Source organism: Dromiciops gliroides, chromosome 1 (genome assembly GCF_019393635.1).
Source record: "Dromiciops gliroides isolate mDroGli1 chromosome 1, mDroGli1.pri, whole genome shotgun sequence".
In the NCBI taxonomy this organism is placed as follows: domain Eukaryota; kingdom Metazoa; phylum Chordata; class Mammalia; order Microbiotheria; family Microbiotheriidae; genus Dromiciops; species Dromiciops gliroides.
Window position 1 is genome coordinate 551,870,062 of NC_057861.1, and position 121,896 is coordinate 551,991,957.

Genomic DNA, 121,896 nt, shown 5'->3' on the forward strand with positions numbered 1-121,896 from the left:
CCATCTACTATGTGCCAAGCACTGTTAAATGCCAGGGATATAAAGGAAGACCAAAAAAGTGGGGGAGGGAGCAATTTATACCCCCCTCAAGGAGCTCCAGTCAAATGGAAGAAACAACATATCAACAAATATATACAATATAAATTGAAGTTAATCAACAGAGGGAAGTCATTAGCCTGACAGAATTGGGAAAGGCTTCTTGTCAAAGGTGGGATTTTATTTGGGAATTGAAGAAAGCCAGGGAAGCAAAGGGATAAAGACAAGGGGGAAGAAAATTCTAGGCATGGGGGACAGCCAGTGAAAAAGCCTGGAGCTGATGAAAAGCATCTCATGCAAAGATGAACAAGGAGGCTGGTGTCACTGGATTGCAGAATATATGGTGGCAAGTCAGGCTAAGAACACTAAAAAGGTAGGAAAGAATCTGAATACTCACAGGGCAGTATACTGGCATCCGGGGTCTAACCCAGCTAAGTTTGAGGCTGCTCATTGCCAGGCCAGCCCCAGGTGATGGATTTTTTCACCAATTGCACTTTGTGAAGGCCATTTACCAAGTATTGGAGAGGTAATGTATGCAATGAAATCACAAATCCTTCCTATGTCAAAGTAAGCATCTTATCTTTGAAACTGGGAGCTGCAGAGGAAGGAGTTCTAGGTCTGGCTACAGTGGCTGCCAAAATTAAGGTACAAAAATGAAGGATTCCAGAGTCCTAGTTGCCAGGAGGTACAAAGCACAGTTCCAGAGGTACCAGGTCAAATGCCACTAATCAAAGACAGCTAGTCATCCAAGGGAAGAAATACATGGCTGGCAAGAGAGAAAGGATGCAATTGGGAAATTATCCAAGAACTAGAAATATGACATATTTATATAATGGTCTATATAATTATTACTTATATGATATGTTGTAAAGGGAGTTCTTGTCCAGGTGCCAGTGCCACTATGTGACCTCTGGGTCCCTTCCAGTCCTGGCAGGCATGAGGCCCAATATTAGCCCTGCGGGCTGGTGGGGAAGACTTGAACTGTGAGAATGAGAGAGGAGCAGGGACAAGAAGAGGTTGGCCTAATATATCTTTAAGACTCTAAATCCTATTTTTGTTTTCTTTTTTGTTTTTTGTTTTTAGTGAGGCAATTGGGGTTAAGTGACTTGCCCAGGGTCACTCATCTAGTAAGTGTTAAGTGTCTGAGGCCAGATTTAAACTCAGGTACTCCTGACTCCAGGGTCGGTGCTCTATCCACTGCGCCACCTAGCTGCCCCAAATTCTGGATTATTTTTGTTTTTGTTTTTGCGGGGCAGTGGGGGTTAAGTGACTTGCCCAGGGTCACACAGCTAGTAAGTGTCAAGTGTCTGAGGCCGGATTTGAACTCAGGTACTCCTGAATCCAGGGCTGGTGCTTTATCCAGTGTGCCACCTAGCCGCTCCTAAATCCTATTTTCTATGATTTAGAATGCTTAGTGAAGGCAGTTCAGCCAGAATATAAGAAGCAAGGAAGAAATCTCCCACGAGGTAAGTTGCCAGTAGTAAGCAGAAAGAGAAGGAAATCTGGGTTTTGTGTCTATAACATCACAGGGAACACTAGGCCAATGGATCAAATAATAATGAGGTATAATCTAGGACATGTGGAGGCAAGTAGGTGGCACAGTGGACATAGTGCCAGCCCTGGAGTCAAGAGAACCTACGTTCAAATCTGGACTCAGACATTTACTAGCTGTGTGGCCCTGGGCAAAGTCACTTAACCTTGTTTGCCTCAGTTTCTCATCTGTAAAATGATCCAGAGAAGGAAATGGCAAACCATTCCAGTATCTTTGCCAAGAAGATCCCAAATGGGGTCATGGAGTCCAACATGACTGAAATGACTCAACCACAACAAAATCTAGAGCAAGAAGATCAAACCAGCACTTTCATGTAGCAGAATTCACTGGGATGATACTTCTATATGTAATAGAGTTATGGGGATCTGGGGTTTCCCACACTCCCTTCTAGGTCACCTGTTTATTCTTTTTTGTTTTGTTTTTTTATTTTGTGGGGCAACAAGGGTTAAGTGACTTGCCCAGGGTCACACAGCTAGTGTCAAGTGTCTGAGGCTGGATTTGAACTCAGGTACACCTGAATCCAAGGCCAGTGCTTTATCCACTGTGCCACCTAGCTGCCCCATCACCTGTTTATTCTCATACTTAATCCCATGACCCTAGAATTCAACCAAATTCTATGTTTGTATATTTTCTCTTTACTTAGTAAAATTACAACCTCTTTCTCATTAGTCAACTAAGCTAGTCTCCATCCCAGTTTATCAAATATTATTTAATCATTTATTAATTATTTCATTAATAAACTGGAGAAACCTCCTTTTCCCCAATAAGTAGTTGTTCACATCTCTATTTTTAAATCCCCAATCTTATAGGATTAAATAAACAGTAAAGTTACTGAATATATAATTTATTAGCAATAAAATCAATACTAAGAGTTATATTTGCAATAAAATATTTACAATATTTTAGCAGTGAGAAAGATCATAGATCACCTCATGAAACCACAGATAACTCTTCTTTACTTCTGGTTTTGGTTTTTTTTGTGAGGCAATTGGGGTTAAGTGACTTGCCTAGGGTCACACAGCTAGTAAGTGTAAAGTGTCTGAGGCCAGATTTGAACTCAGGTCCTCCTGAATCCAGAGCTGGTGCTCTATCCACTGTGCCACCTAGCTGCCCCTCTTCTTTATTTCTGAAAATACTTGACTGATGGATCGATTGGATGCTTGGATTGCCAGAAACCCAAGGTTCCCAAGGCTGGGCATCTAGAAATAAACCAGTAGGCCCAATTCCCATTGTGCATAACTTAGGATCTCTTCTCCTTCCCATTCCCTCAGTAAGAGGACTGACTCCCTTGTAAGGGAGTGCCCAAAGGCTCAGCACCACACTTTCAAAAGGTTGCTTATGCTTATTCTTTTTTTTTTTTTGAGAGGCAATTGGGGTTAAGTGACTTGCCCAGGGTCACACAGCTAGTAAGTGTTAAGTGTCTGAGGCCAGATTTGAACTCAGGTACTCCTGACTCCAGGGCTGGTGCTCTATCCACTGTGCCACCTAGCTGCCCCGCTTATGCTTATTCTTGAATTAGAATATATTGCATCCATTTTCGTGCCAGTTTCTGTTACAGCTTAGTTTCATTTAAGAAATAGAGTGGTCCTGGGGGCAGCTAGGTGGCACAGTGGATTCAGGAGGACCTGAGTTCAAATATGGCCTCAGACACTTGACACTTACTAGCTGTGTGACCCTGGGCAAGTCACTTAACCCTCATTGCCCCCCCCAATAGAGTGGTCCCATACAGTCTGGTTCAAGAAATGGATGCTACCCCTATAATGCTATATAGTTAACATGTTGATTTCACTTTATATCTCAGCTGTATTGCTAAATAGTTCTACTTGTAAAATACATGTTTGGATTGCAAGACTATTTTCCATTACAATTTCACAGTTCCCAGGGAAAAGATTTGGTCCTAATTTGTCATTCTTTTGGAAGTCTATACTTCAGAATTCCTATATTTACTGTAAAGACTATTCTCTCTTTGTGATTCAGTCTTCCTGATTTTTTTTTTGGTGAGGCAATTAGGGTTAAGTGACTTGCCCAAGGTCACACAGCTAGTAAGTGTCAAGTATCTAAGGCCAGATTTGAACTCAGGTCCTTCTGAATCCAGGGCCAGTGCTCTATCCACTGTACCACCTAGCTGCCCCCAGTCTTCATGATTTTAATTGAATCTCACAGCAGAATGTAAGCTCCTTGAGAGCAGGGACTGTCTTATTAGCACAATGCCTGACACAAAGTGGAAGCTTAATAAATGCTTATTGATTGATTACACAAATCCTTGCAGGAAAAAAAAAATTGTCATGGTGACATTCAATTCATGTGATCCTTATACACTTGTTAGAAGTACGTATGATATGTAATAACATAAATGGACAGCTAGGTGATACAGCGGGTAGAGTGCTAGGACTAGAGTCAGGAAGACTTATTTTTCTGAGTTCAAATCTGGCCTCAGACACTTTCTAGCTGTGTGACCCTGGGCAAGTCACTTAATCCTGCTTGCCTCAGTTTCCTCACCTGTAAAATGAGCTGGAGAAGAAATAGCAAACCACTCCAGTATTTCTGCTAAGAAAACCTCATATGGGGTCACAGAGTCATATATGACAGAAAATTACTGAATGACAACAAATATATAATAATAGCTGGCATATAGTACTATAAAGTTTATAAAATGTTACATATAAATATATATTTATGTATGCAACAATAACAACCATATATATATATATGTTTGTGTATATGTAGATATGTTAAGGGTTAAAATTCTAGCTAAACTGTCTAAAATATCTAATGAGTGGTCGCCAATAAATTATAAGCTTTAGCAAGAGTTAGACTTTTAAGCATTTATTAAGGAGAATAAGAATTTGGTAAAGAGAGAGAGAAAGGCCTAGATTCCTATCTATTAAAGGGAGAGCACATTTCTAGCTCCGCTCTCCACCAGAGTCCAGAGGAAAGAGAGCGAGACTCAGCGCCAGTCTCTTCCTTCCTCCTCCCACTAGTCCGCGTCACTTCCTGACTCCTGGTCTTGCCCTCAAAGACCTTCCCTTCATGGGCAGAACTCTTCTACAGTAAGTATCCAGCAGGTGGCGTTATTCCAATCGTTACAGATATATGCACATATATTTGAAATCTTATCTGAACCTCCCAACAATCCTGTGAAGATAGGTTGGGGCCAAATTATGAGGGGCTTTAAATGCCAAATAGAGGAGTTTGTTTTTTATCTTGAAAGCAACAGAAGCCAGTGGAACTTCCTGGGCGAACTGAAGAGCTTTAATTGTCTCAGTTTCTCTTCATCTGTTTCCCTCTGCATCTATATAAGTAATTTTAAAAAGTTTCCGTTCTCCAGCTTCATTATCTCATTTGTTAGGATCATGCAGATGTAGAACTGCCATGGTTTGGGGTGAGATCAGGACAAGATTTTCTATTTTATTTCCACTTAACTGCCTGATGATATCTAATATTTCACTTGGCCACAGTCACACATTGGGTCAATGTGTTCAGGGCTATATGGGGAAGTCAATGTACATGGATTTATTAAGATATCATGGGGGGGGCAGCTAGGTGGCACAATGGATAGAGCATCGGCCCTGGAGTCAGGAGTACCTGAGTTCAAATCCGGGCTCAGACACTTGACACTTACTAGCTGTGCGACCTTGGGCAAGTCACTTAACCCTCATTGCCTCACTAAAAAAAGAGAGAGAGAGAGAGAGAGATCACTGGGGCAGCTAGGTGGCACAGTGGATAAAGCACCAACCCTGGATTCAGGAGGACCTGAATTCAAATCCAGGCTCAGACACTTGACACTTACTAGCTGTGTGACCTTGGGCAAGTCACTTAACCCTCATTGCCCAACAAAAAAAAACAATAGAAATCTTCATTTATAGTATGGTAAATATTGATAAATATAACTAGGAATGTTCTGGAGCTAGGTTCAACCAGCTTCTGAGAATCAGTTTTTCAATTTTCAGTATGAGAACATTTGCACCCTGGAAATTGGCAAATGCTACAAATCAGGGCTCGATTTATTGTTTTGTTGATTGCGTAGACTTAAGAAAGTGTTACACACCAAAAAAAGAGAGAGAAAAGTTTTAGAGAAAATATTAATAATGCAGATTAAACTGAAAAGTGTGTCCTGTGTGCAATTTTTCCCACAGTGACTTGGTTGTTAAATATTTACTAGCACGCTCATATATATAACCCACATAAACAAAAACTCTTTGGTGAGTCCTCAATAATTTTTTGAGAGTGTAAAGAGGTCCTGAGACAAAAAAGTTTGAAAACCATTGGATTAGAGGGTATTTTTTAGAGTTGAAAGTAATCTTCGATGTCATGTAGTCTAACCCCCTCATGTATAGATGAGAAAACTGAGGCACAGAGAGCCAAGTGCTTTGTCCTCGGTTACCCAGAGAGAAAGGAGCAAAACAGGCCAGAGCCCAGATCGCCTAACTCCAAGTCCAATGTTCTTTCCACTCCATCACACTGAAAGGGCACAGTGTCATAGCATGACTCATAGACTCTGTAGCCATCAACAGCTCCTACCAGAGGTGCTGACAGTCATCTGAATTCTGTTTTAATTCTAGCCAGTTTGCTTGGAGCTTATTTCTTTTTCTTGTGACCAAGCCGGTAGAACGATTCCCTTATATCAAGTCCAAGTTGCTGCCAACATGTATTAAAGTCACAAATGCAGAACCGTATGAAACAGACCTTTGCTTCACTTAATGCTTAATGCTGTCAGGGAATGCCAGTGGTAGAAGGGATTTGCTAGTATTGAATTGGGCACATCCGACCCTCATTTCCCCGCTGAAGTTACTGAGCTGTGTTCTTATGTAGAGCCAGGATGTACACAGACGTGAAGAAGCCATAACTGCTTGAGAGTTGGCATCTATGGTGGAAAGGGCAGCAAACTGAGATGAATGAGATCCCAGGCCTAGTCTAGGCTCTGCCCCTAACTAGCTGTCAAGACATTGACCATCAAGGGCATCTAGGTGGTGCAGTGGATAAAGCATTGGTCTTGGATTCAGGAGGACCTGAGTTCAAATCCTGGCTTTAGACACTTGAAACATACTAGCTGTGTGACCCATTGTGTGACCCCCATTGCCCCCCCCAAAAAAAGACATTGACCATCTTTGGGCATTAGTGGGTAGATGACCCCAAAGGTCTCTTTCAGGTCTAGTGTCATATGGTTCTCAAGGTTGACCTTTAACAGAAGACCACTGACTCTAGGCAAATTTGCATAAGACTAAAGGGAGGTTTTCTTACACTTAGTGTCAAAGGTATGGCACAGAAATCCTCCAGCTAGGTTTTGAAGGATGGCAATAATGTAGCCTGTACAATTATGGAGAAAAAGTGGTTAGATATTCCTCATCTGTGAAATAAAGGATATTCACAAGCAAGTCAAGACATTACCCTCATGATGTCATTGGTCCCCTTCAAGGATGAAGGATCAATAACAACAACAGCAACATCTCCCAGTGTCCTAGATTCACTCAGTGCGTCCCTAAGTACTTTTCTTTCACAGAAGAAACCTAAAGGAGCTTAGATTCTGACAATTCAGATACAGTGTTCAGGTACAGAGAATCTGGTCTTAGGGGCCTTCGTGTAATTTTCACTGTACTGTGTTATGTGAAGGGCAGCTAGGTGGCTCAGTGGGTAGAGCACTGGGCTTAGAATCAGGAAGATTCCTCTTCATGAGGTCAAATCCAGCCTCAGACACTTATTAGCTGCATGACCCTGAACAAATCACTTAACCCTGTTTGCCTCAGTTTCCTCATATATAAAATGAGCCAGAGAAAGAAATGCCAAAATGTTCCAGTATCTTTGCCAAGAAAATCCCAAAGGGAGTCATGAAGAGTCTGAAACAACTGAATAACCACAAAACCCAATAAATGCCAGTGGCTCTCTATTACCCCCAGGATTAAAAATAAAATGCATTTTTTGACGGCTAAAGCCCTCAAAACCTGGGCCCTTCCTCCTTTTTCTCTCTTAAATTTTAGTTCTCCTTCAAATCCAGCCTCAGACACTCGACACTTACTAGCTGTGTGACCCTGGGCGAGTCACTTAACCCTCATTGCCCTGCAAAAAAAAAAAAAATTAGTTCCCCTTCATGAACTCCATAATCCAGTCACACCAGCCCACCTGTGTTCCGCACCCACCACCGTCCTTCCATTTGATGCATTTTTACTGGCTCTCCCCCTACCCGGAATGTTTTCCCACCTGACCTCTGACGTCCAGTTTCCTTCAGATCTCAGCCCATCTTCTGTAGGAGGCCTTTCCTGGTCAAGGTTAAAAATTATACTTCCAGAAGGAACTAAGTAAGAAAGCATCATCAAAAATTATGAAATCTTGGTCAATAAACTGAAGACTAATAAATACATAGGATGGCTTTTCTTCAGTGGGGCTCAATGAAGGTCATAGATATAAAAAAGAAAATTTTATTTGGGGCATAATCAACCAGCTAAAAATATGGTATCTAAGAATGGCTTTCTAGAACATGGATTAAGATATAGGGATAACAGATTCCTAGTCAGCGATGGAGTGCAGGGGTAGAATGGATATATATATATATTTCCCCTCTGGTATCTTGAAAAATCTAATCAAAGGGCTTTACACTAAAAAAGATGCAGAATGGTGAGAACTGCCTGTGTATATCTACTAACCTAGATACCATATAGCTATAATGAAGAAAAGATATGATTTGGGATGCCCAGAATTTCACAGGAGATAAAATCCAAGAAAAGAGCAATTAGTAAAACTCATGACCATGGGGGTCAGCTAGGTGGCGCAGTGGATAAAGCACTGGTCTTGGATTCAGGAGGACCTGAGTTCAAATCCAGCCTCAGACACTTGACACTTACTAGCTGTGTGACCCTGGGCAAGTCACTTAACCCTCATTGCCCCACAAAAAAAAAAAGAAAAAAAGAGAAATCTAGGAAGCAGGTTAGCATGATATGAGAGTGCTTGAGTGAAGATCCCTGGAGGGAGAAATAGATATAATTTTGCCATCATATTCTATTACAGACCACCTGGACATAATGAGGAAGTAAATGAGGTATTTGTGAAATAGATTTAAAGCTAGAAGGATCATTAGGGGCCATGAGGTCCAACTCTTATTTTGCAGTTGAGGAAACTAAGGCACAAGTCATAAGCCTGGCACAGAGGCATGGCATAGTTTATAAGAGACTCTAATTATCCACATATACTGGAAATCTCTGCCCAAAAAATGAGTAAATAATAACTTTTTAAAATTTGTCCTAATAATAATTCCATCCTTCAAAAGATAAGGGAATTAGTATGGGAAAATTCAATACTGGATCTGATTTTCACTGATTTGGGACAAAATGACAACTCCTGCCTAGAAGAGAAAAACCCAGCAGAGTCTAAAATACACTCTAGATTTTGTGAAAATAGATTTTAAGGTGTTCAGAGGAATTATAGGTAGGACCCCATGGATTAAAATTCTACGGCTTAGGAGGGTTGGGATACTCCAAGAATGAAATTCTGAAGCTATGAGGGAACAATATTGATGAGGACAGAAAACAGGAGTTTTCTGAAGAGAGCAATGTGGATGGATGCAGAGGGAACTCACCAAGGAACTTAGAACTACTTTAGCATTTCCTCCAACTATGAATACAGGCAGCAAACTTTCAGAAAAGGAGTCCATTGGCTTCACCAGACTTTCAGAGGCATCCATGATACATACACACACAAAAAGTTAAGAATCCTTGCTATATAGTGAACCAACATTACGCATATGTTCCCAGCCTTTAAAACAACAACAAACTAGTACAGTCCTATGTAAGCCATATATTGCAAAAGAAAAGACCTTTTTTGGTGGGGTGGGGGGAATGAGGGTAAAGCGACTTGCCCAGGGTCACACAGCAGCTAGTAAGTGTCAAGTGTCTAAGGCCAGATTTGAACTCAGGTCCTTCTGAATCCAGGGCCAGTGCTTTCTTCGCTGCTCCACCTAGCTGCGCCCAGAAAAGACATTTCTTAGTGCAATCACATATGAAGTGACAAGTTACCTATCAGAGTAATAGACTGCCCTTTCCCCCTTCCTCCTTATATTAAAACAAAGCCTAATTGCATGATCTTTTAACCATGTTCCAGTCTGACAAGGAAAAAAAAAAAAGTGAAATGTGGCATTGGATTTACATATTACAGAAATATGCAAATTGGAAAATCCTTGAAGCTTTGATTTCCTTCTGATTTCTAAGACTTTATTTAGGTACTTTTGAACATTGAAGGATTAAGGAATTAAATGAATAATTGAGGCCCCATACGTAACATATAAATGTGCAAGATTAATGAGCTAATTGGCAATGGCAATATTGTGCTTCAGCCAGTGGAAAAGCAGCAAAGCTGCTCACTGTCCCTGACATTTTCTATGGGACAACAGGATGCACTTTGTAATGTTTTGCAAAATTATTTACTTTGGTTTTTCTGAAGTTTTCATGCACATCAGACAGAAGAAGAGAACATGATATGTACTCCTTTGTATTCATTCACTTTAAATTTTTTTTCTTGCTTTTTATTGGTTTTCCCCCCAACATAGCTATTATGGAAATATGTTTTGCATGACTTCACATACATAATTGATATCATGTTGCGTGCCTTCTTAATGGGTTGGGGAGGGGCAGGAGAGAAGGAGGGAGGATATTTTGAATGAAAAAAAATTTTAAAAGAAAACAAACAAAAAAAAGAACTATTGAATCTGGATGCAGATAGAACCATACTATTTCTATTGTTTTTGTTGTTGTTGTTTTTCTTTTTTAAGGTTTTTCCTTTTTGCTCTGATTCTTCTCTCATTACATGACTAATGCAGAAATATGTTTAATGTGATTGTACATATATAACCTATTACTTGCTGTCTTGGGGAGGGGGGAGGGAGAAAAATTTGAAACAAGAAATCTTATAAAAATAAATGTTGAAAACTATCTCTACATGTAGCTGGAAAATAATAAAATATATTTTAAAAATTAAAAAAAAAACAAACAGAAAAAAGTCTCCAAGAGATAGTTATCATTTCACTCTTCATATGAATATGCCAAGAAATAGATAAGAGGAGAGAACATTAGAAAAGAACAAAAATGGCATGGTGGAAAGAACCCCAACTAGCAGTCCAAAGCCACGGTTCTGTCACCGTCAAACTGGGTGACATTGGGCAAATCACTCACCCTCTCTGAAATTTGACTTCCTCCTTTGTAAAATTAGAGTATCCCATAGTGATTCCTCTGAGAATTGCTATAAGAAACAAATGGCAAAACATGTGTGAGTATTATCATACATAAGGTATCATTATTTTCTGTGTTTGTGGTTAGGCTGGGTTGTTTTTTTTCTTCATGTTTCTTTTTTTTCTGTCGGGTTTGTGGGGAGACAGACATAAACAGGCATGTGTGTAAGGAGAGCTATCGATATCACACTGTTGGCAGAGACTGACTTCTCTGGCTACACAGCATATGTTTTACAAAACTATATGTATATGAATATATAAATATATACATATGTTTGTGCATACTATATACATGCACAGCATATTATTTAATTTTGGGAATTCACAAAAGAAAGAGATGATGGAATTTTTGTCCCAGCCCCCATCTCTCCCTGTTGACATCTTTGTCCAACCATCTATATTTCAAGTAGTTCAGACATCAACTCTACCATGAAACCTTACTTGATCTTTTCCACCAACATCGCAGAAAAGACTTCTGTCAACAGCCAAAGATCTCATAAAAAGTGTACCAAAGGTTAACTTAATGTTTATGAATGACCAAAAATGCAGGGACTTCTTAGCAGAACCATGACATGGGCAAGTTACTTATTCGTCTTGGGCATACAAAGTGGATGGGTATCTACTACACCAAACATTCCATGACTTGCCATTGAGAAAGATGACCATGCCTTTATGTTGGCAAATTCAAAATTAACAAAGCTGCCAAAGTAATTTTGCATAAGCACAGATCTGATCATGTAACTCCCCTATTCCAGTTAACTTCCTATTACCTCTAGGATAAAGCATAAGCTCTGCTATTGAGCTTTTAAAGTCCCATACAACCTGGTCCAATCTATCTTTCTGACTCATTGGATATTATTCCACTTCCCACATTCTGAGGTCCAGCCAAATTGGCCTTTTCTCTGTTCCTCAAACATGATACTCGGGGGCAGCTAAGTGGCACAGTGGATAAAGCACTATCCTTGGATTCAGGAGGACCTGAGTTCAAATCCAGCCTCAAACACTTGACACTTACTAGCTGTGTGACTCTGGGCAAGTCACTTAACCCTCATTGTCCTGCTAAAAAAAAACAAAAAAACCCATGATACTCCATCTGCCATCTCCTTGCCTTTGTGCTGACCAGTCCCGGTTCCTGGAGTGCACTCTCTCCTTACCTCCACTTCAAAGAGTCCTTCTCTTCCTTTAAAATGCAGCTCAAGTGCCATCTTAAGCATTAAGCCCTTCTTTATCCCCGCAATCATTAGTGCCTTCCTCTCTAGCCTACCTTGTATGTGAGGACACGCACATGTTTATGTATATATCTATACATATATACACACGTATTTACATTTATTTACTTTATGTATGTTTTTGAATGTACTTGTTTTCCCCTGTTAAAAATCTAAGCTCCAGAACCAAGAGAACACTGTGCACAGAGAAAGCAATATTGTGTGATGAAGAACTGTGACTCAACTATTCTCAGCAATACAATGATCCAAGACAATCCTAAAGGACTATCAATGAAACATATGATCCACATCAAAAGAAAGAACTGATATTGATGGAACAGTCTGAAGCATGCTATTTTTCACTTTCTTTCATTTTTTATTTTATTCAAGTTTTCTTATACAAAATGACTAATATGGTAACATTTTATATAATGGTACATGTATAACCTATATCTGATTGCTTGTCGCCTCAAGATGGGGACAGGGGAGGGAGGGAAGAAGGGATAAAAATTTGAACCCAAAACTTTAAATAAAAATGTTTATTACTTTAAAAAAATCTAAGCTCCTTATGAGTAGGTATTGTTTCAGCCTATATACATTTATTCCCATCTCCTGACGCATAATAGGCACTTAGTACATTTTTATTAGTTGTGTCCAATTTCTTATTACACCATTTTGGGTGTTTTCTTGGCAGAGATGCTTTGTCATTTCCTTCTCCAACTCATTTTACAGATGAAGAAATTGAGGCTCATAGGGTCCAGTGATTTGCCCAGTGTCACACAGCTAGTAAAGTGCTAGAGGCCAGATTTCAACTCAGATCCTCCTGATTCCAGGTCTGATGTTCTATCCACTGCACCACCTAGCTGCCTCCTCCCCAGCTCCCTTAATAAATACTTGATTGTTTGATTCTTTTTTTCTCCTTTTTTTTTTCTTTGATTGTTTGATTCTCAGCTGCTTGGTCACATCTCCCCTCCCCATCCCAGTCCTCTAATATAACCATGGGAGCAGAAGGAAGCCACATGACTCAGGACTTGTTCATCTTTCAAATCTCTTGAAATTCCTTCCAGCATCTGTCGCTTCCATTACTAGTATACCAATCCACCAACAAGCATGTATTAAGCACCCACTATGCACCAGTCACTGTGCTAAACACTAGAAAATATAAAGAAAGGCAAAAACATCCCCTGGTCTCCGGGAATTTATATTCTCGTGGGAGTAGGGAAAACCACATGTACCTAAATAGGTAGTTATAAGATTCATTCTGAGTAGGTACAAGGTGATCTTAGGGAGGAAGCTCTCGAAATCCCAAAGTTATGATTTATGAAGGGATGCAGAAGGACACTGGCTCCTACATGCTGGAAAGTCATTAATCCATTGGCCAGTGGAAGTCAATCCTGGTGAAAACCCATCCTGCTGCTGCAGGCAGTGTGAGGGGTCTTGGACACATACTGCCTTCTCCTGTTACTGCTTTATTTCTAGGACAGTAAGAGCCAAACAAATACACAGGCTAGTATTTAAGCTGGAAAAACATTTCCAAATGAACTAACCTATTCATATTCAGAAGTTTGTCATGTTCCATTAGAGTTGCCTGCTCATCCAAAGGGGTTTTCTGAACAGGGAGCATAATATAGTTAAACAATGCTTCTAGTCTGTGGGTATTGTTTCTTCCTCTCTTCACGTGTTGCCAGGTGCTGAGAAATCATCCTTGCTAACATTAATTCTTATACTTAAGGGGACTGGAGTGTAGGTCTTAGAGAGAAGAAAAATTTGGAACTCAAAATCTTATAAAAATGAATGTTGAAAATTATATTTATACATAACTGGAAAAAAAATACCAGTAAGAACAAGAAGAAAAAAGGAAGGAGTTGGAAGTACCAAGTATGAGCCAAGGGCAGCCAGGTGGTACAGTGGATAGAGTACTGAGTGTGGAATCAGGAAGATTCATCTTCATTAATTCAAATCAGCTTCAGACGCATAGTAGTTGTGTGACCCTGCGCAGGTTTCTTAACTCTGTTTGCCTCAGGTTCCTCATCTGGAAAATGAGCAGAAGGAAATGGCAAATCACTCTGGTATCTTTCCCCAGAAAACCCCAAATGGGGTCACGAAGAGTTGGACAGCTGAAAAAGAGCAATAGGGGCAGCTATGTAGCGCAGTGGATAGAGCACCGGCCCTGAAGTCAGGAGTACCTGAGTTCAAATCTAGCCTCAGACACTTAACACTTACTAGCTGTGTGACCCTGGGCAAGTCACTTAACCCCAATTGCCTCACCAAAAAAAAAAAAAAAAAAGCAATAACCAAGTGGCAGGCATTGTGCTAAGTGCTTTGCAATTACCTCATTTCATCCTTGCAACAACCCTCAATTTTACAGTTGAGGAAACTGAAGCAGGCTAAGTGACTTGTTCATGGTCACACAGCTAGTGTCTGAGTCTGGCTTTGGACCGAGATCTTCCTAACTCAGTTGTCCAGCAGTCTGCCTGCTACACAATCTAGCTGCCTCTATCTAGAATATAGGATGAGGGTTATCAATGACTACCTTAGTGACCTTAGGTTTAGCTGTCTCCAGGACAGTTTCCTCATCTGTAAAATGAAAGGATTGGATTGGTTTAGATTACAATTCATCAGGGGGTTTTTGTTATGAGACCGCTTCAGCATTCTGACAAAACCTTTAGACCCCTGCTCAGAATAATAATTTTAAATACATACAGTATATAGGATCACAAAGGAAATCTATAATATTGAAATATAGTTATAAAAATCTTGAAAATAAAACAAACCCAAGTTCATGGACCACAAGTTAAGAACCTCTGGACTGTAGTTGAGATCCTTTACAGCCCTAAGGCTGTGATACTAAGTGATATGTAAAGATAAGTCATTCTGAGTATGACAATGGAGAATCAATAGATATTTATTAAACACCTGCAGTGTACCAGTTGCTGTGCTGCGGAGGGTGGGGGGGGGAGGCATACAAAGCCATGAATGGAATAGGCCTCGACTTTAAGGGGCTTGCATTCTCTAGGGAAAGATCTCATGTGTCAGAACATGTGTGTGTAGAAGTATAAAATAACAATAACAACTATAGCTAGCATTTCTATAGTCCTTTAAGCTTTACAAAGTATTTTACAAATATCTTCAGGAGGCAGGTAAGTGGTGCAGTAGATAAAGCACTGGCCCTGGATTCAGGAGGACCTGAGTTCAAATCCAGCCTCAGACACTTGACACTTACTAGCTGTGTGACCCTGGGCAAGTCACTTAATCCTCATTGCCCCAGGGAAAAACACACACACACACACACACACAACCCAAAAAACAAATATTTTCTCATTTGATCCACACAACAAACTTAGGAGGTAGGTTTTATTATTATGCCCATTTTACTGATAAGGAAACTGAGGTAGTTATCAGTTTAAGTGTCTTGCCCAGGGTCACACAGCCAAGAAAGTAATAGAGGTCCAATTGGATATGCAAAATGAATGCAAGGTAATTTAGAGAGGAGGCACTGTAAGCTAGGGAATCAGGGAAGGCTTCAGGTAAAGGGTGGCACTTGAACTGAATTTTGGCAGAAACTTGGGATTCTAAGAGATGAGGGAATTAGAGGACATCCCTGCTTGGTACAGCTTGGGCTAGATGACCCATCTCATCAAGCTTGGAAGTTCTACAAGAATGGGGTTTAGGGGTTGTGTGATCACAGGCCTCAGTGATTGGGGTGGGGCAGGGGAGGGGAGTCAGGCACTATTATGCATTGCCATAATAGTTGAAGTAAAAATGTTGGTAGGTTTGAATGTTGCCTTCCCCTAATTAAGAATATTTTTCTTATACTGTGTCCCCAGGGCTAGGCAAACCTGTTTAGTTGATCTGTCATTGAACAAATGCCCTGCATGTAGACCCTAAGATCCCCAAAGGGATCAATCTTAGAGATTATCTAGTCTCATTTTACAGATGAGAAAACTGAGATCTAGGAAGGAAAAGTGGGGTATCTGGGTGGCACAGTGAATACAGTCAGAAAGAGCAAATTCAGCCTCGGATACTTACTAGCTGTGTGACCCTGGACAAGTCACTTAACTACTGTCTGCCTCAGTTTCTTCATTTGTAAAATGGAAATAATAACAGCACCAACCTCCCAGGGTTGGATTGAGAATCAAAGGAGATAATATCTGTAAAGCACTTAGCATGGTGGCCATCACATAGTAGGTACTATCTAACTATGAGGTATTATTATTATTTTTTTAAGTGAGGCAATTGGGGTTAAGTGACTTGCCCAGGGTCACACAGCTAGTAAGTGTTAAGTGTCTGAGGCCGGATTTGAACTCAGGTACCCCTGACTCCAGGGCCCATGCTTTATCCACTGAACCACCTAGCTGCCCCCTGAGGTATTATTATTACCATTAAAAGTGACTCACACCCACCAATGAAGTGGAAATTCAGTCAATAATTAGGAATTATTTTGCCCAACTGTATGCCAAAAAATTTGACAATCTAAATGAAATGGATGAATATTTACAAAAATACAAACTGCCCAGGTTAACTGAAGAAGAAATAAAATCCTTAAATAAACCCATATTAGAAAAAGAAATTGAACAAGCCATTAATGAACTCCCTAAGAAAAAATCCCCAGGGCCAGATGGGTTTACGGGTGAATTTTACCAAACATTTAAAGAACAATTAATTCCAATATTATACAAATTATTTGGAAAAATAGGTGAAGAAGGAGTTCTACCAAATTTATTTTATGACACAAATATGGTGGTGATACCAAAACCAGGCAAAGCAAAAACAGAGAAAGAAAATTGTAGACCAATTTCCCTAATGAATATTGATGCTAAAATCTTAAATAAGATATTAGCAAGGAGGTTACAGCAAGTGATCACCAGGATAATACACTGTGACCAGGTGGGATTTATACCAGGAATGCAGGGCTGGTTCAACATTAGGAAAACTATTAACATAATCAACCACATCAATAAGAAAACCAACCTAAATCATATTATTATCTCAATAGATGCAGAGAAAGCTTTTGACAAAGTACAACACCCATTCCTAATAAAAACACTAGAGAGTTTAGGAATAGGTGGAGCTTTCCTTAGAATAATAAACAGTATCTACCTAAAGCCATCAGCAAGTATTATATGCAATGGAGATAAATTAGAGGCCTTCCCAATAAGATCAGGGGTGAAACAGGGATGTCCATTATCACCCCTATTATTTAATATTGTCCTAGAAATGTTAGCTTTAACAATCAGAGAAGAGAAAGGAATTAAAGGAATTAGAATAGGCAAGGAGGAAACAAAACTATCACTCTTTGCAGATGATATGATGGTATACTTAAAGAATCCTAGAGAATCAACTCAAAAATTACTTGAAACAATTAACAACTTTAGCAAAGTAGCAGGATATAAAATAAATCCACATAAATCATCAGCATTTCTATACATGACCAACAAAGTCCAGCAGCAAGAGATAGAAAGAGAAATTCCATTTAAAGTAACGGTAGATAATATCAAATACTTGGGAGTCTACTTGCCAAGACAAACCCAGGAACTCTATGAACACAACTACCAAAACACTCTTCACACAAATCAAATCAGATCTAAATAATTGGAAAGATATCAATTGCTCATGGATAGGCAGAGCTAATATAGTAAAAATGACAATACTGCCTAAATTAATTTACTTATTCAGTGCCATACAAATCAGACTACCTAAAAATTATTTTATACAGCTAGAAAAAATAATAACAAAATTCATCTGGAAAAACAAAAAATCAAGAATATCCAGGGAAATAATGAAAAAAAATTCACAGGAAGATGGGTTAGCGGTACCAAACCTGGAGCTTTACTATAAAGCGGCAGTCATCAAAACTATCTGGTACTGGCTAAAAAATAGAGTGGTAGATAAATGGAATAGGCTAGGCTCAGGAAATGCAGTAGTAAATGACACTAGTTATGTAGTGTTTGATAAACCCAAAGACTGCAGCTTCTGGGATAGGAACTCAGTATTTGACAAAAACTGCTGGGAAAACTGGAAGATAGTGTGGCAGAAATTAGGCATAGACCCACATCTTACACCTTATACTAAAATAAGGTCAAAATGGATACATGATTTAGACATAAGAGGTGATACCATAGGTAAATTAGGAGAGAAAGGAATAGTGTACCTATCAGATCTTTGGAAAGGAAAACAGTTTTTGACCAAACAAGAGATAGAGTATATTATAAAATGCAAAATGGATGATTTTGATTATATTAAATTTAAAAAATTTTGTACAAACAGAAGCAATGCATCCAAAATTAGAAGGGAGGCAGAAAGCTGGAAAACAATTTTTGAGGCCAGTGCTTCTGATAAAGGCCTCATCTCTAAAATATATAGGGAATTAAATCAAATTTATAAGAATCCAAGTCATTCCCCAATTGAGAAATGGTCGAAGGATATGAACAGGCAGTTTTCTGATGAAGAAACCAAAGCTATCTATTCCCATATGAAAAAATGCTCTAAATCTCTAATGATTAGAGAGATGCAAATTAAAACAACTCTGAGGTACCACCTGACACCTATCAGATTGGCTAAAATGACAAAAAAGGAAGATAATAAATGTTGGAGAAGCTGTGGGAAAATTGGAACACTAATGCATTGTTGGTGGAGCTGTGAACTGATCCAGCCATTCTGGAGAGCAATTTGGAATTATGCCCAAAGGGCGATAAAGCTGTGCATACCCTTTGACCCAGCAATTCCACTTTTAGGTCTTTTGCCCAAAGAAATCATGGAAGGGGGAAAGGGACCCACATGTACAAAAAATATTTATAACTGCTCTTTACGTGGTAGCAAGGAATTGGAAGTTGAGGGGGTGCCCATCAATTGGGGAATGGCTGGACAAGTTGTGGTATATGAATACAATGGAATACTATTGTGCTGTAAGAAACGATGAGCAGGAGGAGTTCAGAGAAACCTGGAGGGTCTTGCATGGGCTGATGATGAGTGAGATGAGCAGAACCAGAAGAACATTGTACACAGTATCATCAACATTGAGTGTTGATCTACTGTGATGGACTAGATTCTTCTCACCAATGCAATGGTACAGAAGAGTTCCAGGGAATTCATGATAGAAGAGGATCTCCAAATCCAAGGAAAAAAAAAAAGAACTGTGGAGTATAGATGCTGATCGAACCATACTATTTCTTTTGTTTTGGGTGCTGTTGGGTTTTTTTTTTTTCTATTTTGAGGTTTTGCATCACTGCTCTGATTTTTTCTCTTGTAACAGGATTAATGCAGAAATAGGATTAATGTTATTATGGATGTATATGTGTGTGTGTATATATATATATATGTATATGTATATAGATATATAGCTATAACCTATATCAGATTACCTGCTGTCTAGGGGAGGGGGGAGGGAAGGGAGAAAAATCTGAAATTGTAAAACTTGTATAAACAAAAGTTGAGAACTATCTTTACATGTAACAGAAAAAATAAAATACCTTATACATAAAAAAAATTTTTTAAATAAATAAATTAATTAATTAATTTTAAAAAAAGTGACTCACACACACAATTTTTTTTTTAAAGTGACTCACCCAAGACCACTGTAATGGTAAGTAGTAAGTATAGTCAGGATTTGAACCTAGCTCCACTGACTCCAAATTCAGTGTTTTTTCTGTGTTTCTCACACAACTACTTATATGGACTATTGTGCCCAACCTGTGGTAGAGCCTTCTGAGCTCCTAAGTGGTTTGATCAGCCACAATCAGACATAGTGTACTTGGTGATGTCATTTTGATCTTCTTCAAGAGCAAAGGACAACAACCAACCAATCATTCACACAACTACTTGACATCCAAAACTGTTATCAGGTCGTATATTCTGGAAATTAAACATAGGTCTACCTCAAAACTGGAGGCTTTTTCTTCTTTCCAAAATAAAAAGGAAAAAAGAAAAAAAAAGGTGGGGTTTTCTCTCCTGCTGGTCTATATCAACTGAAAATCAACAAGACTTGAATAGGCGTTATCTTGAGCCATTTGGGACTGAGGAAGGTTTGACAATGTGGGTGGAAATCTGCTCTTTTGGAAGTGTTAGTCTGAAGGAATGTCGACAAGCAGCCAATTACTTGGATCCTTTCCCCAAACCACACTTTTGGAAATCTCCCTCGTGGTACAGATGGTACCATGACTGGGATTCTCCCAGGAGACTTGGGACCTTAGAATATTGCTCCAAATGCCATGAAACTGACAGAAGTAGTTCTGTTAAGATAACATCAGAGTGTGCCAGCCATTCATTTCTCATTAACAAGCCTATCATTTCAAACCCTCTTTGGCATACCGCCAGCAGTGAAAACACTAATCTTGATTATGTATTGCTCTCACCAGCCAAGAGCAGAAGACAGCCAATGTAATCTAGTGTACTGAGCTCAACACTACGAAGTAAGAAATCTAGTTTCTAAACCTAGCCTTGCCATTTAATGAGCCAGGTTTTCCCAGAGGCAAAGCTACCCTCTTAGAGAATAAATCTGGCTCCTCTGGAAGCTGCTGAGACACTTTCAGATCATAAAATAGCTCTTCCTACTATTGCTTGAAAAAGAACCACAGAACCACAAAATTGGGAAAGACTTTGAGAAGCATCTAGTCTCACTCACATCTGACCAAGATTCTCTTCTATATATAATCCAGGTTTCCAAGCTCCTCACCCAGAGATGAAGCATCAGGTCAGCATTCTCTCCACCAATCAAGAGCTTCCTTTTGGGTTTGCAGCTATGTGCAAAGCATCCTAGGCTTGGAAGCTTGAATTATGTAGAGTATCCTAAGAACTCTAACAATAGTCATAGAACCTCTTTGTGGCTCTTAAACAGGCTCGCTGCAATAATAACACATTAGTATAACAATATAGCTGCTAGACCAATGACGAAGCTCATGCCAATCTTACAGCTGGACTCTCCCATAAAGGGAAATGATTTCGGGACCACACTGAAAAAGTTCAGAACTCTGATCAATGAAGTGCCCAATCATGACTTCAGAAGACTGATGGGAAAGCATTCTATTTGCCCCTTGGCAGAGTGGTGGTAGATGAGAATTATGGAATGAGGCATGCATCTTCAAGCATGGTCAGAGTGTTGATTTATTTTGAGTATACTTATGTGTTGGAAAGGAAAGGAAAGGAGAGGAGAGGGGAGGGGAGGGGAGGGGAGGGAAGGGAAGGGAAGGGAAGGGAAGGGAAGGGAAGGAAGGAAGGAAGGAAGGAAGGAAGGAAGGAAGGAAGGAAGGAAGGAAGGAAGGAAGGAAGGAAGGAAGGAAGGAAGGAAGGAAGGAAGGAAGGAAGGAAGGAAGGAAGGAAGGAAGGAAGGAAGGAAGGATTCAAAGACTAATTCCTGTCTTCAAGGAAATTGCTCACTATTTTGGAAGGCAAGGCATATTATATGAGAAGAAATGACATGGCAAAATATAAGAAGTGCAGCATACAACCGTGGCTTCCAATCTGTTAACAAAGGACCCCTGGAAGGCCACATGGCTATTGCAAAAGTTCTGCAAATCCATATGCACATCAAGTATTGTCATTTTGTTCTCTATTTAGCTCCAACAAATGTGAAGTGTGGCTCAATATGATAAATAAGCACACATACCTTTTGTAGACAAAATAAAATGATAGATTTTCCCACATGTATATTATAATAGGGACAGAGACTGAACCTATGATTGATTGCCTTGGCGTAGGGAGCTCCTGGTGAGTAACATCCTCTGTCAATACAGCTTAGCACCTCTGAAACTTTTATAGTCTTAGAGGGTTGCCTAAACACTGAGAAGTTAAGTGACTATTGGTCCAGGGCATCTCTTTATGCACTGTGCCCTTACCGTTTTTCAAATGTATGTATATACTGTTGTGTTTGGTAAATTAAGATCGTGGATTTAGAGTTAGAAAAGACCACTGAATACAACCCCCTCATTTTATGATAAAGGAACCAAGGCCCAGAGAGAGTAAATAACTTGGCTTAGACCACACATCTTGTAATCATCAGAGGTGGGATTCTTGTGATTACAGAGGAGTCATAGCTCTTTTCTTCCTTCTTTCCTTCCTTTCTTCCTTTTCTTTCTTTCCTTCTTTTTATTTCCTTTCTTCTCTTTCCTTTTTTTTTTTTTTTTAGTAAGGCAATTGGGGTTAAGTGACTTGCCCAGGGTCACACAGCTAGTAAGTGTTAAGTGTCTGAGGCCGGATTTGAACTCAGGTCCTCCTGAATCTAGGGCCGGTGCTCTATCCACTGAGCCATCTAGCTGCCCCTCCTTCCTTCTTTTCTTCCTTCTCTTTCCTTCCTTCCTTCTTTCTTCCTTCCTTCTTCTTCCCTTCCTTCCTCCCTTCCCTTCCTTTCCCTTCCATTTCACAATGTTTCCTCATTTTACAGATGAGGAAGCAGAGGGCTTGAGAGGGTAAGTGACCTATCACTCAATGTCCAGCAGCAAGAAATGGAAGAGTTGGAATTCAAACCCAGGTCCTTTAACTCCATGTGCAAGGCTGTTTTTTTCTGCATGATGAAATACAAATGTCTTTAAATACTATGGTGTCTAAAATACCAAATTCATAGTATGGGGGGGCGGTTTATGATCATATATTTTTCTCAGCTAACATGTAACTAGTATTACATAGAAACTTATTTTTAAACTTTATATCAAAAAGAGATCCTTAGGGGGGCAGCTAGGTGGCACAGTGGATAAAGCACCAGCCCTGGATTCAAGAGTACCTGAGTTCAAATCCGCACTCAAACACTTGACACTTACTAGCTGTGTGACCCTGGGCAAGTCACTTAACCCCCATTGTCCCGCCAAAAAAGAGAGATCCTTATAATCAAAAAGGTTAGGGACCCTGGTTTACACTGTCTACATGAGTGCCAAGAGAAGAACAAATATGAGGAAAGAAACATTTTCATATTCTTTCTGCTTTTAGGAAAGGCTAACCCTGCATCCTTTGATCCCATGACAAAGGACAAAAGTACAGTATTGACTTTCAAAAGCTATATTTGTCATCGATGAGATTTAGCTAATCTAATGTCCTAAGAGAGTTACTACGCTCTTAGGATTTTGCCAAAGACTAAAACATCATTACTGTAGTTAAGTGTATTAGGAATGTGTTGAATTGCTTCCATGAGGATGTCTTGAAACATTTCCACAGCTGAGCTTATTGTAAATGTTCCCAGAAGGAAATTTTGTTTCTCATCCTTATTTCTATGGGATCCCACGAGAAATACAAGAGATCTTGTTTATTGCTGAAATACATTTTGTTTAATACCCTTGGCATCTGTCACTAGTGGTTTAAGTGCAAAGAAGAGAATCACAATGTTTCCATGCTGAGGAAAGAAGGAAAAAGAGAGACTGGGAGGATGAAATGAAAATATATACAGAGAAGAGAGAAAGCTCCTTTCAATTATAATTTGTTCATATTTCCTCTCCCTCAGAAATACAGAATGCTAGCGAGAGCTTCTCTTTGAAAAGTTAAAGGATGCAATAAAAGGTGGAGCAAGAGAGAAATTAAGACAGGTAATCCACTCAGAGAAAAATGATTAGTAGGAGGAATGGGTGAAGCCAATTAGAAAATGTAGGGTATTATGGTGGTGGCACACTGAGGAGGTGTCCATTAATTGGAGAATGGCTGAACAACTTGTGGTATATGAATGTGATAGAATACTATTGTGCTGTAAGAAATGATAAAGGGGAGAGTTTCATAGAAACCTGGAAAGATTTGAATGAACGATGAAGAGGGAGGTAAGCAAAATCAAAAGAACAGTTTACAATAACAGCCATATTGTAAAGAAAAATAACTGTGAAAGACTTAGGAACTCTTATCAATACAGTGGCCATCCATAATTCCAGAGGACTCGTTTTGAAATATATTGCCAACTCCTTTTAGAGAGGTAATGAATTCAGAATGCAGACTGAGATTTTTTTTTGACAAGTGCAATGTGGGAATTTGTTTTGCTTGACTATACATATTTGTAATAGAGGATTTACTTTTCTTGCTTTCTCAGTGGGTGGGAGTGGTGGGGAGGAGGGAAAGAAGGAGGATCTTTGTTGGAAAACAAAATAATTTTTTGAAAATGTGGGGTTATCTGGAACCATACACCATCCTCTCTGGTGGCAGAACTGGTAACTGATTAATGGACTCATCTAAGTAATCTGGACAGCCTTCCAGGTAACTGAACACAATGACATGTTCTCCCTAAATCTTTTATATAAAGCTAAGCATCAACAGCTCTTTTGCTCATTCCTCATTTTCCATGCTTTTTAGTTGACTTTATTTTATGATCAATGATTTGCAATAATTAGAATCTTATTTCATTGGCCATGATGCTGAATAGGGTTCATCTCTCAAGTCAGGGAATTGAATCCTATAGAAGGAAAGAAGGAATATTCTTCTCCCCACACATCTTTTCCTTCCTTTCTTTCCTTCTTTCCTTCTTTCCTTCTTTCCTTCTTTCTTTCTTTCTTTCTTTCTTTCTTTCTTTCTTTCTTTCTTTCTTTCTTTCTTTCTTTCTTTCTTTCTTTCTTTCTTCTTTCTTTCTTTCTTTCCTTCCTTCTTCTTTCTTCTTCCTTCCTTCCTTCCTTCCTTCCTTCCTTTCCTTCCTTCCTTCCTTCCTTCTTTCTTTCTTTCTTTCTTTCTTTCTTTCTTTCTTTCTTTCTTTCTTTCTTTCTTTCTTTCTTTCTTTCTTTCTTTCTTTCTTTCTTTCTTTTTCTTTCTTTTTGATGGCTAGTGCCTGTCTATCTCTTGCATTACTGATGTATTCTCATCAAATAGTCTACATTATTTTGCTGTTGCTTTTAACTGGACCTGTAATTTCATTGGCATAGGGAATTCTCAGTGAAGAAGCTTCCTCTCCCAATGAGGATATACCTAATCTAAAGTATGAATTGAGGGGGCAGCTAGGTGGTGCATTGGATAAAGGACCAGCCCTGGATTCAGGAGGACCTGAATTAAAATCCTATCTCAGACACTTGACACTTATTAGCTGTGTGACCCTGGGCAAGCCACTTAACCCTCATTGCCCTGCCCAAAAAAATAACAAAGAAAAAAAAGTATGAATTGGCTGAATGAATGGATCCAAAGAGTAAAACACTTTAGGCATCTCTAGCTAGTGGATTGCACTCTCTCCAGGGTACTTTTTGACCCTTTGCTAGTCAACATTTTTATTAATGAATTGTATGAAGGAATAGATGGCATGCTCATTACATATGGAAATACCACAAAGGCAGAAGGAATAATTCACATATTGGATGGCAAAGTCAGGCTCTGAAAATATCCTGACATATTGGAACCATGAGATGAATCAAATAAAATGTAATTTAATAAGGATATAGAGAAAGTGGATTTGAGGTTTTGAACTTGGATCAAAAAAAACTACATAAGTACAGAATGGGGGAAGTGTGATTAGATAACAGTTTGTATGGAAAAGATTTGGTGGCATAAAATATGAATCAAGAGTATGGTGGGGGACAGCTAGATGGCACAGTGGATAAAGCACCAGCCCTGGATTCAGGAGGACCTGAGTTCAAATCCAGCCTCAGACACTTGACACTTTCTAGCTGTGTGACCCTGGGCAAATCACTTAACCCCAATTGCCTCCCCGCTCCTCCCAAAAAAAGAGTATGGTGTGGCAACCAAAAAAATCTCACATGATCCTAGAATGGTGTCCAGAATGAAGAAAGTGATCATCATCTTGTACTTTACTCTGGTCAGACCACAGCTGGAGTGTAGTACTCAATTCTGGACATTATTGGGGAAGCATATTAAGGCCCCCTGCTCCTCTTTAGAAATCTGGAGTCAGGAGTACCTGAGTTCAAATCCAGCCTCAGACACTTAACACTTACTAGCTGTGTGACCCTGGGCAAGTCACTTAACCCCAATTGCCTCACTTAAAAAAAAATCTGAAAAAAGCAATTTTTCTCAGCATCCTAATCTGAAGTGTTTAGACTAATCTAAATGATTATCAGTCTTTAAAAATTATAATGTCAAAAACAATGGTGTACTCCAAAATTACATTATTTTAATAAAAAGCCTAATGAATTTCCAAGTCATCACCCCATCCCCCAAGTCCCTTATTCTTTTTTTTCTTTTTTCTTTTCTTTTCTTTTTTTTTTTTGCAGGGCAATAAGGGTCAAGTGACTTGCCCAGGGTCACACAGCTAGTAAGTGTCAAGTGTCTGAGGCCGGATTTGAACTCAGGTACTCCTGAATCCAGGGCTGGCGCTTTACCACTGCACCATCTAGCTACCCCAAGTCCCTTATTCTTGATCAGCCTAGGAAGGACTCCTCCCTGAAGTAATTAGGATAAAGGTCAGACTAAGAGGAAGAAGTCTTTTATTACTTCAGTTTATGGAAGTATTTCTTGACCATGTGAAAAGAGGAATGGTTAGAGCAGAGGTTCTTAACCTGGGGTCTGTAAACTTTAAAAACTATATATTTTGATAACTGTATTTAAACTTAAATTTCCTCTGTATTTTATTTTATGCATTTAAAAAAGCATTCCTTTGTTAAGGGATCTAATTATTAGATGGCCAACAGGCTCCATGACGTTAAAAAGGTTAGGAATCCCTGACTTAGAGCAGTCAAAGAAGGACTGAATAGTTTTAGGAAGAGGAGTCTTTAAATTGTGCTGACAATTTAAGTGACTTTTTTGAGACTGTTCCCTAAACTTTTAGCCCTTGTTCAATCTTGACTATAGAATTTTGCCTATTATTTGAGAATAGTATAAATTATAACTCCAAAATGGCTTATATTACAGAGATTTTCAAAGGCATGAAATAACTCAGTTTCTGCACTTTCAGTCAAAATGTTCAGAATTTGTTTAATTTACATTAATAAAAAATTGTCTCTGGCAGGCTTGTGCCTAAAACACAAAGTATAGGAAGATATGTTTCAGGAAGGATGCTGACAAACTATATATAGCCCACCCAAAGGAAATCAGACAGGATTGTGAAAGGATTTGAATATGTGTAAATCTATAGGCCCTCTTCCCCTTTTAATAACATCCTTCAGGTATAATCCTATTGGTAGGATCACTAGGACAAAGGACAAAGGTTCCATTATACATTGCCATATTGCTTTCCAAAAAATTTCACCTATTTCCAACTCCATCAGCAGGATCATAGTGTGCACTTTCTCCAGAGCACTGCCAACAACTGAAGGCAGTTGTCAAGACATCTCTAAGTTTTCTCTTCTCCAAACTAAAAAGTCACAATTCCTTCAACAGATGACCATGGGACATGATTTCAAATCATATTCAACAGTAGCTTTATTAATAAGAGAAAAATGGAAACAATCCACTTACCCTATGATTAGGGGAATAACTAAATACTTTGTGGTACAATGAAACATAAGAAATGGAAAAGAATATAAAGACATATAGCTAAAAATATGTAGCAATAAAGAGTAAAGAAAGCAAAACCAGAGCAATTGATATCAATTATGCCTATACAAAAACATAACAGCAACAAAATTGAAAAATATACACAAGAAAAAATCAGCAGAACAGATGAAAACAAGGATTTCTTTTTATTATTTTATTAAAGTTGACATGTGGTTTTCTCAGCAACTTGTAAACCAGATATTTTATGTATGATCTCATTTTTAGAATTGTCAGTATTGGAATATTTCTTAATTGATATTAAGTTTGTTTTGATAGAATAAAAAACTCACTGAGGGTGGGGATCACTTTGTTTTTGTGTTGTATTGGGAGCGCCTAGGATACTACATTGAATAATAATAATTAATAATAATGCTTAATAATTGTTTGCTGAATTTAGTTCAATTATATTTATATTTTAGAATAATGGAAAGGATAAGATAGGAAGGGAAAGGAAAGGAAAGGACAAGAGAGGAGAGGAGAGCAGAGGAGAGGGGGAAGGAGAAGGAGAAGGAGGGAGGGAAGGAAGGGAAGAGAAGGAAGGGAAGGGAAGGGAAGAGAAGGAAGGGAAGGGAAGAAAGGGAAGGGAAGAGAAGGAAAGGAAGGGAAGAGAAGAAAGGGAAGGGAAGGGAAAGGAAGAAAAGAAAGGGAAGGGAAGGGAAGATCTGCAAAAGCTGATTGTCCCACAAAATCTTATCTCAGATAAGAAAATAATTCTAAAGTGCTTAGCACAGAGCCTGGCACATAGTAGGTGCTTAATAAATGTTTGTTTTCCTCCTCTTCCCCATGTACCTTTGGGAAAGGAAACTGGACTGTGCAGTTAAAGTGAGAGAAGCAAGATATGTGATGGGAAGAACACTAGCCTTAGATTCAGAAAATCTCAGCTTGATTAGGAAGGCAACATGGCACAGGGAACTCAGAAAATTAAGTTCAAATCCAGCCTCAGACACTTACTAGCTGTCTGACTCTGGGCAAGTTATTTAACTTCTGTTTGCCTCAGTTATCTCAACTGTTAAATGGAAATAATGATGGCACCTACCTCCCAGGCTTCTTGTGAACACCAATTAATATTTCTAACGCACAGTGCTTGGCACATAGTAAGTGCTATATAAATGTGGTGATGATGATGGTGACGAAGCCTTTGACGCTTACCTGTATGACCTTGGGCAAGTCTTCTAACCTCCTTGGACCTGTGGCATCTCCATCTATAAAACAAAATGGTTATCCTAGACAACCTTTGAGGTCCTCTTGGCAGCTATAAATCTGCGAACTGGGCAGCTAGGTGGCACAGTGGATAGAGCACCGGTCCTGGAGTCAGGAGGACCTGAGTTCAAATCCAGCCTCAGACACTTAACACTTACTAGCTGTGTGAGCCTGGGCAAGTCACAACCCCAATTGCTTCACCAAAAATAAATAAATAAATCTATGAACCTATCTGACGCTTAATAGCTCAATGAACCTGAATAAGTCACATAACTACTCTAAGCCTCTTATTTATCCCAAGTAAAACGATGAGGATCTGCATAACCCATTGTGAGAAAAGCATTTTATAGAATGTGAGTTATTGTTCTTACTTCCAAGGCACGAGTGCCATCTAGTGGCACAACTAGTTAATAGCACTTACACAAGGAATCCGTTATGTTTTAGGTCTCAGAGCCCACCCACATTGCTGAAATAGCATTTTTTTAAAATGCACAATAAAGAGATAACAATATATCATAAAACCCGATAACTCCTGATGTACCAAACTATTTCAATGAAATGAAATAGAAAGTACGCATACACAGCTGCTGCCATCATTCTCCAAACTGGGGAGGTTGGTTAGCCTCAGCTGTCGTCCTTATATAACCTTACATAGATGCAAAGCTAAAAGGGCCCTCGAAGCCCAACCCTCCTGTCTTACAGATGAAGAAACCAAGGCCCAAGGAGGTCAAGTGACTTGGTTAGGGTCACACAGAGAGCAATCAATAAAGATGGATTTAGAACCTGGGTCTCTGAATCCAATCAGAACTTTTAGCATTGTAACACACGACCTCCATCACGTGGACTTAAAGAGACCTCGAGGTGAGTTGAGCTGGTTTTGAATTATTCACTGTCCCTATTATAATTTTTTTCTGGTACCCTTCCCTCTATTCATGGGTGTTTTACATTTTATTATTTATTTATATTAGTATCATCATGTTTTTTTTTTAATTCTTAATTTTGGTAAATAACTTTTTTTTTTACCTTGCCTTCATTTTCCTAATATGTTCTCCCTGCCTCCCCTCCCCAGTGAGACATCCCTTGTGACAAAAAAAAGAAGAAAAAAAGTTTATTAAAACTAATTAACCTACCAAACAAGTCGACCAGGATGTGCAATGTTCCATATCTGTCTCTATAATGGAAGGAGAAAGTGAATTTTCTCATCTCTATTTCAGGTCATTATAATTACAAACCTTTTTTCTTTTCTTTTTTTTGTTTTTTAGTGAGGCAATTGGGGTTAAGTGACATGCCCAGGGTCACACAGCTAGTAAGTGTTAAGTGTCTGAGACTGGATTTGAACTCAGGTACTCCTGACTCCAGGGCCGGTGCTCTATCCACTGCGCCACCTAGCTACCCCCAACTTTCTTTTTCAAAGGGAGTTTGTTGTTTTTTCTATTTACATTGTTATAGTCATTGTTTGTATAGATTACTTTCCTGTTTCAGTGCTTATGTCTTCCCATGCTTTTCTGAATTCTTCATAATCATTGCTTCACAGTAATATTCCATTATGTATATGTGCCACTATTTGTTTAGACATTTCCCAATTGATGAGTGTCTAGTTTCTAGTTCTTTGATGCCACAAAAAGTTCTGTAATTAATATTTTGGTAAGGATGGGACATTTCTTTCACTTTTTACCTCGTCGTGGTATATACCAAGTAGTGGGATCAAAAAGTATGGCATTTTAGGGGCAGCTAGGTGGCACAGTGGATAAAGCACCGGCCCTGGATTCAGGAGTACCTGAGTTCAAATCCAGCCTCAAACACTTGACACTTACTAGCTGTGTGACCCTGGGCAAGTCACTTAACCCTCATTGCCCTGCCAAAAAAAGTATGGCATTTTAATAATTTTCTTAGCATCTAAAATCCCTTTCTAAATTACTTTCTAGAATGCTTGGGCCAATTCACAGCCCCACAAACCAAGAATTACTGTACTAGTCTTTCCACATTACTTCTGACATCAACTAGTCCCATCTTTTGTCATCTTTACTGATTTTCTGGATGTTAGGAGAAATCTCAGAGTCCTTTTGATTTGCTTTTCTCTTATGATTAATGATTTGGGACTATCTTTCCAATTCTTTGGGGAAATATAAGCTTATTCCGTTTGACCATTTATCCATTGGAGAATGAATTCTTTCATTAAAGTGGGGTGAAGAACAGGTAGGTGTGAGTAGCTCTGCAGGCACACCCAGAGATGCTAGCATTCCATATTCCATTTAGGTAATTCTACAAGTTCCCACTAAGATTAGATCATTCCTGTCATATCATCATGATTAGGGAACTGATTCCCTAATCCCAGGCATAAAGTCTCAGGAGCCTAGGCAGCACTTTATATGTAATTCCCATTTTGTCATGCTGATTTTTTTTGTTGAGGAAATGAGGGTTAAGTGACTTGCCCAGGGTCACACAGCTAGTAAGTGTCAAGTGTCTGAGGCTGGATTTGAACTCAGGTCCTCCTGAATCCAGAGCTTTATCCACTGTGCCACCTAGCTGCCCTGAATATTTTTAAAAAATTAATGTCAAGGGTTGAAATGTAATAGAATCAATCATTTTGTTGCTTTATCAAGGTATTCTTAAATGAAACTGGAATTCCTTTTTCTGCAAGTGTATGGTGGTGAAGAATATAGTGACTACTGGTTCAGTTTGGTGCCACTGCCTTGATTCATGCTAAGATCCCAGCAGTTTGACCTTCCAGGTTTGGGTTTGGTTTTTTTTTTGCACCATTAGTGCAATTGTCAAGACAGTTATTCCAAGATAAATCATGAAAATTTTTTAAAAAGTTGTCATATTTCAATACTACTTGTATTTGTTGCCAAATATTCACATAAAAGATCTTTGATGACTAATTAGTGTTGATACTGGATGAGTACAATCAAACCCAGCAAGTCTTATCCATTTGTAAGGCAAAAGTACAATTTTATAGATGAGGCATTAAGTAAATCTTCATGTTTACAGATAAATCTTTAAGAATTCATGTAGCCAGGTAGCTAGGTAATGCAGTGGATAAATCACTAGACATGGATTCAGAAGAACCCGAGTTCAAATCCAGCCTCTTGACACTTACTAGCTGTGAACCTGGGCAAGTCACTTAATCTTCATTGCCCCACAAGACAGACAAACAAAAATTTTTTTAACATTAAAAAAAGAAGTCATGTAACCTCTGGAAAACTCCACTGTATACTTGTGAAAGAATGAGAGTGAAAAAGGCAAATGTCATTTTAGGATTATTGTGAAAATAATTTTTATCTCACAGACCCCTAAAAGCCCTAAAAGGGCTTTTAAAAAGGACCTCAGACCATAGTTCAAGAACCATGGGGCTAGTATGTCTGAAGGTTAAGTTGTTGTTGTTGTTCAGTTATTTGAGTCGTGTCCAACTCTTTGTGACTCCACTTGGGGTTTTCTTGACAAAGATACTGGAGTAGTTTGCCATTTGCTTCTCCAGCTCATTTTATACATGAGGAACTGAGGCAAACAGGGTTTGTGACTTGCTCAGGGTTACACAGTTAGTGTCTGAGGCCAGATTTGAATTCACAAAGATGTGTCTTCAGGCCGAGCACTCTATCTACTATGCCACCCAGATGACCCAAAAGGTAAGTAGTGTATAATAATTATCAGTAATAATAGAACATATATATATATATCACTTTAAGGTTTGTAAAGCACTTTGTATGTAGTCTCATTTGATCCACATAACAACCCTGTGAAATAGATGCTAGCATTATCTCCATTTTGCAGATGAGGAACTGGGGCTGAAGGAGGTGAAATCACTTGCCCGATGCCACACAGCTAGTTTCTGAGGTAGGATTAGAACTCAGGTCTTCTTGACTCTAAGCCCAGTACTCTATTAACTATGTTTTCTAGCATAGCTTATGTGGGGGACCTTAAATGCCACCCGAAGGAGTTTGTATTTTCTCCTATGGGCAACAGGGGGTCAGTGAAGTTTTTTGAGTAGAGAAGTAATATGTTCATATCTGTGCTTTAGGAAGATTCTGGCAGTTGTGTGAAGATGGGATTGGAAAAGGAAAGACTGGTACTCCAGTTAGGATACTTTACAACGGACTGGACAAGTCAACGTGAGTTTTTGAACCAGGGTGGTGATATGAGTTAGGAAGATTGATGTGAGAAGTATTTTGGAGATAGGATTAATGACACTGGGCAACTGGTTGGAAATGGGGTATTGGGGAATAGGAGTAGAAAGAGTCACAGGTGGTTCTGAGGTTTTGAGCTTGCCTGAGAGGAGGGAAATTACAATCCATAGAAATAGGAAAGTTGGAAGGGAAGATAGGAAGAGAAGGAAGATGTTGAGTTCAATTTTAGACATGTTGAGTTTGAGGAACCAGCAGGACATATATATATATATGTGTGTGTGTGTGTGTGTGTGTGTGTGTGTGTGTGTGTGTGTGTGTGCGTGTGTGTATATGGAAATTTCCAACAAGCTGATGAAGCTCTGGGGAGAGATTATGACGGATGATAACAAATTTGGGAGTTGTCTATGTAGACTTTATAATTAAAGTCATGGGAAGAGGTGAGATTAATTTTCCATTTTGTAAGATGGTTTTCTTTCCATTTTCCCCTCTGCTGTGCCATGAATTGTCTTCTACCATAAGTCTCTGAGGAGATAGGGTTGACTGGTAGGATAAGGAGGGTATGTCACTCACTATACCTAGATCCCAGGAGTCTTAGAAAGCCTGAGGTGACATATTTAGGTATTTCAAAACCCATAAATCACTATACATATGCCCAGTATTATAATTATTCAAATAGATTTGTGATTGTATCCATGCAAATGTTTTTTTCTAATGGTGCAAATCACAGCCCATCTTATGAAATTCTTATCCATATCCCTCCATAAGTTCACCTAAGGTGAACTTGACTAAGAATGTTCACCCAACATGCTAGGAACTCTCCTTGACATCAGGAGGATTTTAGTGGAGCAGACAAACCATCCAATGGTTATCCTTCACTGTTGCTGCACAGCCTATCTATATTCTCTCATAGTTATACATTTATTTGATGTCATGGTTTACTCTGGTTCTATTTCCCAGCTCCTAGTTTAGTATGTGCTACAAACTGCTCACATCCTCCGTGTGCCCTCCACTGCCCTCTGAGTGATACTCGTTTTAATTCTTCAGTAACCATAGGATTCCATGATTCATAGCCATACAACAACGGTAGAATGTGGTTACTAAAAAGATGGGCCAGAGGGCAGCTAGGTGGCGCAGTGGATAGAGCACCGGCCCCGGAGTCGGGAGTACCTGAGTTCAAATCCGGCCTCAGACACTTAACACTTACTAGCTGTGTGACCCTGGGCAAGTCACTTAACCCCAATTGCCTCACTAAAAAAAAAAAAAAAAAGATGGGCTGGGGGTGAAGCAGCTAGGTGGTGCAGTGGATAAAGCACCATCCCTGGATTCAGGAGGACCTGAGTTCAAATCCAGCCTCAGACACTTGACCCTGGGCAAGTCACTTAACCCTCATTGCCCTGCCAAAAGAAAGAAAGAAAGAAAGAAAGAAAGAAAGAAAGAAAGAAAGAAAGAAAGAAAGAAAGAAAGAAAGAAAGAAAGATGAGTCTTTGTTTCAGATGGAGTATTAGAATTACTAGACTGAACAGAACACTGCCTCCTGAAACAAGAAGGAGGATTCTAATATTTGTTTGCATAGAGCATGTGTGAAATTTTAGAAATATGAAAACTTGGAGATTAACCATTTGGGGAAAGTTTGTCATGTAGCCGGATAGAATAAGGGATATTCTCACGGCTTCCGCAATTCACACTGTGAATGACTCCTACAAATCTCTATCTCTCCAAAGTCTTCATTCCTCTTCTCAGTTTTGGTCCCACGTTTGCAGTGTGGTGGAGTGGAACCAGGACTGGGTTTGGAGCTAGAAAACCAGGGATCTTTTCCTGGTTTTGTGGCCTTGACCAATTCATTTTAACATTCCATCCCTGTTTCTTCATCCATTAGAATGAGAAGGTTGAATGAGATGATCTACTTGATTGGAGAGATTCAGGTCAAAACAATTCTGGGTACTACTTCATACCCATTGGACTGGATAATAGGACAGCAGAGAAAAATGACAAATGTTGTTGGGGATATGGGGGAAATGAGACATTAATACACTCTTGGTAAAGTTGTAAACTGATTCAAATGTTCTGTAGAACAATTTTAACACTAAATTTGATGATTTCTACTTGGATGTTTCACCACCATCTCAAATTCAACTTGACTCAGGTCCCCTTTTAACTCTAAATTTATTTCACCATCATCTCAAATTCAACCTGACTCAGTGCCCCCTCCCCAACTCTACAACCTTACCCAGAACCAGTGCATCCCAAACTTACCTTCCTCTGGACTCCTTTAATCCTGTCAATGGAATCACACTTCTTTCAGTTATGCAAGTTTAAAAAAGTCATGGTATCATAGGATTTAATGTCAAGTCAAGAAGCTTTATTAAACACCTACTATGTGCCAGGCATTCATGAGGATAAGCTCTGAGGATACAAAGGAAGGCAAAAACATCCCCTTCCCTTGAGGAGCTCACAATCTAAGGGAAAAAACAACGTGCGAACAATTGAATATAAGCAAGATGTGTAGAGGGTAGACTGGAGTTAATCTCTGAGAAATTAGTATTGAGGGAGACCCAAAAGACTTTTGGCTAAAGCCTAAAGGAAGCCAGGGAAGGTGGAAGGAGACCTCAGTTAGAGGTTCTCTAGTCTAACCCCCTCATTTACAGTTGAGGAAAACTTAAGTTGGGGGGAGGGGTTGAAGAAATGACAGAAGCGCTAGTTGTGTGACCCTAGGCAAGTCACTTAACCCCAATTGCCCCGCAAAAAAAAGAAAGAAAGAAAGAAAGAAAGAAAGAAAGAAAGAAAGAAAGGAAGGAAGGAAGGAAGGAAGGAAGGAAGGAAGGAAGGAAGGAAGGAAGGAAGGAAGGAAGGAAGGAAGGAAGGAAGGAAGGAAGGAAGGAAGGAAGGAAGGAAGGAAGGAAGGAAGGAAGGAAGGAAGGAAGGAAGGAAGGAAGAAAAGAAATGACAGAAGCAAGAGGTGAAGATGTCTGAGTAGCTTCCTTACAGGTTCCTAATTGTAATAATTCTTTCCCCCTTTAACTCTCAACCAGCTACTCCAAAGCTGGTTCAGTTCCCATCTGTTCATGCTAATGAGTCCCTTCCCTTCAGACCAGTCAAGATTGATCACACGAATCTTATTGTAGTGAGCACAAAAACGGTTTCCTTAAAATAGAAAGTATTGTGATGGTCAATCACTAAGCACTTATGTGCCAAGCACTGAGGATACAAAAATAGACAAAAATGCCATCCCTTCTCTTTAAGGGCTCTCATTCTAATGGAGGAGACAACATGCAAATAACTATTTACACACAAGATTTATCTGTAGTATATAAATGGGCAGCAATCTCAGAGGCTTTACAATTAAGGAGGATTGGAAAAGGATATAGAGGCAGCCAGAAACAAGACAGTTGCTTCAGTTGCTGACAACAGCTTATTTTTATAGATGCTATTCCAGCCATTTTCTTTGCAGGGTTTCTCCCAACTAAAGGATGGAAAGAGTTGAATGGGAAATTGAAGTAGAATTCACAGCTGGTTCACTGTTTTGTTCAAGTTTCAAAAAGAGAAAACAAGTAGGGAGGAGTAGTAATCAACAATGGGGGATGGTCTACAGAGTCCCTGAAACAACCACCCACAAGAGGCTGAGCAACAGGTAGCACACCTAAAGCCAGACTGTCCTTTGGCTAATGTCCAGTTAGAGAGGAAGTGTCATCTTAAACCAGAGTCATTTGTTTCTCAAGCGAAAAAAGAAAGGATAAAGATAACATAGAAAGTCTAAAAAGCAGAGCTGGAAAGAAGCCAATCTGAAAGATAATGAACAAGTCAAAGAAAAACTTCAAATCAATAAAGAAATTCCGCAATATAAAAGAACCCAACTAATTCAAGGACAAAAAGAATCCAAGCTGACTGAAACAGGAGTAGATAAAATTAATTTAATCACAAATACATTAAAGAAACTAAAGTAAGACTTCAATTATGCCAACAAAATGGCAAGGGAAGAGATAAAGGAACAACTTATAAAAATGCAGAGCAACAAAGAGCAAACATCAATGGGAGAACGAAAAAGCTGAATAAATGTAGTCAGGCAAAAAAAAAATCAATAATGAGAATAAGATAGAAGAACAAGCCCAGATTGTTAGAGAACTCAAAAATCAATATTAAGATGCAAGGATAAAGTAATAAATTTGGAAGATAAATCTGGAAGTTCAAACATTAGATTATTTGGGATCCTAAGGAGTATTAAAAGGGGGTGGGGTTGGAACTTATCTCCATATTTGAAGATACAACTAAGGAAAAAGTTTCAGAATGGACAGCAGACATCACTGCTTGAAAACCCCAGCATAAAACCCCAGTAAAAAAAATTATTAAAATATTTTAAATCTCCAAGACACATAATGAGTATTAAATTCCAAAATGAAAAAAAAAAAGCATTTTGAAATGATCAGGGGAAAAATTATTTAACATCAAGTGCTGGTTAGAGTCTCCCTAAATTTTTATTCATAGAAAGAAGGCAAAATTGGTTAAAAAAAAAAATCTTTAAAGTATAGGATTGGGTAAAAAATATACACATTCTGTTAATTTGAATATTTTATTTGAGGCCAAAAGGACATCCAAGTGTGATGCATGCCCCTTTGTTTCTCATACTTAATGGGACAATACCAAAGATAAAAAGACCTTCTTGAAATGTGAGACCCTGCAAGACGGCCCTCAGCCTTAATGTGCTTTGTGTTTGAGGCTTTAGCACCCCAGGCTTTATATCTAAGGTTATTACAAGCTCATCATTGGCTTGGTTCATCTCCATCCACAGGAAAAACTCTGATAGATCTAGGTTGTTAATAGTCATTGAGACCTCCTGTTCGTAGTTCAAACACAGTTTAATCTGATTAGTAAAATCCTGGTTTTCATTCAGAAGCATTAGATTTAGGTAGCATAAAATTGCAACACTTTAATCATCTCTCAGCTCCAATACCCCCAAGGCAAAACTCTTGTTTCAGTTTAGAATCTGTTTCTACTCTAAAGTTCATTATTTTTTCCTTTTTCTTTTCTTTTCTTTTCTCTTCTCTTCTTTTTTTGCCCCCCTGAGTGGCAGTAAGACATAAGCAGCTTAACTCAGCATATAGGTTGTCACATAGAGACCAAGGGACAATGCAGAAGCTGTCAGTATGTGTATGCACCACAGCTGTGTGGGAAAGTAGGACTGCTGTCTCCAAGGACCTGGAAACTCTTTTGGGCATCAATCTGGCTGGTGAAATTGATCTATTCCTGTAACCCCTAGCACTGAAAAGGGCTCCTAGCAATACCACTATTAGGCCTTTTTCCCAAAGAGATCATAAAAAAGGGAAAAGGACCCACATGTACAAAAATATTTATAGCTGCTCTTTTTTCTGGTGGCAAGGAACTGGAAATTGAGGGGATGCCCATCAATTGGGGAATGACTGAATAAGTTGTGGTATATGATTGTAACAGAATACTATTGCGCTGTAAGAAACGATGAGCAGGAGGATTTCAGAGAAACCTGGAAGGACTTGCATGAACTGATGCTGAGTGAGATGAGCAGAACCAGGAGAACATTGTACACAGTATCAACAACATTAAGTGTTGATCAACTGTGATAGACTTGACTCTTCTCAACAATACAATGGTCCAAGATAGTTCCAAAGGACTCATGATGGAAAATACTCTCCAAATCCAGAAGAAAAAGAACTATGGAATCTAGATGCAGATTGAACCATACTATTTCTATTTTTGTTTTTGTTTTTTGATTTTCTGACTAATGCAGAAACATGTTTAATGTGATTGTACATATTGCTTTCTGTCTTGGGGATGGGGAGGGAGGGAGAAAAAATTTGAAACTAGAAATCTTATAAAAACAAATATTGAAAACTATTTCCACATGTAACTGGAAAATAATATTTTTATGAAAAAAAAGAAAAGGGCTCCTATTTTAATACCCTAAAGGTAGATGTTCTAAACTTAAATGACAATTATAAGTGTGAGGCACCCAAAGGCTATGTCATGTCCTGATCACCCTTAATTTTCCCTACCAGATTTCAACCATCACCCCTGCATCTCATGCCACTTTCACAAGTCAAGTCAATCCTGCCGTGAAACAAAAGAAAAATGCCCTTATATTGTCATGTCCTGTAGTAGTGGTGATGATGAGATGTACAGGGTGTTCAAGGAGGACTAGCACCTCTGGTGTGAGGGCTCACTGAGCCTTTTTTTAGGGCTGCTTATCCACCTTTAGTGTCTACCTTTCAACCAACTCACCTGTGGCTTCAAAAATTTGTAGCATGCACAGCAGACACACCCTGGTAACCTATCTTGGCAGATAGGCTAAACCAGGTTGAGGGTAACCTACAGGCCTCTGACCCATGGGTAAGTTAGGAGGATGCCTACCCCAAGCAGGTGAAGACTTCTCCCTGGTGGAATAGACAGATGAGAACAACTTATTCTAACACCAGTGAACATGGCTGAAGAAGATGCTGTGGAGCACTTAGAGCTCAATCAGATAGGGTAGACACCAAGGTCACCTCTGGCCATCATCAGTTGTCCTGACTTTTGTCTTGCCAATGGACTTCGATGACTCTGGAAGAGAGAGTGAGGGTGACAACTTTGTGCCACTCTGCATTACTTATATCCAATCCACTTGCAAGACATCACCTCATGATGTCTTCAAAACAAAAGAGGAACAAAAAGTGATGATGATGTTGGTGGTGGTGGTGATAATTAGCATTTGTATAGTGTTTTAAGGTTTGCAAAGAACTTTATAAATATCATCTCATTTCATCCTCACAAAAACCTTAGGAGGTAGGTGATATTATTATCCTAATTTTATAGTTCAGGAAGCAGGTTAGATGACTTGACCAGGCTCACATAGCTAGTAAGTAAGTGCCTGAATCAGGATTTGAACTTAGGTCTTCCTGATTCTGGGTCTAGCACTGTATTGACTATGTCACTTAGCAGCCTCTGTAGAAATATTCTTTCTGAGGTCCTAGGACTGTATCCCAACAGAGAATATGTCCTATAAGAAAATCAAGAAGAACTTAAATAATTTATTGGGGAAAAATAACCAGTTAAAAGGATTCCTATAAACCATAAGAATGGAACTACATACTGTCATGGCTGATACATACTGCATGGTGGTAGCAAGATACAGAGTTCTTTGAAACTAGGCAAGTAATAAACTGTCAGTTGTCCAAGGAGCAGTCTACTTAAGTTTGGAAAGTTTCATCACTAAGTTATATATAGGATGATAAAATTTTCCACCATAGATATTCTTTAAAACCAACTACCAGTTCTAAAAGGATTATGCTTGCATTGGCAGAAGAGCCACATTGATGAAACCTTGGATCTTGGAATACTTGATTTTATGGATGGTACAGCCAAGATGGTTCTTTTTTTCTTTTAGTTTTCAACATTTGTTTTTATAAGATTTTCAATTTCAAATTTTTCTTCCTCCCTCCCTGCCCCCCCCCCCCGCCAACAGCAGGTAATCTGATATAGGTTTTATATATATATATATATATATATATATATATATATATAAAACATTAAACATATTTCTGCATTAGTCATGTTATAATAGAAGAATCAGAGCAAAAAGGACAAACCTCAAAAAAAGAAAAACAACAGCACCAAAAACAAAAGAAATGGTATGGTTCAATCAGCATCCATATTCCACAGTTCTTTTCATTTTCTGGATTTGGAGAGCCTTTTCCATCATGAGTCCTTTGGAACTTTCTTGTACCATTGTATTGGTGAGAAGAATCTAGTCTATCACAGTTGATCAACACATAATGTTGATGATACTGTGTACAATGTTCTTCTGGTTCTGCTCATCTCACTCATCATCATTTCATGTATGTCCTTCCAGGTTTCTCTGAACTCCTCCTGCTCATCGTTTCTTACAGCACAATAGAATTCCATTACATTCATATACCACAACTTGTTCAGCCATTCCCCAATTGATGGACAGCCCCTCAATTTCCAATTCCTTGCCACCACAAAAAGAGCAGCTATAAATATTTTTGTACATGTGGGTCCTTTTCCCTTTCAAGATAGTTCTTAATCAATCAGTAAGGATTTATTAAGTATCTATTATGTATCAGGCACTGTAATTTGTGCTGGGCACACCGAGAAAAAAAGAAAAATAGTCCCTGCCCTCAAGGAGTTTATATACTGTGCAAATTTATAGCCTATTAATAGCATTCAATATTTAGAATAATGAAGACAAATTAATAAAGAATTAAATCTGTACCTAAAGACATTAAAAAAAGAACAAAGCAATAGTTCTAAGGAAGCCCCAAAAAGGCAGCTAGGTAGTACATTAGATTAAGCACTGGACCTGGAATCAGAAAGCTCTGAGTTCTATAAAGATACTAGCTGTGTGACCTGAGATAAGTCACTTAACCACTGTCTGCCTCAGTTTCCGAATATGTAAAATGGAGATAATAATAGCACGTATTTCTCAGGGTTGTCATGAGGATAGGATTTTTTTGAGCTACATGATTGTTATCTACAAATTAAAGATGTCATAACATCTTCATTGCCAGTGTTTATTCCTTAATTTCTTTTTCTTGCCCACATTATTGCTAATAAGACTATATCAAAGAGGAATGGAAAAAAGCTCTATTTTGCACCAATTTTATTAGGAATGCATCTATTATTACCTCAACATATATAGACTTTATTCTTAAATATATACTTTTTATTAAGGAAAGATCTTTCTATTCTTATATATTTTTAATGTTTGTTAAACAAATAAATGCTATATTTTGTCAAATATTTTCTCTGAATCTAACATGTTTGTGTGGTCCTTGTTTATCTTATTGATATAATTCCTAAGAATTTCATTCTGTTGATAAAACCCCCTTGGTCATGATGGATATTTTTTCTATTTACTACTCTATTCCATTCAAAGTATTGTATTTGACATCATTGTTTTGACATTCATTGGAAAATATTCTGAAATATTTTCTCAGTCTTAGAGATCAATTCGTATTTGCCTTATAGAAGGAATTGAGTAGTTTCAATTCAATTCAGCCAGCATTGATGAAGTAACTACTCAATACAAGGCACTGAAACACAAACTAAACAGTCCTTGCCCTCAGAGTTTACATTCCATTGGGGGGATAGAATTTGTAAGGTAGTAAATAGAGTCACAAGGAAAAGTAAGGAGCAAGAAAACACTTATAAATGGGGGATTGGAGTCAGAGGAGACTTTCCAGAAGAGATAGAACCTGAATTGGGTCTTCTAAGGATTCTGAGAAGAGAAAACAATGACAAAGTGAATTCCAGGTATGAAGGAAAAATGATTTGGGTGAATTGCTTGGAGCCAGGGGATGAAATTAGTTTAAACAATGGCTAATAATGAAAACTGAGTGCTACAGAATCAACACTTCTGAATTGTGGTGTTGGAGAAGACTTTTGAGAGGCCCTTGGAGAGCAAGGAGATCAAATCAGTCAATACTCAAAGAAATTAATTCATATCATTGGAAGTTCAGTCATTGAAACTGAGGCTCAAAAACTTTGGCCACATAATGAGACAGGACTCATTGGAAAAGACCGTGATGTTGGAAAGATTGAAGGCAAAAGGAAGAGGGGATGGCAGCGGATGAGATAGATAGATAGTGGGGGGCAGCTAGGTGGCTCCAGCCCTGGAGTCAGGAGGACCTGAGTTCAAATCCAGCCTCAGACACTTAACACTTACTAGCTGTGTGACCCTGGGCAAGTCACTAAACTACAATTGCCTCATGAAAAAAAAAAAACACCCCCCCCCCAAAAAAAGAGATAGATAGTGTCATGAAAACAACAAACATGAACCTGGACAGACTTCAAGAGAAATTGGAGGACAGAAGGGCCTGGCATGCTATGGTCCACGGGATCACAAAGAGTTGGACACAACTGAATGACCGAACAATAGTTAGTAGGCCATTATGAGTGGAACAGAGTTTATGAAGGGCCGAAAAAGGATGCATGAAAGAAAGCTTGACAGGTAGGTGGGAGCCAGATTGTGGAGGGTCTTACATGCCAGGCTAAAGGGTTTGTACTTTATTACAAAGACAACAGGAAGGACGGATGATTTTTCAGCAGGGAAGTGATGAGGTCTGACCTTTGGTGCCTTTAGAAGGTTATTTTGGCAGTCATGCGGAGAAGGGATCAGAAAGGCAGGAGACCAAATAGTTTACTACATTTGTATATTTTGAGAGTTCTTTAAAAGTTGGAGACTTCATGTGTATATCTGGCCTTGACTGGTACCTTTTTGCAAGGCAGCTCTTGAGTGGAATAGAAACTCTTTGAGGGCAGGGCTTCTTTTTGTCTTTTTTCCTATAACTCCTGCTACAGTGCCTTGTACAAAGCAGGCACTTACTGCTTGTTGAATTCAGTTAAAAGGTTCAATTTTTCCTGAGATTGGTCTGTTTAGGTTATTCACTTCCTGTTTAGTTAATGTTAGGATTATATTATTACCTTTTTTTTGGGGGGGGGGTGAGGCAATTGGGGTTAAATGACTTGCCCAGGGTCACACAGCTAGTAAGTGTCAAGTATCTGAGACTGGATTTGAACTCAGGTCCTCCTGAATCCAGGGCTGGTGCTCTATCCACTGTACCACCTACCTACCCCATTATCCATTTCTTTTTAAGTTTTTCCAGCATATAGCTCTAAATTGTAATTTCTGATAATTTCCTTGATTTCTTTTACCCTGGTGATTTTTTTCATTTTCTCTTTTTCTCCTTTTCTCTTCTCTGATTTTGATTTGGGCTTGTTCTTTTTTCTTTAGATTCACTATTTGCTTATGTACTTTGTACATTAAAAAAAATTATTAGATTTATTTCAGTTGATTTTTAAATCAACTAATCAACCAACTTATTGCATACTTATTGAACTGTGCAAAGTACAGGGGAAACAGAAAAAAAAGTGAACAGTTTTTAGTCATATCAAGTTTAGCTACTATCTTCATTATTTCTTTTTAACAACAGCTATCATTTTACACTGACAATGTATCAAGTGCCATGCTATGGCTTTACAAATATTATCCCATTTAAGCCTTACAACAATCCTGAGATACAGGGGCTATTATTATGTCCATTTTACAGTTGGGGAAACTGAGGCAGAGACTAAATGACTTGCCTAAAGCCACACAGCTAGCAAATATCTGAATCTGGATTTGAATTCAAGTCTTCTTTCTGACTCCAGGCAGTTCAGGTTCAACTTATTAAGTTTCTCTCTTCTTTATTGATATAAATATTCAGTACTACAAAGTTTCTTCTAGTACTGTTCCGGCAGCATCCCATAGATAATGATCTGTAGTGCAGTTATTTTTAATACAATCTACTTGTGTTTTTATAACTGCCTCCTTTAAATTTTAACTTCCATGAGGGCTTGCATATCATTATTTACTACTTACTTCATTGCATTATGATCAGTAAATATAATGTGTCAAATTTTTGCTTATCTATATAGTCAAATCAATAGTCAATAAGCACCTACTCTGGACCAGGCACTGTGCTAAGCTCTGGGGATACAAATCTAAAAAAAAAAAAAAAGACATTCCCTGCCCTCAAGGAACTTGCAATCTAATGGGGCAAGATAACACTCAAAAAAAAAAAAAGCCAAAAAGAGAAACAGAAAGAACCTGGTACCAGTATATGGTGGAGAAGTCAAAGACGTACAAAATGAGTGCAGCCAGGTGGGAAATGAGGAGCTTTCATATGTCTCTACTTTCTTTTAAATATGATTTTTATCGGGGGCAGCTAGGTGGCGCAGTGGATAAAATGCTGGCCTTGGATTCAGGAGGACCTGAGTTCAAATCCAGCCTCAGACACTTGGCACTAGCTGTGTGACCCTGGGCAAGTCACTTAACCCTCATTGCCCTGTTAAAAAACAAAAACAAAAATAAATAAATAAATGATTTTTATCGACATACCATGTGTGTTTGAAAAAAGATGATTTTTTTTCCCTTTTTCCATTCGAGTTCTCCCCATGTATCTGTTGTCTGGCTTCATACTCAATACTCTCATATTTTACCTTTTTGTAGGACTTATTCTGATAATGGAATGTTGAAATTTCTTGCTACTGATTTTTTGGGGGTTATTCTTACCAGACTGTGAGCTTCTCATTTATAAATTTTATTGCAGCATTATTAGGTTTATAGATTTTAAAACTGAATGATAGTCAGCCAGCCTTCATTTACTTCCCAGCTCAGTGCTTAGAGCCTGATGGCCTTGAAACATTCTGTAATTCCTGTGCCTTTGTATCCACCCCCAGGATGGCCCCCTTCTCTTATTGATAAGTTCCTCTTATGGCCTCCATTTTGTGGAGGGGTCCAGGGCCTGCCAGCCTGTCTTGGCTCTGCCCCTAACTTCAAAATCATGCTCCTGTGCTTTGTACCTTCCTCCCACAAAACACCCTTCTCAGCTCCCTTTTGTATGTTGTCCTCCTTCCTCTCTCCCACTCTTCCTTTATTGTATTTGTATTCTCCAGCATTCACTTAACAAATCCATCCATCCATCCTTTCTCCCTAACTCCCTTCCTTTCTGATATATTCTAATTATGAATAGCATACAACCTTGTTTGTCTCTTCCTGGTTTGAAGTCAATTTTGCTTGAAATCATCTTTGTAAAACCACATTAACTACATATAATCACGAAAAATTTTAACAACAGACAGAACATTTAATTTATTTACAACCTTGCTACTTCTGTCTGCACACATAGAAAACAGGTTCAAAAGAATAAATGACAGGCCAAAGAAACAACTTTGAAAATAACTTTCAAGTCTTCTCTTTTCCTCTCACAGAATGTAATGGACATTCATCATCCTCAAAGACATAGAAGTGGGCCCACAGTCACACAATTCTTTATTTGTAAAATAACAATTAACTTTATGAAGCTTAATAAAATCTAGTTGTTTCCTTGTTTTACAACTCTTAGGTGACTTAAGCTAGTAACCATGCACTGAGTTATTTTTCAGATCAAAAGCTCTAATATCTCACCAAGAACATGAAAAAGGGAGGCAACTAAAGACTATCTCAAATTTTGGACCTTAATATAAATACTTTATGGGGCAGCTAGGTGGCGCAGTAGATAGAGCACTGGCCCTGGAGTCAGGAGTACCTGAGTTCAAATCCGGCCTCAGACACTTAACACTTACTAGCTGTGTGACCCTGGGCAAGTCACTTAACTCCAATTGCCTCACTTAAAAAAAAAAAAAATATATATATATTTTATAAATATTATATAATTTATATATATATATTTATAAATATATATTATTTATTTATAAAGTATTTATATATATATATATAAATACTTTATAAATTTCTGAAAGAATGTCACAAACTTATTTGGCCAAATCATTAATGATCATAATTGTCACATCCAAGAGAAAGGGAATCATACATAGAGTATGTATTAAAGAACAGACATTTATACTTGAAAGGCTTTTATGATTCTTATGACAAAGTTCAATTCTTTATAATGTTGTGGCTGAATTTTGTAGGTTTGATTATTGTTATTTATTAAGAAACATTGTAACTCCTAAATGTTTTATAACCTGGTAAGCAGTCTTCCTGGCAGCTAGGTGGCACAGTGGATGGAGAGGCAGGCCTGAAGACATTTTCCTGAGTTTAAATCCGCCCTCAGACACTTATTAGCTGTATGACCCTGGGCAAGTCACTTAACCCTGTTTGCATCAGTTCATTCATCTGTCAAATGATTTGGAAAAGGAAATAGCACACCACTCCAATATCTTTGCCAAGAAAGCCCCAAAAAGGGTCATGAAGAGTCGGACACGAATGGAAAGCAACTAAAACAACAAAGCAGTCTTCCAGTCTAATGTCTCATAAGTACTCACTAAGCACTGTATAGAATACTTAGGAATATAATAAAGAACTAGAAGAAATATTCCCTATAACCTAATGGAGGAAGTATGATTAAACAAATAAAAATGAGCATAAAAATTACATACAAAAGTATAAACTAACAAAGAAGCTGGAGCTTGATTCTGGGGAGATGACAAATACATTTATTACCAAGCTTCATATGACTTAGAGCAAGAAAGGACATTAAGGTTAAATCCAGGGGTTCTTAGTTTTTAATATGTGTGTCATGGACTCCTTTGACAGTCTAGTGAAGCCTACTGACCCCTTCTCAGAATAATGTTGTTTAAAAGTATAAAATTAAATATATAGGATTGCAAAGGAATTATAAAATTACAAAAGGTTGTTGTGGTCAAATGAGATGGTATTTGTAAAGCCCTTAACACACTGTCTAGCACATAGTAAGCACTTAATAAATACTTGTCATCCATTCCCTGCGCCCCCTTAGGAAAGTAATTCTATTTTAATAAGTAAACAAAATATTTTTAAAACAGTTTTACTGGCCTCAAGTTCACTGATCTCATCATTCTTTTTATTTACACATGAAAAAACTGAGGTCCAGAGAGCTAAAAGGATTTACCAGGGTCAACTATACTTGACTGGGGTGTCCTAACCCAAAAGGCAATGTTTTTTTCTTAAGATACTATGTCACGGGCAGCTAGGTGGTGCAGTGGATGGAGCACAGGCCCTGGAGTCAGGAGTACCTGAGTTCAAATCCGGCCTCAGACACTTAACACTTTACTAGCTGTGTGACCCTGGGCAGGTCACTTAACCCCAATTGCCTCACTAAAAAAAAAAAAAAAAAAAAAAAAATACTATGTCACCTCATTCCTTACATGGAAAAGTTTCCTCTCCAAATCCCACCATTGAGGGTATTTTACAACTCTAGGCATCTGACTGCACTTCTGTGAGATATTTAGGGGCACCAGGTAGTGGTTAGGATACTGACATGTGTGGTTTTGAGGGGGTGAAGTGCTTAAAAGGAAAAAGACAGGTGCCACGATGAGTATGTTCACATGAGAAGGGGATATATAAGTAGGTGAGACAGTGGTTGCATTTAAGTAGGTATTTCAGGTGTGGTCTAACAGGTGAGAAGAAGAATGAGGGCAAAGGCTAGGAGCCCCTGGCACCATGGAACCTTCCCATGAGCTTCTCCTCCAATGTGGGTCTCTTGGTGTTATATACATTGGGGTAGGGCCTATGAGTGCCCCCACCAAGAGTATATCAATATGAGGTAAATAATGATGAAAAGCCAGATTTTTTTTTTAACCATGACTAATGTGCATCATCAATAGCTGAAATTGCCTTTGGACTTGTTTCAGTAGGAGGTTGTCTGGGGTGGATAAGAGAAGGGTGAGGTAACATAAGAGTCAGAGGACCCAAATTGTGTGACAATGGACAAATCATTTAAGCTCTATGACCCTTAGTTTTCCTCTAGTTAGACCAGATGACCTCTAAGGTTCCTTCCAATTCTAAAAATACGTTTTGCTGAGAAGGATATAAGAACGAAGAAAGCCAAACGATGTGAGTGGTCTATACATTGAATCCAAATTTGGCCATCTCTTTCCATAACCTAATGATCTTTCTGGAATATAATAACCTATTTTCCTTTAAATTAATTTGAAATTATTTGGAATATTAAGGATACAAACTGATGGAATGTTAAATAAAAAGAGTAAATTGGAGAACTCACCACTATTTCCTTTCCTATCTCTACACAGATATGTTTGTGGCTGGTTAGAGTCCTGGACTAAGACGAAGGTCATAATTTGGAAACCCAGGTTCATTATTTAATTTTTCTATCTTCCACTGCCACAGATTATTTCTCTTATCTGACGCAATGATACATGTTGCTTGGACTTTCAAGACTGGAAAATTCCCTGAAGAAGGTGCTCAAGAACGGCTTCAGGTATTGCTACAGCAAATTCAGAGAGAGCTTTACATAAAGGAGCTTGATTTTGTATTGGTGCATTTTCTATTCTAAAATATGGCCACTACCCTAACTAGTTAGAAAGTCATATTTAAGTTTGTGACCTTGGATAAGTTACTGAACTTTCTGAATGCCCCAATTTACTATAAAATATGGGATTTATGATGGATGTCTGAATTCTTAAGGTATTTAGAGTCTACCAGGAAAATCTTGCTCAAAATCCTCTACAAAATTCTGCAGACAGGGGCAGCTGGGTGGTGCAGTGGATAGAGCACCAGCCCTGGAGTCAGGAGTACCTGAGTTCAAATCCGGCCTCAGACATTTGACACTTACTAGCTGTGTGACCCTGGGCAAGTCACATAACCCCAATTGCCTCACCAAAAAAAAAAAAAAATCTGCAGACATAGCTAATACTAATTTCTATCTCTACCTTTAAGTAAGAAAAAAAAGAGGTAAAACTGGCACATTAAGTTTCAAGCTAGAAGTGGAACTTTACATTTAGTTCCTATGACAAAAGCATTAGTAAAAAGTATAATGTACAACTCTCAAGAGTAACGCCCAAGTTATTTATTGTCACAGTAGCTTTTAATATCATGTGTTAACATCATTTACATAAATCTCATATTTAAGAAATACTAAAAAATGTATAATACTAGTTTGTAATTTAGACTACTCTCTTCTAGGATTAAAAGTGAGAATAGGAAAACTAGAGATGAGGCCACATAAAAGATTTCAGGGCCATTTTGGAAACCAGTATGTTCAAGAACATGAATTTAGGGGGTACAGTAATAACAGTCTGATAAAACACCAAGAAGAATGGATGTTTTATATGGCCAAGCCTATTTGTTTAGAATGAAAAATGGCATTTCCTTAAAGTTAAGTACCTTACAGAGTTTTTCTATGTTCTAGTCTGGTCTTATTGTATACTTCATCCTACTTAAAAGTAAAAAAATATTTAAAGCGGTCAAGCACATCGGCATAAATAAATGAAGTGCATTACAGAATGGTTACAGACCGTGTATAACATGCACCATTTATGTACATTTCACCTGCATAGATGTAAAGTGCCTTTCTTGTAACAAGGCATGAGATACAAAATCTCACACAAAAAAATGTGAGTCATTTCTTAGCACAGAGTGAATCAGAATGATAGTAACTTTGGCAGTTCATTTTACAAAGTTATTTTTCCCAATGCAAATGTTTCCTTCATTCTGGGTCCAGCCGAGGCAAAACGGGAAGAATGAGATTTCCAAATGCAGAGTCCTGAGTTATGAAATATCCCGAAGAATGTGCATGAGCATGCTGGAAAAAAGAAAGGGAAGATTAACAATTCTAGTTTCTCAACAACATGATTAAATTGACTTGTCCTATATAAGAAATTCAGAAAAAAACCAAAACATGAAAAGACTAAATGAACTAATATAATGAAGGACTAATAAAAGTGAGGAAAACCTCACCAGAAGAACAATATACAAAATGCCCACAATAATATAAACAAAAACAAAAAAATTCTTGTCACAATAGTTTTTTAAAAAAATATGGTAACATTTATAAAAGTTTAATATTTGGATCATAGTAAAAACTGTGTAACAGTAGTTAGTAAAAGGCAAATTAATGTAATAATTAAGTGTAATTAAGTTAAATTAAGTGTAATCAATCTTGATGCTAAAGAACTGATGATGATGAAACACCTTTCCCTCTTCTCAGCAGGGTGAGGCAGATTATGGGTACAGAAAGTAGTATACCATCCTAGCCACTGTTGTTTGTTTTGCTTAACTTTTTCTTACAAGGGAGGTTTTGGCAATGGGCGAGGGGAGGAAGACAGAGTGGGTGTATCAGGAAGTGGCAATGGTATAAAAAACAAAGTCATCAATAACATTTTTTAAATGAGAAAACAAACCATCATCCTTTATAAAATGAAAGGATATTTTAAAAGCAGTTTTCATGCTATTTATTTTGCCAACAGACAGCAGAAAGGTCAAACTAGTCATAACATTAATCAGCTGAACAAGGTACTCATCTAATTACATGTAATCCCAATCACCAAAGTAGTAACATAAATACTTTGTTCTCAAAATGGGGACTTTTTAAAAAACATAGATCTTGCAGTACCACCTTGCAGTGGGGCAGGCCAGTGAAAGATCCTGAGTTCATTTTAAAAGATTCTGGATTTACACAGCAAATTTTCTAAGTAGTAGTAGAAAGGAACAAAATAAGTAGAAAAGTGATGATTCTGAAATCAGAGAAGAGGTCTATCTTCAAACTCTCCCTCAGCCTTCAATCTCTCCTAATCTACTGGTTATTTACCTATTACCTTCAGATATGATAACTTTAGAAAAGCATTCACTAGACCCTACCATCCCTTTTCTCTAACTTCTAAAAAAAAACACCTCTCTACACTCATTGCCCCCATTATCTCTCCTCTCATTCACTTCTTTATCCTTTGTAGTCTAACTTCCAGCCCTATCACTCAAATGAAACTGCTCTGTACAAAGTCATCATTTTGCCAAATCTGATGTCTGTTCTCAGTCTTCATCCTTCTTGACCTTTCTGAGGCATCTGACACTGTTGCCCAGTCTCCTCTGAGATAATTCTCTCCTCTCCAGGTTTTTGTGATATTATTCCCTCCTTGTTCTCCTCTTATTTGTCTGGCCATTTCTACTAAATCTCCTTTACTAACTCTTCATCCATATCACACCAAACTATGGGCATATTCCAAGATCCTGTCCTGGGCCCTTCTCCTCTATCACTACATTGTCCTGATGACCTCATCAGCTCCCATTGGTGATCATATCTCTATGCATATGATTCCCAAATTGAAACGTCTAGCCTCATTTTCTTTCCTTATCTGAAGGTTGGGTACTACACCATCATGCACCTATTAGACCTTTCAAACTAGTCCTAGAGTCTTCTCAAATTCAACATGTCCAAAACAGAACTCATTATCACTCCCCTCTATCCCCTCCTCATCTCATCCCTCTCTACCAAACTTTCCTATTTCTGTTAACCTCAGGTCACAGGGCTAGTCAGTTACTGAGAAAGGACTAATGGAGTTACCTAATTCGAGAACTAGTACTCTAATATAAAATGTTGTTCAGCAGTATCAATTGAAAGAAACTAATTCATTAAATTAAGTAAAAAGAAATATGGAATAATAACATTAAAAACTGTTTTTAAAGCGATTTGAATAGAAACAAAGCTATTGTCAGGAAAGAGGAAGGATAAAACACCCTTAGATTCTTCTACAAAAAGGAAAAAAGCATACTTGACAAAAATTAGGGAAGCTGAAAATGGTTTAAGAAGTACATGATTAAGTGTATATCTATTTTTTAAAAAGGACCAAGTTTTGTCTAATGCTTCAGGGCATCTTAAAATAATTGAGATCAAGGTGACATTAAACTAGACAGTTTATTACTTAGGGTATAATGACCATATATAATAAAATTTATGATTCAATATTACTTTTCAACCCTGTGCTAAGAATTAATGCTCAAACATTTGCCAGAGAATAGACTATAACCATTGTTTTATTTAAAAAAAATCAGAGGGGCAGCTAGGTGGCCCAGTGGATAGAGCACTGGCCCTGGAGTCAGGAGTACCTGAGTTCAAATCTGGCCTCAGACACATAACATTTACTAGTTGTGTGACCCTGGGCAAGTCACTTAACCCCAATTGCCTCACTAAAAACAAACAAGAAAAATAGCTCTATTATCTAATATGCCCTAAAAAACTGAGGAAAGAGCAAGGAGAAAAGCAACTAGAAATAGTACCTTCAGTCTATATGTAACATTTACAAAACATAAAGGACTTACATAAGCTGACATCTTTCTCTGAGTATCCCACCTAAGCTTAAGGTATATTCAGAGGAATGCCCCCTTCCCTTCCCTGTTTTGTTTTTTTTTTTTGGTGAGGCAATTGGGGTTAAGTGACTTGCCCAGGGTCACACAGCTAGTAAGTGTTAAGTGTCTGAGGCTGGATTTGAACTCAGGTACTCCTGAATCCAGGGCCAGCGCTCTACCACTGCGCCACCTAGCTGCCCCCCTTCCCTGTTCTTAGCAACATCTGCTCACCTGTAAGGCAGCCTTCTGCTGAGCTGCAATGTGCTGTTGTTCAGCATGATCACGAAAATCCTTATTAAGGGGGGGCCTGGAGAGGGCAATGCTGGGAAAAAACAAACAAACAACCCATTACTTGGCTACTTTCAAGGTATAAATCTAGTTATTACTCACAAGCCACATTTTTCACTATATATGGTGTATTCTTTGTGGGGATACAAAAGACTTTTCCAGAGCAAGGATTTTTTTTCCCAGTTTACCAGGCTAATTTTACTAGTCATGAAATCAAAACCACACGAAATTTGGGGCTTTCAAACTGTCATTAACTCTACTGAATTATTATTATTATTATTAGCAGGGCAATAGGGTTAAGTGACTTGCCCAGGGTCACACAGCTAGTGTCAAGTGTCTGAGGCCGGATTTGAACTCAGGTCCTCCTGAATCCAGGGCTGATGCTTTATCCACATGAATTATTTTTAAAAAGCAGTTTGTGAATAGTTCAGATAGAATAAAATATTCAGACAGAATAAACTCACATTTTTATGGGTACATGTATTAAGTTGCATTTACAACGTGACACTGAATTTAGGTGGTGAATATGGCGAACTATTAGGAATAAAAGCCAATGACTTAGCAGAACCCATCTCTCAACAACCTAAAAAAAAATCTCTATTATAGTGACTACAACTAAATTCCCACAAGCCCTTTTTAGTTTTGAAAATAAAACTGGTAAAACAGCAAATAATGTGATAAGCTTTTCTTCAAATTCTTCTGGAGGAAAAAACTCCCAGTATGTATGTAATTGTCTCAGTTGAAAAACCCAGTAATACTGTACACCTGAAATGTGTTTAGAAGATGCCAAAACCCTCAGGTGAAACCAAATGATTCAATCAACTGTACTCTGCTTAGTGAAAGGCAAATAAGCAGAATGATGACTTTTTCACAAAACTGACCAGTTATTTTGGCACTGTATAAACATCCCTATGATTTCTTCTTTAAAAATCTGTGTGCTGTGGTAGCTAGGTGAGGCAGTGGATAAAGCACCGGTCCTGGAGTCAGGAGGACCTGAGTTCAAATACGACCTCAGACACTTGACCCTTACTAGTTGTGTGACCCTGGGCAAGTCACTTAACCCCAATTGCCTCACTTAAAAAAAAAAATCTGTGTGAACACACAGCAGCTTATTTCTTAAAAATAAGAATTTTTTCAATTTTGTGAAGGATCCCAATAACCTACTATAGATCACAGCTTTAGACTTTGACATATACCAGCATCCAAAAAGTATATATAGTACCTGGCTCCAGGATGATTTGTGGAAGATTGGTTTTGCATAAGTAATTTCCTTTTCTCCTTGTCTAGTTCTGCCAGGATTGCTACTCGATTCTTATTTTGAAAACCTAGGGGAAATAAGGAATAAGAAAATTTTCAGTCTTATTTTATGACCCCAGGTCCCCTGTAACTTTGAAATTAAAACCTCTACTCTTTATGACATTATGATGAATTCATTACACTGTGTGGCTATGCTTATATTAAATTTGCTTTCCCTAAACAGGTATTATTTTTCTTTCTTTAAGATGTTATTAGGACAAATTAAGAGAATTTTACCAATTTCAGTTACAAAACAGACATATATTCATATACACACATAGTGCTCTGCTCTCTCTACTCTATTCTCCTACATAAACTTTCCTCTTCAAGTTAAACTGTTTTTCTAAAAGTTTTCATAACCAAGGTAGCAGTCATGTCTTTTGTATCTTTGGTTCTATGTAACCACTACTACTAGACCTGTTCCCCACCTCAACAGGGATCACAGAAAAATTAAAAAGAACCCATATGTATAAAAATATTTGTAACATCTCTTTTTGTAGTGACAAAGAGCAGGAAACTAAGAGGACTCCATCAATTAGGGCATGGCTAAACAAATTAAGAGTATATTAATATAATATAATATTCTTGTGAGGGCAGCTAAGGGCACAATGTGAAGTACCAGGCCAGGAGTCAAAAAGATATCTTATGAGTTCAAGTATGGCCTCAGACACTTAGTAGCTGTGTGACCCTTGGCAAGTCACTTAACTGTGCTTGCCCCAGTTTCCTCATCTATAAAATGAGCTGGAAACCACCCCAATGTCTTTGCCAAGAAAATCCCAAATGGGGTCATGAAGAGTTGGACGTGACAGAAACAAATGAACAACAATATTATTGTGCCATAAGAAATGATGAAAGGAAGAGTTTGAAGAATTATATGAAGTGAAAGTGAAGTAAGCAGAAACTGGATCATAATTTATATTGCAACAACATTATAATTACAACTTTGAAAGACTGAAGAACTTTCATCCATGTAATGTCCATCTGTGATCCAGAGGACTCATGATGAAGCATTTTACCTACTTCCTGACAGAAAGCTTATGCACTAAAGAAGCAGAATGAGACATACATTTTTAGACATTGCCAATGCAGGAATGTGATTTGTTCTATTGTGCATATTTGTTATAAGGGTTTTGTTTTTCTTCTTTTTTTCCCCAACTGGGTGGCAGAAGGTGAAAGGGATAGGAAGGATGGTGATGAACACCCCTCTCCCGGATCTGAGAACAGAAGAAAGGCCAGAAGAAATCACAAACAGGACAACTTTGAAAGTTTATGCTGAAGTTATTATTCTATGATGAGAAAGAAAAGCAAGTTCTATATGACAGCCTTGTAGTTTTATGTGTAATTCTCTCCTATTCCACAATGAATATGAAAATTCTCATTTTATTTTGTGTTTGGGTCCCTTATTTTTAAAATGAAAAAAAAATTAATGTTAAATTCTATTATTTCATTCTTCTCTGGCAGTTGGTAAACTACAGTCCTCTTTCCCAAATCCTTGAAAATGAAGTCTTAATTTTGTTCTTCCTTGATTCCTTATTTTATCTCTACAACAATAATATAAATGCCAATTTCAGCAAATCTCTGAAACTAAATGGCATCTGGCTCACCTCCAGGAAGCAAACTGAATGCTGTTAGTTGTTCGGTTCATTTAAGACAATCAGTTTATGTTGAAAAGGATACTGATTTACATCACAGACACAGGATCATAGATTTAGAGCCCTCCATAACACTTTATGGATAAGGTATCTCAGGCCCAGAAAGGTACTCAGCTTACCCATTTGATTAACTTTTTTTCAAATGCTATTATCCATCAATAATCAAATAAAGGCACCACTACTATTTGAAAATCAGCACTGCAAATGTGCTAACATCCAGTAAAGGAACCCTGAGGTAATCTTTCTGTTACACTGAAACAGACCTTTATTAGAATACTTTCTTCAATCTGGAGTTCCACAATCATGCAGACTCTAGTATAAAACAGAAAGGGAGACTTTTGATCACATGACCAATAAAATGTTGGATATTGTTTTCCACAACTATTTCAAACCCAAAACATAAAAAGGGGGTGATACAATGGAGGGGTGGAGAATTATGTACCAGATATAAATAACTAAAGCTGAATTCACAAGACAGAAATATCATAAAGGGCAAAGCCTTCATGAAATAAGGTTTAGAAAAGTAACCGCCAACTCAGCATCCCCAAGCCTAATCCCCAACTGTCTACAGGCATAGTACTTCAGATTACAGTTCCCTCTCCTTCAGAGCAGTAACTAAGATCCCACCAACCACTCACCCCACAATGGGCTGCAGACACTGACTCCACCTTTCCACTGGAAGGAAGGAAAGGGAAAAGGAGAAAGGGGAAGTGGAAAATATAAGAAACACAATGCCCCAATCTAGAGGGAAAATAGTTTCCATCCAAGGCAAAGGGGCCTATAAAGTCAGCTGGGGGAAGTATTTCCCCAGCCAACATATATTCTGGACAGGGATCTGTCTAGGCTCCATACTCCATAATCTAGGGAATAAGTCTCAGGCATTTGCGCAACAGTGCAAAGTGAAGAAGTCAAAACAAAAACTAAGAGAAGTGACTGGGAATACAAGAAAAAAACCCGAAAGACCAAAAAGCCATAGAGAATGCCTAAATAAAAACCTAGTTCATAAGCATATAAACCAATACAGAAGGAACAATGAGTAAAAATTCAAAGAGATGCCAGACACTCAGAACAACTAAGTTTTTTTCTATAAAGAAAAAATGAACCAAAATTCTTTGATCAAAAAAAGAATTCTGCAGACTTGCCATAGATTACGAAATAGCAGCATGAAAATTCAGAATGGGTGCAAAAGAGAAGATAATAGACATGCCAGTAAGTCAGAAATTGGAGCTAGAAACACAGAATTGAAAAAAGAAAAACAAGAATATCAAGGGAACAGATGAAAAAAATATGAAGGAAAGCGGCCCTAGCAGTACCAGATTTCAAACTAATATTACAAAGCAGTAACCATGAAAACAATCTGGTACTGGCTAAGAAATAAAGTGGAGGATCAGTGGAATACATTAGCTACACAATACAAAGTAGTAAATGACCATAGTAATCTAGTGTTTGATAACCCAAAGATCTAAGCTTTTGGGATTAAAAACAGTATTTGACAAAAAATTGTGGGGAAAACTGTAAAGTAGCTGGATAGAAATTAGGTATAGGCCAACATTTCACACCATATACCAATATAAGGTCAAAATGAGTACATGATCTGAACATAACAGAAGCAAATTAGGGGAGCATGGACAATTTTACCTGTCAGATTTATGGATAAGGGAAGAATTTACAACCAGATGAGATAGAGAGGATCCAAAGAAGTAGAATGAATAATTTTGATTACATTAAATTTTAAAAAAAATGCACAAATAAAACCAATGCATATAAGATTAGAAAGAAAGTAGGAAACTGGAGGGAAAATTTTTACAAATTTCTCTGATAAAAGCCTCATTCTCAAATATATAAGGAACTGAATAAATAAAACTATAAAAATAAGAGCCATCCCCTAATTGATAAATGATCAAAAAATATGAACAGGCAGTTTTTAGAAGAAGAAATCAAAGCTATCTAGAGTCATGAGGAAAAAAATGCTCTAAACCACCACTGATTAAAGAAATTCAAATTTAAACAACTTAGAGAAGAGAAAAATGACAAATGCTGGATGAGATGTGGAGAAATTGAGATACTAATGCACTGCTGGTAGAACTGTGAACTGGTCCAATCATTCTGGAGAGCAATCTGGAACTGTGTTCAAAAGGACATAAAACTGTGCATACACTTTGACCCAGCAATACCACTACTAAGTCTGTATCCCGAAGAGATTAAAGAAAAAGGAAAAGGACCTATAATGTACAAAAATATCTAAATAGCTCTTTTGTGGCAGCAAAGAACTAGAAACTGAGGGGATGCCCATCAATTGGGGAAATGCTTAACAAGTTTTAGTATACTATTGTGATAGAATTATGCTATTAAGAAATGATGAAGAGAATATTGTCAGAAAAACCTAGAAAGACTTACATGAACTGATGCAAAGTGAAGTGAGCAGAACCAGGAGAATAATGTACACAGTAACAGCAATATTGTAACGATGATAAATTGTGAAAGACTTAGCTACTCTGATCAAGACAATGATCCAAGACAACTCTGAAGAACTCAAGATAAAAAATGCTATCCACCTTAAAGCAGAGAACTTATGAGCTCTGAGTTCAAATTAAAGTATAACTTTTAAACTTTTTTCCCCCACTTTTTTTTAACAGCATGATTTCACATGGAATTGATATTAAATTGCTTAAGGTAGGAGAGGGACTCTAAGGGAGAGAATTCAGAACTCAAAACTTTTTTAATGGCACAAATAATAATAAACATCTTTTTTTTATTAAAAAAAAAGACCACTATAAAAAGAAAAAAAGAAAAACAAATACAGAACTTAAAAGATGAAATGGACATCCTCTCCAAAGAAACAGAGGTTCTACAAGACAAAATGACAGATTTAGAATATTTAAAAATAATAATACAGAAGTGGAAAAAATAGGCAAAAAGAAGCAAAAGGGAGCAATATTAAAAGTATATATGGGGGGCAGCTAGGTGGCGCAGTGGATAAAGCACTGGCCTTGGATTCAGGAGGACCTGAGTTCAAATCCAGCCTCGGGCACTTGACACTTGCTAGCTGTGTGACCCTGGGCAAGTCACTTGACCCTCATTGCCCTTAAAAAAAAAAAAGTATATATGAATTCTATACAAGTCAAAACAACTGACCTTGAAGATGGATGAAGACAGATTAGGATCATAGGTCTCTCAGGAGAGCATGACAAATTAAAAAAAGACCAAAATCCGAAAGTCATATTGCAATAAATAATGCAAGAAAATTATTGATAACTTCTAAATAAAAAAAACCAAAGCAAGGATTGATCAAATCTACAGATTGCTGTGGTTGGTAGGACACCCATACTTCAAACTCCAAAGCATGTAGTAATTAGATTACACAATATATTTTCTCCCCATTTCCCTTTCCTTCATCCAGAGAGCCAGTCTTTCCTTTTATCAAAAGCAAATAAATAACAAAGAGGAGAAAAAAGCATTTCATCAAAACTAAATGACACCTAAACCATTTCACCCCACACACAATGCTAAAATGATAAGAAAAAATTAAAAGTCTATAAACTCTTGGTCACAGTGAAAGGCCAAGTTCTGATTTAATCCTCTTCATCAACACTCAGTCCCTAGCTCTTCTTCAAACCTCAGAGCTGGAAAGATGCTGAGAACATCATGCTGACAACATATTCAGTATTCCATATCCACAGTAGAACACCACTTCAAAGAAGGGATGAAGGTGTGTTGTCATATTTCTTCTTCAGGGTAAAGCTTGGTCATTATTATCCAACATTCAGTTTTGGTTTTTATTGTCAATCTTGTGGGACTTGTTTTATATATCACATCAACCTATGTCTTCCTATAGTCTTCATATTCATTGTTTCCTACAGCAAATATCTCAGTAAATTCATATACCACAAGTTGTTTAGCCATTCTAAATCAATGAATATCTACTTTGTTTCTACTATTTGGTGTATATTGACACTTTCTATCTTTGACGTATATGTTCAGCAGTGGGAACTCTAGGTCAAAGCGTAATTCCAACTAGACTATCTTTTAAAAATAAAAATTGATATAGGGCTGGTCTTAGAATCAGGAAGACCTGAGTTCAAATCCTGATTCAGACACTTATTAGTCATGCAACCCTAGGCAAAGCTAACATCTCTCAGCCTCAGTCTCTTTATCTGTAAAGTGGCCCTCAGTCTTCTCAATTATAAAAGGGGAGGGAGTGAATTTGATGGCCTCTAAGGTCCCTTCCAGTTCTAAATCTGGTCCTATCAACTATGGGGAAAAGAAAGATCAAGGATACCGCCCCCCCCCTCAAAATAGACACACATACCTTAAGGTGATGAATTTCTAAAGGGAATTTAAAGAATTAGGTGGGGGAGGAAATGACTAAGAGGTGAATGAAGGCTACCTGGCCTAAAATTGGTCACATGCAGATCACATTTAAAACACAAGCATTAAATATATATTATGAGACAGCAAGATGGAAGGGCGGGGGGAATGATGCATGAAGTACTATATAAATGTGAGCTATTATTTGTAGTAGTATAACTCATCTTATGTAATGTATGTGATCCTGAAAATTCATGTGCATCAAATACTGGTAAATGGAATTATTTCTCGGTATGCTAGAGGAGCTTATTCTAAACGTACTTGGAGAATGTTCTACTTAAAAGAATCCTATAGTTAGTTCTTTGTGTAAAAACAATTACTTATAAAGTAAATAAGCACTCCCTTCCCTAATGTTAACTTTGCATATATGGGTTTCCATAACAAGTTTGCTTCAAGCAAGGTTCATCATGTGGATATTTCTATGGAATGGGATGATATTAAAAAAAGATTTCTAGGGGCAGCTAGGTGGCACAGTAGATAGAGCACCGGCCCTGGATTCAGGAGAACCTGAGTCAAATCCGGCCTCAGACACTTGACACTTACTAGCTGTGTGACCCTGGGCAAGTCACTTAACCCTCATTGCCCTTGGGGGGAGGGGGGGGGGGGAGATTTCTATGTCCATGACTAGGTTGCACCTGACTAAAGGCCATTTTTCTCAGAAAATGGTTAAATCTTTGAGATTCTGAAAAAAGGGCAATAGAAAATGAAAATAGAAAATTCTTTAACCACAGCCAGGAAAAAATGCAGTAGTTTCTTTTAAAAAATACACATTTTATTTTAAAGTTTTAAGTTCCAAATTCTTTCCCTCCTTCCCCTCCTCCCTCCCTGAGGCAATAAGCAGATATAAGTTATACATGTGTAATTATGTAAAACATTACCATATTAAGTCATTTTGTATAAGAAAACTCAAATAAAAGAAAAAAATGAAAGAAAAAGTAAAAAATAGTATGCTTCAATCAGTGTTCAATCAATATCAGTTCCTTCTTTGGAAGTGGATAGTATGCTTCATCAATTAGTCCTTTGGGACGATCTTGGATCATTGTATTGCTGAGAATAGTCATTCTCAGATCTTCATCAAACAATACTGCTGTCACTGCACAATGTTCTCCTGGTTCTGCTCACTTCGTTATGCATCAATTCACATAAGTTTTTCTAGGTCTTTCTGGAATCAACCTTCTTGTCATTTGTTATAGCACAATAATATTCCACTATAATCATATACCAAAGCTTGTTTAACCATTTCCCAACTAATGGGCATTCCTTTGATTTCCAATTCTTAGCCACCACAAAAAGAGCTGCTATAAATATTTTTGTACAAAAAAGTCTTTTTCTCTTTCTGGGGAAGTCTTTGGGATATAAACCTAGCAGTGGTATTGCTGGATCAAAGGGTATGCACAGTTTGATAGCCTTTGGGCATAGTTCCAAATTGCTCTACAGAATGATTGCAATAGTTTCTAAATTAAAATATGGTCAGCAAAACAGGCCCACACTAGAAACTAGTGATATTCTGAAGAATGTCAATTTTCCTCAAGATAATTTGGACGAAAATGGTTTTAGAGGGTACCATCAATAAAGTAATTACCATACTTGGAAATCAAGTGTTGAAGCACACCGAGAGGGGAAATGAGAATTAAGAAAGCTACATAAAAAGCATTTTAACAATATTCATATAATCATAACTGAGATTTTAAGTAATTCAATTTATATGAAATTATGCAAAAAATTCTTAGTATGAAAATGACATTTCTGTCTTTATAAGTTTATTCTTATCAAATCTGGCAACCCCAAAAAGACTATTCTCACTAAATTTTATTTTTCCCTGCTGGAGCACTTTAAAAACCATCAAGAAAGAAAATTTTAAAACTTGTAAGTAAAATGAGGAAATTTTCTGCCTTGCCAATATTTTTCGGTTCTATATTTTTAAAATATTAATTCTCAGCATAAAAAAAATTATGGGATCCAATGGAGGAAGAGACAATACATAAAAAGGAGCAGAAAAAAGGATGGGGAGAAGGAACCCATGCAGGGACAAGAGGGATAAGTCTGGAGAATCAGGAACGGAACTGGGAGAAAAATGAGATAAGGATAGTGCTGATCCTTCCTCAGACAGGCAGGAACTCACCAATGGAGGAAATCACCCTGGCCATTTTCTTGACATCCCCTGCACCTTTCTCAGGCAACAGTAATCAAATTCTCCCCATCCTCAGTTGTCTTCTCCCATTAAAAAATAAGTTCCTACTAATGCATTGTTGGTGGAGCTGTGAACTGATCCAACCATTCTGGAGAGCAATTTGGAATTATGCCCAAAGGGCGATAAAACTGTGCATACCCTTTGAGCCAGCAATACCACTTTTGGGTCTTTTTCCCAAAGAAATCATGGAAAGGGGAAAGGGACCCACATGTACAAAAATATTTATAGTTGCTCTTTATGTGGTGGCAAGGAATTGGAAGTTATGGGGATGCCCATCAACTGGGGAATGGCTGGACAAGTTGTGGTATATGAATACAATGGAATACTATTGTGCTGTAAGAAACAATGAGCAGGAGGAGTTCAGAGAAACCTGGAGGGTCTTGCGTGGGCTGATGATGAGATGAGCAGAACCAGAAGAACACTGTACACAGTATCATCAACATTGAGTGTTGATCTGCTGTGATGGACTATATTCTTCTCACCAATGCAATGGTACAGAAGAGTTCCAGGGAACTCATGATAGAAGAGGATCTCCAAATCCAGGGGGGGAAAAAAAAAAAGAACTGTGAAGTATAGATGCTGAATGAACCATACTATTTCCTTTGGTTTTGGTGCTGATGTTTTTCTATTTTGAGGTTTTTCCTCATTGCTCTGATTTTTCTCTTATAACATGTCTAATGCAGAAATGTTTAATGTTATTATATGTATATATGTATAGATGTGTATATATATGTATGTATGTGTATATATATAAATAAACCTATATCAGATTACCTGCTGTCTAGGGGAGGGGGGAGGGAGGGAGAAAAATCTGAAATTGGAAAGCATGTATATACAAAAGTTGAGAACTATCTTTACATGTAACGGGAAAAAAATTCTTTATTAATTAAAAAAAAAAAGTTCCTCAGGGGCAGGAATTTTGTATTTGTACTCCCAGCACTTAAGCATAAAGCCTGGTACATAGTCATGGCTTAATACTTTTTCTTTCATTCATGCAATCATTTATTCATGACACAAAGTAAGAGTTATAACAAACAATGACTAGCAGAGTCAGGATCTAAAAAAAAAAATACTGAAAGGCTAGATTCCTGGGCTGAATCAAATAAAATTAAATTCAATAGGGATAAATACAAGTCTTACATAGGTTCAAAAGTCACCTTCACAAGTACCAGATAGGAGAGGCATGATTAGATAATAGTTTGTGGGTAGACTGCAAGTTCAATGTAAATCAGCAGTGTGATGTGGCAGCAAAACCTTAAAAAGCAAATGTCATCTTGGACTCTATTAAAAGAGGCACAGCTTAAAAAAAATATTTTTTTAAAAGAGGCACTACTTCAAGTAATAAGAAGGTGGTAAGTTCATATGGACTCTGCCCTGAGCAAAATACATCTGGAGTACTGTATTCAGTTCTGGGGACAATTTTAAGAACACACAGATAAACTGGATAGCATCCAGAGAAGGGCAACCAAGATAGTGATGGGCCTTATGTCTATGACATAAGAGGATCAAATGAAAGAACTGGGAGTGCTTCTCCTGAAGAAGAGAAACTCTGGACATGAAAGTTGTCCTCAAATATCGGAAGGCTTATCACATGGAGGAAGGATTAGACTTATTCTGTTTAGCCCCAGAAGGCAGAACCAGGAACAATGATTGTAAAATGCAAAGAGGAAAGTCTAGGCTTGATGTTGGAAAAAGACTTCTGAAAAATTAGAGCTGTCCAAAAGTGAAATGGGAGACTTTGGAAGATGATGGGCCCCTCCTCCTCCTCGGAGCACTTCAAGTAGCAGCTGGATGACCATTCGTTGAGTATGTCATAGACAGGATTCCTTTCTAGGTATGGTTTGGACCACTGAGCTCTCTGCCAACTCTAAAATTTCATGATTGTGTAATAAAAAGTATAAGTATAAGATAAGCAGCTAGTTTAAATGTGGCTTGTGGAATTAGTATCATTATTTTATAGTCATATTTCATGGTAATGGCATACTGCCATTTGTGCTATAACTCGGATAGCTGAGTTTTATTTAAAACACAACCCCCAGTCCCCACCATAATAAATTTGAGGTAATCTTTCACAGGTCAGGGTCAGTATTGGCAGATAACAATAGCTCATATTTTTAGAACATACTGAACTTTACAAAGTGAAACACACATACACACACAAATCTCCTTTGATCCTCACAACAACCCTGTCAATCAACTAGCATGTGTTACTATGTGCTAAGTGTACTAAGTGTTAGAGTTACAAAGAAAAACTAAAGAGTCTCTGACTTTAAGGAATTCACAGTCTAAAGGGGGAGTTAACATGCAATTGTGTACATACAAGCTACATACAGGATAAACTGGAAATAATCAACAGCACTAGCATTTAGGGGAATCAGAAAAGGATTCTTGTAGAAGGTAGGATTTTAGTTGGGACTAGAAGGAAGTCAGGGAAGCTAGGAAGCAGAGATGAGAAAGGAAAATTCCAGGCATGGGGCACAGCCAGTAAAACTTCCTGGAATCAGGAGATGAAGTGACTGTCGACTGCAAGGAATAGCAAAGAAGCCAATGTCACTTTATCACACAGTGTGTGGGGTCAGGGTCAGGGAAGGTAGTAATATGTAAGAAGACTGGAGAGGTAAGAAAGGGCCAAGATATGGAGGGCTTTAACAGTCAAACAGAAGATTTCATATGTGATTCTAGAAGTAACAGGGAACCAGCAGAGTTGACTGAATAGAGGGTGACATGGTCAAACCTGAATTTTGGGAAGATCATTTTGAGAGCTGAGTGGAAGATGGACTGGAGAAAAGACTTGAGGCAAAGAGCCCAACTATTATGCTACTGCAGTAGACCAGGGTGCTGGCACTGACAGAGGAGAAAAGGGCTATGAGAAATGTTACAAAGGTAGAAACAACAGGATATGGCAAACTCATTGGCTATGGGGCAGAGGTGAGTAGGAGTATAGTGGTACTCTTGAAAGCAATAAGAAGGAAAGAGAGGGGATTTTGGGGGAAAGATAATGAATTTAATTGTGGATACGTTGAATTTATGTGTTCTTTCACTCTTCCCCTCTTTAGTCCTGTTTCACCTGAAGAGGTGGCCCTTCTCTTTGCAACAGCAAACAAACCTCATTACATGCACAAGCGATCCCATTCCATCCCATCTTCAGCAGACTGCCCCTGCTATGATCCTCACCCTTCCATTTATCTTCAGTCTTTTCCTGCCTACTGGTTGCTTTTCTGCCACATACAAACTTGCCCATGTTTCCCCTATTCTCCAAAACTTATTTCATTAATCCATTGCGACTGTCTATTTTCTGTATCTCTTCTCCCTTTTCTAGTTAAACTCCTTGAGAATTCTGTCTACAAGTGATCCTTCCACTTCCTTTCTTCTCAATTCCCTCATAACTGTGTAGTCTAGCTTCCAACTTCATCCTTCGACTGAAATTAATCTCTCCAAATTACCAAAAATTATTCTCTTTTTTTAATTAGGGAAGAGTAAAAGGATTTCTTTGCCACAGTGAGGATCCAGTTGGATTTATGTAACATAACTCTGTAGTAGACTCAGTCAGCCCAGGTCTGAGATTTCCTCCAGCATCATGTAGCAGCTGTAGAGTAATCCAAAACTAAGAAATGGCAGGGCAGGATCTTTCAAAGGGCAAAGGGGAAGAGACTTGAGAGAAGAGGGCAGTGTTGAGTTGACCTAGTTCACCAAGGGGTCAAGATGGGGAAGGAAGGTCAGTATATCTAGTTGGGGGGGGGGGCTGGTAGCAGCCTGGGAAAGAATGGAGGTGGAGAGATTGGGAATCACAGTGAGGATGAAGAGCAAGTTTGGGGGTTTACAAAGCAGAAAGAAAGGTGGAATGACAAAAAATTTCAGAGTTCATGAGCTCCCAGCATTTGTGAGTGACGACAAGTTCAAGGGTATTACCATCTTTATATGTAAATGATGTAGGGTTGGGGAGTAAGTTGAGGAACTGGGAGGTTGGGATACTTATGAAAGTATCACTAGGAATTGTGAAGTACCCTAGTAGAGGAAAGGAGTGGTAGAGAAGAGAAAGACTGTGAGCCAAGAACTGAACTCACTGAGGAAGGAGAGTACCTGGAAATTGGTTGACAACCACTTGGGTGGCAAATATGGAATGTATGAACCTCAAAGATGTTAGAGGAAGAGATCAAAGAGTATTCTTACTCCTCCATAATAATCAGTAAGGGGGCAGGGATATGACTGAAAAATGCCACTTATGTTGGATAGGATACCCAGGAAAGCTATGACAGGTGTGATAGGTGCTACTAACATCTTCATTTCATAGACAACGAAATTGAGGCTATGAAAGGTTAGGTGATTTGTTCAGTGTCATATGGCTAGTGTCAGAATTTGACACCAGTAACTTAGTAACTTTAAGCATATTGCCCTAGCCACCAGAAACAGAAGGTATCTAAGATCCCCTTTCTTTTTCTTCTCAACATCATAATACTCAAATCCAGACACTCTTTCTACTTGTTGTAGCAAGTGCATGCTGTAGTATCCTTTCCAACCACCAACAAAGCTATGTAACTTGTATGCATATGTATGAACTGTTTGCTCTTTTTGTTTCCTCCTATTTACTACTCCATTTCATCAATGCTGCCCCCCAAAATACCAATTCAGTTCTGGAGAATTAATTGTGGTGGATCAGTAGAATAGATTAGGCCCAAAATACATAGTTGTAAATGATCATAGTAATCTAGTGTTTGATAAACCCGAAGATCTAAGCTTTGGGGATAAGAATTCACTAGTGATTTCACAAAAATTTCTAGGAAAACTGGAAAGTAGCTGGGCAGAAGCTAGGTATAGACCAACATTTCATACCATATAACCAATATAAGGTCATAATATAACATAAGGATATGACAGAAACAAATTGGGAGAGCATGGACAATTTTACCTGTCAGATCTATGGAAAAGGGAAGAATTTATGACCAAACAAGAGATAGAGAGGACCAAAAGTAAAATGGATAATTTTGATTACATTAAATTTTTAAAATTTTCTACAAACATAACCAATACAGCCAAGTTTATAATGAAACCAGGAAACTAGGGGGGAAATTTCTACAACAAATTTCTCTGATAAAGGCTTCATTTCTCAAACATATAAGAAGCTAAATAAAAATTATAAAAATAAGCCCAATTGTCAAAGGATATGAACAGGCAGTTTTTAGAAGAAGAAATCAAAGCTATCTACAGTCATACGAAAAAATGCTCTAAATTCCCATTAATTAGAGAAATACAAATTAAAACAACTTAGAGGTAGGACCTCACACCTATCAGATTGGCTAACATGACAGATGAGGAAAATGACTAATGCTAGAAGGGATGTGGAAAATTTGGGACACTAATACACTGTTGGTAAAGTTGTGAACTGGTCCAACCATTCTGAAGAGCAATTTGAAACTACATTCAAAAGGATATAAAACTGTGCATACCCTTTGACCCAGCAATACCACTACTAGATCTGTATCCTAAAGAGATTAAAGAAAAAGGAAAAGGTCCTATATGTACAAAAATATTTATAGCAGCTATTTTTGTGGTAGCAAAGTACTGGAAATGGGGGGGAATACCCATCAATTGGGGAATGGCTGAACAAGTTGTGGGATTCTGTTGTGATGGAATAGTATTATGCTATAAGAAATGATGAACAGGATGCAGTCAGAAAAACCTGAGAAAATTTAATATGAACTGATGCAAAGTGAAGTAAGCAGAACCAGGAGAATAATGTACACAATAATAGCAATATTATAACAATGATCAAATGTGAAAGACAGGCACTATGATCTATTCAATGATCCAAAACAATTCCAAAGAGCTAATGATGAAAACTGATATCCACCTCCAGAGAGAGAGCTGATAAAGTCTGGGTGCAGATATAAGCACACTTTTTTAGTTTTCTTGCTTTTTTTTTTTTTTGAAGCATGGCTAATATGGAAATGTACATGATCTCACATGTATAACTGATATCGAATTGCCTTCTCAACGGGGAGGGGAGAGACAGGCAAGAAGAGGAGAATTCTTTTTTTTTTTTTTGGTGGGGCAATGAGGGTTAAGTGACTTGCCCAGTGTCACACAGCTAGTAAGTGTCAAGTGTCTGGGGCCAGATTTGAACTCAGGTCCTCCTGAATTCAGGGCCCATGCTTTATCCACTGTGCCAACTAGCTGCCCTGAAGAGAATTCTAAACTCAATATTTAAACAAAGTAAATGTTTAAAATAAAATATCAAATTAATTTTTTTAGAAAAGAATTTATTAAGTTCCTTTCATGTGTAATATACTGTACATGGAACTAGGAATATATTGAAAAGAAAACGACCCTGTCCCTATTCTCAAGTAACTTTGCATCTAATAGAATTAACTCTCTTTCACACAGGAAGTTTTGATACACAATACTATTCGCATTTGACTATCTTAATTTAAAACATTAAATTCAATGTAAACATTGAACATAAGCTTCTTAGGGGAAGGGGCTATTTAATTTTTTTCTATGTTTCACTGGTACCTTGCACATGGTAGGTACTTAACAAATGTCTGTTGTTGATTTGCTGAAGAAATATTTCTAATTCATTTATAAATAGATAATATATGTAACAGAACAAGCATGATGACTTGATTGGAGCTATTTAAATTAATGGCCTCATATAAATGTCTGGGTTCCAATGCCAGTATGGACAAAAGATTATGGAGGTAGCTGAAGTAAGTAATGCTTATGTAGAACTACAGATTAGGAAATGTTGGGCATCATTAAGAGTTGAATTTTCGGGGCAGCTAGGTGGCACAGTGGATAGAGTACCGGCCCTGGAGTCAGGAGGACCTGAATTCAAATCCAGCCTCAGAAGCTTGACACTTACTAGCTGTGTGACCCTGGGCAAGTCACTTAATCCCAATTGCCTCACCAAAATAAATAAAAAGAGTTGAATTTTCACACATGAAATCACACGTAATTTAAAGGTCCATAGCTGACAAACTATGGAATGTTTTCTTTCATTTCTTTCCCTTTTCTCTGCTCTGATCTTATTCATGTTTCATTGGTGAGCAGGACTTCCTGTAATGAAGTTATTAGGAGTGTAACCAAATTACCTCCTCTTTGTTTGTAATTTTATAGATTGGAGTTGCTAGCTGCCCTCATAGTCCCTTCTAGATCTGAAGTTCTACAATTCATTTGCTATCTCATCCTAACTTCTTACAGGAAGAATATAAAATTATAATGATATAAAATATGAAACTTATCCTATAAGAGAAACCAGTGAAGTTTAGTTCAACAAACATTTATTAAGTACATATGAATGTAAATATGTGAAAAGTTCTAGAGTGACAGATATGTAAAATAATACTTCCTTTTCTCAAGGAACTTAAAACCTACTGGGTAGAGGAGTGGAATTAGAAACATACATAAATAAGTACTATGTACATTGCATTCAAATATGACCCAAGACAGAGTGAAACAAGGATAAAGAGACCCAAAGAGTTCTAAGAAAATTTGGATGGGGAAAAATAATTTTTAGCTGAGCAACTGAGGACAGTTTCAAAGAAGAAATATGTCCTGAAAGGTAAATTTTAACATTTCAGGGATGGGGAATGACCTGCATAAATGCATGGAAATAGGACAGGGAAGCATGAGATAGATAAATAAGCATTCCAGCTTGTCTGAAATGTATAATGAATGTTGAAAAGTAATGTGAAACATGGCTAGATAAACAGGTAGGAGACAAATTGTGGGAGGCCTTAAATGTATGGCTAAGAAGTTTTCATCCTCTAGATCAATGGTTTCCAAACTTGGTCATTCATCCTTATCATTGAAAAATTCTGGCACAAATACCTCCAGTATATGTGTATTACTTATTTTAAAGTACACTATATACTACTGTCCTAATAATTATATACAGTATAAAGCTCAAACAAAAATATAAACTTTAAAAGAATGAGATAAAAATGAAGTAATATTTGATACTAGAGTCAAAAGGAAGCCAGTAGTTTATTGAGTAGGAAAGTGACATAGGCCTGAACTTTAGAAGAACTAAGTTCTGCCAGATTGTTAACTAATTTTCACAGCACTTTTTGATAAAGAGTAAGTCTTAATGCAGAAATAAGTTTAATGTGATTGTACATATATAACCTATATCAGATTGCTTGCTGTCTTGGGGAGGGGAAGGAGGGAGAAAAATTTGAAACTAGAAATCTTATAAAAACAAATGTTGAAAACTATCTCTACATCTAACTAGAAAATAATAAAACACTTTTATGAAAAAAAAAAGTTTAGCCACTACTGCTCTAGACACACTAAAATCCAAGATCATTGGGTTTGAGACCAGAACACTTGGCTTCAAATTCCAACTGTTATTTACTACCAGTGTGGCCTTGGACAAGTCACTTAATTTCTCAGGGTCTTGGTTTATTTATATGTAAAATGGGGGGGGGTAGATTAGATGATCTTTAAGGTACTTTGTCCTCTAAAATCTTATAGGATTTTAGAAATCTACTGAAAGTCGGGGCAGCTAGGTGGCACAGTGGATAAAGCACTGGCTTTGGATTCAGGAGGACCTGAGTTCAAATCCAGTCTCAGACACTTGACACTTAACTAGCTGTGTGATCCTGGGCAAGTCACTTAACCCTCATTGCCCTGCAAAAAAAAGGAAAAAGAAATCTACTGAAAGTCACTGAACAAGAGAGTATCATAAATCAGACCTGCTCATTTGGCAGGCATATGAAAAAAAAGAGGAGTGAAGAAGGTAGAAACTCAAGGAAGGTCGACTAGCTAGTAAGCTACTAAAACATTTAATTACATAAAATATTATATTGTATAAATTGCAAGATAACACTTTCATGTCATCAATTGCATGGCTTACAATATGTTTCATATCATCACATTCATTTAATAATTAATTTATTAAGTACTCAACATATGGAGTTTACTTTGTGCCAAAGATAAATTCTTAAGATACAATCCTTTCCCTCAAGATTAAAATGTAGTCACTGCACTCTTCAGATAATAATGTCTAAATATGAATCTAGAAAGCCACAGTTTTTGAAAGAGCAGAAAATATAGGTCATCAAACTACGTATGATACTTAGGCTACTATGTGTTTTTTCAAACTTCAGATACTTAAAGATATACAGTGGATGGGAAATTTAATCATTACATAAAAGCATTACTTTCTAAAGACATGACTATTTTCACAAAATTATCCCATTTTAAATCCAAGAAAAACGATCATCTAGCTTCTTAGCTATGATACTGTTTCAATATTTAATTTTAAAATAATAGTTTACATTAGTATAGCATGCTAAAGTTACAGAATGCCGCGTAATATATTTCTTTTAATCTTCATAAAATGGAAATGTAGGGAGCAATAATATCAAGTATTATTCTCATTTTACAGATGAAGAAATAAAAAAACTAATGTCAAATGTCAATGCCATCAATGGCAAAGTCAAGACAAAAAAAGATAATTTTACTAATCTGCCTTCTAAATATAAAATCTTCATTCTTTACTATGCCATACTGCTGCTCACATGTATGCTAACTAAATATTCTAAAGACCTTACCTCTGAAGTGTGAATCATATACCTTGTTTCATTCTCAGCAGTATGGGGGTGTTGAAGAGAGATGTAGCATACAAAACAAGAATTCTTTGACATTCACATGCAAGTAACTTGTTTAAAGTTAGCTTTCATAAGGTGTTATTTGAAGCCATTAAGATAATACAGTGCACATGAAATGCTCATCCTCTTTTAAAATGTCTATTTGCTCATTATATAAATCTACATTAAAGCTTACATTCAGTTATTTTAAAACTCCCACGATTTCCTTATCTAAAGTACTGATATAACTAGTTCAATGAATTAAAATAAAATGTAAAAAGTTAGAACTGACATTAAGTCTATACTAATATTAGTTTACTTAAGAGAAAAATTTCATAATGTCATAACAAATGACTGAAATTCTTTAAAAACAATGACAACAATACTCTGGCACTGTCTAAATAGGTATTTATCCTTCAAATTCTCCTATTCATAATCTTGTAAACAATCAGACTATTATTATCTTTAAGACGCTAATGTTTAATATTAGAAAAGTAAATAATAAATGAAAAATGTTCATTTTAACAGAAATTAGATATAACATTCTCCTTAAAAGTCCTACTTTGGTACCTTGGCATGACATGGAGATGACTTAGGTTTTTGGTGCTAGTTTTTTGTTTTTTTAACTTGAACTGTAATTTCATCAGTATAAAGAAATTCTCAGTGAGGAAATTTTCTCTTCTATTATAAATGAGCATCTACTCTGTAACTCGTCTTAATTGCCTGGGGCACTGAGAGGGTAAGTGAATCTGGGTCATCCAGGCTTTCCTGACTCTGAAGCTGGTTCTCTATCCACTATGCCATACTGCTTCTTGACCCCGGGCTTTTCAAGACTATACCAGTGAAATCCAAGGCTCTACTAAGGCAGAAAACTTTTGAGTACTAAAACAAATTATGTTTGCTATCTTAGGACCTGCCTTACCAAACTTATCAGCCAGTCACTAGATTATGAAATTTGTTGGTCATCGTAACCCACAAAACAAAGCAAAATGTATAACAGTCATAAGACTTGTTTATCTTCCTCCTGATTCCACAGTACTTACTAGTCACAGTCAGGCAGAAAACGGTACAGAATATGCTAAGAGTCAGACGTTTTTAGACATTAATTTAACTGTTCTTTTAATGGTTGTTAGACAAAGATCCCATGACAGATGCCTGAAGGCAATGAACCACATTTATGTTCACATTCTGAAAAATCAAAAAAATTGCAATTAAAAAAGAAAAATGTCTCATAGTTATCCTCAGTGAGGACAGTAAAGGAGTCAACCGAATTGGGGGTTTTTTACATCTAAAAAAGAAAAGGATACTTGGTCATTATACCTAGCACTGTTCTCAAGAAGCAAGAGGAAGCAGACCACTATAAAGATATAGAAAGAGTGTACACTAACACTTGGTATAGATGATGAAGAACTTGAAAAAAATAACTGATCTAAGTCAAAATACACCTTACTACACTGTGAATTCAATGCAGCATTAAGTGTAGGGAAAGAAGGCTAAAATTGTGTCAGAAAACAATCTGAAATGAAAGAGGCCTCAGGTCCATAAATCATGAATACTTTCTTCAAGAAGAAACATGGAAGATGTTCTATATGATTACAGAACATCAAATAAGTGATACTGAAAGATAATAAGTTGTCTATATACAATCAAATTATCAACTGATTGGAAATAGGTTCACAATTAATAAGGAATTAGAACAAAGAATAGAATCAAACGTTTATTAAACACTAACGCTAAATGGAGAATGGATAGAGTAGGGAGAGACTTGCCGATGACAGACCCACCAGCAGGCAACTGCAATAATCAAAATATCAGGTCATAAGGGGCTATACCAAGACAGTAGCAGAGTCCTTTGACTCTGAGAAGGGAATGTATTGGGGAGATGCTGCAAAGGTGAAATCAACAGGCTATGGCAACAGTTTGGAGTTGGGGAGTGAGAGATATAGTAAGGAGTCCTGGATGGCTCCTAGGTTGCAAGCCTGAGAGACTGGGCGAATGTCATCTCTCTACTGTAGAGAAAGAAAAAATCATAAAGACATTTACAATCATCATTTCTTAGAAGACTTTCAGTGAAGCAAGACAGTCACAAGATGACCAAAAAAAGGACAGAAACCACCTGGATTACAACATATAATAGGATAGGCAGCTTCTAAATTCATCTGTCAGTACAGATACTTTGGACGGTTATCTGTATAGAAAAAATGAACTAGGCTCAGATTTGAATATGAGGAAAAGATTGGGCAAGATCTCATTTGGGAAACCAAGCAGCACTCCTAATGATCCCAAGCAGCTCATACTGTTGCAAAAGTCCATCTCTTTAGTACCTGGTAGTCCTACATATATGGCTGCAAATCATGAAATTTTTATCTCAAAAGTACAGGTTACCAGTGACATAAAATATCACCAGAGATAGGTAGTTCTCTGTCTGTTTATCAATCAATCAATCAATCAATATATCTACATACATATCTTTGTTGATTTTTTATGCACTTCTCATGTACAATGTATAGTTAGTAATAGGATTTAATATGTTTATACCTACCACACATTTTTCCATTTCTATTTGGGTAACAGTATAGCAGTGTGAACTGCTTGAAATTATTGAGAGTGCTACACAGTTTCCCAAGAGATCCAGCTTAATCTCTTCCTCATTTTCAATTCTGAGCCCATTTCATTGTTCCTATACAGATACCTATCCAAAGTATCATCGCTAGGTGGTGCAGCGGACAGGAGACTGGATGTGGAGTCAGGAAGACCTGAGATCAAATTCTACCTCAGATTCTTTTTTTTTTTTTTTTAGTGAGGCAATTGGGGTTAAGTGACTTGCCCAGGGTCACACAGCTAGTAAGTGTTAAGTGTCTGAGGCCGGATTTGAACTCAGGTATTCCTGACTCCAGGGCCGGTGCTCTATCCACTGCGCCACCTAGCCACCCCCTACCTCAGATTCTTAATAGTTGTGTGCCATAAGAAAGTCACTTAACCTTTGTTTGCCTCAGTTTCCTCATCTGTAAAAATGAGAATATTAATATCATCTACCTCCCAGGGTTGTTGGGAGGATTGTGAGATTAAGTACTATTAAATCCCTCTGCAAACCTTAAAATGATATATAAATGCTAGCTATTATTAATACCATTCTGCTGCTCAAGAAGCGTCAGCAGATTCCTATTACCTCTAAGTTAAAATACAAACTGCTCTATTTGGAACTTAAGGCCCTTCACAACCTGGCCCCAATCTCTTTCCAGACTCATTTCACATTACTTCCCCTCTGGCAATCGATGTTCTAACCCAAATGGCCTCCTCAATGTCCCTCCATTCAAAACATTCTCTCTCTCATCTCTGTACCTTTGAACAGGCTGTCCTGTCTGTATGCTCAGAATGCTTTCTTCATTTCTATCTCTTGAGATCTCAAGTGCCAAGTTCCACAGTCTTTCCTGACTCTCTTGCTCCACCCCCACGCTGGCAACTAGTCATTGTCCCCAAAAACATAGTTTCTCTTTACTTTATCTGCCTGTATAAAAAGGTGAGAATTTTTGGAGTATGTATTTTGTTGTATATTTCATCTAAGGATAGCTCTTATGTAGCTTGCCCTGTAGTTCACTGAAATTTTGACTCTTATCTAGCTTGCGCAACAGCCTATTTAAATATCAAGTCTTTTCCACCAGTGTATTGTCCGGAAGCATAGCTCCCCCTCACCCATTCTGCATTTGTGCAGCTGCTTTTCTGAATCCACCCACAGGACCTTATATTAATTTTAGTAAGTTTGGATCATCACTCAAGGCTGTCAACATCTTTTTTTGTATCCTAATTCTGTTACAAAAACAAAAAAATTATCTATCCCTATTTCGAGTCTCTGTAAACTTGATCAGCAAGTAACTTTTTTTTTAATCCTTTATTATAAGGGATGGCTCTCTTGGAAAGGGACAGATATACTGGAAAATATAAGTGATATAAATGAAAAATAGCAATAAAATTTTATTTAAAAAAAATCCTTGATCAGCACGGCAACTATGACTTCACTTATGTGTCTAATAAATTACTGACTAGAACAATGTCAAGGCCAGCTCCTTGAGGCATTCTATTAAATAACTCCCTCCAGATGAACATCAATCTATTAATTGCTATTCTTTAGGTCTGGTCATAAAGAAATGTGGTGACCTAAGAGGCCAAGCAATTAGCTCAGAACTGGCAAAAAAACCAAACCAAAACAAAACCCTAGCCAAGAAACTCCTATGTCAATAATTTAAGTTATACAGGTCACAGCCTCAAATTTTGGGGGCACTTTAGGCCTCCAAGCTTCTGATCAACAAACTACTATATGTGTGTATGTAACTATCTCTTAGACTGTATGATATTAATGCAAGGGAATAAAGCTTCAACTGCTTGAGCTCTCAGCAGTGTAGACAGAGGTGAACAAAGACTGCACTGTTACTGGTTCTCTTTTAATATGAACATGGTTTATTTTTTCCAGTTGAATTGTAAACTACTTGAAGATAAAAACCACATTACACTTCTTAAGATCCCAGAGTGCTAGATAATGCTTTGTACGGAGTACACACAATAACATTTTCTGTTAACAAATAAAAAAAAGAAAAAAAAAGAAAAACTACTCTATAGATTCTTTGAAGTTTGGGAACTTGTAACTAATTTTCCATTTAGTTTTTTAAAGCATAAATTATTTCCATAATTGAGTGACAATCTGAGTGTATCTGTATAAAGACAAAGTTGACAGTACTGAACATATATTGTTAACAGTACATATGCATGTAATACATGCACGTGCATAAACAAAATTCAGAAGTTTGTAAAAGTTCTATTTTGAGTCTCAATAGTGCCCAAGTTGCCAAGGCTTGCAATCAAGGTAAACTATTCTCTTTGATTAGTTTTTTCACTTCTTTCCAAGCTGTAAACTCATTTTATATGTGTAAACTCATTTTTATATTTCTTCCCATACTCTTTAAAAAAAATTTTAAATATGACCTTATAAAGTCTTTTGTCTTGTTCTACTATGCTATGCTGTAAAATAAAGGTTGTCTTCTAACTTAGGGAGAGACTGCCTTTCATTGTAGAGTAAAAGAATTTGTTTTCAAATTGCAAAAGATATAAAGATTCGGGGCAGCTAGGTGGCGCAGTGGATAGAGCACTGGTCCTGGATTCAGGAGGACCTGAGTTCAAATCCGGCCTCAGACACTTGACACTTACTAGCTATGTGACCCTGGGCAAGTCACTTAACCCTCATTGCCCCCCCCCCCAAAGAGTTATACATGTATAGTTGTGCAAAACATTTCCATATTAGGTCTGAACAAAACCAGAAAAAAAATCTTAAGAAAAAGAAACTTTAAAAAAATGTTTAAAAGAACCTTTGTTAGGGGCAGCTAGGTGGCGCAGTGGATAGAGCACCAGCCCTGGAGTCAGGAGTACCTGAGTTCAAATCTGGCCTCAGACACTTAACACTTACTAGCTGTGTGACCCTGGGCAAGTCACTTAACCCCAATTGCCTCACTAAAAAAAAAAAAAAACCAAAACCTTTGTTAAATTTCAGGGTTTAACTGACAGTTATCCCTTCCACAGCTCAACTTTCCCCATCACAGTTTCACTGTATTGTGGGTCAGCATAAAATATTAAATGGGAATTTTGGGGACTTTTGAAGAAGCCACAGACAACATGTGAAGGCCAGTAGTTGACATAGAAGAAGTTTAGAAACTCAGAAATGCATAAAATATATGTATAGTATTGTATAATATCAACCCAAATTTTACATTAAGGTACTATAAACGTCCCATAAAAGAAAAAGAAAAAAATTCAGACTTCTTTACTCTGGTATGAAGGGAAGGCCAGGAAAGGATTTTGAGGTACCTGGGTCCTTCCCTGGGGGGACCTATGCCTTTTCCCCTAGCTCCCGGCCCTCCTTTCAGTGATCCCAGTTACGGGGCCCTCATTTCACTCCTCTTTATCCCCCAGCTCCCTTCACAGAGAGGGATGCATTCTCCCCTCTCCCTGTTTCCTCTCTGGGCTCCACCATGCATTCAAGCTGAAGGGCAAGCCCATCCTTGGGTAGAGGAGGTGAGAGAATGGAGAGATGAGGAACCCAACAAATTGTTTTCAGGTCTAGGAGTTGGTCGACTGAGCTCTCTATATCCTGGGAGTATTAAGGAACAGGAAAGGATGGAACCAAGATTTCAGATATTCATAGACAGATTTTTGAGGGAAATAGGTAGGAGGGAAATTAGGAAGTTTGTTGCTTGTTAGTTCTGCATCTCTTTCATCTCCCAACTCTTAAATAAAGCAATCTAAAGCAAGTCTAATCAAAAAAAAAAAAGAAAAGGGAGGGCACAAAAATTCTATGTGGATTTATGCACCCTGCCACCCCCAGGTGGAAGGGATAACTATATTAATATGTTGATTTCTTAACTTAAGAAAATGGTATTAATAACACAAATTAAAGTTAAAATTCTATGGATGCACATTTCTTTCAAAGGTTGTCAGACATTTGCCAGCACACCCCTGTACTGCTCTCTAAGCACTGCTTGAGCTCGGCAGGAGCAATGTAGAAAGCTCAAGAAATGAAATCAACAGTCTGGAGGCCTAGTGACTGGAGGCAAATGATAATAATAATAATGATCAAGGGACAGCAAGATGGCACAATGGATAGAGCACTGGTCCTGGAATCAAAAGGACCTGAATTCAAATCCTGCCTCAGACACCTACTAGCTGTGTGACCCTGGGCAAATCACTTAACCCTGAATGCCTCTCCCCAAAAAACATATTAATAATAAGCATTTACATAGTGCTTGAAGATGTGCCAAATGCTTTACGTGCATTATCTCACAACCTCACAATACCCATGGAAAGCCAACTGGGATTTATTAAGTCCCTACTATATGCCAGATCCTGTGCTAAGAGCTGGAATATAAAGAAAGGCAAAAAATAGTCCCTGCTCTGAAGATTTCATAGACTAAAAAGTGAGACAACACGCCAACACTATATACAAACAAAATATACATGGCGGGGGGGGGGGCAGCTAGGTGGTGCAGTGGATAAAGCACCGGCCCTGGATTCAGAAAGACCTGAGTTCAAATCTGACCTCAGACACTTGATACTAGCTGTGTGACCCTGGGCAAGTCACTTAACCCTCACTGCCCTGCCCCCCATATATATATGTGTGTGTGTGTGTGTGTGTGTGTGTGTGTGTGTGTGTGTGTGTATGGGATATATTGGGGTAGCTTCAGAGGGAATACACTAAAGTTAAGGAGGGTAGGGAAAGGCTTCTTGCAGAAGGTGGGATTTGAGCCTTGAGACCTGAAGGAAGCTAGGAAAAGTAGGAGGCAGATGTGAGGAAAGAAAGTGTTCCTGAGGGACAGTCACTAAAAACACACTCAGGAGATGAAGTGTCACATTTGAGGAATGACATGGAGGCCAATGTCACTGGATCAAATAGTTCATGGGGGGAAGGGGCATAAGGCCTAAGAAAGGACCAGGTCATAAAGGGTTTTAAAAGTGAGATGATTTTATCTTTGATTCTTGAATTTCTTGAATAGGGAGATGAAAGGGTCAAAGCTTCACTTGAGGAAAATCAGAAGAAAGGATAACTGAGTAGAGGACAGATTGGAGTGGAGAGAGACTTGAGACAAAGCGTGAGGTGAGGACAGCTTGCACCTTGGTGAGTGCAATGACAGAGAAGAGCAGGGAGCATACAGGAGAGATGTTAAAAAGGTAGAGATGACAGGCCTTGGAAGCTGACTGGATAAGTATGGGAGCGAGAGTGAGAAATAAAGGTAGAAAAGATGGGTTAAGGCCAAATTGTTGAGGAATTTAATTGCCAGGTTACAGAATTTAGACTTTACTCCACAGCAGAAAAATAAGCCATGTGAATCCAGGCTGCATTAAAGTTTAAAAAGCAGAAGCATGAAGGATGAAATGGATGTGGGAGACACTGGAAGTAGGGAGTCGAATTAAGAGGCTATTTGAGCAGAACAAGCAAGAGGCAATAAAGGACTAAACCAGGGTAGTATCAGTGGGAGTGGACAAAGGAAAGAATGGATTCAAGAGGCAGTTTTTAAAAGATTCAATTACATTTGACTTTTGTTCAGAAAGAATGGAAATGTGCATTTCAGGAAACTATTCTAAGATCAGGAAAAATGGTACCTTGGGCGTTTTTGCTGTGATAATTCTTATTCTCTGACTTGTCAAGAAACACTGGGGTACTGCACAACGTTGTCATTTGGTCATTTTCACTGAAATAATTATTATTCTCTGATGTGTCTAAAAACTCTTGAGATATTGATTTAAATTAGCACTGATAAAGTCTGAAGGAGTTCCTTCTGTGTGCGGAGACAAAGAGGGCTTTCAGGAGCCCATAATTGTTAATCACTTGCCAGGTGATAAAAGAACAGGACGTGGGCTTGATGTCTGTAACTGGTAGAACAGGCATGGCTAAGAAAATGGCCCCTAGGTACATATGTATTCTGTTAAAGGGGAGGAGGTGGGTGACAGAGATGGTAGTAGAATATTAGTGTAAAAGCAAGAGATGATCAATAGTAGTGTGAGCTTATGATGATAAAAGCTGTCTGTAGGTGAATCTAGGTTGAGCTTGTCCTTAAGGTGAAATTTAATGAAGAGGGAGGTAAGGATTAGGACAATGTTCAGAGACAGGTACTCCCAAGCCTGTAAAATGAGATTGCACTATTTGCACAATGGGCCACAGTGCTCTTTCAATAGAGTGATTCCAGTATCCAGGGAATAACCACATATTCCCAGTATCCACATCCATTTGATGAGAGCCTTAACAGAAACTTTTTCAATGCAGAAAATAAGTTTTTCAACACAGAATAAAAGGAGGCCTGAGGTTGGAGGAAGATAAGGTTTTGGGGGAGGGAGGATGACAGACCAAGAGCCTGGAGTGTGATTGAGTGAGTCTTAAGAAAACAGATCAATCGACCACCAACTATCTACTAGGTAGGCTGTGTGTGCCAGGCATTGTTTGAGCCACTGCATATACATATAGTATGAATGAAATAATACCTACTTGGAAAGAGCTTACACAATTTTAAAATGGGAAAAGATTCTCTAGTCCCTATTTTGGGGAATGCTGAAGTTTCCTATTACTAAATATGTTGGCTATGGCAAGTTATCTTTGCAAATGCACAAAAAACTAGGATGGGAGTAAAAATATCATGTTCAGCAATAAGCAGAAATAATATTAATACTATTCAAAACAATTACAGAAATAAATAGTGATTCCACAGCAGAATTCTAATCTATATGTTTCATTTGGAAATGTCACCTTTGACAAATCAACTCTGAATACACTTAGAATTTCATTTTATATTTAACATCAATGCCACAAATAACCTTAATTCAACAAACACTGTCACATATGAATTTTCTATCTGTATAAATGAAAAGAAATATCATAGAATATCATTATTTTAACTGTTTGCTTTCAAAAAATTTGTATCTCCCATTTAGCTAAATGTAGCTTTTTCTACAAACACTACACATTTTTATGTCAAATACAGTCAATTTAAATGTATTACAAAAGAGATCTAGGGGGCAGCTAGATGGCGCAGTGGATAGAGCACCGGCCCTGGAGTCAGGAGTACCTGAGTTCAAATCCGGCCTCAGACACTTAACACTAGCTGTGTGACCCTGGGCAAGTCACTTAACCCCAATTGCCTCACTAAAATTAAAAAAAAAAAAGAGATCTGTTCTTACTCATAGACAGAAATAAAGATCTTTGGGAATTTATTGTTTTGGATCTTTGGGATTTTCTTTAATGTTCTAAATGCACTAATTGTTTATGCACTGATTTCCTTCTATATCACAAAGTGAGATCAGAAAAAATATTTTTTCTTATAGAGCATAAATAAAGACAATGCCTATTCTGTGTTTATAGTATCTTCATTTCTACATCTATTACTTTCACTCTTTGCAGTGACCCAGTTTCCTCCAAGTTCCTTAATCTCTCTGGGCCTTGGTTTCTTCAACCATAAAATGATGCTGGAACAGATGATTTCCAAGGTCCCTTTCCTTCTCAGAATTCTGTGACATTTGTTTTAAACTGAGAGCTACAAATCAGTTTTCCCCCCAGAAATCTATGTCATTGCTTTTACTAATCAATAACACATTATCCCCCACTACTCCCCTAGCTCCAAATTGTCTGTCTTTCCATTCTCTTTACTGAAAAGGTAAATCATGTTACAAAAATACAAAGGATTAAAAATTATAATAAATTTTTGTTTCATCAGCAGAAATTCAAGTCATTGATTTGTCCTCAATGTGTAATATAAAAAGCATTATTGAGGACATGTATGACAGGAAAAAGGGATGTACTGAGAATGAGAGACAATGGACAAAAGCCCCAAGATAGCAGTTGGGCCAGATGAATTTCCAGTGGAGAACTAATGGAAAGATACATCCAAGAATCATACAAGATGAGACAGCATATAGGGGTTGCAATACATAGGAGAGAAGGAAATAACCCACACTGATGAGATCACCAAATCACAAAAATTCTGTTGTACTGGCAGAAAAAAATACTAAGCGGAAAGGTTTCATGTTAGTATAACACATAGCAAAGGCCTGAATATTAAACCTTTTTGACTTCAAATGGCTTGGGGTCAGACCTGTCCTTGGCTCCATGGTAGTTTTAAAAGTAGTTCCATAATAATTAAGAAAATACTATTAATAATAACTATAGCTGACATTAATATAGTTTTACATGCATTAGCTCATTTTATCCTCACAACAATCCTGTGATGTAGATAAAAATACTGTTACCCCCAATTTACAGATTAGGAAACAGCCTGTGAGGTTTGTACCCAGTCACACAACCAGCAGTAGTCAGAAATCACAACTTTAATTCAGGTCTTTGACACTAAAACCAACAGCATTCTTGCTACAGGTCCTAGACCAGGCATAAAGGAAAGTTCTAGATTATACCTGCAGCCCAGTCACTCTTATCATATCAAGAAGCCCCAGCACCACTGCCTTGAATTCAAGATGTCTTTCCTAAACCATCTCATCAACCAGAATCGAAAAACAATTCACAGACTGACTGCATTCTATAGTGTTATATCATATCATATATTTAGTAGCTACTACCATGTACATTTATGACTGAATAATAAAGTCATCAAAAACATTATATAGACGCATGTATACACACAACCATACTCCCCCCGCCCCTTCTTTTCTAAGAGCTACTATCCTGTCCAATTTCCTCTTGTTTGCTACATAAAATCAATTAATTACAGGACTCTGGCTGGACAGAAACTATTCAAGGGCTGTTTCAGAGGCTTTCAGTATTACTAGGGGTATTGCAGTTGGTATTCAGAGAAGGTCACACCTTAGGAGTCTAAAGGTTAACCAGGAATGGAATATTTGATTCTAGGATTCCCTAGAAACTGCAAATTACTCCAGAAAAATTGTAAGATGAGAGAATTCTGATTAATTTCTACCAATGGGAAAGGAAAACGAATTGTGCCCCCTCCTTAAAGGAGTCAAAGAATCATCATCATCACAGAATTTTAAGAATGAGATGAAACATTCGAAGTTATCCAGTCCGACAACATAACCAAAGCAGGAATTTCCCCCTGAAGCACCCTAGACAAGTAGTAAGTCCTTGGGACCAGAATCCAGAAGTGTATAGGGCAGGGCTTTCCACCAACTACCCCACCCTCTATAATGATTCCTAGGACCATGGTTTTCCTAAATTAGTTTCCAGTTCTCAAACTTATGAGAGATTTCTACAAAGAATCCTAGAGTCATTTTGTAATGTGCAAAACCTGCCTGGTGGCCACAGATCTCAGCAAGGTTAGGGAGGTAAACGTGGCCTCCTTGAAGCATGGAGGAAAAAAAAATCAACCAACCTACTATGTGCCAGGGACTGGGCTACAATTTTTTTTTTTTTTAGTGAGGCAATTGGGGTTAAGTGACTTGCCCAGGGTCACACAGCTAGTAAGTGTTGTGTCTGAGGCCAGATTTGAACTCAGGTACTCCTGACTCCAGGGCTGTTGCTCTATCCACTGCAATTTAAAAAAAAAATGAAACAATCCCTGTTCTCAAGGAGCTTACATTCTAATGGGGAAGACAATACAATATGTAAGCATGTATAGAATATGAAGAGAATAAATGCAAGATAATTAGAGAAGAAGAGCAATTAGTAGTTGAGAGAGTTCAAGAAAGGCTTCATGTAGAAACTGTTACCTAAGTTGCATCTGGGAGGGAAAGAAGTATTATGAGGTGAAGATGAGGAAGAGGTAGATTCAAGGAGGGAATGGGGGGGATGGGAAATGCAAAATCATAAAGACAGGAGATAGAGTGTCATGTGTGAGAAACAAAAGAGAAGAACAGTTTGGTTGGATCACAAAATGCAGAAGGAAGAGTAATGTAAAATAGGTTACATGTGTTGAGATATGCTGGGACCAGGTTGGCTTTAAAAGAAAAATAGAAAACTTTATATTTTGTCCTAGAGGCAACGGGGAGTCACTGAAGTTTACTGAGTAGGGAATGATACAGATCTAAGCTTAAGAAAAATCACTTTGGCACCTGAAGGGGTACTGGAGTAGGGAGACACTTTAAGCAGGAAGACCAATTAAGTGGCCATAGCACAGGTGATAGAGAGGTGATAAAGCCTTCAACTAAGGTAGTGCTGTGTGAGTAGAAAGGAGGAGTAATAACTGGAGAGAAGCTGTAAAAGTAGAAAAGGCAAATTTGGCAACTGATTGATTATGTGTGGTGTGGTAGAATGAAAAGTTAAGGATAATTCTGAAGTTAGGAACCTGGGAAACTGAAAGAATAGTAGTGCAAACTTGACAGAAATAGGAAAATCTGGAAGATGACTGGTTTTTGAGTGAAAAGTAATGAGTTCTATTTTATATTCCATAGGTTTCAATACTGTTCTGGATGTGTGGTAGGTGCTCAATAAATGCCTTGTGTGTGATTGACAAAAAAATAACAACAGTGGGAATTTTAATTGAGTGAATATAATTATGGAATAGAAATTCTGTCAGGGCAGTAGATGTGGGTAAATTACATTCAAACTTTACTTCATAATTGGTTTTTTAAAAAAGCAGGAAGGGGCGGCTAGGTGGCGCAGTGGATAAAGCACCAGCCCTGGATTCAGAAGTACCTGAGTTCAAATCTGGCCTCAGACACTTGACATGTACTAGCTGTGTGACCCTCGGTAAGTCACTTAACCCCCATTGCCCCGTTTAAAAAAAAAAAAAAAGCAGGAAGGTCCTGCTGTCACGTGCTGGTAAGTTGATTCAATAACACTGATACAGCGGGGCAATGGGGGTTGACTTGCCCAGGGTCACACAGCTAGTAAGTGTTAAGTGTCTGAGACCGGATTTGAACTCAGGTACTCCTGAATCCAGGGCCGGTGCTTTATCCACTGCGCCACCTAGCTGCCCCACTGATAGAGCTTTATTCCAAAATAAAATATAATTAATTACTCTGTAAAAAAACAAAACAAAAATAATATGTCTTTGCTTTTTCAACACACAAATGTGATGATAGTAATCATTTTTGTGACAGGTGAAATATTCAGTTGGTAAATCAATAAACATTTATTAAACACCTTAAGCTACTATATGCTAGGCAGTATGCTGTTAGGGATACAAAACCAAATTTTTTCAAACTTATTCACCATTCAATGTCCACATTAAAACTCCCCATGAAAAAATTGCTTAATACATTAAAACAAATATGGCACAACGTGCCAAAGATTATGATAAATAATAAATACATTTAAAAATTATTTTTAGGAGTCCTACCAAAATGTAGCATGGGCTCCCCCTGCTGGTTACAAGTGGCAGTTCACTGAAAATATTATTAGGATAAATAAATGACTGAAGAACAAAAACTAAGCAAATGCTATGTTAAATAAAAACTTTATTTAAATAAATATGAATTCCTAATAAATAATATTAGGAAAGTAATCAGAACAAATACAGGGCACACTTTCATTAAAGCCTAATATTTGAACTATTTACATTTTGATTAAAAAAAAGACAAAGATCCTATAAACATACTTTTTAACAAAAAAAGAAAACCCAATATTTGTTCTGTTCTCATTTGTGAATCTGGCTGTGTGCTTATAAATCTCTGTTGCCTTTGTTCACATGAGTGTAGTCATTTTATATGCTGTTTTTATGTTCTTGATCTTGTTCTCTCACTATATATAGGACTTTCCATACTGTCTTGTATTCCTTTTTGTTATATTTTACACGATAATAGAGCACTGGTGAAATGAATGGATGGAGACAATCTTGGAGACAAGGAATCCTAGGTTCAAGCTTTATCTTTGGAATTTCTTCAACAATAGCTGCCGAACGATTAGTAAAATTAGAGAAGAGTTACCAGTATGCATTGGTGAAGGGAGATTCAACAAAGGAAACTTCCCATACTGTTAAAATCGTAAGTCTTGACCAAAAAAAAAAATTCCACATGCCATAATTTAATCAGTTATTACTTGACGGTTGGATCTGCTGGTTGCTTTTGAATATTGAGTAATACAAATAAAGCAACTATGACATATTTTTGTATAGGTTGGTCTTCTTTTTCCCCATTTTAATATTGTCTTTACAGTACCTCTGAACTGTTGGACCTTATGGTATTATCAATTTTATGATGCTCAAGATAACAGTGCTAAACTGTTCTCCAAGAAGTCAGTAACAATTTATCCCACGTAAGTGGTACAGTGGATAGAGTCCTGGGCTTGGATTCAAGAAAATCTGAGTCCAAATACAACCTCAGACACTATCTATGTGACCCTGGGCAAGTCACTTTAACCTCTCTCTGCCTCAGTTTCCTCAACTGTAAAATGAGGATAATAATAGTACCTACCTTGCAGGGTTGTTATGAGAATCAAATGAGATATTTGTAAAGAGCTTAGTATCATGCCTGGAACATAGTAGGTGCTTAATAAATCTTTCCTTCTTTCCACCAAAAAAGAATTAAAGTGCCAAATTTCTTATAGTCTTTCTAACAAAGAATAACTTTGTTTTGTCCCCACTTAGTATAAGCATAAGGTGATCTCTTAAGGTCATCTTAGTTTGTATTTCTGTGATTATTAAGAAATAGCAATCACATTTCATTTGGTTATTAATAGTTTGTACTTGGGAAGTATGAACTGATAGAGTTAAATGAGTAGAACTAAGACAATTTGCAGAATTACCATAATAATGTAAAGAAAAACAACCATGAAAGACTATAGAACTCTTATCAATACAGTAACAAATCATGATTTAAGAAGACTGATGATGAAGCACACCTCCTGATTCTTGGCAGAAAGAAGAAATAAGACATACGTGTTCAGACATGCTCAAAAAAATATATCAAATGGGGATTTTGTTTCTATATTATTAAATTTAATATACGCTTAAAAATAGAAGTACGTGATTTAATATCCGGTTCGTTTTTGCTGTTCTTTTTTACATATTGGAATGTTTTGGATTTGGGTTTTGTTTTTATGATCAAGTTCAGGATAAAAAAGAAAAGAAAAAAATTGGTTTCTTTCCTCAAAAATGATTTGTTCACAGTATTTGGCCATTTTTGCTAATGGGTGGTATGCATTATTTTATATAAATATATATACATATACATACATATATCTACACATACATCAATTATTTATAAAGTCTGGGTGTTAGATCTCTGTTATAGATATTTCTTCAATGTTTCTCTTCTTTATAATTTAGAAATTTTGCTTTTTTTGGTACAAAATGCATTAGTGGGCCCAGAATTAAATAGGAGAAAAAGAGCAGACTGGATTGCCTATGGAAAACTGCAGGGCTAATTCATTTATTGACTCCACCTTTCTTCCTGAAACAAAGGTTCATCTTTTTAATACCAATAGTTGGATGGCTGCCAAGTCATGGAACACTACTGTCTCAGAAGAATTATTACACAGAGGGTAATGAAGAGAACTAAATTGGGTGTGAGCAGACTGCAATACATAACAAGTAACTATGAAGACCTGGAGTAAAGAATGTTATCAAAGAAATGTATGAACAAAAAAGAATATGGGCTCCTCATATGGTGAGAACAAGGAATAACTGTCGGACAGTATGTGTGCTTCATTGGTATCTTCACAATGTCAAGAGAAAAAGAAATATAGGTAGACATCTATTAGTGAACTTATGGGAGGACATGGCCAAAAGTTGCACTGGGATGGACAGGAACATCCACACTGATAAGATCACAAATCCATTTGAGTAATACAAAAAAGATCTGTCTTTGTATATATAGTCAAACTAACAGTTCTTATCTCCAATAAGCCTTTCATTTGTTTGATAAGAACTTTTCTCCTCTCTAAAGTTGAGATATTCACTTTTTACCATTTTGTTAAAATTTTCTTATTATATTTTTATTGCCAATCCAGTTAGTTTGTTAATAGTATATGTTGTGGGGACAGCTAGGTGGTGCAGTGGATAAAGCGCCGGCCCTGTATTCAGGAGGACCTGAGTTCAAATTTGCTCTCAGACACTTGACACTTACCAGCTGTGTGACCCTGGGCAAGTCACTTAACCCTCATTGCCCCCCCCAATAGTATATGTTGTGAGATATGGATCTAAACCCATTTATTTCCATGAAGTAATACAATTTTTCTATATGTTTTTCTTTTAATGTCTCCATTTCCCAGTGTTTTTAAATCATGAATTTATCTAAAACTAATTTCTTATAAACCTTATGTCTTACTTCAGAATCCTCTATTCTTTCCTGTTGATCTATTTCTTTTTTTTCTAGTAACAGACAATTTTTATCATCAGCTACTTGAAGACTAGCTGTTTTTTGTCTTTGTATCCCCAGACACTAGCAGTGTCTTACCCAAAGTAGGGACTTCATGTTTGGTGAACTGAACTGAATCATTACTTCTTGACATATTCTGAAACATGGTAAGGCAATTCCCTATGCTCTTTTTCAGAGTTCCACTGGATATTTTGCCTATATGGTTTTCACATTAATTTTAAGGCTTTATTCAGTTCTATGAAGAAGGATCTTGGCATTTTGGTTTATATTACAAAAAATTTTAAAATGATTTTGGAAAGTCAAGACATTTTCATCAGTAGGGGACCTTTCCGTAGGGTGGATAGGATGATGTTTCCTAGCAACAGAGAGTAGAGGGAGCTGCTCAGTTCTTACTTTGTTCTTATATATATATTTTTTTTTGCAAAGAAGAATGATTTTTATACTAGAAATGTCAGGACTAAAATGAATGTCAGAGTTGACATCCAAGATAAGTAAAGAGCTAGTAAGAGAGCACTTAACTGCCCTTAATGAATTCAAGTCACTAGGACCACAGGAACTACATCGTTGGGTCCTGGAAGAACTAGCAAACATGACTGCTGAGTGACTATGGTATTTCCAAGATTACAGAAAGCAGAAGAGGTACCTTAAAATGAAAAAGGGCAAATATGGATCTGACTTTCAGAAAAGAAAATACAACTGAGTCTGCACATTATAAGCAAGTGAATTTATTTTTTATTCCTGAGAAAATTCTAGGATATTTTAGTAAAGAAGTGGTTGGCAAATATTTAGAAAAAGAAGTTATTTTAAAAATCTATCATATGAACAAGTTGTGGCATATGGATGTAATAGAATACTATTGTGCTCCAAGAAATGATGAGCAGACTGATTTCAGAAAAACCTTTAGATTCACATGAACTGACGCTGACTGAAATCAAGAGAACACTGTACAGAGTAACAAACAACATCATGCAATGATCAACTGTGATAGACTTAATTCTTCTCAGAAAAACAATGATCCAAGACAATTTCAAAAGACTCATGAAAGAAAATGCTCTCCACATCCAGAAAAAGAACTATGGAGTCTGAATGCAAACTGAAGTATACTATTTTCACTTTATTTGTTGATTTTTTTGTTTTTTCTTTCTTGTGGTTTTTTCCTTCTTTTCTGATTCTTCTTTCACAACAAGAAAAATGTAGAAATATGTTTAACATGATTGTACATATATAATCTATATCAGATTGCTCACTGTCTTGGGAAGAGGGAAGGAAGGAGAGAGAAAAATCTGGAACTCAAAAATGAATGTTGAAAACTTAAAAAAAAAAAAAGCACTATTGCTTATTAAAAAAAAAATCTAGCAGATTTTCATCAAGAACAGGTCAGGCCAAACTAATTTCTATTTCCTCTTTACAAGAAAGTTAACATTTAAAGTAGTAAATGAGCTAAATGCTGTAGACAGTTTACCTAAATTTTAGCAAAGCCTTCTGATAAAGTATCTCATACTATTCTTGTGAAGATTACAGAATATGGATTAGGTAATACAATTAGATGGATTAAAAACTGGTTGGATAGCTAGACTCAAAAAGTAGTTGTGAACTGTCCAAAGTCATTATGAAAGCTTCCTAAGGATCATCCCAAGAATCTGTCCTGGTTAGAATTTTATCAGTGACTTGGAGAAAAGCTTAGGTAGAATGCTTATCAAATTTACAGATGACACTAAGTTGGGAGGGAAAGTTCACATAATGGATAACAGAATTAGGATCCAAAAGGCTAGAGCAGTGGTCTAAATCCAATCAGATGAAATTCAAGAGGGATAAATGAAAATTTTTACAAGAGGCACAGCAGTTAAACAGCAGTTGTTCTGATAAAGACCTGAGAGTCTTAGTGGACTCAATATACTCATAGCAGTGTGTTTGGCAGATAAAAAGGCTAATTTGATTTTGGGGCAGGATTAAAAGAGGCATAACTTGGAGGAAAGGGAAGTGATCTATTATACTATTTTCTCTTCAGCCTTCATCTGGAGTACTTTTTTCAGTTTTGGGTACCACATCTCAAAAAGGACATTGATATAAACTGGAGAGCATAAAGAAAAGGATTACCAGGTTGGTAAAAAGTCTATGTCACCTAAGTGGTGGTGGTAGTGGTGGTAGTGGTGGTGGTGGTGTTTGAGTTTTGTTATCTAAGAGGACCATGACATTGGGGTGATGTCATGACTTTCAGTGAACTGGATTTAAATGAGGGAGGGCTATTCACCAACCTCTCTCTCTCCTCCAGAACCATTTGGGTCCAGTGGCAGGATATATATCAGAATGACTGGAGATGGCCCCAGATATTTTTAAGGTAACTGGGGCTAAGTGACTTGCCCAGGGTCACATAGCTAAGTAAGTATTTGAGGTGAGATATGAACTCAGGTCCTCCCAACTTCAGGGTCAGTGCGCCACCAGTAACGCAACAGATGAAGCACTGGGCCTGAAGCCAAGAAGACCTGAGTTCAAATTTAACCTCAGAGCACTTACTGTGGGACTCTGAGCAAATTTCATTTCATTAACCTCTTTCTGCTTCAGTTTCCTCAAATGTAAAAAGGGGATAAATAATAGAACCTACCTCACAAGGTTGTTGTGAAAATTAAATGAGCACTTAGCACAATGCCTGGCACATAGTAGGCATTTAATAAACACTTGTTCCTTTCCTCTTCCCTTTCCCCTCATAAGAGAAGCAGTTGAGGGAACTGAACATATATAGTCTGGAGAAGAGACAATTCAGGGATGAGAAGGTCTGTGGAGAAAGGATTAGACTTGTTCCGTTCCACCCCAGAGGACCCAGGAGCAATGAAAGAGGTGGGGGTTGGTGTAGGGGGAAGTTTCAGAGGTCAATTGAAGGTTGACACCTGATTATTTGAGCTGTCCAAAAATAGAATGGGCTGCTTTGAAAGGCGATGGGTTGGGGGCAGCTAGGTGGCGTAGTGGATAAAGCACCGGCCCTGGAGTCAGGAGTACCTGAGTTCAAATCTGGCCTCAGACACTTGACACTTACTAGCTGTGTGACCCTGGGCAAGTCACTTAATCCTCATTGCCCCGCAAAAAAAAATTAATTTAATTTAAAAAAGGAAAGTTGATGGGTTCCCCTTTCTTAGACTAAGGTCTTCAAGCAAAGGCTGGATAGCCACTTGTTGGGTATGCTTTGGTAAGGATTCTTTTTGTACAGGGGTTGGACTAGATGGCACTGAAGTCATCTAACTTGTAAACATCTTCTGATGCTTAAATTATGTAATTGTGGTACGTGACTGTCACAAGACTGGTTATGAAATGAGCATGAGACTCTGATCTCCTGAACCAGTCTTCAAGCAACTAACTCCACTGCTGTCCTCAGTAACATCCAAATTTTATTAATGAGTGCCCTACATTTTTCTCTTTCAGCTTTCTCTATCTCAGTCTTAGTTATCAAAACCATTTTATCTCACCGAAGTAATTAGGAAATCCACTGTCCTTCTCTATTTTGAAACATTCTACTACATAAGAATTATGTATTCTTTTAAAATTTGGTAGAATGTACTTGTGAATCTCTCTGGTTCTGGTGCCTTTTTGCAGGGTGATACTTTTAATAGCTTGTTAAATTTCTCCTCAATTGTTCTATTTAGAAATTTCCTTCCTGTTATGTTAAATTTTGGTATTTTGTGTTTTTATAAATAGTCTTCAATTCCTTTGCAAGCATAACTAAATTAGCATATTTCTGATAATTTTCTGGATTTATTTTTTCTCCCCTTTTTCATTTCTAATTTTGGTCATCTGCATTCCCTATTCTTTTTCTCATTATATTTAATAAGTTCTGTGAATTTTTGTTTTTCTTTTTTAAAAAGTTTGGTTTTATTTATCTTTAAAATATTTCTAAATTTTCAACTTCAGGAATCTCTGTTCTTATTTTGGTTATTTTTTTTTCTCTGAAGTACTGTTTTGTTCCTCTTCTAAACTTAAGTGCAGACAACTAAAAAAGGTTTTTCTTAGTAATATAGGACTTCGGTGTTACAGATTGACCTCTCAGTATATCTTTGTTTGAATGTCTTAGATTTTAATATACAATATCTATATTGTCATTATTACTGACAGAATCTTTTTTTAATCATTTCCTTTTTCACCAAGGCACTAATTCTTTTAGTTACTAGATGGACCTACTCATTTTAATTATATTATTACTCATTTCTAGCTTTGTTGTATTATGACTTTTAAATGTAATATGGTTTGGGTTTTTTTTGGTGGGGCAATGGGGGTTAAGTGACTTGCCCAGGGTCACACAGCTAGTAAGTGTCAAGTGTCTGAGGCCGGATTTGAACTCAGGTACTCCTGAATCCAGGGCCGGTGCTTTATCCACTGTGCTATCTAGCCGCCCCCTAAATGTAATATGTTTTATTAAATTTATTTATTTTGTGACTTAGTATAAATAAAATATATATGTGAAAAAGAATGTATAATCATTGCTCTTCCCACTGTATCCTCCCTATACATCTATTAGATCTAAGTTGCTTAGTCTTTTATCAACTCTAACGTTTAATTTTTTTGTACTGGACTTGTCAAATATTAGACAGCAGTGTTTTAGAAATCAGTAATACAATATTGGGAGATGTTATCTATTTCTTTGTACTACTGTAAACCTTATCTTTCACTGCCAATTAGGTACAAATATATTTAAGCTTGATAAACTCATTTTGAATGAAACCTTTTAGCATTATATGATGTCCTTGTTCATCTCCTTCATGCTTTCTGGTTTCAATTTAACTTTGTCCATTATCATTAATGCTACTCCTATTTTTCACAAAAGGGCAAGAGTATTAAATGTTTGGTCAAGCTTTCAACATAGAGCTATGAATTTCTAGAACAAGTATGTTTACAGTAAATAACACTGTCATGGTATGTTTTAGGTTTTTTTACATCACCCTTTTTTCTTTGAGATTTCAGTTCACTTACAATTTTAGCATGACAATAGTTAAAACTTATTTTTTACTCACCATTCTTTACTAAAGTCTTCCAAATAAAAGAAATATAATCTCTCTTATTTATACTACCAACCTTATTAACTCAAATTGAATAAAATAACTTTAAACAAAACATCTGGGCCTTATACTATCAACTCTGTAAGTTTCTTCCAGATTCTCTCCTTTGAAAATTTAGGAGCTTTATTTTGTAATTACTATGTCTTTTTCCCCTTCCTTACTTTTCTAACCTTTATGTGCAAAATTATCTAAAACATTGACTTAGTAAAAAAATTACTCTGAAGGTTCTTGAATTTAATTTCCAACTAGATTATCTTTACTTAATAAGTATAAATTGTTTTAATTATATATCTTTAAAACACAATCCACCTTATTTTCAAGGGGCTCTTGGAAAAAAACATCTTTTTGTCAACCTTCAAAACAGATACAATTCATGCATATATAGCTCTTTCAGACAGCATACTTGGTTTTGCTGGATAAATTAATTCTGGATTCATGATTTGTATTTTTAAAGTGCATCAATATATACATATATATCATATTCTGGTTTCTATAGCTGATCTCAGTCCTCCCTAGTAAAATCTGTTGAGATCCTTTGGAATGCCATCTCTGTCTTTCTTCATATAGCATTCCTTCCTCATTCATGTTTTTTTGTTTTTGCATGGGGCAATGGGGGTTAAGTGACTTGCCCAGGGTCACACAGCTAGTAAGTGTTAAGTGTCTGAGGCCGGATTTGAACTCAGGTACTCCTGAACCTATGGCCGGTACTTTATCCACTGCGCCACCTGGCTGCCCCTCTCATTCATGTTTAACAAGAATGTATCTAGAAGATTTGAATTTTAAATTTCCCTCCGCAAGCACCTGTGGATTCTATTTACATACTATATTTCATCTTTGATAAATGGACATTTTTCTTAAATAAATTTTTCAGATTTTTTCCCCCCCTAAATTCCTCAGGATATGAGTAATCATAAGGTTTCTGTGTCTTGACCCAGTCTCAGTTTCCCCCCACCCCCAAAAGGGAGGAAAATCTCAAAAAAAACCAAAAACAACCCCACAGAGCCCAAATTAGCTGAATAGAAAATGTGCAGAACTAGGAAGACTACTGATAAAATGAAAAAATACTATGAAGCATCTGAAAAAGCTTAGAGAAGCAATTCAGTGGGGAAAATAACAAAATATTCTTAGAGACAATAAAATGGATAAATGACACCTTAACATTGATCAGAAAATCATGATCAGAAATAAAAGAACAATTTGATAGAAATCAAGCCACTGATGCTAAAATAAATGGATTTCTTATGGAAAGAAAATAAGCAAAAATTATTAAGAATCAAATAAAACACCTAGAATGGCAACAGAAACAAACAGAAATTACATTTAAAAATCAAATTGTACAAAATAGGTGGGAAAAGCTAAGAAAATAACTCATCTGTTAAGAGATTTTACAATGACAGATGTGGAGTGGAATGGGAGTACAATAAATGTGAGAAGCCTGATTTCCCTTCAACCTCTATCACTTGACTAGAAGCTAAGTGCTCTGTTAAATTCTGTTATATTAATAAGAAGTATTTTCATAATAAATTGGACCATGAATTTATGAAGGCCACATTTTTGACCCATGGGTGAATATTTTTAAAAACATGCACACAACTATACTGAGAATAAACTTAAATTATAAATAGCAAATTCTCAGGTATTCTAAGGAAAAAGTATAAAGATGTGAAAATTCTTTTTATTTGAATTTGAAATATAGTATATTTTGTTTCTTTTGCAACAGTGGATTTACTATCTTAACTAAGCTTAATTTTGGCTAATATTAATTTTCATGCACTGATGTCACAGGAAAGCAAGGTGTGGAGGAGCTGCCGAGGATTGGGCTGTGCTTGCTGTGTATATTATATTGTAGGGTAGTATAGAACCCTGGATGAATAAACTGGGATTAAATATTTCCCACTGAATATTCCACATTACTGATAATTCCAAGAGGACTTTGAAAGAGAAGCAAAAGAAACTTTTGCAATCAGGTGATAAATTGATATCAAAGACAACTGTTGGCAAAAACTGAATTGTTCTAAAATTTCTGTAGCTTTTCCTAATTCAATTGTCATCCTTGATAGCAGGCAGTCATTTTCCCTATCCTATGCCAAACTAAAATATAACGTTCTAACAGTGTATTAGGACTATGGCTGCTACTTCTCAGTGTAGCATTTAGTAAATGTACTGATGACAATGTAATTTTAAAATATTATCCAACTAATGCTTCAGTGTATTTCACCTAAACATCAAGTCATTACAGAGCTAACAGCAAACTAAATTTCTATCCACTTTATTGATAACCCATGACATTCTACGAAAGCTAAGTTGATCAAATATGAACTACTTTATCTAGGCTCTGCCTCTAATTTCTCCAAACAATATTACAACATGATTTTTCTTAATTACCTTCTGAGAACAGTTTGGTTGGTACTGAATGACTTCTTCCTGGGGGTGGTCATGAGCTAAATCGTCATTCATAATCTACAAGACACCAAGATCGCAGAATGAAAACTGCCACATCTTGTCATTTTTTCCAACCAACCCCTTCAATCAACAGCCTTTCCACCCCCTTCTCTACACCCTCCTCATAATTCCTAATTTTCACCACAGTTCTTTATGACCCAAAGCAAAAAATAGTTATTAATGTATCTGGAGGAAGGTGGTCCTAGCCATTGCCTTGCTCTGTTCAACAATTTTTTCCACAACTTGGATGAAGGCATACATGGCACGTTTAGCAAATTTGCAGATGGTATGATGCTGACACATATAGTAAATACACTGGGTAATAGAATCAGGATCCCAAAAGATCTCAAAAGGCTAAAATGAGGGGCCAAAATAAAGTTAAATAGGGATTAAAGTAAAGTCCTACCCTTGCATTAAAAAAAAAAATCAACTTCGGACGTACAGGATAGAGAAGATATGACTGGACAGTAATTATGTGAAAAAGTTTTAGGGACTTTATTGGACTAAAACAAAAACTCAATATGAAACAACACTGCAACATGGCAGTCCAAAATCTAACTTATTGATTCTAGTCTAATTATCTTTTAAAAAATAAATTTGTTGAATTCGTTGCAAAATAGATATATGCATTTATAGAATACCAAAAAAACCCAAATGATTTTTGAAAAATAGAACGCTGTAAGAAATCAGCTTCCTACCTTCCCCAAACCTTGACTCTATTTAAAGCTGAAATGCAAATAGATGATTCTATAACTACATGTCAAAATTACAAAATATCAAAAAGGAAATAACATTTTAGCCAGCACCAAATAAATCTTGACTTTCACATTTAACAGAATAACAATTTCCATATTTTTGGTCCCAGATATCACTTTTACCAGGCCCAAAGGCCCCAAATGGAAAAGGAGCAGGAGAGAAATTTTTACCTTATACCTGCTCCTTTTCTCTCCTTCTCTATGCCCATTATCTTGTAGCTGGCTCTTGGACCGGATATCTCGTCTGGGAGAAGCAAAGGGGAGAATTTTTGGGAATAAAAGGTGAACAAATTCACATACAAACTAATCCCTATCCTCTCACCCTCCATTTCCAATCTCCCTGTATAATTTCACTGGGTCTCCTTGGTTTATCAAAACACAAAAATTGAGAACTTCTTCCCTATCATTAAAGTATAGGTTCAGGAAATTGAAATATCCCCACAATGCATGACGACAAAGGATCCAGATTATAAAATATAGTTATTAAATTAAAATCTAAAGGGCTACAATAAGGACCTAAACAATATGTGAAGTGGCAATCAATGATTCAAGTGAGTGGCTCAACTAAATCATGAAATTCCAAACTAAAAGTCTAAAGTGGCAGAAATTTTTGTTTTATTTTTTAGATTAGAACCTAAATTCCAAAGGTTAAAAAAATGCAGAGAAATTATTACAATTATAAACCTATATTTATTTTTCCCTTACCCTTCAAATCCAGATATCTACTTTCCTTGAAAAATAATAATAAATGGGGAAGGAGGAGATAGGAAGGAGGAAAGAAGATTAGCCATTGAAATTGTAGGCAGTAATTTATTTGCAGGAATTATTTTCATTTAGATAATTTCTATTTTAGAACATATTTTCTTGAGAGCAGGGAATATGTCTACTTGATTCAATGAGTCAATAGTCACCCAATAAGCATTTATCAAGTGTCCACTATATTCTAGGCACTGTGCCAAGTACTCGGGATGCAAAGAAAGGCAAAAACAAAAACAATAAATTAGGACCATACACATTTGGGAGCTTAAAGATTATGTAATAATAATAAGGATCTGGATGCTGCCTAATATCAAAGTTATCTTCTCTTAACAGTGGAAAGAGTGCTAGATCTGCAATTCTATCTCTCCTATGGACTTAAGATTTATAAAGTTAACATTCTTAGCCCATAGGTAAAAGTGGGAATTGGTGCTGCTGAATAGAATGACACAATGTTTAAGGGGCCTGGTATAATACTAAACGAGTTTTAAATGTAAAGTTTTACTTTGCCATGCCTTTTTTCATCTTGGACTACAGAGGTAATTCTAAGTTCCTTTCCCCTTATGCATATATACATAGAAAGATTCAAATATGAATTACCTTGTCCAGGAGGATTTGTTGCCATGCTCCTATTTGCTGTTTAATTATCTTCGATAGCAATTATGGCAGTTAGATTTAGAGTGATCTGTAAACAAATATATAAGAAGTCACACTTCAACAACTTAAGGTGCCAGATCTGCTTCCCTTTCTTTGTTGACATTTAAATGACCACTGATACTTTAACCTCTTCCAACAATAGCAATTGTGTGCGCTAGTGTTTTGGGGGTTGTTTTTTAGGTACACCTTCTGAGATCCTGTCTGACAAAACTTGCATTCATTCACCCAAGCTTTTCACTGACTGACTATACAGAGTAAGATAATTACATTTAAGCAGCTAGAAGTGTTTTATCATTTGGCATTTACTTATATCCTTTACCTTGAACATCAGCTAGTAAGTGTTGTACTACTTTATACTCTAAATTGATAATTACTTATTTAAGCAGCTGTAATTAAATTGACTTCAATAAACATTTATTAAGTGCTGACTATGTGCCAGACATTGCGCTAAGCATTGGGGATACAAAAAGAGGCAATAGACAGTGCCTGCCCTCAAGGAGCTCGAAGACTAATGGGAGAGATAACATGCAAACAAACATGTAACAAAGCAAGCAATAATTAACAGAGGGAAGGCACTGGAATTAAGGGGGATTAGGGAAGGCTTCCAATGGGAGGTAGGATTTTAGTTGAGATGTACCAGGCAAATCAGTAGTTGGAGTGAAGGAAGGAGAGCAGAAGCTAGAGAGGATACACAGAGCTGAGAAATGGAGTGTTTTGTTTGTGGAACAGCCAGGAGGCCAGTGTCACTGGATACAAGAGGATGGAGTAAGGTATGAGAAGACTGAAAAGGTAGGAGAGGGCTAGGTTATGAAGGGCTTTAAAAGCCAAACATAGCATTTTGTATTTGCACCTGGAGGTAATTGGAAGCCGCTGAAGTTTACTGGATAGAAGGACATGATCAGACCTGCATTTTAGGAAAATCATTTTAGTGGCTGAATGGAGAATGGATTGGAGTGGGGAGAGACTTGAGGCAGGCAGACCCACCAGCAGGCTATTGGAGTAATCATGGCATGAGGTGATAAGAGCCTGCACCAGGATCAGAGGACAGAATGGATTGAATTTGGGAGGTGTAAAGGTGAAATTGTCAGGTCTTGGCAACAACTTGGATATGAGGGGTGAGACATAGTGAGTATTATTAGGAGACACCCTGTCTTCCAGAGCTAAGGCCCAACAAGGAAGTGTGCCCTGAGTTTGGCCTAACAACAATCCATTGTGCTCACCCTCTGGATGATCATAATCATTGCACTGCTTTGACCAGAACCAGGTGTTCTATGAACTCAGACAAATATGTGCTGTATCCATGTTCATGCCTTGGGTCCCCCCACAAGGGCAGGGAACCAGCACATGTGTCTATACCCCCTCCTTGTTTGCAAGCCATTTCTCCTCACTTTGAAATTAAACTTCTGTTTGATTCCTGACTCTCCTCCTGGCTCTAGCCTGCTCTGTTCATCTCCGGCCATCCATAGGTTAGAGGCCAGTTCTGTCTAGTCGACATGAAGAATCCAGGATGACTCCTAGGTTGTGAGCCTGGGGGACTGGGAGGATGGTATTGTCCTCTACAGTAATAGAGAATGTAAAACTTGGGGAGAACTTAGGGGAATAGACAATGAGTCCGTTTTAGACATGTTAAATTTAAGATGTCTACTTGGCTTCCCGTTCAAGATGTCAGAAAGGCAGTTGGAGATACAAGACTGGAGGTCAGCAGAGAGACTGGGGCAGGAAAGATAGATTTGAAAACCATCATCATAAAGATGGTAATTAAACCTATGGAAGCCAATGAGACCTATTAAAAGCCTATTTATCTTTTATCTTGCTTACTTCGTTACATATTTGTTTGAATGTTGTCTTCTCCACGAAGTGGTAGAGAGGGAACAAGAGAAGCCGACCCAGGACAGAACCCTGAAAGACACCTACAATCAGAAGGCTGCAAATGGAGGGGAATCCAGCAAAGGAGCCAGAAAAGGAGAGACCAGAGAAGCAGGACAAAAACCAGGAGAGAGTAGTGTACTGAAAACCCTTAGAGAATGCCTTATCAAGAAGAGTGATCAACATGGTCAAGGGCTGTAGAGAAGTCAAGGAAGAGGATTGAAGAAAAGGCCATTGGATTTGACAACTAAGATATTACTAGTACTTTCAGAGTTACACATCTCATCATTTGGCATTTACTTACATCCCTTACCTTGAACATCAGCTAGTCAGTTTACTACCCTAAATAGACAATAGCTCATGTAAGCAGCTAAAAGTCTCATCACGTGGTATTTACTTACACCCTTCACCTTGAACATCAGCTAGTAAGTGTGGTACTATTTTGTACCCTAAACCGCACTATCACCACTCTATAAGTCAGTCAACAAGCATTTATTAAGCAGTAGCCAGAGAAAAGGATTGGTGCTTCCTCTTCTGGCCCACCCACTCACCCTAGAAACTCTCTTTTCTGTATTCTATCAGTGGGCGAAAATTCAATTCAATTCGACTAGCACTTATCGTGCACTTAAGATGTGCTAGGCACTGCGCTGGATGCCAGGGTCACAAAGACCCTGCCCTCTGGTAGTTTACACTCTAGGGGGCCCTTCTCCTCCTCGCCTCGTGCCCTTGGGACAGCGACGGAGCCCGTCCAAGCTGCCCACCCCCTCGCCCCGTTCTTGGGGGCTCTTTTTCCTCCTTCTCAGCCGGGGCACGAATGGGAACGTACCCGAGGAACGTGCTCAGCACTACCGAGAGAACCGAAAATGAATGCTCATACACGGGCTGTTTCGCGCCGTGTCGGCAGGTCCCGACCCTCGACTCTCTCGACCATCTCTGCCCCCGCCCCCCCCACCCCGGGAGCTGGTTTTTTGTTTGTTTTTTTTTTTTACACAATTGTTTGTGACAAATGACACCGGCCCCAAGTAAGGGCAAACGGTGACAATTTGCTACTTACACAGCGGTGCACTGCGGGGCCTCGGGGCGCCTGCCCCTTGCCTTGGGGACTCAGATCTCGGAGGGTCTCACGGCTCTGCACCCACCGGGACAAGAGCCGACCCTGAGCGCGCCGCTCCCTGCCTCCAGTCCCTCAGCCCCGCCACTATCCCACTATCCCGGCTCTTCCGGCTCCGGACGGAAGCCGTCCCAACTCCTGGACAACGGCTCTCCCTCTCCCGCCCCTTCCTTCTAGAACGAGAGGAGGACGTCGTGCCGCGCGGAGGCGTGCAAGGTCACGTACGCACGTTCTCAGGCACGAAAGCGCGTACGCGCGTACTGCGCACGCGCAACTTTCAATGTGGCTTCCCCTGTGGGCTTCTGCTTTCGGACGTCGGCCTTCTTGTGCTTTTTGTAGTTATAGACGTAGACTTCGTGAAGTCTTCCGTGTCCGAGAATCCTGGGGCTGAGACGAGGGTGGCCCTGCCTCGGATGCTCTAAAGGAGGGCGCTGGGATTGGGGGTGAGGGGCCGCCGCAGGCTCTGTTGGCCTCAGTTCCAGAGAACTTAATCTTTAACAAACATGGGTAGTAGCTGCGAGAAGTAGCCGCTAGGTGGCGCGGTGGATCGAGCGCCGGGTCTGCAATCGGGGATAATAATAATGATAGTAGCTAACATAGTGGGCAGCTAGGTGGCGCAGTGGATAAAGCACCGGCCCAGGATTCAGGAGGTCGGGCCTCAGACACTTGACACTTACTAGCCGTGTGACCCAGGGCAAGTCACTTAACCCTCATTGCCTGGCAAATTAAAAAAAAAAAAGCTAACATATAGCGGTATATGTTTACTGTGTTAATTTACGAACAAAATTAAGATACAGTAATATATCTACAATAATTATAGTAACATGTTTACTCCGTTAATAAGCTGCTCACAATGTTGTCAGACCCGTGCTAAGTGCTTTATAAGGATTAACTCATTTGACCCTCACAACAACCCTGAGAAGTCGCTTCTATGATTATATCCATTTTACAGATGAGGAAACAGGCAAACAGTTGAAGCAACTTGCTCAGAATCACAGCTAGTAAGGTGCATGAAGTGAAATCTAAATTCAGGTCTTACTGACTCCAAGCTCAGGCTTAAATTAAAATCCGGCCTCATCTACTAATAAATGTATTATTAGCAGTGTGACCTTGAGCAAGTGGTAAGCCACTTAGGAGGTTAAGACCTCTGCCTTTGTTTCCCCATCTACAAAACAGGGATAGTTTGTGAGGATAAGAAGAGATAATGTGTATAAAGTGCTTTGCAAACCTTAAAAGCACTGTATAAATAATAGCTATCAGGACAGCAATCGTGGCAGATCTTACTTGCTCTTGAGGGGTTTATGTGTGTTTATCTTTTTGTCATTTGAGATAGTCCACCAGGGGCTGTTTGACTTGAGGACTAAGTGACCCTGCAAATCATACCAGAATTAGCCTGGGGTGTGGATTATCCTCACTTCCCCCCTTAAAATCAGTCCGTTATTAGCTCCAGAATCCATCCCAAGATCAATGTTGAGAAAGAGATGTAGTATTGTTGCTGTTGCATAAATTGTTTTCCTGGTTCTGCTCATTTCTTTCTTTCATCATTTTATAAAAGTGCTCAAAATCATTCATTTTTATAATATTGATGTACTGCTCAATTCACTGCATCAGTTCATGTAAGTCCATGTCTTTTTGAAATGCCTGTTTCTTCATTTCTTACAGCACAAGAGTACTCCATCACAATTAAATACCACAACTAACTCAGCTGTTCCTCAATTGAAGGACATCCTTAGTTTCAAACTTTGAAAGCTGTAAGGACTCAACACAGTGACCATTCATTCTGAGGCCCAATGATGAAACACCAGCCATCACAGAGAGGTGATGGTTTTAGGGTGTATAATAAGACGTTTTAATATGCAGACGTTGAGGAAATTCATTTTGCTTGACTATGCATATTTATTTGAATTTATTTTTTCAATGGAGTAAGAGAAGAAGAGACAAAAGATTTTAATATTTTTAGATGGGGGGGGTGTTACATATGTGAAATGCATGTAACTGTTATTAGTTTTACTTAAATGCTTTACCTCATTACAAGAAACCTCTCACAAAGTGGGAATAATTGGTAAATGTAAGCATTTAATGGGAAAATGAAACATATCAGTAAGACTTTAAAAGGACTTTTTTTTTGGACATGACCAATGTGGGAATTTGTTTTGCTTTGTAGGGGCCAAATTTAATATGGAGAGAGTTAATTAGGTGGCTCACCGTAATATTGGGGTTCAGAAAATAATGAGGGACCTTTAGGTTCAAATTTTCCTCCCCTCCAAAATGCCTTTTTTAGTTATTTCTCCCAGGTCAATAAGAAAGGGGATCAACAGGTTTTATTAATGGGAATAAAATACACAGCAAAAGTGGAATTAATTAAGGAAATAGGGAAAGAGGAAAATGGATAATCTGCCTAACTCTAGCAAAGGCCTATGCAATCCCCAAACTCGCTTCCAGCTCAGCTAATTCAAAGGCCTGGATTTTATTAACTCACCACCAGGGGTCTGTAATTTCTATGGGAGTCAGCTGTTCAGCCAGTCTCTGGTCTGCTCTGAAAGCTCCTCCAAGGCCAGAACTCCCACTTCCTGTTGGGGGTCCCTTTTTCTACTTTGTTCTCCCTCCCCCAAAGGGGAGGCCCTTCAAGTTGTGTGGCTGAGACTAGTCCTCTGTTGATGATGAAGTCCATAGCCTCTGAGGACACTCCTTCTCAGGGTTGGCCAAATTTAAACTAGGTTTAACAGGGTGTGGCTAAAAATCAAATCATCTTAAGTGGGTACTTAGTAGTTTCTCATTCACACCCAATTCAAACACTACTAAATCAATCAAGTTGAACCCCTGGATGTCTGCCAAATTCCATTATTTTACCACAGCTTGACTATGAAAATTTGTTACAAGGGGTTTCTTTCTCTTTTTTTCTTTTTGGAGAGAGGAAGTGAAAATAATAACAATAATAGCTATCATGTAGAACATCTTACAAAGATTATTTCATTTTATTCTCACAACAACCCTGGGAGATAGGTTCTATTATTATTAATCCCATTTTACAGATGAGAAAAGGGAGGCAGACAAGTGACTTTCCCAAGGTCACATAGCAAATGTTAAGTGCATATTAATTGAGGAGAAAGTGTGATTAAAAAGGGGGAAAAACTAATCTCAAACACCATCTATTTAAAGTTTTTTCCTGACAACCATCTCATTTCAGTCTCATAACTCCTCCCTCCCCACCCTGCAATAAAACCCCTTATGCTAATTTTTAATATTTATATATGAACATGTCTTCTGATAGTATAAACTCCTTGAGGGCAAAACTGTTTAATTTCTGTCTTTGTATCCATCCCAGGGCCTAATCCAGTGCCTGGCAATCAACCAGTAACCATTTCCTGCTATGTTCTAGGCCCTGAATTAAACATTAGGAGTACAAAAACACATTACAAAGTCCCAACCCCAAAGGAGCTTACATTAATTTCTTTGTTTTCATGTGACTGTATAGTGTCTCTCCCACTACCTACCCCAATTGAACTAAAAAAATGAAAAAGAAAGAAAAGAAAAAGAAAACCCTCATCATATAGTTCATTAAAGCAAATTCCCACATTTGCCATATTCAAAAATGTATTTCTCTCTGCATTTTTAAGTTTATAATTTCTCTGGCCTGAGGTGAATAATGGGTTTCATTTTTAGTTTTCTGGGCTCAGTTTTATCATTGCATTGATTAGAGTTCTAAAATCTTTCCCCAAAAAAATTTTTGTACAGTATTTTATCGTTCTGCTTTTTTCACTGTGCATCAGCTCTGAGGGGTCTTTCCAGTTTCTTCTGAATCTCCATTTCGTCATTTATTATAGCACAATAATATTTCATTATGTCTATATACCATAATTTATTTAGTCATTCTCCAATAGGATAATAGAGGGGGGACTTAAATTCTAAGCTGAAGAAGTGGGAGACAAGAAGTGCATAAGTGGTAACCCCTTCGGATTACTCTCACAACCCATACTCTTAGATTCCTCATACTCCAGATCTACGCTCCTATAACTACATCTCCTGAGCCTACACTTTTATGTTTACCTTTAATAGCCAGTAGATACAATTTGCTCAGAGCAAAGGTATTTACTGAGATATTATGGTAAGAACAAGTCAGGAAAACCTGAGTTCAAATCTAGCCTCTGACACTTAGTAGCTGTGTGACCCTGGGCAAGTCACTTAACCCCAATTGCCTCAAAAAAAAAGTAAAAGAACAAGAATAACAAAATCTCCCTATAATCCTAGGGAATACTTTCCCCAGTGTGATACACAGTGTCAGCAGTTAAAGTGTACATGTAAGGTATATACTAGTACACACATGGTGAAATTAATTCATACCTCCCTCACTGCAGGGCCTCCATGTCCGTTTCCCTCCTCATGTTGCATCCCCCTGGAGGTAGCATCTCTGTAGGGCTCCCTGATGGCCTATACCTCTCCACAGTTCCACTCCTTAAGGCCAGGGCTGGCTCTCATCTCTGTTGCCAGGAGTAACACTCCTCAGAGTCACCTCATCTGGCTTCTTAGAGAGGAAATCTTGCTTTTTCAAGATCCAGAAGGGGTGTGACCAATCCCTCAGCCAGCCAATATCTAGCGACACTGTATTTTCATTAAATTTTACTGAAGAACTTTATACAACATGAAATTATAAATATTTAACACAATTAATACCTTTTGTCTCTCTTGACTGCCCTTACTTTCTGCAAACTCAAGGAAAATCAACTGATCTAGAGTGACCTGATCAATTCCCCTTCCACTACACATACATTAGTATATTCAAGATATATAAAAAGTAGACAAAAAGTAACTAAGTAGCTGGATTGAATAGTGAGTGGATTGAGTGCTGGGCTGGAGAAGCAGTAACACCTGAGTTCAAACATGGCCTCAGCTACCTATTACCTATTTGACTCTGGGCAAATCACTTAATCTCTGCTTCAGTTTCCTCATCTATAAAACCAGGATAATAATGGAAGCTCCCTCCAAGAGTTATTGTGAAGATAAAGTGACCTAATATTAGCAAAGTATTTTGCAAACCTTAAAGCACCATATAAATCCTTGCTATTATCATTATATTATTGTTATTATTATTTGTTTTCAATTGAAAGTTGGGAGGTAAAGGGAAGGAGAGAATCAGAAAAAATCTCCTGTAGAGGGCAATATTGAGATATTGAGCATTGATATCTAGTAGGTGCCCGTAAGTAGATAGAGCACTGGCCCTGAAGTTGGAAGGACCTGAGTTCAAATTTCACCTCAGTCACTTACTAGCTGTGTGACCCTGGGCAAGTCACAACCCCAATTGCCTTAAACATCCAGAGCCATCTCCAATCATCCTGATGTGTATCTTGCCACTGGACCCAGATGGCTCTGGAAGATAAAATGAGGCTGGTGACTTTGCACGGCCCTCCCTCACTTAAAAAATCCAATTCACTGCAAGTCATGACATCACCCCATGTCATGATCTTCTTCAAGAATGAAGGACAAACAACAACAACAATATGAGTTTGTGATTCACAGTTCTCATCTCATGAGAAAAGCTCAAGAAAAATGGCTCTGCCTCAATAGCTATGGCCCTACCAGAGAATTGCTTAGGGCATACCAGGAACTGTCCTGGCTTTTGGTTGGGGGAAGAGGAGTTAGTTATCTTAGAGATCTCTATAAAATATATCACTATTTAAAAATTTTATTAGAATAAAGCAGACTAGGGGCAGCTAGGTGGCGCAGTGAATAGAGCACTGGCCCTGGATTCAAGAGGACCTGAGTTCAAATCCAGCCTCAGATACTTATCACTTACTAGCTGTGCGACCCTGGGCAAGTCACTTAACCCCAACTGCCCTGAAAAAGAAAAAGAATAAAGCAGACTATCTACAAATAACATAAAAGCAAATTTAATGTGAAAAGGATATATGAAGTAACACACCTGCTGCGAGCCAGACACTGAACTAGGTACTGAAGATGCAAAGACAAAAAAATAAAATGGTTCCTGTTATTTGTAAAATGGGGATAATAACAGCTGCCTCCCCAGGGCTGTTATGAGCATCAAATAAGAGATTTGTCAAAGTTTTTAAGACAGTACCTAGCAGGGTGGCGAAGCCAAGATGGCAGAGAAAAGACAGTACCTGGTACATAGTAAGTACTATATAAATGTTAGCTATTATTTATCGTTGTTATTATGAATGAACTTATATTCTACTAGAGGAAAACAATATATAAATGAAAAATATACACAATACCCAAATGGGAAAATTGGGAAATGTCCTTTATAAAAGTGGCATGAGTTGAATCATGAAGAGAGCTAGGGATGCCAAGAGGCAAAGGTAAGGTTAAAGAGTGTTCAAGACACAATGGGGGTGGGAGGAGGGTATGTGCAATGCACAGAAATCAGGTATGAATGTCCTTTTTGTGTATCACATGGGCCACTTTGGCTAGAACAGAGTGCATAAGGAGGAATAATATAAAATAAGTCTTGAAAAATAATTTGGGAGGCAGAGCCAAGATGGCGGAGGAAAGGCAGTAAGCGCTCAGAGCTCCTGACACAATCACTCCAAAAAACTACAAGTAACATCATAACACAATTCCTGGAGCAGCATAACCCACAAAAGCACAGGCTGAGACCATTGTGAGGGCCAATGCTTTTTACCACACCATTTTCCAGTCAAAGACGGCTTAGAAGTTTGGCAGGAGGGGTCTGCTGTCCCAGGGTGGAAGTAGAGCCCAAACCCACAGTCAAGCTGATACAGATCCAGCCCTAGGCTATGCCAGAGAGAGAGACCTCAGGAGCCTCTGAATCAGCTGCAGGTGTGGCTAATTCAGCTCACAGTCTGGTGAGAGGATTGAGAGGTTGGCAAGGGGGGAGATTATAGGGTTCTCTGCTGGCACTGAGGTAGAACTTTGACATTTTGCCCAGACTTGTACACAGGACACAGTCTTGGGTAGCAGTCCCGGGTTGGGGAGGGGTGCAGGCATGCCTGCACTTGCAACCAAAGGGAACCAGATTTGTTTCCAGATTAAAGAGCAAGCAGCCTGTGGTTACTTACAGACCAGAACACAGACCAGGTGAGCTGAGAATGTGCCTCTCCTTAAATCTTACCACCTGGGACCCCCTGAAACTTGGGACAGTGCATCCAAGAAGCAGTGCCCAACTTTAAGGAGTCAAGTCAAGAAATAGGATGGCAAGATGAGCAGGCAGACAAAGGTGGGGACCATAGAAAGTTTCTTTGGTGACAGTGAAGATCAAGGTACACCCTCAGAAGAGGATAGCAACATCAGGACTCCTACGCTTCCAAGAAAAATATTAATTGGTGTCAGACCATAGAAGCACTCAAAAAGGACTTTGAAGATAAAGTAAGAGAGTTAGAGGAAAAAATAAGAGCGATGCAGGAAAGTCATAAAAAAAGTCAACAGCTTGAAAAGCAAATGGAAAAGCTCTCTGAAGAAAATTATTGCCTAAGAATTCGAATTGAACAGATGGAAGCTAGTGACTTTATGAGAAACCAAAACACAATAAAGCAAATCCAAATGAATAAAAAAATAGAGGGCAATATGAAATATTTTCTGGGAAAAACAGGTGACCTGGAAAATAGATCCAGGAGACATAATTTGAAAAATATTGGACTACCTGAAAATCATGATCAAAAAAAGAGCTTAGACATTATCTTCCAAAAGATTGTCAGGGGAAATTGTCCTAATGTTCTAGAAACAGAAGGTAGAATAGAAATTGAAAGAATCCAACAATCACCACCTGAAAGAGATCCAAAATGAAAACTTCCAGGAATATTATAGCCAAATTCCAGAGCTCTCAAGTCAAGGAGAAAATATTGCAAGCAACAAGAAAGTAACAATTCAAATACTGTGGAGTCACGGTCAGGATAACACAAGATCTAGAAGCTTCTACATTAAAGGATTGGAGGACATGGAATATGATATTCCATGGGGCAAAGGAATTGGGATTACAACCAAAAATCACCTACCCAGCAAAATTGAGTATAATCTTTCAGGGGAAAAAATGAGACTTCAATGAAAAAGAGGACTTTCAGGCATCCATGATGAAAAGACTTGAACTGAATAGAATTTTTGACTTTCAAATATAAAACCCCAGAGAAGCATAAAAAGGTAAACAGGAAAAATAAATCATGAGGGATGTTAAAAGGTTACATTCTGGGGCAGCTAGATGGTGCAGTGGATTCCTGGATTCAGGAATACCTGGGTTCAGATCCAACCTCAGACACTTAACACTTACTAGCTGTGTGACCCTGGGCAAGTCACTTAACCCGAATTGCCTCACCAAAAAGAAGAAAAAAAAACGGTTACATTCCTACATGGGAAGATGATACATCTAACGCACAAGAACTTTCTCAATATTAGGGTAGATGACGATGGGAGTAAATTTAGACAAAGGACACAGGTGAGAATTGATCACGAAGGGATGATATCTGTAAAGTATTTATTTTGGGGGTTTTTGGGGGTGGGGTGTTCAGGGTTGGGTGGTATGACTGGAGTCACTGAGTTGGTGAGTGTCTTGTGTCTGAGGCCAGATTTGGGCTAAGGTCTTCCTGGGTCCAAGACGGGTGCTTTGTCCACTTTGTCACCTAGTTGCCCTATGATGACATCTTTAAGGTAAAATGGTGCAGGGAGAGGATTGCACTGGAAGACTGGGGAGGGGAGAGGTAAGGCAAAATAAATGATTTCTGTTGTTAGCAATGAACAGAAAAAAACATGAACAGAATAATCTGACTACAACAGGGACTGGGGGCTGGGTACTTTCCAGACCCCATCCTCAAAATCTGAATTGACTCAAGTCCACCTATCCCATACAGCAGCTATTAAAAAAGACTTCCAGGGTTCACTCTACATCTTCTAACTATGTTTTATGACTCACAGAACTGGGAGTGGGAAAGGAAATCTGATAGGAAGGGCAGGAGCCTGAAAATGCTAAGGAGATCTTCAGATAGGGCCACCTAAGATCCCAGGGAATGTTTGATGTGATAAGCTCAAGTAGAAAACAGTTTGGGTCAAAGTAAATTTTCTCAAATAGAATTTGGGGCCCCAGCATCTGTGCTCATGAAAATTAGATGGTCCATGGAGGTACTTGAAGAGATGGGCATAAGCAGTGGATAGATAAGGGTTCTGCAACTACAAATGCCAATTCTTTTCTCACATGGCTTCTTGACCTGATTGCATTTGGCAATAATGTAGCTACCATCTGGTAATGGCACTGAATGAATTTAGAGTGACCAAGTTTTAGATATGCCAGTGCAATAAATAGGGAGAGAATTGCTCCAACTCTTCATTGGTAGGATCAGGGAAGTTCAAGTTTGGGCATTGGCTAAAAAAAGTAGAAAGGAGAGGCTGGGCAAAGTGGGAGGACAACGGAAATGTTAAGGTTATTTTGTAAATAAAATTGGATATAAAGGAAGAAAGGAGACAGAAGAGTAGCAGTGGGGAGAACAAAATAAGGCAATCAATCAATCAACAAGCAATTGTTAAACCTTTATCACAATGCTGGGCACTGAGGGGGATAAAAAAAAAGGTCACTAGAGGACAACTGAAACTTGGACTGCCTCATGGAGGAAATCTGATTACATGCAGATAGTTTAAAACCACAGATGTTCATAGCAAGAAAAATGTGACTATTTGATTCACAGATGGAAAGTTAATTCTCTATTGTGACACTTCATTCCATACAACCCAGGAACCATCACAATTAAGCATTTGCTTTCTAAATACAAGATCATAATATTGTGATAATGCACAATAAATTATGCAGTTATGGTCACAAAAACTTGATTTAACCAATATTTGAAATTGTAATATGCTCTACATTCTCTTTTTTAATTAATTTATTTTTAACATTCTATCCTTTTTAAATTTTGAGTTCCAAATTTTCTCCCTCCCTCCCACACCCACTAAAAAGGCAAGCAATATGATAAAAATTATATGGGTGAAATCATGCAAAAGATATTTCCATATAAGCCATATTTAAAAAAGAAAGAAAGAAAGAAAAAGAAAGTGAGAAAATTATACTCCAATTTGCACTCAGAGTTCACCAGTTCTCTCTTTTTCATTGAGTCCTTTGGAATTATCTTCGTTCATTTTATTGATCAGAATAGCCAAGTTTTTAACTGTTAATCATCATTACAACATTACCGCTACTGTGCACAATAATCTCCCAGTTCTTCTCATTTCACTTTGCATCAGTTCAAATAATTCTTGCCATGTTTGTCTGAAAACTTCCCCCTCATCATTTTTTGACATTACTTCATTGTCAATGGTACCATTTAGCATGACGTAGTTTCCCTGATTATCTTTTTTAATTAGGTTTATTTTGGGTTTTGCTTTGTCTGAGATCATGATTGCTACCCTTGCCTTTTTTACTTATTGAAGCATATTAGATTCTGCTTCAGCTCTTTATTTTAGCTCTGTGTCTTTCTGTTTCAAGTGTGTCTCTAGTAAACAACATATTGTTGGATTCTGGTTTCTAATTCATTTTGCTGTCTGCTTTCATGTTATGGGTGAGCTCATCCCATTCCCATTCACAGTTATGATGACTAACTGTAATTCCCACCATACCATTTTCTTCTTCTTCTTCTTCTTCTTCTTCTTCTTCTTCTTCTTCTTCTTCTCCTCTCTCTATTTATATATCGATATAGATTCAGATACAGATATAGAGCTATATCTTGTCCCCTTTCAAAAGCCTATTTTGCTTCTAATCACCGCCTCCCTTAATCTGTCCCACCTTTTATTAGCCCTTCTCTTTCTCTTATCCCCTTCCCTTCCTATTTCCTTATTAGGTAAGAAATATTTCCATACACACTTGAGTATGTATATATGTATTCTTCCCTCTTTGAATCAATTCTGATGACAGTTAGGTTCAAGCCTTGCCTGCCACTCCCACTCTCCTATTTTCACCTCCATTGTAAAACCTCTTCATTGTGAGCTTCTTTTAAAATGTGAGAAAAAATGTCCTTATTTTACCTCTCCTTTTCCCCTTCTTCCAGTTGATCCTGCCTTATGATTCCAACATAATTAACTCACATCCATGCCCTCTATCTACGTAAACTCCTTTTAGCTACCCTAATAATGAAAAGTTTTTAGGAGTAACATGTATCATCTTTCCATACAAGAATGGAAGCAATTTAACTTTGAGTCCCTTATGATTACTCTTTCATGACTGCCTTTTTATGCTTGAGTCCTGCATTTGAATGTTGAATTTTCTATTCAACTCTGGTCTTTTCATCAAGAATGCTTGGAAGTCCTCTAATTAAATACCATTTTCCTCTCTAAAGGATTATGCTCAATTTTGTTGGGTAAGTGATTCTTGGTTATAATCCTAGCTCTTTTTCCTTCTAGAATATCATATTTTAACACCTCTACTTTAACATGAAAGCTGCTAAATCTTATGTGATCCTGACTATGGCTCCATGATATTTTAATTATTTCTTTCTGGCTGCTTAAAGTATTTTCTCCTTGACCTGGGAGTTCTGAAATTAGGCTATAAATATTCCTGGAAGTTCTGAGATCTCTTTCAGGGGAATGATCAGTGGCTTATTTCCATTTTATCCTTTGGATCTAATATATCAGGGCAATTTTCCTATATAATTTCTTGAAATATGATGTCTAGTTTTTTTTTTTTTAATCATGGCTTTTCAGGTAGTCCAATAATTCCTAAATATCTCTCCTCAAGGGGGCAGCTAGGTAGCGGCCTTGGATTCAGGAGGACCTGAATTCAAATCCAGTCTCAGACATTTGACATTTACGAGCTGTGTGACCCTGGGCAAGTCATTTAATCTTCATTGCCCCGCCCCCCCATCTCTCCTCAATCTATTTTCCAGGCTAGTTGTTTTTCCAATGGGATACTTAACATGTTCTTCTATTTTCTCATTCTTCTGACTTTGTTTTATTGTTTCTTGATATCTCATGGAATCTCTAGCTTCCACTTGCCCAATTCTAAATATTAAGGAATTATTTTCTTCGGTGAGCTTTTGTACCTTTTTTTCCTATTTAGCCAATTTTGTTTTTTAAGGAGTTTTTCTCTTTAGCTGATTTTTGTACCTCTTTTGCCATTTGGCCAATTGTGGTTTTTAAGGTGTTATTTTCTTCAGTATTTTTTGCATCTCTTTTACCAAGCTTTTTATCAAATTTCATAAATTTTTTTGCATCATTTTAATTTCTTTTCCCAATTTTCCTCTACCACTCTTATCTCTTTCTTTAATGCTTCTAGGAATTCTTTGGATCCAATTAGCAGTTTTCTCTGAGGTTTTTTTGTAGCTATTTTTACATTGTTGCCTTCTTCTGAGTTAATGTCTTGGTCTTCCCTGCCAATGCAATAGCTTTTTATGGTCAAATTATTTTTTGCTACTTGCTCATTTTCCTAGTCCATTACTTGACTTTGAATTTTATGTTAAAGTTGGGGGGTTGGGAAGGCACTGTTTCAAGCTTCAGGCTTCTTTGTGCTGCTGTTTTCAGAACTAGTTCTTGGGATCTGCAAAATTTTGATGTTTTCAAGGAGGTGTGATCCTGGGAGAGTTATGGTCACTCTTCTCCTGGCCTATGATCTAATATTTATCCAGGAAGGGACATTGGTCCCCTGAAGCTGCAAGTGCCTGTGCTCCTCTTTGCTTTGGAACTGTGACCAGGACCCTGCTCCCTTGTGACCAAGCACCAGAGATCCTCTCCACCCTGGAACTGCAATCCAGAATTACATATGGCCAAAGGTGACAATCAACACAAGCTGTACCCAAACAAAGGGTCCCCAGTTGCCTCACCAAAAAACAAAACAAAAGAAAACAAAAAAGTTATTTGAAAGGGAATGTTGGGAGAGTTCAGCTGGGTGGCTGCCTCTAATCTTCTATTTTGGCAGATTACATTTTATACTAATACACTTGAATGTAACTGTGACCTTACTTATGTGATATTGCAAATTGCACCAAATCCACACCTTCTTGTCCTATTCAACTCTTACATCTTTTACAGAATCCACTCAATGTAATGGAGTTTTTCCTCTCAGTCTCTTGCCATTACAAGGATACTGGTCATGAATTATTTTGATATTTATAGTGTGTAGTTTGTCACTGGTAATATGCCAGTTTTACCTAGTTATACCCATTGTCTTTCTTTTACCCTTTGGTTGACTTGGAATTTTAAGTTGATTCTTGAAGATTATGATATTTTATGATTTGGAGCCACATAATACCATCAAAACAATATTAGTGTTTAAATTATTTGAATTCCCTGTTTTCCTTGTATGTTCTGTGCTTGCCAGAAATGTTGTGAGGATCATTCTTCTTAGAAGAGAAAACAATCAAATTAATGGTTGAGTATTTCTCAGGTCTCTCCGTTATCATTGTGCCATCCACCTCATCAGAGTTTTATTCTTTCCTCTCAATTCCCTTGTGTGTTAGACTAGTTATTTCCTAAAAGTCAAAGAGTCTGTCTCTAGAATTAATTGGCCCAAGGGGTTCAGGATACCTAGCTATTCAACTTCTTGGTGGTCTCAGGTCATATTGAAGTGTTTCCCTAGTCACCTAAAGGCATAAAAAGTCTCACCCATGTGGAGTTGAGGACCTTCAGACTTGGCAGATATCCTAATACCATCAAAGTCACCATACCTTGCCCTTCTGTTTGTTTGTTTGTTTTTTGGTGTTTTTTTTTTTTTTAGTGAGGCAATTGGGGTTAAGTAACTTGCCCAGGGTCACACAGCTAGTAAGTGTTAACTGTCTGAGGCTGGATTTGAACTCAGGTCCTCCTGACTCCAGGGCCGGTGCTCTATCCACTGTGCCACCTAGCTGCCCCATCCCTTGCCCTTCTGGATAGCTCCATTTCTATATGGAATCAAAGCGACCCAGTCTACCTGAACTGACTGATTCTTGTTCAGTATCCTCTATGCTATGACTAATCAAACCTCCTTTTATTAATTGTTGAATGTCCTATGAATGCCTTATTTCATTCCACATCATACTTAAATTACCAGGAAATAAGGCCAAGTCAGACTCAAACCCCTCCCCCTCTCCTCCTAACCAGTAATTCTGTCCCTTTTAAAATGTTCTTATCCCCAAAGAAACTTTTTTTAAAAGCTCTCAAAATTTTTTAAATATATTTTGTTTTTTACTTCACCTTTATTCTCTTCCCTTTGTTTATTTAATGTATTCCTTCTTTCCTTTCCCACTTAGAGAGCCATTACTTATAACAAAGAATAAAAAAGAGTAGAAAAGTACTTCAGCAAAACTAAATGACACAACTACATTATATACAGTATTCCAAACCCAGAGTATACTATGCCAGCAAAGAAGGGAAAGAGCTAGCTTCTCATATAGAACTGAACTTGGTCATTATAATTATATATCATTAAATTTCTAATTTTTGTTTTTTCCATTTTTCTATTGTTTTAGTCATGTACATTGTTTTCCCAGTTCTGCTTATATTACTTTTTTTTTTTAGTGAGGCAATTGGGGTTAAGTGACTTGCCCAGGGTCACACAGCTAGTAAGTGTTAAGTGTCTGAGGTTGGATTTGAACTCAGGTATTCCTGACTCCAGGGCTGGTGCTCTATCCACTGCGCCACCTAGCGCCCCTCAAGTTTTTACTTTCTTCTTTCCTTTTAATGTCCCTTCATGTTCTTCCCTCTCTCTTCAAGTTTGTTTTGCTTATGACTATAGGGGCAGCTAGGTGGCACAGTGGATAAAGCACTGGCCTCGAAATTGGGAGGACCTGAGTTCAAATCTCACCTCAGACACTTAGCTGTGTAACCCTGGGCAAGTCACTTCACCCTGATTGCCTCAAATATCCAGGGCCATCTCTAGTCTTCCTGATATATATTTTGCCACTGGAATAATATGGCTCTGGAGGAGAGTGAGGTTGATGACTTTACACAGCTCTCCCTCACTTAAATCACATTCACTGCAAGTCATGACACTGCCCTAATGTCATGGTCTTCTTTGAGAACAAAGGACAAACAGCAACAACAAGCTTATGACTATTCTCTTACCTTACCTATCCTGTCCCATCCTTAAACCCCATTTACCCCTTCTTTGTCCCTTCTTTGTCTCTGTGTGTCTGCCTTTATGCAGTACAAATGAAAGTGAGAATTGTGAGATGTCCATTCCTCAAAAATTAAAGAGAACTCACAGCTGAAAAGGAAACAAAGTAAATTATCAGAATTATTTTTCCCAATTTTATGCTAACAAAACTGGTAACATAGAGGAAATAGATGAATATTCACAAAAATACATGATACTGAGACTTATAAAAGAAGAAATAGACTCAACATCAGAAAAAGGAATTGAGCAAGCAATTTACTACTTAAATCAACAGTGACATGGCATAATGAATAGAGTGTGGGATTGGGCTCAGCAAGGTCTGGGTTTGAACAGTCTCATACTCTTATTAGCTAGGCACATATTACATACCTATCTGTGCAAATCATTTAACCTCTCTCAACCTCAGTTTTCTCATCTGTAAAATGGGTATAATGAAAACACCTACTTCTTAGGAGGGTTCTGAAGATCAAATCAAATGAGATGAGATATATAAGGAGTTACACAATTGTTATTACTCTTCATTTTTTAAAAAGATCAAATAAGAAAGCTTTGTTCTATATGCCCTTCTGAATCTGACTATAGCTCTGTTCCTTTTAACTTGTATCTCCAGTACTTAGCAGAATGCCTGGCACATAATAAATGTCAGTCGATTTATTGTTTGACTTTGTTCTCTCTCTCTCCCCCTCCCTCTGTGTGTGTGTGTGTGTGTGTGTGTGTCTGTGTATCTGACAACCAGGAGGCACTGATGAATAAAGAGCAAGACAGACCTGATGGTCAACCCTTAGCCTGCAGACCAGACAACACATACCTGGAGAACTCACTATACTCTCCCTCAGCGATATTGCTTTACTTTTGTAAAAAGGGTGTCCTATACCCCCTCATCAAAACCCATTTGACCCCCCTCCCCCCAAAAAAATCTCCCCACCCATTTGATGTAACTAACAAGATGCTCTATGTCCTGATTATCAGGTAAGAAATCCTCTTTGAGTTTTAGAATCAACTAATCAAAGGTATGAACTACTCTGATAAAGGCTGTATTTCTCAAATATTTAGAGGACTGAGTCAAATTTGTTTTTATTTCATTTATTTCTTTGTTGGTGAGGCAATGAGGGTTAAGTGACTTACCCAGGGTCACACAGCTAGTAAGTGTCAAGTGTCGGAGGCTGTATTTGAACTCAGGTCCTCCTGAATCCAGGGCCAGTGCTTTATCCACTGCGCCACCTAGCTGCCCCAACTGACTCAAATTTGTAAAAATAAGAGCCATGGAGATTTCCTGTGCTTCCCATATCTCTTCGCGCTCACCCATCTTGTCTTCTTTCCGTCATCTTGCAGTGCCACCACCATGGTGCACATGAATGTCCTGGCAGATGCTCTCAAAAGCATCAACAATGCAGAAAAATGAGGAAAATGCCAGGTTCTCATTAGGCTGTGTTCTAAAGTAATCATCAGGTTCTTAACTATGATGATGAAGCATGGTTACATTGGCAAATTTGAGATCATCAGTGATCACAGAGCAGGAAAAATTGCTATAAACCTCATAGGCAGATTAAACAAGTGTGGTATAATCAGCCCCAGATTTGATGGTCAATTGAAAGATCTGGAAAAGTGGCAGAATAATCTGCTACCATCCTCTCAGTTTGGGTTCATTGTGCTTACAACCTCAGCTGGCATCATGGACCATGAGGAAGCAAGACGAAAACACACAGGAGGAAAAATCCTGGGATTCTTTTTCTAAGGGTGTAAAACATGCATACAAATAAAATGCTCCAATGGAAAAAAAAAAAAAAAGAAGAACCATGAGGGGGTGGAGGCAAGATGGCGGAGAGTAGCCAGCAAATCACCTGAGCTCTCCTGTTCCCTCAAAAAGAACATTAAATCAAGCCTCTAAACAGATTCTGAAACTACAGAACCTGCAAAGAGACAGAGAGACACAGTCTTCCAACAAGAGATAATTTAGAAGACTTCAGTAAAGGTCGGTCTCACTCAGGCAAAAGGGAGGCTCAGCTCACTGCAGTGCAGCATGTGGGAGAGGGTGGGGCAAGTCAGCAGGAAGCTGTGGGCCACAGCTGAGCAACTGAGACCCTTGGATCCTGGCACAACAAGCTAGTGACGCAGCAGAACAGTGGTGAAACCCACCTGTACCAGCCGAGAGGCCAGGTTGCCAGCTGGAGGGATACCCAAAGGACAGGCACCAGAAGGCCTACTGATCCCAGTGCACTCTGACAGGAAATCCAGGGTGGTGAAAAATCTACAAGCCATAGAAGCCTCAGTGTAGAAAGCCAGTGACACGGTCCCTATATCCCAGCACAAGAAGATTGAAACAGGGACCCTGGTGCTCCCAGGGGAGACCTCAACTTAAAAATATATATATAAGCTGTATTATGCATAAAAAACAAAAAAGAACTCTCACCATTGAGAGCTTCTGTGTTGACAGGGAAGAGGCAAACACAAATTCAGATGAGAACAATATTCCCAAATTGCCTACATGTGAAGCCTCAAGAGGGAAGATGAATTGGTCTCAAGAACAAAAAGCTTTCTGGGAGGAGCTCAAAAAGAATTTTTTTTTTAAGTGAGGCAATTGGAGTTAAGTGACTTGCCCAAGGTCACACAGCTAGTAAGTGTTAAGTGTCTGAGGTCGGATTTGAACTCAGGTACTCCTGACTCCAGGGCCAGTGCTCTATCCATTGCGCCACCTAGCTGCCCCTCAAAAAGAATTTGAAAAATCAATTGAGAGAAATGAAAGCAAGACAAGAAAATTATGAAAAAAGAATAAGCAGCTTGGAAAAGGAAGCACAAAGATTGACTGAAGAAGACAATGCCTTAAAAAATTCATTTGGGGGGGCAGCTAGGTGGTACAGTGGATAGAGCACCGGCCCTGGAGTCAAGCGTACCTGAGTTCAAATCCAGCCTCAGACACTCAACACTTACTAGCTGTGTGACCCTGGGCAAGTCACTTAACCCCAATTGCCTCACTAAAAAAAAAAATTCATTTGGCCAAATGGAAAAAAAGGTGCATAATCTCATTGAAGAAAACAATGCCTTAAAAATTAAAATTGGACCGTTGGAAGATAAGGAATCCATGAGATACCAGGAATCAGTCAAGCAGAATCAAAAGAATGAAAAAATAGAAGAAAATGTGAAATACCTCATTGGAAAGACAACTGATCTGGAAGACAACCAGGAGAGACAATTTGAGAATCACTGGACTGCCTGAAAGCCATGATCAGAAAAAGAGTCTAGACACCATATTCCAGGAAATTATCAAGAAAAACTGCCCTGATATTATAGAATCAGAAGATAAAATAGTCATTGAAAGAATCCACCAAACACCTCCTGAAAGAGACCCCAAAAGGAAAACTCCAAGGAATATTGCAGCCAAATTCCAGAATTATCAGGTGAAGGAGAAAATACTCCAAGCAGCCAGAAAGAAGCAATTTAAATATCATGGAGCCATGGTCAGGATTGCTCAGGACCTAGCAGCTTCAACATTAAAGGACCGCAAGGCTTGGAATATGATATTCCGGAAGGCAAAGGAGCTTAGACTGCAGCCAAGAATCTATTACCTAGCAAAACTGATCATTCTCTTTCAGGGAAAAGATGGACATTCAATAACACTGGGGACTTTCAAGGTTCCCTGAGGAAAAGACCAGAACTGAATAGAAAATTCAATCTTAACATATAAGACTCAAGAGAAGTTTAAAAAGGTAAACAGGGAAAAAGAAAGTTACTCAATTAGGTTAAACTGTTTACATCCCTACACAGGAAGACAATATAACTCTTGAGATTTGTAAATGTATTTGGGCAGACAGAAGGATTATACACAGAGGGTATAAATATAAATTGTCTTCGATGTGATGACATAAAGGAAATTAAGGCGCTAAAAAGGGAGCTTATAGGGAGAAGAGGAAAAGGGAGGTGGAATGGAGTGAATTACATCATATGAAGAGGTGAAATAAAACCAACCTATTACAATAGAGGGAAAGAAGGGAGGGGTGAACATTGTTTCAACCCTACTCTCATTAAATTTGATTCAAAGAGGGAATAACATATACATTCATTTGGACAAAGAAACTTAGCTTATTCCGTAGGGAAATAAAAGGGGAAGGGGAAGGGGGGTACTAATAGAAGGGAGAGCAAAAGCAAGGGAGAAAACAGTAAAGAAAAGGGTAAAGAAAAGAGAGGGGGTGAAAAAAGGGAAGGCAGATTGGGGGAGGCAGGGATAAGAAGCAAAACGTTGGTGAGGAGGAATAGGGTGAAAGAAGGGGGGGAAGTACAAAGGGGGTAAATAGAATGGAGGGGAATAGACAGTAATAATAACTGTGAATGTGAATGGGATGAACTCTGCTATAAAATGGAAGCAAATTGCAGAGTGGATTAAAAGCCAGAATCCTACAATATGCTGTTTACAAGAAACACATTTGAAGCAGAGAGATACACACAGAATAAAGGTAATAGGCTGGAGCAGAATATATTATGCTTCAGCTAAAGTAAAAAAAAGCAGGGGTAGCAATCTTTATCTCAGACAAAGCACAGGCAAAAATAGATCTCATTAAAAGAGATAAGGAAGGAAACTACATCTTGCTAAAAGCCACTACAGATAATGAAGCAATATCAATATTAAATATGTATGCGCCAAGTGGTATAGCATCCAAATTCTTAGAGGAGAAGTTAAATGAGTTACAAGAGGAATTAGACAGTAATACTATACTAGTGGGGGATCTGAATCTTCTCCTCTCAGAATTAGATAAATCTAGCCAAAAAATAAATAAGAAAGAAGTGAAAGAGATGAATAGAATACTAGAAAAGTTAGACATGATAGATGTCTGGAGAAAACTGAATGGGGATAGAAAGGAATATACCGGGGCAGCTAGGTGGCGCAGTGGATAAAGCACCGGCCCTGGATTCAGGAATACCTGAGTTCAAATCTGGCCTCAGACACTTGACACTTACTAGCTGTGTGACCCTGGGCAAGTCACTTAACCCCCATTGCCCTGCAAAAAAAAAACCAAAAAACAAAAACAAAAGGAATATACCTTCTTCTCAGCAGCACATGGCACATTTTCAAAAATTGACCATGTATTAGGGCACAAAAACATCATAGTCAAATGTAGAAAGGCAGAAATAGTAAATGCATCCTTCTCAGATCATGATGCAATAAAAATTACATGTAAGAAAGAGCCATGGAAAATAGACCGAAAATCAAATGGAAACTAAATAATTTCATTCTAAAGAATGAAAGGGTCAAACAACAAATCATAGAAACAATCAATAACTTTATCGAAGAGAATAACAATAATGAAACAACATACCAAAATCTATGGGATGCAGCCAAAGCAATGCTTAGGGGAAAATTTATAGCTCTAACTGCTCACATGAATAAAAAAGAGAAAGAGGAGATCAATGAATTGGGCATGCAACTTAAAAAGCTAGAAAGAGAACAAATTAGAAATCCCCAATTAGATAATAAACTAGAAATCCTGAAAATTAAAGGAGAAATTAATAAAATTGAAAGCAAGAAAACTGTAGAATTAATCAATAAAACTATGAACTGGTTTTATGAAAAAAACAATAAAATAGATAAAATATTGGTTAATTTGATTTTAAAAAAGAAAGAAGAAAACAAAATTACCAGTATCAAAAATGAAAAGGGTGATGTTACCACCAATGAAGTGGAAATTAAATCAATAATTAGGAATTATTTTGCCCAACTGTATGCTAATAAATCTAAATGAAATGGATAAATATTTACAAAAATACAAACTGCCCAGGCTAACTGAA

General features: G+C 37.9%; 1 protein-coding gene across 5 annotated transcripts; it reads right to left on the reverse strand.

Moving 5' to 3' along the window:
- Positions 1-45,969: 45,969 nt before the first annotated feature.
- On the reverse strand, positions 45,970-101,244 carry LOC122737043 (INTS3 and NABP interacting protein). 5 transcript variants are annotated; one of them, XM_043979467.1, is made up of 7 exons: positions 101,031-101,244; positions 98,054-98,138; positions 96,869-96,941; positions 95,886-95,960; positions 53,832-53,934; positions 52,553-52,643; positions 45,970-49,784 (listed from the first exon to the last, which is right to left on the reverse strand). In XM_043979467.1, exons 5-7 carry the CDS (start codon positions 53,867-53,869, stop codon positions 49,689-49,691), a joined length of 225 nt encoding a protein of 74 aa, XP_043835402.1. In that variant the 5' UTR covers positions 53,870-53,934; positions 95,886-95,960; positions 96,869-96,941; positions 98,054-98,138; positions 101,031-101,244; the 3' UTR covers positions 45,970-49,688. The 5 variants fall into 5 exon arrangements, with proteins under 5 accessions (XP_043835402.1, XP_043835401.1, XP_043835403.1 ...); XM_043979466.1 differs by lacking the exon at positions 96,869-96,941; XM_043979468.1 differs by lacking the exon at positions 95,886-95,960.
- Positions 101,245-121,896: the final 20,652 nt, after the last annotated feature.

Coding starts and splice junctions, on each gene's coding strand:
- LOC122737043 (XM_043979465.1), bottom strand. CDS start 98,078: ATGGCAACAAATCCTCCTGGACAAG. Junction 52,644..53,831: donor ACAAATCATCCTGGAGCCAG/GTACTATATATA, acceptor GTTTTTTCCCAG/CATTGCCCTCTCCAGGCCCC. Junction 49,785..52,552: donor AGCAGAAGGCTGCCTTACAG/GTGAGCAGATGT, acceptor TCTTTTTTCCAG/CATGCTCATGCACATTCTTC.